Consider the following 144,179-nt stretch of genomic DNA (forward strand, 5'->3'; position numbering starts at 1 on the left):
GACACAGAGATGTACGATTAACAACCGAGCATTATTAAATTAGTAAATATCAACGTTTTATAATCGTAACATAGGTGGTGGGAGTGGTGCGATACCGTGGTTAGCAGCACACTTGTCAACCCGGAAAATTGGAGGTTCGATTGCCAGCCACGGATAACATCAGTGGCGAGTGATGTGTAAACCGAGCCCCTTTCACTAATCCGCACTGACCAGTGCGGTCAAATATGATCAAACAATTGGTGAAGGAAGTCTTCATCCAGCAGCGGATTGACAGGGGGGCGGGGGGGGGGGCTGTACATGTATTAATAGCCCACGTACTGTGCGTGATACAAGCCGGTTGAGTAACGCAGTTCAGATGAAGACAATGGCTTTATCGAATAAAGTGTTTTTCAATAGCAACGCATAATAATTCACACGGTGTGAACAGACAGCCCTTGTGATGTATCAATCAAACGCAAGAACGCATGGCGCTCTACTGCAGAGAATTTACAACATTTAAATCAATAGTTGTACACACAATGAACGAATAATTACGCTTATCCCATTGTTACACAATTATTATCGAGCACCCATTCCGTGCTATTGTGTTTTTTTACTAAAACGAATCTCAACATTGCACTTTTTAAAGTACAGTCTACTATTGCAATACCGAACATTTGCACTCTCTAAAATTCGCATGCATATTCGGTGTAATACATCTACACGGATACACATTTCAGTACACATACATAGACAGTATATACCGTGTATATGTCGTAATGTGCATTATTACGAGTTTACAAACCCAAATTTATATCTTTGATCACTTGCGGTTGAAGGTAGCGTCCAGCACACAATGTCTAAGTGTGCAATATCTTTGCTTTACTGTAGAGACAACCGTTTGCATTTTAAATTGCACCGGGCACAAGTTTACGCAATATAGCTGCTTGGTACCCAATTGATTTTGGATGTTTTTTGTATTCGTTAAATCAGGGGCATAATGAATATTGGCCCCATAATTTAGATGGCACGATCTTGCCAATAACACCTGTTAACCCAGCAGCATGTGCTTTCATTTATGAACAGGCCCGATTGCTCGCTGACGAGACCCCCAAAGGTAGAAACCGGCTCCAGTTGTTATTTGATGAAACAAATCCGAGCTGGATAATATTGGGCCTGGAAAGCCAAGACGCCGATGGACTTTATCCAAACTCCATTTGATTCGGATTGTGGAGACAGAACGGAGGTCGGGTTTCGTGTCACGACACCCTTATAAAACGCCTATTTAACGAAATAACCTGTACCCCTCTCGCGTGCACGCACACAACGTGTATTGCCCAGTCCACTGCTCGATGAGATCCATTTCTCACGCCTTGCGCGCCGTGGTGAGGACTACTGAGCAATGCTTGCTCCACTGTGGCCGGTGCTGTTTGGTGAGGACGGGATGGTGATCATCCATTTTTTAAAAGTGCTATCCCAGTAAAAAAAAAAACATCCTGCTTTGCTTCGGCGATCCACGTGGTTCTGTCACGTTCCGGATGACCTGCTCATGGTACATCACGTGCACATTATAGAGCGCAGTTAACACAGCAGGGCGGCGCACTGGTGAACACGTGCGTCTCACGGCAAGATGCGTCTGGGTTCGATTCCCGATTCGGGCGCCTTTCCTTGAGGAGGTTGTACTAGCAGGGTACGAAAGAAGTTCAACATACATACGTATCTTCTTGGTTCTTTCGGTGAAGTCACGTAGAAGGGAAATAATAAAAGAATAACAATTAAACATAATAAAATACAATTCTCACGACGTTTCGGCTACATACGTATGTCCTCGCCCTATTCTGTACGTGTTTCCTCTGGGTTCTATGGTTTCCTAACACACTAAACAAAAATACCGATATTGCCCAAACATCCGAATGCTGAAAAATTACCAGCAAATTACTCAATGGGGGGGGGGGGGTGGGGACATTGAACATCGACACCCCCTTACTTAAAAAAACTTGCCAGGACGCTCCTGAATAAAATAGTACTGAGATTCAGCGAGACTTTGCTGGGCAAACAAAGTAGTAATAAGAAAATAAAACACACACCCGCACCATCGATCGTTGCGGCGATTGTAACATTATTGCGCTATGAGCTATAAGCGTAGAGGGATGATGTAATATTATATACGTGTGTGCGTATGCGTGCGTGTGTGTGCATATAGCGCCCCGCTGAGCGTGGATTAGAGGCTTTTGTGCGAATTTAAAACGGTTTACGGAGATGAAAGGGAGGTAAAGAAGTCACGAAGGCAGGGGACCCTTGGGACCCCCAAGCAGCTCGGCACAGCCAGTGGCAAGGCGATCTCATCACTGACTCTCACACACACACACGCGCGCATGCCCGTGTGTGTGTGTGCGCGCAATATACACGCTGAAGGTATATTATCATCATTATTATCATCATCAGCCACGGTCCATCCACTGTTGCATGAAGGCATCCTCAAGGCCGACGCCAGAACTCACGATTCTGGGATGCAACGCGTCCGCCTGGCACTTGCACAGGCTCGCTAATTTGCATTAACCCGCCGGGATGGTCCTCTCGGATGAGTTTCACCACTCGGGCTGCCACTGCGTCCATTGTTCTTGACCATTGGAAAAAATCAACATCATCAACAACAAAGCCCATTTGCCACTAAGTGGCGGAGACGTCACCACGGCGTTTGTGCCAGGTTATGTTCACTTTGAGGGCACGTCAAGTGTCGAACGTCCGCTGGCAGGTCACTGGACAGAACCAGGTGCCGTGGATTGACTGATTGAGATGCGTGGCCGAAGCACCACCTGTGCCCCCTACTGTGTCAACTTGCTGCGGTTTAGCCGCCCGGCGCTCCGCTCGTTGTTGTTAGCGTCGCTTCTCTGTCCTCCGTTGTAGCTGGACGGATATCATCGAGCCCACACTCACGGATACTAACCGTTTGTATTTTACAATCAAACCGCGTACTTTCTCTAATCCACGTGTTCCCTCGTTGCGTCTCTCATCGTACTTGTATGAGTGTATATTGTGTTGATAATACATAGTTCCGCATAGCTTTATAGTTTTGTATATCGTAACATTGCTATATATTAATTCATTCAAGTTATGTTTTTAGTAAAAACTCGCCCCCACTAAAGAGGGCATCGTCATACTTTAGAGTATGAATTAAATGAAGCTAGTCCTACCGATAAAATCAAGACACATTTCTACACACACATGTAATGTTTAAAGTGACGTCGTGATTGCAAAGAGAAGCGTGCTTCTCAATCGGCTGTCACCTGCTGCTCTGGTTATAGAACACGTTTTCACTCGTTCATTCAGTGCTTTAGTATGTTGTACGTTCATTGATGCGGAAACTTTTCAATCCAAGAATTAATACCATACTTTTTAACAGTATCTTGAAGTAAATCGCATACATTTCTCTTATTTCACGGATGTTTGATATATATACAAAAAAAGTATTTACTACGCTCATCTCAATTTATACGTAACAATATTCTACAGCCCTTTGTCAATCCACTGCTGGTTGACATTCTATGGAGATTGGAAATTAATTCTGTTCAATAGCTTGGGAAAATCTAATCCTGTAATGCACTGCTCTGGGATCACTGCCCAATCGGTTATTGATTTGAACTATTTAACGGGTAAATTTCGATTTAAAGCTTTCGTGACTGCAGGGTTTCATCTTCTTGGTTCTTTCGGTAAAGTCACGTAGAAGGGAAATAATAAAATAATAAAAACAAAACATAATAAAATAATTCTCACGACGTTTCGGCCACAACGCAAGCAGCCGTCCTCAGGTGAAGAACAGGTCTGTCGGAAAGACAGCGTCTGAATCAATTTAACGGGTATTTCACTCCCATCGCAGGCTTTCAGATAGAAGAAACCTCCATGTTTCTGTAGTTTAATAAACGAAGTTGAATAAGAATTAACTCCAAGTAAGCGTGCTTGTGTTAAGCAGGTGAAGCTCGGCCACTTCACTCCAGAAGGGACAATGGCCGGTGGCCTCCGAAGGAGGGAGCGCAGCCGAGATGTCCCAGGTGCACACTGGACACGTGTGAAAAAGAGCTTTGCAGCTCATCGGATTCCTTCAGGATAAATAACGCTTTAAAGCTTTCGTGACTGCAGAGATTCATCTTCTTGGTTCTTTCGGTAAAGTCACGTAGAAGGGATGTAATAAAATAATACAAATAAAACATAATAAAATAATTCTCACGACGTTTCGGCCACAACGCAAGCAGCCGTCCTCAGGTCTGTCGGGGAGACGGCTGCTTGCGTTGTGGCCGGAACGTCTTGAGAATTATTTTATTATGTTTTATTTTTATTATTTTATTACAGTGTCTCCCCGACAGACCTGGTCTTCGCCTGAGGACGGCTGCTTGCGTTGTGGCCGAAACGTCGTGAGAATTATTTTATTATGTTTTATTTTTATTATTTTATTACTTCCCTTCGACGTGACTTTACCGAAAGAACCAAGAAGATAAATAACGCTGTCTGATACTGAGAAGCAGCGATGATAGCGGCCCAGTGTGCACACGTTCGATGGAGTGTTTGATCGCCAGACCCTGAGAGACGCGTGAGGGCGCCGCGGTGGCGAGGAGACGTTAACCACCTCACCTGGTACGCAGGAGATCGTGCGTTCGATCCTGACGCCTGCTGTATATTTGGAGTTTGCATGTGCACTTTCCCCGTGGTCGCGTGGATTTTTCCCGTATCCTCCAGTTTTTTTTCTCCACATTTAGAAACATGCTATAAATCTCCACGTTGGGTTACCTGGTTTAAAAAAAAACTAAATTATATCCTAGTTTTAATTAAGATGCAGATACAGCCAGCTTTGAGATACCTTCATTCATCAGTTGATTTAATTGCAATTGAATGAAGTAGCTTTTAGTACAGTAGTGTTAATATACTGTATATAGTTGGATCTTACACTGAAGTGTGTTATACAATACTTTGGTTGGATGTTATTATTCACACTCGATTGTCATACGATGAACTAGTCACACATTTATCTGCATATTGTTTAAAAGCCCAAAGACAATATTCATTTCAATTTGCTCTGCCATTTGGAAATGGTCCAAACAAGCCACGTGAAAAGATTTAGTTTATTTTAACGATATGAAGCACACTTGTAAAAAATATACAGCCCCTTTTCAGTCCACTGCTAGATGAGAGCCTCCCCATGCCACGTCAGTCATGGGGATTGTTTGACCATACTTCACCGGGCTGGTCAGCGTGAATTGGTAAAGGGAGGGGGTGGGGGAAGCTAATACTGATTTGAAAAAAAATCACTATCAGACATTCTCAATCTACTTCTGGATGAAATTTCCCATGTTTAAGATATGGACTTTGATCCTGAATTTAGGCTCATGCCTGAATGTAAGTGTGCATTCCTGTAAATGCTTGCTCGCACGACTGCCCAGCAGAAGGACCTCTAATCTCTAAAGAGCCCCTCTATAGGTTAAGCCTTTTTGGCCTACTCTTCCACGCTGGCCAGCCATCTTGGAAGATGTGGGCGTACACTTTACCTCACCACAGGCAACCAGCCAATGGGCTCACTGTGGTGTATCATTGTATTATACCTTCGTGAAAACTATACCTGCACCTAGGGTTTCATCTTACGCTAATCCTTTTTTTTCTCTCCAGAATAAGCCTCACCGAATCTCAAAACTTCTCAGGAGGGCGCTGCTTTGGTTTGTTTGGCCATTGTGGCCATACAATAAAGTCGTCGTTACATTCACACAACTTCTTACGATCAGCTCTTGGGTACTTGAAACATTTCTTAAACCCCTCCTCCTGCCTGGGTAGACCACAGTTAGTCGGTGGATTATTACCTCGCAAGAACATGCGATTTGGTGACTGACTGAGGAGGCCTTCATCCAGTAACTTATTGATCATGGCTGCTGCTGATGCTGATGATGCACGGCTTATAGATGTCCCGCTGTAATTGCCCAGAGCGAGGCGCGAGTATGAAACGTCGCGTGGTTGCGAAGGCTGAAACCTGCAATGGGAGTGAGCAGAATCGCATTACAGTGGGAATGCGTAAAACCACGGTGCCGCTTATGTTATCACTAATAACGTGACTACAACGTTATGGGTTTTTTTAACGCATGAGTATGTACTATGTGCGCGCACATACGCACATGAGGACAAGTACATTGTGTTCATATCGTCTTGCCAGATAAAAAGGCATTCTTGTGATAGCTTCAAGGGATGAGAGGGGGCGGGGGGGAACCACGCGGATTCGAGAGCCATTCAGTGCAAGCAACCACAATCATCGTTAAATAAAAAAAAGTCAAAGCCAGGCAGGATACATTGTGAATAAATGAAAAACAGGTAAATCACATAGTAGGCTAAACACGAAGGGCTAGAGATATAGGGTATGCAGGATAAATAAGGAGCACACTGGACGTCCAGAGGTCATCGGCTCATTCTCCCAGAGTAGCAGTTGCAACAATGGGGCAAGTTTCTTCATTCCCCCTGCCTCCCAGCGGTATAAACTATTTACAGTAGTGATGTAAGTTCTTGTATACCGAAAATATAGTTTTGGAAACAACATAAATTTTGACACAACAGATTTGGCGAAAAGTATCATTATTTTGTGGCCACCAATCCCATTCGCATTCGGATTTTTTTTTAAACATCATTTCCTTTTCGGTAGTTTAACCCAAAAAACACAGAAATATGTAGCTCTCCAGATAATTATTTAGAATATTGTGTTAACCTCCAAGAGGGAAAACCCCATGCGAGAGTTGAAGCCACGTTTATTAACTCTTGAATTCTTATGGAAAATCAATTGCATTTATAGAAGCACGTTGGGGGCAAACTTGGCAAGGGGGAGCCTGTTTCGTAGCACGAGGGCTTTCGGCGTGAAGCAATGACGTTGTACAGCTTCTCCCCGAAGGCTGCAGATGTTCGAATTAAAAAAAAATCAGTTTCCCTCTCTATTCCAGCGTTAATTACGAGCGCTCCGAATGACTTCCTTCCTGTGTGGTCCCAGTGTGGGTTTCGTCCAGTGCAGGGGCTCCCAGCCGCTTTCTACACTGGACTCCAACCACTGGGAGTTCCCCTCCTCCTGCTGCTCCACAATCTCAAGCCCCAACCACCACCACCACTTTTCCCTCCTCCCACTTTTCCCTGCGTCTCCCCCCCCACCACCACCATCCCCATCTCACAACCTCCCTCCCATTCCCAAACGCACGTGTGTGCCCGTGTTCGTTTGGCCGGGGACTTAACGCTCTGTAGCGATGACGGAGGCGGGCAGGTTATTTGCTCGTGCGATACGTGGGATAATATGGTGACCTGCGCAATCTCAGCAACATATGGCTCTTTGAATTGCCCGAGACAAATTAAAATCATTACAGCCCATCTATTTGTTCGTAGCATAATCGCATTTGGTTTCTTTCTTCTTTCGCGCTTATATTCCCCAATGTTCTGTATTGAACAATTGTAATTTTGGTCACAATTAAAATGAAGGACAAGTGTTTTTATTGTTTCAAATGGTGACATAATTTGTTGTAAACTGTAATAACACTAAATCTATGCCATTTGGTCAGAACAATTATATATTTTAAATGCCTGTACTAAATGATATTCATACTGAGTAATGTTTGAGCTCACTACTCATCAAACACCATTGACCAGCGCAGTGAGGTAGGGCCAAACAACCTCAACTACTGCTACGATATCGGAGGCCTTCATCCAGTCGGGGATTGACAAAAGGCAGTAAATTCATATGACTGTTTTCGCAAAATGACTTTATGTGATTTATATTTGTTGCAAATACGAAGCTGAATGTAATGTTACATTTGCGTGCATACCAGCTTCCATTGCTGAATGAAGGTCTCACCATGCCATTGCAATCTTACATGGTCTTGCGATGACGAAATCCAATCCATTCCTGACAATGAGCCGATCTCTTCTCTCCATCACTATAAATCTGTCGGGTCTTCTCTTTTGGCTGTCATTCTCTCACCGGTCCCATCTCATCAGCCATCACTCCTGTTAGCGATGGGTTTCTGCCCGAGCCCACTTACTTTTCTTAGTACTCAATATGATATCATATTCTTAGGTGTTTTCGGTAAAGTCACGTAGGTAAAACATCAAAATTAATAAAAATAAAAAAATAAAAAATAAAGATCACGACGTTTCGGAGGCAACACAAGTCTCCGGAGACTTGTGTTGCCTCCGAAACGTCGTGATCTTTATTTTTTATTTTTTTATTTTTATTAATTTTGATGTTTTACCTACGTGACTTTACCGAAAACACCTAAGAATATGATTCCTTGCAGTCACGAAAGCTTCAAGTCTAGAATATGATATCACTTATCTGTTTGCCCCATGTGTTTTACCTTCTGTCTTTCGCTGCAATTCTTAAGTATACATTTCAACATCATTCCGTGAAGACATTTCAGTTGGGTTCAATTTATGTTTCAACGACAATTTTTTGATCCACGTATCATCATATATGATTTACTGAAAGCTTTCTTCAAACAAGCGGCCATTTTCCTTCTAAAATCAAATGTAGTTTTACTAAAGCCCTCACTCAGATCGTGATCTCGTTCACAACTTTTTTCATTATTTTGATCCTCACTATACTTTGCTATTTGCTATATGTACACGGACTGTTTTCTGTCGTTGTCCAGTTGTGTCCCTCCAAAATGCACGTGACTGTTTTAACTCTTTTATTGGAGACAAGGCACTGTATTGGTTGGCTCATTGTACATCTTTAGTAGAGTATATATTGCCGTAGTTTTAATCCATTATTTACTCTTAAAATATTCATGAATGACCTCTCCAACATTACAATATATTTGTATAGATAAATCACGTTTCAATTAGACTACAGGATCAAACAAAATTATGAAGTCTGCATACTTATTACGATAGGTTCCTCATGCAGACACGAAGCACGTCTAAATTGCTGTTTTGTTTGCCTCTGTCATCCATATCTCGAAAACAAGGATAAGCTACACTTGTGTTTATGCAGCAGTACAGTAGTGCTTATCCCCACTGTCTTCACATCCTGAGAACAATGTGACAAAGTGTGCTTATCAAACCAAATGGAAAGGCATTTCTCAAGCAAAGAGTCAACATTGCATGTATCCTAAACAATTGTGGAAGATATTAATAACGTCTCGTGAAAACTGAGCACGTCCACGGCACGATATTAAGTAGGCAACTCCCATTGCATTCGCATAATGTAAGATTAACAAGCAATTGGCCGTCTTCTTGATGTGTGTGTGTGTGTGTATCGGATAAAAGGTAAAGATGCAGCCCTGAAATGTCTTGCTCATGCCACTGCTGCAGATGGGGGTCCCACGAGAGGGAGCTTTGGTCGGGCCCTTCCAGACGTCTTGGAAGAGGTAGGAGTACCCACAATTTACCCCGCCACGCAACCTGCCAACTGTGTTGTTACTTATTTACGCTGCCCAGTGATGTCGAGATTGAAGAAACTGGCACTACTGTTTCAATTGCTGCACCAGGAGGTTGAACTGCCAACCTCGGGGTTACTAAACTAAAACTATTTTATTTATTTTATTTTACTAGGTAAGGCCCACTGAGCTTTTAGCGCTTTTTCAGAAGCGACCTGGCCACAAATGATAGCTCAATAAAGTGACTTAACATGTGGCAATGTATAGCAGCCAAATACTCTAAAACTCAAGTCCAGTGTACTAGCCATTACACCACATCAGCATTCCTCTTAGTTATTTGATAGAGATAATACAGGGTGCTTCAAATAAATGTGAACACTTAGGTGGGATTATCATTTTAAATGGAAAAAGAACAGATAATACACTGTAACATGATAAAAAAAAATGTTAATAGCTTAAAAAGTTTAAGAATCTCCACTTGTTCGCCATAATTGCCAACGCGTGCCTGGAATCTTCTCCAGGTGGTCTCCAGAGCCCGGAGGCACTTTTCTTGTAGCATTGTTGAAAATTATCGGAAGTGTTAACATTTTTTTGAAGCACCCTGTATATGTGATATATATGATAACAAGCATTGAGCATTATTGTCACTGCCCATGTACCGCTCGTGTGACATTGAGATTACTCTCTAGCCCTGTGTGAAAGTCTTTTTTTAAGATCATCACAATGGTGTTAAATTAGTTTGTGTTTGGTAAATCGTGAACCCACTTACATATGACTGGGTGCAAATTACAATGGTCGTGTTTTCCATTTGAGAATTCTTGAACCGAGAATTAGCCTTCTGGTTAAAGCAGGGCATGTTTTATGTGGGGCTTTACTATTTCTAGATTTGAAGCTTTCGTGACTGCATGGATTCATACTCTTAGTTCTTTCGGTAAAGTCACGTAGGTAAAAAATTCAATTAAAATTAATTTAAAAAATCACGACGTTTTGGAGGCAACACAAGTCTCCGTCATCAGGTGGGACCGTCACAGCCAGATTTGCTGCATCAAGTGAGGCAGGGAATCCCTGCCTCACTTGATGACGGAGACTTGTGTTGCCTCCGAAACGTCGTGATTTTATTATTTTATTTTTTATTAATTTTAATTTCATTTTTTACCTACGTGACTTTACTATGCATTGAAAAGAACGGAGACACTTATTTGGAAGTGGTAAAATTTTGTAGTGTTTGTGCAAAAAGTATTGTTGCGTGTGAACTTGTAGATGATTAAACATGTGCTGTCAAGAAATGGATAGATGTCCAAGTTATGTGATTGGAAGCAGCCGGTCCACATGGAATAACTCGACGCTCCACTGAGGAGCAACGCAGATACTCTTCTATCATTCGTGAAGGTGTTGTCCCAGCGGGGAACCCAGATATTATAGATTTTGCCGGTGTGGCTGGCCAACATAATCAATTGTCATTTGAAAAGAGTCAGAGACAGCAACATCCGTTCACACACAGGAATTGCTTCGACGTGATTGCTTTTGTGCTTGCGAGTTGATCTGTTGGGATTGCGAGCCAATTCTTGGTGAACAAGCGTTCGTTTATGAGCAGCAATCTCAGCAAGGAGACTGACAGTACAAGGCTAATGATTTGGCTGAGCAAGTACAGAGAAGTAATCCAGAATGGCAGGAGGTGTGAGTCGAGATGAGTAAAGCAAGCTAGTTTTGAAGAGGCAATGAGCAAGTACTGCTGTAAGAAGTGAACTACATAGCATGCATACAACAAGTAGAAATGGACGGGAAGCCATGATGTATCACGTTTTAAACATGATAGCAGGTTAGTTTGCTACATTTATGATGGCAAGGACGAAGGGCCAACGTTTACAAAGGATGGCAAGTGTGAGCGGACATTAAAAAAAAAAGTTTCATATAATTAAACAAGTAAAATTATATCCTCAAAAATGGATAAATTCTAATTTATTTAGACTATTAAACGTGAAGTTGGGCATCGAGCAATGCATGCAAAGCTTTTTTTGGTGTTTTAACAATACACAAGACTGTGTATGACTCATTCAAGTGAAGAACCCCACAATGAAAGTAACACTTTTCGAAGCTTCGGTTTAAAATTTATTCGTAACCACGACATGTCATTCAATAAATCCACTGGACAACCAGTAAAAGTTGACATTTTGTCAAAAATACTACTATGGCTCAAGACAGTAGCTACGTGGCATACTAGATTTTTTTTTCAGATAGATAAGAGCAGATAGACTATTGACCTGATCATACAATACAGTATTAGCAATAATAATGAGCCGTTTGTCATACATTTGGGGAGGGGCATTCAATAGATGTGTGATCACGACACAAACAAGGGATATCCACCTGCAAGAAATTTGCTCTTTGATTTTGGCCTCATTACATGAACACAAGAGGTCTCTTTCTTTTTCACTGGAAGGAATAAGACTGAGCACACATTCCTCTTTGTGCTGCCGGATAACATTTTACGTTTAAAACTTTAATTCACCGTTTAAATAAAAAATAAAAACACAGAGATAAAGGAATTCTCCACGTATTCATGTTATTGTTAATTTCTCCTCATGATCAAATGTTCAAACATTTTGAAAATAAATTTACCAACACGGTACAAAGCGTTGAGGAAAATTACACAGTATATACTGATACAACGATTTGATTTTTAAACAGTAAAGTAATTACCTCAATATGCAGTAGCAGTTATTAAAGAACCTGTAAAAAAAAAAGTACACTACGACATACACTTAGTGTTGAAGAACAGTAAAATGCCTCTTTTTTGTGCAGGAATACATTAACCACAACTGGGTTAAACTTCAAATGAGTTTCTTCCCACAAAACCAGAAAGTTTTCACGCCAATAAGTCATAAATTCTAAGGCGAACGAGTATTTTTTTCATATTCAAAAATATACATTTCCTAAGATTTCTTTCTTCCCAAAAACTCAATGGACAACACATTTAAAAACAGGGCAGAGCGTTTTCACCTTTTAGTCTATGATGAAAGCATAACAAATCAAGAAAAGTTAAGGAATACAAATAAACGCAAGGCATCGCCTTTTCAAAAGGAATCAACAAACCTCATAGGGGTGGGATATATTTAACGACATGGGTTTGTAACTGGCCTAATTAGGCAGGTTTAAATGATGTCTTACTTAAGCCACCTCGTGGCTTTCGGCAAGTTGTACGAGTTAAAGGCGCTGGGAGGTACATCGAAGCCTGAGCCAGAACAACAATGTGACGATTGGTGCCTCTAGGCAATTGCAGTATATCATGTCATTCAATATACCTGCCCTGTAAATTGCCTTTGGCTTCCTTAAAACGGCAAATGTCAATAACGATATAGATCCATTAACAATACTCTATGGGCAACAACATTTTCTCAATAAATTACAGATTTGCTAAAAAATAAGTATAAACAGGAATGCGGGTTTTTGCAGTGTTCAAAGGAATGCCTATCTAAACATTTTTTCTTTAGTTTGACGTACAATGGGCTACGGCATAGCAGTAAATACATCCTATGTACACAGCAAATCTGACATGTAAGCCACTTGTCAAAAGGCAGCCCATGTGCACCTCTAACCCGGCAGGCTCCCCTCTGCACGGCCAAACGCTCGTCCCTCCTGCAAAGTTATCCCTCGTTGTGTGAAATTGGGACCTTCCATTCAACTTCGCCATTTATCCGGAAAACAGTTGACCGCAACGTTCAACCTTGCATCTCTGTTAAGTACTCAAAGAGTGAGGGAACACATCCCCAAAGCAGTATAAAATGTCACAAAACCATGATACCGATATGAACGTGATTCTCGCCCATTTACATGGAGCAGAGATGAATACCACGTGACTCGCCAACAAGAGCATTGCTACGTTCATTCACGGAACCTTGAAGCATCTTCACAACATCCACAGGGATGTGGTGTTTCCTAACTTATACAGGACGGCGTGGCATGTCCACCTGTTACGTAACCACCCTGACCGGCAGATCGCTAACATGCCCACTGCAGTAGCTGCACACGGTGTAGCTGTCATTTTCTACAGATGTTCACATATCCCACTTTTTCGCATATCTGCCCAAAATTCGGATGTGCAATGCTGTGCTGCATTTTTATTTTACAATAGCACTTTACTGAGCTCTTATTTGCTTTCAAAAGATGGGAAATAATATCTCCCTATTACAGGTATGGCATCAGTTACCAATTTGTGGCTGTTGTATTGGGGTCTTGTGGGACAATGTTGTGACCATAATACCAATGTGTACAAAAATCTTGATCTTAAGATCATACTGAGGAGTCATATTTTACGTCCAACAAACATGATTTTAAAACCCATACTTGCAGCCACATGAGCTGTATAGCTAAATAAGTCATTACTTTCTGGTGTCTCAGTAAACCTCAATTATTCGCCAAAATACGTAATGGTGAAATGTGTGTCCATTATTGTTGCCTTGCCAATTTGTTCATGAGCAAAACAAGTAAGAGAATAATTAAAAAACACGTTATGTTAAAAACCGTTCCCCATTACCATGCCATATTTGTGTAGTCCCTTCACTCTTTTTTTACCGTATTGGTTTTTTTTCTGCTTCAATAAAAGGCCAATTGTACACCTCGTGTTAATTTGTTGTGCGTGAAGACAAGCCAAGTGTAACTCTCTGAAAAGAAAACATCTTGCGGTCCAAACTTTAGAAAACTTGTTTTGTGGACTTTTACAATAATTTCAATTTAGTTTTTGTTACAGCACAATAATAAAGTATTAAAACTAACATATTACACTCACAGATAGTGTTTTATTGCTGCTACAAATCTGTACTATGAAGGCAAAATGCTTGGTAAAATCTTCTGAATAAACCATTAATAATGTGCTGTAAAAATCCATTCTAAACCTAGCACTAAATTGTAAAAAATAAATGTAAAGGTGCAGCCCTGCAATGCCATGCTCGCGTCACTGCTGGAAGAATGACCTTTACTGGAGAGATCTCTAGAGTTACCCCTCGAGAGGATAATTGGTCTACTTGGAAGAGGTGGGAGTAACTACATTTTACCCCACCACTCGCTGCCCGCCAATCGACTGTGGTGTAGCCCCTCATTCTGCTGGGTTTTTGACAAGATGTATGGGGGATTTAAGAAACGTTCCGATTGTTTTCACATTTCCATTGTTTTAAAATTAAATCGAACAAGCAACCTCTGGATTACAAAGCCCAGTGCTACTATTACACCACAGCAGCTACCCCCCACCCCACCCCCAAATAACCATGTATTTATTTGCCACGTTTCTTATGTTCAATTAAAAAAAGAGAGACACTCCAGGAGTAGTGTGGAGCAGTTTCGATGGCTGCCTGGAAGGGCCGGGTTTTATGCCGGTATAGCCGACAGCTTCAGGAAGCATTATGCGCTGGGCTTTGGCAAGATGTAATAACACAACCCCTTTGGTGTACCTTTTGTGTTTTGGGTTTGAGTGGGTAATAGCGGCTGTCAAGACCTATTTTCAAAAATGTGCTCGCTAATAGTTCCCCCCCCCCCCGCCGCCTCAACACCCCCCCCCCCCCGCCACTTAAAAAATAACAATCCTACCAAAAATACAAAACGAAGGAAAATTACTTATTGCACTTTTAATATTTGACTTCTATAGTTGGCAGATAATGCTTCGTGTGTTGCTACTGAGAGGTGCCTCCATCAGGGTTAGAATACACATTACACAGATCACTAATTTGCGTTCGTCAATGGACAGCTTCAGTATGAACAGGGATTGCATTCTTAAACAGTGAGCTGTTTGACAGTATGCTGCATTTATACCAAGCATTTCGAACCACGTGTACAATAGTTTTGTTTTTTAAGGCAAGGCATGCCTAGATGCTTTCACTTCAGTGTTTTAAGCCAACCTAAAAGAAAGACCCCACAGTTTTGATGTAATGCAGTCTTGCCGTCACGTGATATTCACATTTCGGTTCTGTCAAACAATAATATACACTATTTTACACACCGTAAAGCACATTTTGTCTTCTTTAAAAAAAAACTACACGATATAGAAAATATATTAAACAAATATGTAAATACGACATGTGCGTCCAAACAATAATTTCTCAAACAAAATATGCACAAAACAAAGTGTTATTTCGGGAAAAATATCACTTGTCAAACATATACAGACACCCAAAGGGGTTAAAGAGGGGCATGAACGGAGGTGAGCGGTTAACGACCCAGAAAGAAAAAAAAAGAACCTTGTTCTTATCCAGAAATCAATGAAATATACAAACACAGGAGGCAGCTACGGAGATGATCAGGGGACAACATGAAACTGCAATGCAAAAGGCTTCCATGTCGAAGTCCCGGGCAGCTGGCACATGCACAGTCTACGCACGTGGTGGGCCGCTTTCTTCTGGCCGGAGAGGAAACTGAAAACCTCTCACCCCCCACGATTGCAAGGTGCCCCTGTGATTGTTTATGCAGCTTACTCCCACTGCCCCACACCATCACCTCTGCATCATCGGCCCAACCCCTCTGCCCTCGCTGAAGTAATAATTAAGTCACTCAGGAAAGCGTGGACATTGCTGGCAAGATTCCTTTTACAAAGCACCGCAAATGTACAAAATGTTGTTGATGAGGCCGTTATGCAAAACATGTCTTACTGCTTCAACGTTGCTTGAAGAGAGCTTTGTTTTGATTTCATTTTATTTAAAACCTTAAATCAATGGTGCTGGAGCAACAACTTACTGAGTGATGGATTTCCGGTACCTATCCGTGCACTTGACAAGATATTTTTTATTTATGTTTTCTGTACATGAAAACAAAAGTGCAAAGAATCTCAAATTTCCCAATTGAAAAATAAGCGATTGGAGGAAGGCTTACCCTTTATTCGACATTTCACGAGATGTATAATACTGGAGCTCATTAACCCAATTTAAGCAAGGCATATGAATCTAAATGTCATGTTCGATTGCATCTTCCAACAGAATAACACTCAAGACACTGACATTGATGGCTTAATTCAGCAACCTTTGGATTGGCTTACTGCCCAATAGATTGTCGAAGATTGTTGTCCGTCACTTATAAAATGTTTGCCGCGTATTGTCTCCTTCTAAAAAAACAACACCATACCTCGCATGAGTGCGGGAAATACCCACACATCCGACTGCTTTGTCACATTTTATGAGTACAGGTGATGAAACGTAATTCCTTGAATGGCAAAAAAGATGTTAGAGAATTTAAGCAAACATAGCGACATTTAAAATTCAGGGTGAAGGAACCTTCCGCTAAAGCTTTGTGATGACACTTTTCATTGAAGGTGGCAGACCGTAAGAGGTCTCTCTTTGTGCCAAAACAACATGCACTCGATGTGCTATGGACCGATAGCAAAACCTCTGTTCAGAAAAAAATACAAAAAGAGCTAAGATTGCACAACGTATACTGTAGTACATACTCCGTAAGCTGTTTTAAACAACTGCCTTCGACTACAATAAAAAAACGGTCTCGGCAGTAGATGCTAAATAAATGCTGAAGTGTACTTATCAAAGGCAGCGTTAACACCAGTCTCAACGTCCTCACACCAGGCAAGGATGCTAAATGAATGTACAGCCGCCCCCCCCCCCCCCCCTCAAGAGAGATGGAGGGCCTCATTTTAAAAGTCAGAAGCAGCACAGACACATTCTAAGGTGTTTATTTAAACGATACAAAAAAATAAAAAAAGATTACTCTTATTCACCGATCCTCTGTAATAAAAAAAGGCTGTTGATTATTGAGTATATCTGAATGAGAGGGAGGTGCAACCAGGGGGAAGCTGAAAGAAGGTGGCAGCGGGAAGCAAGGGGAAGGAGTGTGTTGTTTTTCCCCTCTCGTGGGTACACGGGAAGTTCACTCCGTGACCTCTAAACAGCAGGCTCCGCTTCCATTGGCTCCATAGTCTCCTCGGCTGACCTACACAGAAAGAAAACAGCATCTTTGTAAGCATCCCATGCCGAATGCAAACATCTCAGAGCTCCTGTGTTTCAGTTTGATGGCCTGTCACCCAGACTCCACATTATTAGCCCTGTCTGTCACGATGATGGGACCGTTGCTGAGGTCACAAGGACACCAGAGCATGTTCACAGCTCTGTCGTATATCACTCACGCTATTGGCAGACTCAAAATACTCGTTAGTGATCGTACAGCGATGTCCAATCTGTTTTCCGCCGATACATTCTGATTTACAACTAGTGCTGGATTTATTAAGTGAACTTAGAAAAACATTTTCATTCCAATTACATAACATTGTGAAGTGTAGATGACACCATGTTTTGCCATATCATGCAGGTATATTTGAGAGATAATGTAAAGCTCATTACATGTATTATTGACATTTAACACACGTATACAAATAACAATTTACGAATACCTACAAATACTTGACGTCTCTTTGTCAATCCACTGCTGGATGAATGACTCCCTCTGCTTTGTCCAATCACGCAAGTTTAATGACCATACTTCATCGTACTGGTCAGTGCAGGTTGGTGAAAAGGCACCAGTTCAGATATCAATCACCGCTGATGTTATCCCTGGCTGGGAATTGCACCACCATAGGTGCAGTGCGTCATCCACTGTCCCACCAATCTCGCAATTAAACTATAGCTACATATTATTAAGATGTCGTTAATATGTCATTATGAAGAGTAATGAAAATAGTAGGGTCCAGATTAATTTACATTGTTAAGCCTTTAAGGAATAATATTATATGAATCCGAAGACTGCACAAATAAAAGATAATTCTGCCATGAGAAACTTGTGGAAATTTACAGTCGGATATATATATGGTAATCTTTCCACATTTGTGGGGGAAAAAATTGTAACTACTCAGTCCCTTTGGAATAATGGAAATATCAACTACGCCGCCCACTTTCTAAATATAAACATGTATTCATGAAGGACTTGGGCTATGTCATTTGAGTTCATGCCGTATATCATTAATGTAATTGGTTCAAGGTAAACCAGCTGTGCTTTTTGCCTTCACTCACGTTACAAAGTGACCGAAAGTGATTTTCGTGATGGGCTTGTTTATTACTATTCAATAACACCCAGGGGAAGGTTTAAAGTTGTTTTTTTGTGTGCCAAAATGTAAACCCAATGTTGGGCCATCCATCTGCCGTCGATATCTTGCTGCCTTAGTCGCTGGAATTAATGTAAAAAAAAATAGATAAACGAATGAGCCCGGTGGATCGCTCGGAGGTCCCCCAAACTATTCGGAGCAAAAAAAAAACGGTCCCCATGGTCAACGAACTTTACTGATGAGCAAGACTGCTCATGTCAACACAATCATAATCGCCATTAGCCGTGATCAAACCACCGCTGGATAAAGGCCTTCCCAAGCTGCCACGATTTCTTACGATCCCATGACGTGATAATCCACCGAACATCTGCACACGCGTTCCATTTCATTGTTCAGTCTCCCAGGAGGATGTCTCTCAGACGAGATACATTCCTTCGCTGCAACTCCGTCATTATCCCGATCGTCGTCCATCACCCACTCCAATGACCTGTCCTGCCCAAGCCCATTTTTTGTATCGATTGAATGTCAATAACCTGCATGTGTACCCTAATCGATAGTGTTCCTCTTTCCGTGTTTCCTGATGTAATACCTAGGATGTATCCAACAAAGTAACATATATATTTAAAAATATATATTTAAAGACCATTTAAAATGTAATTGTTAATAGTTAAATACACCTAGGTACCAGTATTTATAACAAAGAATTTTATAACAAAGAATTCAACTCCTCATCTGCTTTTGTGTTTAGTTTGTTGTCTTTCCCCGGCACCTCCGATTAGCGCAGTTGGATACGTACGGTGCAAAAGTTCAACACACATACAGATCCATTGCTGTTCTGACAGCTTCGGCTGGAGGAGAATGTAAAAAAAGAAAACCCCAACAACTTGAAAAGTCAAAGCAGGGCTGAGAGGATTGAGACCCAAACCCAAAAAACTCAAATAGCCAAAGTGGGGCTGAGTGGAGTGAGGTCGTTGTTTTCCAGCAATTGACCTGTCCCAATCAAGCCTGCTCCTTCCCAGCTGCGAGAACCAGTGAGACCTCTAAGAAAGCAGTGTATGTGCACAAACAAACAAAACTTCCACTCGGGGCGTGTCAAAACACGGCAGTGCACGCCTCCAAACACAGCCACATCTAAATAGTGGCTTCTGTCACAACGGGGTCAGCAGAGGTCCCCGGTCTGTCCTCAAGAGTAAACAAATAAACTCCCGCCACCAGGAACCCCTCCACGCGTCGCTTCGCATCGGCGCGCGTGTCGCGAGTTTCGGCTGGCGTCAACGTGTGGCGCAATTCAACATGCGGTCGGCCTACATCTTTTCAGGACACGCGAGACCAGACGAGAAGGGAATAGATGGCGTACATTGCCATTTGCAAAAAATGAGGGCACGGTGCAAGTAGATTATGTGTAGAATATTATGCGGTTGGGATTTGTGGTCTGTGTTTCATCGGACGTAATGGAGTTGCTTGGCAATTTGAGGGTCAGAGTGAATCGCATGATTAGATCAGGCAAGCGTATTTTTAGATGTTGATCTAATTCACCATCATGCAACTCATCAAAAGACAAATGCGTTAACATTATAAGAAAAAAGAAATACAACGTGAGCTTATATTTTGTTAACTGATCCTCTTGGAAGTTTGAGGATTTGAAAAAAAATCATTCTTGCATAAAAAAAAATACATTCCTAAAAAGGTACAATTCATGTGTATCATCATCAGCCATGATCGATCCACTGCTGGATAAAATGTCATTGCTCCATCTCGCCGGTGGACGTACTTAGAGATGCGTTACATTCTTGGGCTGCAAGCTGTAGATTTTTCCACCAAATTGTTGATATTCATAAAGCACCCAGAGTGCTATCCCACCATCAATGGGCAGGGCACAAGCATGTTTTGGAAAATATAACTTTCTCCAAGTTAAGTTGGGGGCAACAGGAAACTGCCAAAGCATCATACCATCATGGGACAATCCTCAACCGTGGACAGTTGACTAATCAGGTTCCAATTTGTATAAAATACACACACACACCTATGTGCGGAACTCTGCTACAATGGTCTGCAGAAAAATCAATCTGTCCCATGAAGATACGAGTAGACCTGTAGCATTCACTTCCAATGGTGGCCCTTAGTGGTATAAATTGCACATTACAATGCAAGGAGCCAGTTTATCCATATGACTACTTCTTACAAAGTAGCCCTGCTCATTTTATTGACTCCTAAAGGACGATGTCCAAAGGTGATATTGATGATGGTGAGATGAGTCGAACCCTGGTTCAGCTTTCATGCTCACAACTTCATCATTATTACCATCAGCCGTTATCAATTCACTGATTGATGAAAGCTTCAACCGATCGGTGGTGAAGCATGTCTCTAATCCAGCAATGTGGACCCAACGAGGGTTGCAGGATCACATTAATGTTGTGAAACTCCTTTTCCACCTGGGCGTCGAGAAGGAGCTGTACCCTGGCTTGCCAGGAGTAGGCAGTGTAGTGAATGTGGACCTCACCTGTTCCATCTGTATGGGATAGAGGGTTGCCCCCTCGCACGTGAGTTTTTTTTCCGGGTGCACTGCTTTCCTCCCACATATAAACACTCATCGATTGTTGCCGATAACACCTCAATATATAGAGGACTGCAAAGCTTAGGTAATTGTTGGCACGGGCTGACTGCGTGTCTGCCTTCCCCCCACATCTCCATGATTCCCCCTCGGGCCTCTGAATCATTCCCCTTCCTCGAGAGCGAGTGAATACCATGTGCCGTGTTACAAGCCACGATGATAACAACGGTGGCTGTTCAACCCATGTTCAGCTCCGCCACGGCTAGTACCTGGGCTGTGCATGCAAGCTGCGCGCCTGCGCCACGTCCATGGAGAGCGACGCCAGGGCGGTGATGGTCTCCGTCTCCTCCACCTCGTGCTGCTGTGACTCCACCAGGGAGTGGCCAACATTGGAGGCGAAGTGGGCCACTGACTTCCAGTACTTGCCTAATTTAAAACAAAAAAAAACCAAGACAAACGCGCGAGACATACAGATCGTTTTGGGACATTTTGTAACCATGTTGTAATTGGAGTAAGACGTGGAAGAATAGCCGTGGGAAACGCAAAATGCACATAATCATAATAAAAAATTTAATAAATGAATAAAGGAAAAATGACAACAATAATAAATTAAACCGAGATAATCCTCTCTGATTCGCAGTTCGTTTTCCAGGAGGTCCTGGCATGACAGCAGCGATACAACAGTTCCACACAAATGACAGCTAAAATGATCATTCAAAGCAAAATGAAAATGTTATGCATTTTACAAACGTAAAACTCAACCAAAATAAACAATGTCATGTTTATAGACAAGAGCTCCATTGGCTTGGGGTAGTACTTTCCTGCAAAAACACACACATGAGCACGTCAAAAAAATCCCCCTTTTAACCTGGTTATAATATTAAGGCAAGAACTCTTAGCGAGCACCCATCAAGGCTAAAGACGCATGGCAGGGTAGTGGGCCCAAAAAGAAAAGCATGTCTCTTTGGCCAAATAAGCCAGCGGTGACCAACACAACCCAATTTGAACCTAGCATTGGCTCATTGTCTGCGCATTATATTTGGAGGCACGTTGGTGTGTGTCTCCCTGGTGCTGCTGCCGACACACCCATACCGTGCAGTGTACTTGGTTTTTTAATCAAGTTCACCTTGGGGAGGTTACAATGGCAATTACAAAAAAACAGTTGCCTCTGAAATTCTTGGCCAGGAAAAGGAGGATTGGTCAGCGCAGTGCAGTAACAATTACGTCATTGTTGCCCCCACCTTCCCCCATCTTGGCATACACAAAGGTCCCCCGTGGTAGCCTTAAAAGACTTATGGGGCAAGTGCTGTTAGCGAGCACCTATGGAGGCCAGCACAGCACGTGAGGAGGGGTGGATGGACAGTATCATGCCTGGCCGCCTTTGTCTCCCGTGTGATGATGTTTATGCACCACACCAGGTACTCATTTAAGTCTGAGTCAACATAGGGGAGGCCCTGGACTGTTTCAAATATGCATCACTGATGTGGGCCGTGAGCGGGAATCGAACCCGGGATGGCGGGTTCGTAGCGCAACGCGCTAACCGCTACACTACCACTCCCCATTACACTACTCCTACACTACCGTTCCCCATCTCAGCATGAACATACATGCACACATGCGCATACTCCATTGACTTTAGTGAGTGAACAATAAATATATTTTAATTTGTGGAATCACACAGGCAGCTGTGTCATTCACACCAAATTGCTTCTGCTGACGTCTTCAAAGCTGAAAGGGCTTAATAACCGTGGCCCGAACACCCGGCACCCCACCTTGTAAAATAATAAATAATTTTTAATGAAAGGCTTGAAGAATTTTGTTTACAATTTGCAACGTGATCTTCAGAAAGACTAGGGGCAATGAGCAAATGGCAGCCACTCGCTGCTGGAAACCGAAGAACATCTGACCTGACTGCTCCACAGGAAGATTATTCTGAAAGAAGGGGCAATTTCAGGGATGTTATAATGTGGCAGGATCGCAGCACCCCCGGGGTCAACTGACTCTTGTAACCTTTGCCCTATTGCCTTTTCCTTCCTGAAAGAGAAACCCCAAACATGTTTTGCCTTTTATGTGTAAGTTGGTCTATTCTCGCACCGATGGATTAATGATGGTTATAGAGCTCCGTTTTTTGTTGTTATTGTTGTTGTTGATGTTGTTGCTCAAGAGACTTTATAATACAACGATCATTTGTATCACTCGGCAAGTTTGGTCAAATGAGACTAAGCTATTCCAAGGGCACAATATGTGCATTATGAATGTTTTGTATGGTCATACTGGATAATGATAGTGTGGCTAAACCCACTTCTTCCAAGATGACTGGCCATCGTGGAAGAGTAGGCCAAATTAGTATCCACGAGAGAGGAGCTCTCTCTAGAGAGTCCCCTCCAGGACTGCCACTTTGCGTTAGAGTGACACTATGCATAATACGTTGGAATAAAAAATAATCTAGGTGTTTTTTTTATACCATCATCTTCTTACACGGAGTCTAGAGTTCTGTCTTTAGCCTTTGTGATTTTATTGGCAGTTATTTAATGAAAGTTGTCCCTTACTCTGGATGTCGATGACCTTCTCTAGAGAGACCACGGCGTTAGGGTTGGGCTGCTGCTGAAGGATGTCCATGGAGAGAGGCTCCAGCTGAAACACAGAGCGGATCGTTACACGCAACGCAACGAAGAGCAACGGTGACGTCGTCAATCAACTTCGCGCGTTAAAAAAGAGCACTCTTCTTTCTGTCAAATAAACACAAATTCCAACACTCACATGGAAAACGGGCAACTCACTCACCAGTTCAAATATTACAAGTGTACATGTGACTATGAAATATATTTTTTTATTTAAATATTGTAGCCACTCCCTCCTTCCAACACCTCCCCCCCCCCCCACCCAAAAGAAAATAACTCCCTATTTTGGAGTGCGATGGGTATTATACCGACATACAATATCATGTATTTTCATACAGCATCAAAATATAATATCTAAAACATTCCACAAGTTGGATCCCTTATGGCGCTAAAGATCTTTATTAAAAAGGACAAACGTCTTATATTCATGCGGTGCTCTACAAATACAAGTTTTCCCAACAGAACGTAGTCCGCCAGGATACAGAATCATAAAATGGCATAAATGATTACTGTGTCCTAAAAGGCCCTCGCTTTGCTCAACCGGTCCTGGACATGCATGCGTCTGTCACGTGGGATTACTGCTCTGTTTTCCCCTCTGTTTTCTTCCAGACATATAGGAACAGGCCTCCGCCTCCCTAACCCCCCCCCCCCAAGCCCCCCCCCCCCCCACAAAGCCCCCCTCCCCTCAAGCCTCCAACCCCCTCCGCCCAAGCTTTGGTCAATATGATAGCAACCAAGACACGCGCATGCCTCCATCAACGCACAATCGCCGTTTCTAACTCCACGTGCCAAAGCAGGGTGTTTAGAACATAGGCAGCTCAATCAACACTAATGGGCAAGCGTGCAGTCTCCCCTGTGTGTGCTACCATGTCAGCTGACACACCTCAGAAAGAAAATTAGGTAAGACATTCCAAACATTGGGGTAAGGTGGGGGGGGTGAGTTCATGCAGCCTATAAGAGAGTAAGTGATGTGGGCCACTTGAAAAGTACTCTGAATACATACATGAAGTGTGTGCCTGTGTTTGTGAAAATTATGAGCAGCGGTAGTGCAGTGGTTAGTGCACTTCGCTTAGAACCCAGCCAAAAGCAGTGATTGATATTTAAACTGGCTCTGGGCTTCACCTAGGTCGACTCAGCCTTAAATAAGTATCTGCTGCGGTGTGTAAACATCAGCACTGTAGTGTTGGCCACCCACCCCATCGTGTGCCATGCCTGCCTTAATAGATGCTCGCTAACAGCACTTACCCTAATAGCATTACAGGCTATATGGAGGATATTTGTGTAAAAATGTGGACTGTACAATGGAATAAATTAACACAAGCAGAGTCAAAATGGGTCACGTTTTGGGGCAAAACAAGCTGTCAGCATAGAGCTGAGAACGCATGCATTTGCACGCTTTTGTGAGCGTGACGGAAAGCAATTAACGGAACATCAATTACTTCAGAATTTACTTTGCGAGTGCAAATTTGCCATGCGTCCCTCATACGGTCATCCAAATTCCTGTGCATTAAAAAAAAAACCTTGAATATTCCCCAAAGTGTAAAACGAGGACGCAAAACGCGTAACCTGGGTAAAAGTAACAAAAAAATAACCAACCCACGACATGAGAATTCAAATTAAAGTCGCTATCCAATAGGCGTCAGAGGAGACGCCCCCGAGGCAAACTCGGCAGTTCAGGGAAATGAGGGCAGGACCTGGGAACTGTACAAAGAATTCCCGACAGCACAATTGGCAATGTCATTGCAAAAAAAAAAAAATTCCAATGCAAACATTATAAAGGTGGGGGGGGGGGGGGGCGAATATTGTGCAGTTCAGTGCAAACGTGCACTTTTAAGGCGGGCCCCGAAATTTAGTTTGCGTTTTCAATGAAAACGGGGCATCAAACGTGCGTGCGAATTACACTCCCAATTCATATTTTTCACTCTGATCTGAAGGCTGCAAAGAAATAAATCCATCTGCTTCTGTTTTGGAATATGCTGACATATCTTTGAGACAGAAAAAACTGCTATTTGTTTAAAGTGGTCTGTCAGTTTCCATGTGTGCAGACTTTTTGTTTAATTCAATCAACTAAGCGCAGAATTACCTGTACTACTTGAGCAGGTGCAAAAACAGGCGACTGAAATTAATCTAATTTAATTCAGGATTCTGCTGGAACTGTTCCAACATAAACATCCAACATGAAACATGGCATAAGACTAGCGTAGAGTGCACAAAACATGCAAGTATAATGTGCAAGCACCCACGGAACTCTTTGCCACACACGTATGGTTACGAAAAAGTCACTGAATAAGTCAATGATTGAGCAGGTGAAGACGGGCATATTGTTCGACTGTGCATGTGCGCTTGTGTCCCTGAAGGCGTTGATGTGCATGTTGTCCATCGTGTGTTCACTTTCCCAAACGATCTGATAAAGTGGAGAGAATCTGCAGTGGGGGCATGGAGATCATCATTTCCTGACAATCTAGTCTCCCACAAGGCATGCAGACAGTGACACTGAGTTAAATGCTTCCTTCCCCTGTAGGCAAAGTGGTCCTGTGTGAACTGAATGGAGAATGGCTCGCGGCCTTGGGAAACTGAACAAGACCACAACAATGACATCAGCAAGACAATCCATAGCATCTCCTCTGCACAGCCTTTGTGCTCCTCAGCTAAATGGAGACTTAAATAACCACAATCCCAAGTGTTACTACCGTTATGGAGCAAATATATTATCTTCTATGCTTCGTGCAAAAAAATAGTTCAGACACTGATACGCGACATGTTTTTCACTTTTACCACAGACACGTCAATCCACTGCTGGATGAAGGCCTCCTCATGCAATATCGGTCATGGAGGTTGTTGGACCATACTTCACCACACTGGTCAGTATTGGTTTATAAGGGAGGAAAACCCAAAACTGGTTCAGATATCTGTGGCTGATGTTAGCTATGGCCTTGAATCGAACTCAGTGTGCTAACCACTGTCCCACCATTCCACCATGTGATATGTAATTGACTTTGATTATAACTTGTGTTTTTTTTCCGGAATATATTCGCGAAGCATCATTTTATGCACAATGCATTTTTCCCCCTCTTGGATTCTTAATGGCGCTAGAAAGCAGCGTGCTGAGTTGCAAGGAGATTAATCTGGCGAAGACTTCCAGTGGCTACCGGTTTGCACGTGGGCGACAATTGATTACGAAACATATGACATATCAACAACGCATAAGACGGCGTGCATTTTGCCCATTTTGTAGAATTCCCCCGAGACCCGGGTTTTCACTGACATCGTTGGTAACACAATATCTGAGCAGAGGCTCCCACACAACATCATGTGGGGTCGGGGGCTTTTCAAGTTTGCTGCGGCACAGCGATCAGCGCTGCTCCCTCGTAGCCAATTTCCTTGAAATCCTGCGGCTGTTTGTTTATAAAATGTGCAAACATCAGTCATTCAAATATATTCAGCAGAGGCTCGCTTGATCATGTGCAAATACTGTTTGCAAACATTGGCCAGATTGCACATTTTTAGTTTGTGAAACATCCTAAAATGAAGACTACGGGATTAGGCGCATAGGAATGAAGGTACAGCCCTGCAATTGCTTGCTCACACCACTTCTGCCGGAAGGACCTCCACTAGAGGGAGTTCTGGAGAACCCCTCTGTTAAGTATTGTCCTACTCTTACACGCTGTCCAGATGTCTTGGAAAAAGCAATCGAGGTATGTTATGTAATATCAGCTGCTGATCGACAGGTGGAATTCGTTTTCTTTAAATAGCCCTCATTATAACCAATTCCATATATGTGACATTAAACGGCCACCTATATCTTGGGACAGGCTGAAATAAATGACATTTTGCTAAAATGTGCGGCAGTTAATGAACGCTGCGCATTCACCAAAATTGGTAATAGTCGATTGGTGAATGGGAAGTGTGGAACTTAATTTAGACAAGCATTCACTCACACAATAAACACAGCACCAAGTTCCAGATGTGAACCAATGCAGGGGAAAAAAAAGATTGAGTTAAAATAAAATAGCAATATTGAGACGTGCCCCAAAAAGCTAACACTGCACAGCTCTGAAGAAATCAGATGTTATCTCTTCAAATGAGGGTACATTTTCAAAGACAGGCCCTGACTGAGTGTCTTCTTTTAAACATTGTGGTAACAGTGTAAGAAGATAGTAATGTATTGAAGACAGTGCCAATAAAAGCAGGAGAGGACAGTAAGGGTGACCATAAACAAACACCATGAATCCTGGCACATTAACCCCAGAGTTCAACAGGTTCACACATTATTATTATGCACGGCTACGGCCATTGATCAAGTATCTTGTCTTCTTCTGCGCGTGATACATGGAGGTCAGCGGTTACGCAAAAAAGTGCACACGAGTCAATCTCACGGAATTGTCCGAGGATATTTATAGCACGCGTGGCTGCGTGGGCGCGTGGCCACTCGGCTTCTGAGGGTCAGGACTCTGGCTGCGGGGGTTTCCAAGCCCCTCGCAGAGAGGAACAGATTAGCCTTTGTGCGCGGGGACTTGTGGAAATATTTACCAGGAAATGGATAATAACATTGTCCGGAGGTTTTGATTGACGGCCTGTTTATATAGACCCTGCTGGAGTGACACGCTTGCCAGCCTGATTATGGTTAATATGGGACCTTTTTTTTTCCTCGGCATTTTTGGCAAAAGGCTAGTTAGTTATGCATTCATCTTGAAGGCATATGAGTTTGGCCAAAAGTTTAGCAAGATTGCTGTTGCGGGACTTGCTCCAATCACTTACTACTTTCCATATTAGGGTCACCAAGGGCAACATTAACAGCTAATTTAGAGAGCCCCCTTGCAAGGTGCTGTAAAGTGGTCGCTTGCATTTAAATATTACACTATGCAACAAAGAACCGCTTTAATACCAAATAGGTCCCCGATGTCTCATTTGAAGTGCACGCATTCCCATTCGTTCTACACGTTATATATTTTTGTTAAAAGTAATTCAAATCAGAACGGTTTCTTTCTGCATGAGCACGAGTTCACATTTTACACGAAAGCTTCAGTCACTGCGCCTTAGCAGAATTCCCAAATTTGTTTTACAACAGTAATTTAATCAAGGCACTTCATGAAACGTTGACATTAAATGTAATTTGGTTACCCTAATATAGAAAGATTACCATTGGTGTTTATACGCTATATCGTAAACGAGAATCCGGTTTCTGGAATAAGACATTTTGTGAAGCGATAATGAGTATGCGTGTTTTGTAATAAGCTAACACAAGGATAACAAGCCGCCCAGCTACAGTAATATGGGTCTGTCATAGGGGCTGGATCATTGCATTGCATGAACAAAATGGTCCAGCAAAAGCAATTGCAATGCTAGTAGAAGGCAACAGAGGCAGGGAGCGACCAAGACAACGATGGACTACTGGAGTGGAAGAGGTACTCGATTCTTTTTTACTTTAAAAACATTTTTATTTGACCAGGTAAGGCCTACTGAGCTATATAGCTCTTTTTCAGAAGTGACCTGCCCAGAATTGATAGCTCAACGAAGGGGCTTATCGTGTGGAAATGTATCGCAACCAAATACTCTAAAAGCGTGTTTCTAAATGTGTAAGGAAAAACCGGAGGACCTGGAGATAAATCCACGTGACCTCGGGGAGAGAGACACGCAAACTCCAAATTATACAGGCGTCAGGGCCAGGTGCCACCTCATGTGAGGTAGCTAACATCTCTCCACCGTGGCAATTCAATGCAGAGGAATGACAAACATCAGCAATAGTTGGAACATGATGACTGTCGCCAGTAGTGGAGGACTACTACCGGAAGTTTGTGGAGAGTCAGCAGCCTCCGTAAGAGGGGCGTTGGATCGCATCGGTGGTGGCGGCAGTGGCGGCGGTGGCAGCCTCACCTCATTGCCGAGCAGGGCCGAGATGCAGGACTCGGAGCCGTCACAGATAGCCGCCAGGTCATGGCCACCCTCGAGGGCCATTACCACACGACCGCCCGCCAGCCCCATCAGCTGCCGCGTCAAGTGGCCAAAACCTGCACGGAGGCACCGAAGCTGTGAGAAACGGCGAGGCGCAGGGCCGTGTTTAGTAAGAGTGTCCCTTGTTGCTCTGCTCAATTGAGCAATGGGGCAGTTCTCATCTCCACCGGTGGCCTTGAGCCAATGTTGGAAAATCTGCATTCCCATGGCAGAAGCCAGTCTCCGTATGCAATTATACACGACGATTTACATTTATATAGCGTCTAAGTTCAACAGCGTCTCTAGACGTTTCGAATATGTATGTTGAACTTCTTTCGCACCATACGTAGCCAACTGTGCTAGTCGGAGGTGTGTGGAAAGGACAATAAGCTAAACACAAAAAGCTTTAGAGAGTCAAAATAAAATAGCCATATGGACATGAAAACAAATAGGTCTTAGGTATTGACGTGAACAAGGGCATATTAATACTTTGTCTCTCTCAGTGGTACAAATTTTATCAACCAGAAAGGGATGATATTTAACTCGAAACCTTAAAAATGATCAAGATCTTTAACCACAGCACCTGCTCAGCTAGATAATGGAACCAAGGTTATGGCCGACAAATGAGATGTGGTGGTCAGGAGTGGCAGCTGCATTGGCACAACCCTTTAACATCATAACTGGTGCCCGCAGCGCCCACAAACTCACCTCCCCTGGACACCTCAAATCCCTACACACTGCATATTTGTAACTGTTGCATGGATAACAGAACTAAAATTCCATGAGGCAATGTGGATATATGAATGCGTACTATATATATTCAAGTATGCTCATATGAGTAAAGTACTCATACTTGTAAAGTCAAGCACACACTCATTGTCACACTCTGGCAATTTGTGTGTATTAGATATACTGCCTATTTAATCTGTGATGACGATGTTAGCATCAGTTTCTGTATGCATTCGACGCAAAATTGCATCTGTGTTTATATTTTTACCCTTTTTCAAGGCACAATAAAGCCTATTTAGCCTATTATTCCACACTCACCACAATGGATTCGACAACGCAGATAAAATACACACTCGCTCAACCCTGCGTTATCCAGACCACTGACTTGCAGTGGCTATTAAATTCCTCGGGTGACAGATGCCCACCTCCTGCAGTGGCTGCACGCAGGATTGATGTTGTAACTGTGATTAGTTATGTCTGCTATAATGGGGTGGACATGGGTGCCAATTAGGATTGCTTAGGTGAATTCAAGAACAAAATATCCCATTAGATCCCCCCCCCCAACCCTGGCAAAATAATGGTTGTGTGTGTATAGAGGATTGTATTGATAATCGATTGTAATAATTTGTACATGAAAGGCATTTTATTACATTTTGATTATAGTAAATAATAATGCATTTAGAAGTTGTGTGAAAAGGTTGATGTCAAATATATGGCTCTTTATAGAACTAGAGAGGGCAGGAAAAACACACAGCATGTATTTTAAATGTGTTCAGTCATAAAATCCTTCAGAGTGAAATGACAAAATAAATGTATTCAAGCGTGAACTCAGTAATTGGTCTTAGCAGATGTCACACTCTTTGAGAAATATTAACTTATTTGGGTTGGTCGTGTTTCTAGAATTGCAAATGGAAGGATCCCCAAGGTCACATTAGTCAGCAGGCCAAAATTCTAAAGAAAACAGCAGACCACAGTGTTTATGATATAAGATGTGTTAGGTGCATTGGAAAAAAAAACGATGTTTGTCTTGGCGTGACCTTGCGAAAAATAACTTCAATTATAAACAACGAATGTCACTTGTCTCAATGATGATGACAATCCTGTTGATCGTGAAATTAAATTCAATTAAAGTGAGTTTTGTACTCGTTTTAATAGCACTGACTGTTCTTAAACCAAATTATACAATGTTGCTATATAAAGAATTGAGTAGCAGAATTCAGGATTTCAAATATTGAGGTTCCACTGTGGTTGAGTCGGAATCAATTAGTGGTCACTGAGTCAAGCATTTTTTTTTTATTATCAGAAAGTCATGGGAAGATATGTCTCAAGACAAACACACAAACCAGACAAATGGTGAACACAAACACAAGCAGCCACAAACACGAGCCACAGTTATTTCCAGAAACCTCATGTAAAAAATAAAAATAAAAACACGAGGGGGCAATCAGTCCAAAAAAAATTCCCTCCCACACACACCTACAAGCCAATTAAATGATGTAAATAAGATTATTTGGGCGTTTTTTTCATGGAATGTTCATTTACTCTGTCGGGACTTAACATTCAATGTGACATATATATCACCAAAACGTCCTTTGCGCTAAAAAAAAAAAATTGTTATCGGTGTTCTCGTGTTGTCACGTGTTTATTGAAGCTGGAGAATTAAACGCAAATAAAACTGGGTTGAAATTCCAAATAACTCTCGAGAACATAACCAGATAAATGACTGGGGGAATAAATAATATAGTTTTACTGTAAACATTGTTTTTCTGAAAATAATCTAGAAGCCAACACCAAAAAAGGAAGTATTTTTATTTTATTAATGTGCACCGTTATTGAGTTAAATCTAGCTTGCTTGCTTGCTCTTTTAAGTATTTTTAAGTTTTCGGTGTGTACACACATTCCATGGCTGGGGACCTTGGCAGCGATTCGCCAATCCCCAGAAGGTTTCCACTTGAAAAGAGGCCGGCTTCGCAGTGCGTGTGCAGTGAGGAAACGCCGCTACCCCAAACCAGATGCTCCCCACTGTTAGCGAAGGGGGCCCTCAAACAAACTCACACGGGCGCTGTAATCAAACGCAGCCCGAACTCGTGCGCTTGGAACACTTTGAGGAAAGGCTCTGACATGACACCTGATGGGATGGGGGTTTGGGGCGTATGGGCCTGTAAGCATTCGTGGTGGTGGGGAGGGGGAGGGGAGTTGGGGGGGAGGTGAACGTCAAGCGAGTGGGTGGTGTGGTTTTGTGAAGATCTCAAACCACATAGGATTTTTTTTCACCCAACCGCAATTCACGTCAGCTCTCGCAGGTGGATATTAAAGCAGCTCGTCAGTCTATAATCCATTCTCCCTTCATCCTAACGCTGCACATGCATTTAATTTACCCATCCAACGGTACGCACTTTCATCACGGAGTACCGTACACGCTATGCGAAAACAACACAATTCGTCGCGATCGTTGCTGTACGTCCAAAAGATGAAAATGCATTTAATATGCGAGCGTAGCAGCCATTCTCATATGACATAAAATGATTTACTACTTACATTCATACAACTTCATCATCATCATCATCACCACCATCATCTACTTTATATGCTTTATACATTGATGGCATTTCCATATTCATTCCATTGTCTTTGCTCCTCTACAGCTGCAATCCATCTCGGCCCAACGCGAGTTTCTTTTAGTGCACATTATGTACAAAAAGTAGCACACTCTATCACGTAAATTGGTTACAATGGGACAATATGCATAATATTAAAGGAAAACACGTATACATTACTGCGTTGATGTATGGACCGGTAAAGATTCCATAGAAACAATGTGTCTTAAGTGGGAATTGCCTTACACTTTGCTGAAACCTTGTATCCCCCAAGAGGTGGTGGATGCCCCTCTGCCGCATCAAAACCTGACGAGACCAGCACCACGTCTGGGGAGAACTCGTTGGCAATGGGCAGCACCACCGTCCTGGTGAACACAAAAACACACAAAATCAGAAACACATCCGTGCCATGATTTGGGTACAAACACCTGTTGGGATAAGAAAGGGCAGGCGTAAAGGGCTATTGGTGATGGACTTATGATGCATTGCTAAGTTTGGGTATGTTGTTGGTTGTTATATGTCACTAAACAAAAGTGCCTTGCATAAAGGCACTTTTTTAATGGACACTAATGTCATGAATTGTTTAAATAAATAAATAAAGCTCCAAACTTTTTTTGGGATGGCATATATCCAATTTAGTGATCCTAAATGTGTGGTGTAATGTTTTTAGATTTTAGTATTTGTGGTCCGTATTCACGGTGGGCATGTAATATACAGTACAGCATATACAATAAATAGAAAAAATCTTCAGAAATGCCCCCAGTACATTGTATTACAAACAGACGTGGCTTACATGTCATCCTAAATTTGGTGTAATGTATTGCTCTTCTGTTCTCAAATCGATACTTAAACAATAAAACAAAAACATTTATCAGCAACAACAAAAAGCTCAGAATGATGTCCTGCTCAAATAAGCATTGAGGTATTGGTGGGGATTCCTATGGTGTGGATGAGTCTTTCCATGGGACAACCAGTGTATGAACAATACAAAAATGGAGGGAATATCTATTTACATACATCACGCTGGCAATAATGAATGCAAATGATGTAAATTTCCACAACACAGGGTGTGACGCAAACAATCACATTTTTGTTAGCTGCTATAAATTTCCACGTGATAAGCCACTTCGTTGAGCTATCATTTGTGGCCAGGTTGCTTCTGAAAAAGAGTTATATCGCTAATTTCGGAAGAAACTAGGAACAAGTGAAGCAGCAGGAAGTCTACATATCTTTATATATCTGTATATATAATTTGCAAGCGTCCGTTTGTCCGTCACACTCTGGATCTCCCAAACCAGTACGTGTGAAGAGAGAGAGACACGTACAATTGTGTAAAAAGGAGGGGAAAGGGCGAGAGGGATACATGTATGATTTTTCCCCAGTAATTTCTTCCCATTCCACAACGCTGCATGCTGAATATGTACCGCAGTGTATTTAGACCATTTTGCCTTGCTTTTGTAGACTATGATAAGGTGCTCTATTTGATTCTGTGGAAATAAGGACTGGGATTAATCCATCATGGCCCGAGCTTCCGAATCCAAAACCGGATTCCAATATTTATTGCTTTTAAAGAAACAAGAAACTAATTATAACGTGCAATCAAAGATTTAAGTTCTGAAAATGCTACGAACAGTAAGTAGCAATACACAGGAACTTAATTGCATCTGCTTTAACCTTAGGAGTGGGCATTGTATGTCTCAGATACAATGTGCCCCTTATGTTTGAGGGTGGGAATGTAATCAGCATCCTGGGACCTAAAGGGTGTTGCACTCACCACTCTCACACCACAGTAGCTCTCTTAACTTTCACACCGAGATGATGTCACACAATGGTAGCTGTTCTTCATTTTACTGGTGAGCTCAAACAATGATCGTTGTGCGTAAAATACTTGCGCGTGTGGTGATTCATTTGTTTTTTACGTCGAGTGTCGTTGGGATTTGTAATGATCCAGACTTGATCATTACATGGCCCGGCCCAAAAATTCCATTATGAATCATAATCTTCTTGTTTCTTTCGGTAAAGTCACGTAGAAGGGAAGTAATCAAAAATAATAAAAACAAAACATAATAAAACAATTCTCACGACGTTTCGGCTACAACGCAAGCAGCCGTCTTCAGGTGAAGAATGAGACACTACCAAACTAGGAGCTTATATATAAGCTGCATTGGGGGTTGAAGAGCGCCTTAACAAAAAGAATGTGCATGTGAAGAGGGATTTAGCATATTCATGGAAAATGCGTAGGCGTTGGGCGGGGGGGTGTCAAAGTCATATTATGCCCATGCATTATGCAGGATCAGCAGCAACCAAGGGGGGTGCAGGGATTAGCAGTAACAAAGGAAAGGAATGTTAATGATATGTAGCTGCAGTTACTCAACAACCACGTAGAAAACTAAAGTATAAACTACATAAAAAACTAAAGTATAAACTGCATCGCACCATCAGTATACTTACTATACTCTATAATAAGCTGAGTTACTAACAGCAAGTAATACATTACAATTTTACCTCGTAAAAATTCTATAATATGCTTCCATCTAAACCTTATTCTCTTACATCACACGAGCATATACCGTACTATATACTGCCATAGATAAACCCAACATTAAATTATATACTGTATTGCTGTAAACCAACCTATATCTTATACATTTAATATCACACTATGTATTATTCTACACACCCTAATGTGTATCGAAATGGTTTATTACGTCCTTCCAATGATTGCTGAGCCAGAATCCATCTTCTCGGTTAAAGTTGTCTCTGTGTTTGTATATGTGGATCGCCTCATGAACGAATCTCTCATGATAGCCAGATGGCTTGCAGAGAACCTCTGTCTTGGAGAAGTCAATATCATGTGAGCCCACTGAGTTGTAACAGTGATCTGCCACGGCTGAGGTGTTAGTCCTACCGTGTTTCAGGTCAGCTTTATGTTCACGGATGCGGTCCGAGACATGTCGTTTGGTTTCCCCAATGTAACTGCTACCACAGAGGCAACTTAGTTTGTAGACGCCAGGGTACTGTATGTCTGGAACCACATACAGTACCCTGGCGTCTACAAACTAAGTTGCCTCTGTGGTAGCAGTTACATTGGGGAAACCAAACGACATGTCTCGGACCGCATCCGTGAACATAAAGCTGACCTGAAACACGGTAGGACTAACACCTCAGCCGTGGCAGATCACTGTTACAACTCAGTGGGCTCACATGATATTGACTTCTCCAAGACAGAGGTTCTCTGCAAGCCATCTGGCTATCATGAGAGATTCGTTCATGAGGCGATCCACATATACAAACACAGAGACAACTTTAACCGAGAAGATGGATTCTGGCTCAGCAATCATTGGAAGGACGTAATAAACCATTTCGATACACATTAGGGTGTGTAGAATAATACATAGTGTGATATTAAATGTATAAGATATAGGTTGGTTTACAGCAATACAGTATATAATTTAATGTTGGGTTTATCTATGGCAGTATATAGTACGGTATATGCTCGTGTGATGTAAGAGAATAAGGTTTAGATGGAAGCATATTATAGAATTTTTACGAGGTAAAATTGTAATGTATTACTTGCTGTTAGTAACTCAGCTTATTATAGAGTATAGTAAGTATACTGATGGTGCGATGCAGTTTATACTTTAGTTTTTTATGTAGTTTATACTTTAGTTTTCTACGTGGTTGTTGAGTAACTGCAGCTACATATCATTAACATTCCTTTCCTTTGTTACTGCTAATCCCTGCACCCCCCTTGGTTGCTGCTGATCCTGCATAATGCATGGGCATAATATGACTTTGACACCCCCCCGCCCAACGCCTACGCATTTTCCATGAATATGCTAAATCCCTCTTCACATGCACATTCTTTTTGTTAAGGCGCTCTTCAACCCCCAATGCAGCTTATATATAAGCTCCTAGTTTGGTAGTGTCTCATTCTTCACCTGAAGACGGCTGCTTGCGTTGTAGCCGAAACGTCGTGAGAATTGTTTTATTATGTTTTGTTTTTATTATTTTTGATTACTTCCCTTCTACGTGACTTTACCGAAAGAAACAAGAAGATGAATCCCTGCAGTCACGAAAGCTTTAAATCGAAAAATGAATCATAATATTGGCTGCAAAGAGCTACGTGTAAATTCATGGTAACCTTTATTAACTCACGCATTTATTTATTTTTCATTCACACGGTGCAAACTGTTTTGTCTCTCACACCATGGCAACTTTGATCATAATTAGCCATGATCTATTCACTGCTGGGCGAAGGCCTCCCCAAGCCATCGCCACAATGATACAATCCATCTCGCTGCCGGTACATGAGCTGATCTCATTGTTCCCACCCTATACGAGGACATCTACTTGGGCCCATTCTCTTCGTTGGTTGTCACTCTGCCCTTAGCTTTGATCGCCAGCTGTCACGGCCGTCTAGCGACACGGCCTGTCCAAGCCCGCTGTTGATGCATTTACCCAAGCTTTCACAAACCAAAGCATGAATCCAAAATAAAATGCATTTTTTGGATAATTTAGTGATTTTTGTTAATGCATTATGTCCGACAAAATATATTCTGGTGCATCTGAATTCTGAAATACATTGTACACTATTTTATGGTATTATAGTGCATTATAGATACATAATACACCACATAATACAATTTATAGAGCACTTAAATAACATTAAACAAGATCTTATTCCTGCGTATGGCAACATGTTTAGGAGCTAACTGCCAATGTCTAGGTCTGCAAGCCACGAGGGTGCTTCAGGAGAGACTAAATGTAGTTTTGCCACTCCTCAATTAAAGAAGTGCAGGCTACAGTGGTTTGCTATTTGGTCCATAGTTTGGATTGCATGTGTGTATGCATGTTAAGCTTCTTTCGCACTGTACGTAGCCAACTGCGCTAATCAGAGGTGCGGGGGAAAAATAACCAACGTCACACCAAGGCTTGTACATTAAACACAACGTAAGCTTCGATTTAAAGGTTTCGTGACTGCAGCGATTCATCTTCTTGGTTCTTTCGGTAAAGTCACGTGACTTTACCGAAAGAACCAAGAAGAACAATGCAAGCTAATCTCGTGTGTTCCAATACGTACTATATACGACATAACGTGATTCCTTGAGCATTTAAAATGCATTATCCACTACATCCGCTGTTCCAGTAGATTTGCAAATATAGTACGCAATACAAAATGCTATTCTAGTATATTTCAAATATATTTTTGACAACGTAAGCTATTCCAGTGCATTTCAAAAGTGTATTAAATGCTTTGATGTGGCTGGAAGTACTGCCTGCCATGCGTTCACACGTGCACACTGTGCTGCCAACAGGCACCGACTGCATATTTTCAGTTTCTGATTCAACACACAGACTTGGATTTGTTCAAACTCGAAAAAACGTGCCAAAATGTCGAATCGAAATTTTGTATCCATATTTATATGTGCCCCAATTCCTAGTGGAAAGTGACGTAGTCAGCTGAATGCATACAAACCATAGCCTTCATAAAAATATACAGAAATCATGAAAAACATTTATTTATAAAGACAGAACAGATGCATTGAGCTTTAACAAATTAGAAGAGAAGTCAGGAAAGACGATACATTCCAACTAAGGCTAGGCAGAGTGACACTAGAATATATTTCTGTAAATTACATTAGAGCAATATAAACACGAGTAAAACAAATGCAAAGTGCAACAAGTTAATTGAACAAAAATGTAAAACACAAGTTGGAGGGATAGTACTTAGATCAGAAACGTGAACTCTAAAAAAGAACACAAATGCGCATGCATGGAATTACACAGTGATACAGAAAGATGAACACATAGATTGTGGGTATAAAAAACGCAGATTATATACATCCACAGTGACTGTTCAGGAAAGCAAGTCCACACATTGTTAGAAGGGAAGATGACTGATGGACGAGACTGGTTATGGAATGGCAGCCAAAGGAAATAACATGCCCAAGAAAACAACCACCACCACCGAGATGGAACGATAAGATCAGCTCATGCGCAGGAGCTAGATGGGTGACGCACTGTGGGACCACGAGGGATGGTGGCGACATGGGGAGGTCCTTCATCCAGTGGATAGATAATGTCTGATGGTGATAGTGATGATGATGATGATACACAGTAAAGCTGTTTATTCAGATCAATTTAAAATATCACGTACTAACAAACCTTTTTGGGAAAAACGATATACTACAGAGTACCGTACACATGTGTTTTTAAAAAATAATTATGAAATGTGCAGACTAACACATATCAAGTTATTCTTGAATACAGTAACTCCTAAACATTGACCCACTTATTCCATCACATGATTACAAACATACGACATAGAAAATAAACTGTCACTTGTCATCTCCCTCACATGTGTTTGCTGTACCCCTCTTCTCATATATTCGTATATTTCATATGTATATGCTGTATTAGCAGCTGTGAGATGGATAAAGGCATGCGGGGAATGGAAGTTGTTTTAAAGTTGGAAGCTTTTTTGTCTGTCTTGACCACAGTACTGGCAGAACTCTTAAAACCGCAGGCTCTGACCTCAGATAATGTCAGCATTTGGTCTCCTGAGTCTAAAAAACATCCCCCTACCACAACAGCCCCAGGCAGGCTTATTGCCACCGGAATAAAAAAAACAACTCTTTAATATTTTTATTATTTCTGTTACTATTATTTGCCATAATTATTTATTTTAACATTGTTTCTGGTATAAACTAAGATTAATTGCAATTAGAGCACTCAAAATAATATACATTTCTATTTAACCGCTACCGGTACCAGTCTATTTTTAAGTTAAAAGTCACGCAGACAAGTCATATGTGATAATCATCTGAAAATGTTCTTAATGTGAGTTTGATTGAGATAATTGTGGATTCCCAAACCCCGATGCCCTCCGGCTCTCATTAAAGAGAATTCAAAAGTAAAATTGCCGAAAACTTCCAGACAAATTAATGAACCGAAATTTCCCAGTGAGAAGCGAACATCTCATCATGTGACAATGTGGAAAGTGGTTCTCTAGGACCACTTGCCAGCAGTAAACATTGAATTATTAAAGTAATATGGCAAAATGTTAAGTGTCACTTTTATACAATTCATATTGCTCACTGGTCGTGAGAATGGTGAACTGCATGCGACATTACGAGCAGGAAGCCATACAACTCCTGGATTTTAAACTATTTCTTGCTCCATAATGACATCTATTTAATAACATGACCGTGTCGATTCAGTTTGTGTAAACCTCATTAATTTGAACTGACTGGATTTTTTGTCAACACGACTGTACTTATATTCTCAAAACGACTTGGCATATATATTTTTCAAAGAATGCAAGGTATAACACGAAGGCTTTCGCGACTAATATTATTCATAATAAAGGTTTTTGCGTCAGATCACGTAAGTATAAATGTGTCGTAACCCTCCACCACCCGACACAGTAAGGTTTGTCACGTAAACAAAAAGTGCCAATTAGTTACTACTTCAGCCCACCGGAGTGTTGGAGAGTGAATCCACAACATTTACAATTTACTGGCTCTGTCGGGTGGTGGAGGGTTACGACACATTCATACTTACCCGATCTAACCTAAAAACCTTTATTACGAATAATACAAGGTATATTTTGCGTCATATTAATATTTTGGAGGAATAAAAATCTTCCCTGCTTTTCATCGAATTATTTTGAGCAAGCTTCTCTTTTAAAATTCAAAAATATAATTAATGTAGGCTTGCGGTGGCCAATTTCATGAGCGCGTAGCTTTTTGTTTCCCAACGAAATCGTAATAACGGTTCTAAAGCATTTCATCTTGCAACTGTGAAGCATTTTTGTTTTCTCTTATCGATGAAGCCAGACACGGGGGCCGAGCATTTACAACATTTCAGATGCAAAACTAAATTCGGCGCATGCCCAGAGCGAGCGCGGCCGCTTTATACGCATCGCTGTGCACCACTGTACAGCATCAAGAACGCACATAAAGCATTCCCGCGCACGGCGAGATGAACGATGGGGGCGAGGCGGAGCGATGGCAAACCTGGCACATTAAAACCCCAGGCGGCCCCGGCGCATTCGGGCCCAGCGAGGCTACACTGATCAGAGACGGGGGGGTCGCACATCAAACGGGGAGCGCATTGCCTCCACACAGCCGTGATGCAGGCCCTGCGACCGCCTGCTTCCAATTACCTCGCTCAACCCGGCGCACGCGCGCCCGAGCGAGCGAGCGAGCGAGCCCGCGTGTGCCGCCACTTCCAAAGCCCCCTCGCAGGAAAGCACTCAGGGCCCTCTTGGCTTTCATTACGGCCAATTACCTTATCTTTTTTTTTCATCTCCACAGTATCCCCAGCAGAGCTCCAAGTTGGTTTGCTTGCTCCACGGCTAAGCGCTGCTCTTTTGCCCGAGGCCTCGGTGCAGAAAATGCCCCCTCCCCTCCCCAAACTGCATGCCCTGATATTCCACATTATTCTTGCCCCCATTCCTTCCCCCACAAACTGGCTTAGTTGTTTTTGTTTGCCTTGATCTAAAATAGAACCCTTTGTACCGCAATGTGGGTGTATTACGCAGGAAGAGCATAGAGGGAAATCATCCGGTTTAATCAAGCACTGAAGCAGACAGAAAATGTGTCACTGTGTTAATGTGACAAGTGTTGCCTTGCGCGAATGTTTATTTTCGATCGGTCTAAACGCCACTGAGGAGATGATTGCCAATATTACACACGTGCTTTAAATATTATACTTGTATGTGACCAAATGTTGTTGAGGTAAGATCAGTGATAAAATCAACAGAATGATCGATGTAAGTCACACAAATAGTGAAAAAACGTCGAGCAATGATTCAGAATACATCTAAAGAACTCAACTTTTGTAAAGGGACTTCAGTTTGGTCCACTGAGTATCTGTAATTGGCTACAGTTGTTTGCCTGTACACAGGCAACATTCAAAACCTTTTCAAAAAGTAGAACAAAAATGTTGCACAAAAATAATGGTAGGCTTACTTTATAAAATAATGAGTGCTTTCACATTTGGGGTCAGGTTAAATGAAAGGCAATCACAGTGAGTCTCTGTGTAAATTAATATCTTGTTTTCAAAATTACTTAAATGCCCTGAAGCAAATATGCTACGTAAAAATGACATTATATTCCTCTATTAATTGTTCATAGACAAATACTTTCTATTTACAGTATTTAGACTTTAAGAGCAAGGTCTACTCATGACTACTTATTAAAAACACGGGGGCAGCATATGTGAGCAGCGCCATGTTCTACCGTATACACGTTGGCAACAGGTAGTAAATTACTCCTGAGTAAACCTAGGGGAGGCCCAGGACAGGTTAAGATACCACTTGCTAATCAATGTGCATGTGGAAACAAAATTAGACCTGATTCACATGGATCGTAGCAGAGTGTGCTCAACACTAAACTTTCTTGTAGTAGTTACACACACACACAACTTCGCTAATCACCCGTGTGTGTGTGTGAGTTTATGATGGGCAGGAGAATACAGGGGGAGCGGTAGTGTAGTGGTTAGTGTGCTGCACTACAAACCCGGCGATCTGAGTTCGATTCCCGCTCATGGCTACCAACACCAGCGACGATTATCTGAACAGGTCCTGGACCTCCCCTAGGTCGACTCATCCTCAAATGAGTACCCGGTGCAGTGTGTAAAAACATCGTCACTGGGGAGACAAAAGCAGCTGGGCGTCGTGTTGGCCACCCAGCCCCTCGTGAGCTTGTGCCAACCTTATAGGTGCTCACTAACAGCACTTGCCCAACGGTCTGTTGAGGCTATACAGGGGATTGTTGTATTTATGATGAGCAGCAGAATAAGGGGGGTGGGTGGGGGTGGGAGAGGATGGCTGTAAAAAATATTTTGGACCCCCCCACCTCCTCTTTCAGTATATAACTTCTCGTGAGATGACAGAAGTGACATGGACAAGAGATATTATATGGATCTTTCGGTAAAGTCACTGTAGATAGGTTTAAAGAAAATAACAAAAAACTACGAAGAGATAGAGATGTGTGTGAGATGAGAGAAATGTAGGCACAGAAACGCAATGGTCATCAGGCACACATTCTCTGAAACATGCACAGTTAAAGCACACTGTATAAAGAGATGAGAGACAGGAGATAGAAATGAGACAGAGACGTCGTGATTTTCGATGCACCCATATTTGTTGTCCTCTATCTGGGACTCCTCGAGCCGAGTGCACTAAGCTTGCGTACTAAGCTTTTGCCGAGTACACTCATGCCTAGCACCACAACTGGCTGTACCTGAAGGCTGCGAGGTATTCAGCATCTCCCATGGGAGGGTCCAGCCCTCCTGTCCAAGCGATGTTCACATTGAAGCCGATGCCAGCCCCTGTGCCAACCTGTGCACACGCGCAACAAGAGACAACGAGCACGCTGGATTTCAGACAAGCGTTGCAGGTGCATCGCGCATGCACACACACACACAGAGTATCTACTTGAAGCCAGACCAGAAAAATGCGCAGTTGTAATTGCGAAAATCGCATGCGATGCTATAGAACACACGTGTTTACACGAGCAAAAGCATTTCATCAGATATAGTGACTTTGGGTTTTTTTTGGTGCAAGGTGATCAAAATACCAACGAGTGTTTTGTTGTTTTAGTTCTGTTGGATGTTGTTTTTGGCAGAGCATTACAAAGTGTTATTATCCTGTTCGATCTGAATTAAATACGCAATGGTCATCACGCACACACACTCACACGTGCATAGTTCAAGCAGAATTTTACGAAGAAAAAAGGCATAACCCACAATAAAATATAATCGGATATAAAAGGAATGCGAAAAAAATAAGTATTTTCCTTTGCAAATATATATATATTTTTTCATATAATATATTTAAAGTGCTAAGAATTTGGTATTTCCCACAATATGGTTCCATGTATCCAAAACGAGTTTTTAAGACCCTTTCATCCACAATTTCACGCAATAAAAGGATAACATTTTAGGTTGGATTGGTAACATTGCAGGCCATTTCTACTTATTTATTTAGCATTTTAGTCACATGGAACTACATCACAGCAAGAGCACGTAAGAACTAACCTAAGAATAACAATGTAGTGAAAGCACAGGATGTGATTTTTCTTCTACTTTAAAATGAACAAATGTGTCAATTAGCAGAAAGTACTGGGCTCCAAGACTAACTATGCTAGGCACAAATAGCTGGACCTACTTGCTTGAATTAAAGTGTGTTGAGGGACCAATTTGTACTTTAACTGCTCAGTGAAGGGAGCTTTGTACTTGGCTACTACTGATCCGGCTATAGTTACTCCTAGGAATGATGCCACTAAGAACTGCTGAGATTGCTGCTGTGGCTACTGCTGCATCTGCTGCTGCTACCTTCTGCTGCTGCTGTTATTGCCGCTGCTGCTGTGGCTGCTGTTGCTTCTGCTGCTACTACAGATTTATTCTAGATTTGAAGCGTTCGTGACTGCAAGGATTCATACTCTTAGTTCTTTCGGTAAAGTCACGTAGGTAAAAAATGAAATTAAAATTAATAAAACATTAAATAATAAAAATCACCGACGTTTCGGAGGCAACACAAGTCTCCGTCATCAGGTGGGACCGTCGTGACTTTACCGAAAGAACTAAGAGTACTACAGATTTAGTTTGTACTGCTGCTGCAGCTGTTACTCATGCGGCTGCTGCAGTCGCTCCTGCTGCTGCATCTGCTGCTGCTACCTTCTGCTGCTGCTGTTATTGCCGCTGCTGCTGCGGCTGCTGTTGCTTCTGCTGCTACTACAGATTTAGTTTGTACTGCTGCTGCAGCTGTTACTCATGCGGCTGCTGCAGTCGCTCCTGCTGCTGCATCTGCTGCTGCTACCTTCTGCTGCTGCTGTTATTGCCGCTGCTGCTGCGGCTGCTGTTGCTTCTGCTGCTACTACAGATTTAGTTTGTACTGCTGCTGCAGCTGTTACTCATGCGGCTGCTGCAGTCGCTCCTGCTGCTGCATCTGCTGCTGCTACCTTCTGCTGCTGCTGTTATTGCCGTTGCTGCTGCGGCTGCTGTTGCTTCTGCTGCTACTACAGATTTAGTTTGTACTGCTGCTGCAGCTGTTACTCATGCGGCTGCTGCAGTCGCTCCTGCTGCATCTGCTGCTGCTACCTTCTGCTGCTGCTGTTATTGCCGCTGCTGCTGCGGCTGCTGTTGCTTCTGCTGCTACTACAGATTTAGTTTGTACTGCTGCTGTTGCAGCTGTTACTCATGCGGCTGCTGCAGTCGCTCCTGCTGCTGCATCTGCTGCTGCTACCTTCTGCTGCTGCTGTTATTGCCGTTGCTGCTGCGGCTGCTGTTGCTTCTGCTGCTACTACAGATTTAGTTTGTACTGCTGCTGCAGCTGTTACTCATGCGGCTGCTGCAGTCGCTCCTGCTGCATCTGCTGCTGCTACCTTCTGCTGCTGCTGTTATTGCCGCTGCTGCTGCGGCTGCTGTTGCTTCTGCTGCTACTACAGATTTAGTTTGTACTGCTGCTGTTGCAGCTGTTACTCATGCGGCTGCTGCAGTCGCTCCTGCTGCTGCATCTGCTGCTGCTACCTTCTGCTGCTGCTGTTATTGCCGTTGCTGCTGCGGCTGCTGTTGCTTCTGCTGCTACTACAGATTTAGTTTGTACTGCTGCTGCAGCTGTTACTCATGCGGCTGCTGCAGTCGCTCCTGCTGCATCTGCTGCTGCTACCTTCTGCTGCTGCTGTTATTGCCGCTGCTGCTGCGGCTGCTGTTGCTTCTGCTGCTACTACAGATTTAGTTTGTACTGCTGCTGTTGCAGCTGTTACTCATGCGGCTGCTGCAGTCGCTCCTGCTGCTGCATCTGCTGCTGCTACCTTCTGCTGCTGCTGTTATTGCCGTTGCTGCTGCGGCTGCTGTTGCTTCTGCTGCTACTACAGATTTAGTTTGTACTGCTGCTGCAGCTGTTACTCATGCGGCTGCTGCAGTCGCTCCTGCTGCATCTGCTGCTGCTACCTTCTGCTGCTGCTGTTATTGCCGCTGCTGCTGCGGCTGCTGTTGCTTCTGCTGCTACTACAGATTTAGTTTGTACTGCTGCTGTTGCAGCTGTTACTCATGCGGCTGCTGCAGTCGCTCCTGCTGCTGCATCTGCTGCAGCTGCAGCTGCGACACTATTGGCTGCTCTTGCTGCGACTGACCTCCTCTGACGCTCCACTCCCCGGAAAGAAGTTCCCTCCGTCGTAGCGGTGCAGGGAGAGGTAGAGGACGGAGGCGTCGCCGTAGAACGCCTGCTGCGTCCCGTTGCCGTGGTGGACGTCCTGGGGGAGCCCACGGTCGCACGCGCACAGAGGCCCCTACCGCGCGTGTTGCGTCTCGGGCGACGGCTCACGAACGAACGCGCGCCGCGTGCCGATGAAAGCACAGCGCGAACCGTCTTGCTCACCCTTTCTCTGCGTTACGTTTGGTTCATCATCATCGTCATCACTGTCGCCGTCGTCATTTATTCTTTTTCTTTTTTCGATCGTTGAATGGAAAGTCAACAGTTTTTAAATGTGATTTATTTTTTACTTTTACTGTTAAATGAACGCGTTTGTCTATTAGTAGAGTGGACTGGGTCTACTTGCTTACATTAAAGTGGGTTGAGGGATCAGTTTTGTACTTTAACTGCCTCGCGACGTGTTGTTTTTGCATCCTGCCATACGAAAGTAGAACGATAATGAAGTAACATTTATTTATTTATTCATAATTTATACTGGACCTCCCAATGCATACACATAATGAGCATGATTATTATTAAACGATTTCATAATGTGGATGCAATTGACTTGTTTGTGATATTGTACAAAAATCCTTGTTGAAAACGTATCAATAACATTAAAATGAAAGTATGTAGAGCAATAATGACTGCTTGTGTGTGTTATATTAGAACAATGAAGTGGGGTGGATGGAGGTTGCGCAAATACTCCAGCATTGCTCATGGTAAAAACGTGTAACGTTTAATAATGAATTAGTAATAGCCAATATCACAGTATTAAAACATTATTTGGAAGAGTGAAAAAAATGCCAAATTAAAAATAACTGAATTATTCTTTAAATATATCATTTTTATGTTCAATTTAAAATATACTTGGTTAAAATTATTTGCAAGTAAGTCATAGTTTTTGGGAAAATGCATACATTTGAAAACACATTTTCAAATTCAACGATGCAAATGTTGACATGAAACAAAGTATTATGCTTATAGATGAAGAACATGCCTTTGGGCCATTATTGATAACATACATGACAAGTAGAGAATGGTGTGAATAGTGAAACATCGATAATCTCTCGTCGAAATGTGATGAACATAAAAATGTAATTGCATTTTTTTATCCAATATAATTGGGAGCGGGAGGGCGTTTGCCGAGTGAGAATTGAACAAAAAAAGCTAAAACGAGAATAGGTTAAATGTAAATTTGCAACAGCTGCAAGCGTAGACTTTTATTGCGAACATTTGGTCAATATATATTCTGTTTTTTTTAAATGCCATGTTTTGCCCTTTGCACTTACAATTACATCTGGGCTAAACTTAACATATGTTCATTCAGCGAAAGGACTTTTTTTATTACTGCACAGAGATTTCCTTTATTTTGGGGAGATTCACGGCATTGAGGAGTTGGTGGAAAATAATAAACCTGGGGTTTATATCTTCTGTTCCGTTCAGAATCTGAGACGTTTTATGAGATGGCTTAAGAAGGGAAATATTCCTTAGCTAAGTTCTAAAGTTTTAGCTTTAAACCTCATAAAACGTACCCACACAACATGCAATCAACAAGCACTAAATATATGTCATGCTGAATTTTTAAACGGAAATACAATGTGTATGTTTAAATATTACTTTGTATTCACAGATGGTATTTTCCATTTATATGAAATGAAAAAATATGTTAAAACACGCATTGCTACATTTTGTTATTTGGGCATGTTCAATTATGGACAATATACACTCCAAAAAAATTGCGTTGTTATTCAATTATTTGGAATTAAACATAAAATGCAACGACTGATCTCTCAACATTAACCAATATACTTAATATTACATAACATGTATCTACTTTAAAAGTACAAGGATACAGATGATACAAAACTGAGTAGTGGTTTAAAATTCTTACCATTGAATTTAGTAATTTAGGCTTACTGTATCAGTCCATGCCAGGCTCAATTTATAGGCTTACATATAAGCAGTGTAATTAAGTATGCCTGAGTATATTGATGAGGCAAGAGCATAAAATGACAGCTGCACCAGGAACACATAAAATACCGGACAAAAATAAATCACTAATCGCCTTGAAAATGGGAAATTGCTACACTGTACTTTCGAAGTGAATGTGCGCAAACATTAAGAATACATTCTTGTACTGTCCGACGAGGTCAAAATTGTGACATCGAGAGAAAATGATAGCCGTACCACGTGATAAATTGGTCAGGGCCGAATAAGTGACCATCTTATACGTGATCTAGTACTGTACATCCTTGAAAAACTAATAATTTCCCTGTTTTCTTTCTTTCTGTCAGACAGACTGGGCGAGTACTCTGCTGAGCGTTGAATGGCGGAGTGGGTACTCACCCAGTCGATGATGAGAATCTTCCTCACGTTGAACTTCTGCTGCAACAGCTTTGCCGCGATGGCCACGGAGTTAAAAAAGCAAAAACCCCTGCAGGGAAGCATTACGCATCATCAGCAACGCAGCAGTGACTTAATTACTCGACAAAATAAAATTGATGCGTGCCACGTTAAACCCGAAAAAAATTTAACATGGTGGCTTTGTTCATGGCCATATACGGGTAGCACGTGCAACAGGAATCGGCAAGCTGATCGATGCTAAAATGCGGCATGAGTTCGCATGTGGACACACAAGGATCTTTCTCTCTTGATTTGGGCAAAAAGCTGTTTCCATTTAATCGTGCTCAAAATGGCAAGAAAGTGGCCCAATTGATGCACTCCGTCCTCATCTGTTAAGCATTCCCCGTTGCAAAAGGTCCTCCACTAATGTATTTTGACATCCCCTAATTTAATTGGGTACGATGTCTAATTCTTCCTCATGCCTTTAGTTATGGGTTGAAACCCTGGCATTGAATGTAATCTTTCAATTCCTTTCAAGTTAATCTGAGGCACCCCCCCCCCCCCCCCCACACACACACACGTACAAGTAAAAGCATTGTGTTTGTAAGAAATGTCTTAAAATTAAATCGTAAAAGAAGATGAAGTTTTTATTTCACGTGAAATAATTTACAAAAATGTGAGCTTTCTGTTTTAAATATTGTATAAATGATGTAACTCCCAAAGAATAAAAAATTGTGAATTTGTGTAAGAAAAGTTAAAACTTATTTTATAGCCTTGCTTCCTTTATTTTAATAGGCAACTCAAACCCCAAAATTGGGTCGTTATAAATCTAAAAACTCAGGGCCTTCGTGAAGCGAACACAGCATCCCTCCCCCCTCCCCCACCGCTGCACAATTATTAATATAAAATGCATGTGGAAAATATCATGTTCATTTAATTGCTGGAGTAAAAGGGATGCGATGTAGAGAGAGAAAAAGATCAAAAAATGCCTGCGCAGTGATAAGCATCAATCACCAGTATTGCACCTCTCATTTGCAAATGCTACCTGTATAAATCTCTGCTGCACCGAAACCTGAGCCTGGCCAGAAAGTGTGGCTCTCCTTCACCCTCACTCAGTGAAACCCACTGCTTGTAATACCCCCTCCCCGCCCGCCTGCCTGCCCCCCAGCACTGCGGATGGACCTTGCAGTAAAGTCCCACATGGCAGTGGTGCACGCTCGCAGGTGTGAGGCTGCAGCACGTTGGGATATGTGCGGGGGGTGGGGGGGTGGATTGGTGGTGGGGGGGATAGGGGCTCAGGGGGTAGGAGATGCTAAGACCCCTCCCCTCTCCCCCCCTGTGTGTGTGGCGGGTTCTGTAAACTCACATAGCGGCCGATTCTTCAGCATGGTGACCCGGGGGTCGTACCACGGCAAAGCCGTTCTGCAGGAGGACGGCATTCTCCGGGTTAGACCGTGCACTCTCTCATCTTTGAGATGCCATCATACGCGAGTGTCGCGGTGAATATACCGAAAAAAAATGCACGCCGATTGGGTTCTATAAATACACTCACAGTAACAACCCCTGTTAGGAGGAGGTAAGAGCGGTGCTGGTGTGGTTCGCGTGACGCGCGATGGACCCGGCGACCCGAGTTCAATTGCTGGCTAACCAAGCACTGACCAGCATGGTGAAGTATGGTAAACAAAACAACCCCCACGCAAGACTGTTATGGTGTAGCGAGGCCTTAATCAATTGGTGGATCTATAATTGCTGGCATGTATTTATTTTAACCCTGCTGTAAAAGTGAAAATTACAATCAAAATAGATTTTTGCTTAACACCTACGTGTTACGTGAAAATGAGGTTTTACAAAACTATGGCAACTAGCCATTTAATTCATTAAAAGAAACAGCTTCTCTTCACGGTGTCAAACTAAGTGAAACGTTAATACTGTTAAATAAGAAAACCGTCATTTTCTCTTACGGTCTTTTCCCGAGAACTATTACCCCGGTATGAAACTAGCTATCTGTATATTGGCAGTGCAACGTAAGAATCGGGCAGCACAACTCAAAACTACTCAAATGATTTAAATTTCGATTTAAAGCTTTCGTGACTGCAGGGATCCATCTGCTTGGTTCTTTCGGTAAAGTCACATAGAAGGGAAGTAATAAAATAATAAAAAATAAAACATAATAAAATAAAATAATTCTCACGACGTTTCGGCTACAACGCAAGCAGCCGAAACGTCGTGAGAATTATTTTATTTTATTATGTTTTATTTTTATTATTTTATTACTTCCCTTCTACGTGACTTTACCGAAAGAACCAAGAAGATACTCAAATGATGCAAAGTGTTTTTCTCCACAATAGAACGGCACGATGCGCATTCGACTAGCGTTGACACTGTTTATAGTTTGCCCACGTGTGTGGCCTCAATTCAGAATTTTATTGTTTTGAGAAGACCCAGCGGAAACCGTGGACAGCACGACAAATAGCATGCGGTGAGAATATTTTTTCTACAAGTGCCGTAACGGCCCCTGGGGATGGTGATGGGTGGCAAAAGGCTTGTGTATACATGTGATCGTGTGTGCGTGCGTGTCAGCAGCGAGCGTGTGCACGCGTGCGCGTTTGTGTGTGCGCAGGTGTGAATGTGCGGGTTTTGTGTATGTGAATGGTTGCGTGTGTGTGTTCTTGCGCGAGTTTCGAAGCACACGTAACGGAGGTAATCGTGTCTTGGAAATGTGCACGTAGGTTATGTACTTTTCATACAACGGGACACACATAACCTTGGCCCGTTTTACATCACCCACTGCTGGTTGTAAAAGAGAGTAATATCTGGGCAAAGGCTTGTCCATAAGAGTAGTGCAATTTCCTGTTTCCGTTATAGCATGTAATATATCTGAAACGAAATATCCCACACCTGTGCAACCACACTGATCGTTTTCTCTTTCATTCATACTCTTATCTCCAAATGCTCTCTTTTTTCTGTTAACTTGCTATCTATCAGCATATAAAACTCACGATGCAGATAAGGATTTACATTCATATAATTTCGTGATAAAACGCGATGGCAAGTTCGAAAGTGCTTCGAATGCAATCTCGTCACGGCAAAACAGGGGTAAAGGACAGAGAGGACAGATACAAGCAAAATTTATTACTAAATTAACTAAATTTTTTATTTGACCAGGTAAGGCCCACTGAGCTGTATAGCTCTTTTTTAGAAGCGACCTGGCCACAAATGATAGCTCAACGAAGTGGATAATCAAGTGGAAATTTAAAACAGCTAAATATTCTAAATGCACGTTGATTATAATTGTGGAGAGAAAAACTGGAGGACCCGGAGAAAAAAACACACGACCACGGGGAGAGACATGCAAACTCAAAATATACAGCAGACGTCAGGGTCGGGATCGAACCTACGACCTCCTGCATACTTGGCGAGGTCGTTAACATCTCGCCAGCGTGGCGCCCCTTTAACAGAGCAATGGCAGACGGAGACGAGACTGATGCAACGACAAACTGCGGCCCACAAGCGCACACAGTAGGGGCACAGCCAACGGAGTAGGGTCCCAGCAACCAGAAGTCACCGGGAAGAAGTTTAGCAACGTGACAGGACACAAATGGCCAGGCCAGGCCACTGCCAACCGCCATAGCCACCAACCCCGAACACAACCCACACAACGCTGCACAAACTTAGGGTGCCATGGTGACGAAATCTTAACTTCCTCGCCTGGTATACATAAGGTCGTGGGTTTGTTCCCGACCCTGACCCATGCATATTTGGAGTTTGTGTGTCTCCCTCCCCGTGGTCGTGTGGATTTTTACTCCGGGTCCTCCGGTTTTTTTCCCTCCACATTTAGAACAAACGTTGCGCTCAGAGAATTTGGTCGCAAAAATGTCAATATGATAGGCCACTTCATTGGGCTATCATTTGCGGCAGTGGGCCTTACCTGGTAAAAAAAAAAGTTAAACAGTTATAGTTTAGTTTAACAATGAGGGCCCCTATCTTTCTCGTCTCTCTCTCTCTGCCCCTTTGTCCCTTTGGCTGCATCTCTCTCCAACGTCCCCTGTGCCCCTTCCCGCTCCCTACCTTGAGCTCCCCCGAGGCCACCTTGCATGCGAGTTCGCTCACGCAGCCGGACGCCATCCGTGCGGCGCTGGCTGAATGCAGCTCGTTCCAAACCGTGTCGCTGTCCACCTACACAAACATCGCGCGGCCGATGGATGGTCGGAAAATGAGAAGAGCACAGCACACGACGATGACGGGCCATGGAGGGGGGGGGGGCGCGGGTTGAGCGTGTTTGTGTGCAAGGGGGGTAGAGCGTGCAAAGCTAACAGATAAGTAGGTTGACCTTTACACTGGAAAAATATACAAACGTGCCGGGAACTCACAAGTTGTGGCTACGGGTTTTGGATATTTGTAAAAAATATCACTTTCTCCCCCCTCCCCCCCCCCCTGATTTTCTGATAAACTGTGAAAAAATAATAAATGCGTCTTTATTTTTCTTTCATTCTATAAACTCCAGCGGAATGAAATGATGCATTAGTTTATATTTTCACGTAGTTTTTGCTCGGACTCTTTTTTGTTGTTGTTAAAGAGCCGTCACACGTCATGTCTCCGGCTGTGGTGTATTCTTCAGAGAATGTACATTGCAAGTAGTCCCTGACTGGTGATGCACATAGTAAAAAAAAATTGCAGCATCGACTGCACACGCAAATGTGATGAAGTAACACCATCTCGTTGAAGTAATAATCTCCTGTATGCAAATTCCTTTTGCACACGCACGCGAGCACGTGTGCAAACTCCCACACATGGAACGCCGAGCACAAAGAATTTTGTCCGATCATGCCTCATTAACATAGAGCATGTGGTTTCCTGTCCCAAGGCACCATCAAGTGCAGCTGTACAACCCTGCCATCTAAGATTTACACTGCACAGAGCGTCACCTAACTGTGGACCACGTTTTGAAGCCAGAGTGGTTTTTTTTTAATGCTCCGCACAATCATCATCATCTATCACCATCGTTATTATCACCACCAACACCACTCGTGTTAGTGGCGGTGATGATAGCAACAAATGGCTAAAGATTACCCCGTTAACTCACTAACAAAACCGCTAAATTTAACACGTACGCTTCCATAACCAATATCGTGATTCGTAATTAGATCTTTTTTTTGCAGTCAGGGGAATGAATGTGTGTCGTAAACCCTCTTCCACCCGATGCAGCAAAATAATACATGGTCAATTGAACAAAGCGTGTTGTAGAGCAATCCATAACAATTAACAATTGGGTTACAATATTTCGCTGGTATTTACAACCAGCATGGAATGTTGGGTGGAGGAGGGCTTACGACACACCTTTTACTTATGCGATTTGAACCAACACTAATTTTATTATCTTTGTCAAATATTCTCATCATTATCCCAATGTCAATGACATCTACAGGCCTCTCATATTTTGAAATCAATTTATAAATCATTGTGATCAGTATCAAAGAATAATGGGACTCATTCATTATTCGCTCCACACTATTTCATTCAGAGGATTATTGACTTTTCAATCTAAGAGATTCCCTTTTCCTATCGTTTATATTATGATAAGACTATATCAAAAGTATTCGGGAATGAAAACGGTTGGTAACTATCAAAATATATTTTTACTCTCAGCAATGGAAAACACAAACATTGTGTGTACTTTAATCTATCTTGTTATTATTTATTTATGAGATTTCTGAAGCTTCAACAATTTCATATCAGATCTTAAAAGTAATGGCTATCAATTCCCAGTGCTGAAGTGTGTAATCAGCGTGCTGATATTATTTGGGACAATATATAAATGTAACATATTTGTTTCATATAAAAGGGCATTATGATGAACAGATCATCAAATAGCACATCAGCATTCCACCGATGGCTCCTTCTCCTGAAGTGTTATATTGTTAAACGAGGTAAGAACTCAAGAGAAACTCAAGAAACCAGACGAGCCTAATTTGCCAGAGTGACCTGGGGTAACCATTCAGGATGCCCTGTGAACAATATTTTTCTCCCAGATACCCAATAATTTACATCACAAGTGTCATGTCCAGCATGCGACTCATACGAGGGAAGTGCCCTTCTCCATAATGTAGTATGAGGTTTCCTATAATGCACCTCCGCTTCCCGTGATTGTTCAAAGCATGCAGAGAGCTCACTGCTGTTACAGTACATTTGGCAAAAAAAAAAATAACCCGGTGAATAAAAAGACAACTAAAAGCAGCCCTTCTTATGCACTCGCTTCCTACCATCTCCAGCGGCTCGGCTATCAGATCAAGGCCAGATAAATCAGCCACAGAGAGGTGCTTTGAAGCCAGAGGAGAGGTTCTTTCTAAGCCCTGACGGCCGGTCCAATATTGTTGTCAGATGCGTCTGGGGCAGAGCCAAAGCGATGACATCAGCCCACGCGCTCGATTTTGACCCATGCGGAGAGAGAAACCTCACGCACCATTTACACATCAGTCGAACCGGAAGGAAGGGAAGCCATAGAAGAATTATAACGTTTCCCTTTCTATAACTGTTTGCAGTTATCGCCAGCCTGCTTTGAATTGACATCAAAATCATAGCTAAGCAGCCAACAGGAAGGACCTGATACAAGTTAAATGAAAACTATGTGGGCCAAAAAATATATATAGCAATAATAAATAGTCAACATGGGCAAATTCGGAAGCAAATCACATTCGTACAGTGTACAATACGACGTATAAATGAGCTGTGATCAAAATGTTCTAAAGACAAGCTTGAAGACTCATCTTTACGTAATAAATCACAACACAAGAATTTTATCAAAGGGAGAAGTGTCAATAACGAAAATTAAAGTAACAAGTATGCATGCATATAGTGAATATATTATTTTAGATCTAACATAAGTTTCCTTACACAGTGTATATATTTAACATTCTGAATATTTGTTATTGTTGTGCCACCAGATGGTATGTATGTCATCTGTTAGTTACTCTGGCAAACTTCATATTTTAAAAACAACTAATGCCAATCCAAAAAATAATAAAGATAGAAAGCCTGTTCTCCATTTAAAACCACATTTATTTTTTGTTCCATTGCCTATGTGTCTTCATCACTAATTTTGTTGAAACAGCAAACACTGAATTTCTGTCAAATGCGTTTTCAGATTTTTGGGACTGCATTTCAATTCCTGAAGATGCTCCCAGCACATGCTTGAACATTATGCTGAACAACACATGGTGCAAACCCGACAACACATCGGTTAAGCCACGGGGTCGGCAAACTTTGGCTACGGAGCTTCATGCGGCTCTTAAAGGAACTGCTTTGTGACCTTATTTATCAAGGAGCCACCGTCTCGTATTCACCACATGCATTGTGGCCCTTGAATTATTGAGGGTTGGGATTTTTTTTGTACCCAATTCGAAAAAATTGCTCTTCTTTTTATTTTGGTTGCCGACCCCTAGGTTAAGCCACACAGCAAAAAACGCTCAAACCTACACAGCAATATGCTGTGAACTGGTTTCAGCTTTATTGATTTCATCAGCAGAGTGCAGCATTGTCAAACAACCACTGCTGCGTTGGTAGATGTTATCAAAGCGCATACTGAGTTTTACACAGTTCTGATGATGTGTGCTTGTATGTTGGACTTCTTTCGCACCATACGTAGCCAACCGTGCTAATTGGAAGTGCAATCGTGAAGTTGGAGTGTTCTTTCATATGCATTTACAGAATAACATCTAGTGACCCACGGCGGTTGTTCAACAGTCCTGATTGCTGAGGAGACTCTTACAGTCATGAACCTTTCTAGAGTTTGCTGCTAGGAAAAAAATTGGCCCAAACAATGCTCTGGTCTCACGTTGGTGTCACCGTTTCAACAGAAGTCATTCAATGAACGTCTACGGGCCCGAGTACAGAGTACAACTGTCTTGACAATGTACCCGATCGCAGGGGGCTTGCACAGACAGGAACAAGGATCGTGCACCAACTAAAAAAAGTACTACACAAGAATGCATTAAAAGCAACACACTGAGATATTACATTATCTTTAAAACGGTCACATGATTCACGTGCATTGATTGTCGTTCATAACAATTGAAGTTTTGCATGTGGAATGTTTTCAGAAAAATAAATATATTTTTAATGTATTCACCTTCCTTTAGAGATGTATAATAAGGTACACGTATACACCCATTTAGAAATGTTGCAACGATTTATTTTGCACTATAGGCGGCTGGTGCTTCCTTTGAAGTTTAGTTAATGGATTGCAGCGATCAAGATGCATGATGTCTAGAATGCTCCGTTGTAAGTTTTCTGTTTTAGTCAAGGAAGTGCTGCCGTAAATTCATTGATGTCCAAAACCAAAGATATATTTTTTACAAAAATCTGAACAGAACACATGGAGCTATATTTCATCTGGAACGAGTAAAAGTCAAGAAAAGATGCCTAAGATTATATTGCATCGTTCTACTTTTATATAAACTGTATGTATAAAACTGTATTGAGTTTAAAATCTGATAGAGCACATAGTTGCCTTAGATTCAAATGCCAATAGCCTTACTGCCACAGAAAAACGGGTTCAATGTTAAGTCCGTAAAACCTGCTCCATGCAACTTTTTTTTATTGTCATCTAAAATCATCTCTCAATATCAAGAGCATACCCCCAAATTGTCCAACATCTACACACCCACATTGTCCTGAGCAATAAAGCAACCTCTGATAAATGAAAACCCCAAAAGGACACAAAGCCAAAACCTATTTTGGCTACTATAAAAAAGAGTACCTATATTAAAGGTATGAAAGCAAAAAAATATCATGAATGACATGTTTGGGAAGGATATCAGCAGCCCGTGGGGGCTCTAAGGTTTCACCGTGGTGTTGGATTAAATCATTCCCAATGGAGTGCCCGCACAGCAGTACACATTCATCACGGCTCTTGTCAAGAATGTGTTTTTAACAAACTAATTAAAATACAAAAAGCCCAGGCCTGTAAAAACAAAAAGGAAATAACAGGCTAGGCAGTCGTCGAGCGTTTTTTTGTATCAAGTGTTGTTGAAATCGTTGCATAAATCCGCATGAAAGCAAGGCCGCACATTGACCTTGCAAAATACACATCCAGAACATTGATGACTGCAACGTTGCCCTGTTTTGAAACCAAAGTGTGGAGCGAATACTGGCAGAACCCGCGCAATAATGCCGGGAAGCTCTCGACACTATTTTCTAAAGCTCGTGTAATGATCAAAACACATGTGGCCTATGCCTAGGGACCACAGCGGAGTTTTAATGAAAACAAAACTGGAGTCGAGGGGGGAAATGCCGGTCCCACACGAAGTGCTCTCTCTCTTCGCCCAAGTAACGGAGTGAGCGACAACCCGATTAATCCGCGTAGGGTACCATCACCGACTCGCGTTCCTCGTGCGAATGCGGGCAGACTTACCCCGAGGCCGCCACAAGGGAGCAGTCCAAACATCTTCTGGGATAGGGAGCCTGAAAGAGATGAACGGGTTGTCATAGTAACTCGACCGGCCACCGTTTTATTTTTTGATGCCGCTATTGAAATCGTTCATTCAATTTGTCGCGTAAGCTGATATCGCTCTGCTTAACACGTACCCCATAATTTAGTTAGCGTAGCCCCTGACAGATGTGAATGTTTACGTGTTTCTTTCTCGAAGTCACAATGACCTCTTTTGTTTTGGTCGTAAAATATATATTGAGATGGCATAGAGCCAGGTAAGTAAATTGTGTTAGCTCAGGTTTATGAAGATTTCTATAGGATTGCTTTGTCGCCGATAATATCAATATTTATTTTCCTTTTATACAGGTATAATAATGCAAATGTTATACACTTAGTCACAGGTATGATACGGTCTTTGCATCAGCACAGCCGCAATGTCAATTGTGCTGTTACATGGAAGGCGCATGCAACACAATTGTACGGCAATTCATCTTCTTGGTTCTTTCGGTAAAGTCACGTAGAAGGGAAGTAATAAAATAATAAAAATAAAACATAATAAAACAATTCTCACGACGTTTCGGCTACAACGCAAGCAGCCGTCTTCAGGTGAAGAATGAGACAATGCCAAGCTAGGAGCTTATATATAAGCTGCGTTGGAGGTGGAGGAAAGAGCGCCTTAACAAAAGAATGTGCATGTGAAGAGGAATTTAGCATATTCATGGAAAATGCGTAGGAGGTGGGCGGGGGGGTTTCAAAGTCATATTATGCCCATGCATTATGCAGGATCAACAGCACCAAGGGGGGGGGTGCAGGGATTAGCAGTAACAAAGGAAAGGAATGTTAATGATATGTAGCTGCAGTTACTCAACCACCACGTAGAAAACTAAAGTATAAACTACATAAAAAACTAAAGTATAAATAGCATAGCACCATCAGTATACTTACTATACTCTACACTAAGCTGAGTTACTAACAGCAAGTAATACATTACAATTCTACGTCGTAAAAATTATATAATATGCTTCCATCTAAACTTTATTCTATTGCATCAACGAGCATATACCGTACTATATACTGCCAACATTAAATTATATACTGTATTGCTGTAAACCAACCTATATCTTATACATTTAATATAACACTATGTATTATTCTACCCACCCTAATGTGTGTCGAAATGGTTTATTACGTCCTTCCAATGATTGCTAAGCCAGAATCCATCTTCTCGGTTAAAATTGTCTCTGTGTTTGTATATGTGGATCGCCTCATGAACGAATCTCTCATGATAGCCAGATGGCTTGCAGAGAACCTCTGTCTTGGAGAAGTCAATGTCATGTGAGCCCACTGAATTGTAACAGTGATCTGCCACGGCTGAGGTGTTTGTCCTACCGTGTTTCAGGTCTGCCTTATGTTCACGGATGCGGTCCGAGACATGTCGTTTGGTTTCCCCAATGTAACTGCTACCACAGAGGCAACTTAGTTTGTAGACGCCAGGGTACTGTATGTCTGGAACCACATCTTTTACAGACGGGACCAGATCACGGATTTTATGTACTGTGTTGAATCGGACCTGGATCTTGTGTTTAATCAGGATTTTGGAGATCTTTTTTGTGACCCCAGCAATGTAGGGTAAGGTGATGGTCTTGAAAGGCTCCTCAACAGGATCCTTCTTGATGGTTGGAGTGATGGCTCTGCGGATTGTGTAGTCGGAGTAACCATTAGCCTTAAGAGCTTGGCGTACGTGTTTGAGTTCACTGGAAATGTGTTCATGGTCGGAGATGCATTGGGCTCTATGATATAGAGTCTTGATGAGGGAATTCTTCTGGGATGGATGGTGGTGGGAATCCGGTTTTAGATAAGCATCCGTGTGGGTGGCTTTCCTGTAGACAGAGTGGCTCATTGAACCATCAGGTCTCCTTTTGATTAGGACATCCAAAAAGAGTAGCTTGCCATCATTTTCGACTTCCATGGTGAATCTGATGGCTGGGTGTATGGAATTGATGTGGTCGAGAAATTGGTCTAGAGCAGGCCGGCCATGTGGCCAGATGACAAAAGTGTCGTCTACGTACCTCTTCCATAAGGTCGGGCGTAGAGTGGCAGTCTGGATGGCGTCCGTCTCAAATTTCTCCATGAAGATGTTGGCTACAACCGGAGATAGGGGGGAGCCCATTGGGGTGCCCTCAATTTGCTTGTAGAAGGTTCCATTCCAGGTGAAGTATGTATTGGTTAAGCAGTGTCTCACCAGGGGGGGTACCCCAGCATTCAGTCCTTGATGAACCAAGTCTTCAATGATTGCGATGGTGTCAGGCACAGGCACCTTGGTGAACAAGGAAACCACATCAAAACTGACAAGCAGGTCGTCTGGGGACAGGGCAATCCCCTTGATTGTCGATACCAGGTCAGTAGAGTTTAGTACTGCAGAGGTGGTTTTTCCAGTGAAAGGCCGTAGGATTTCGGACAAAAAACGAGCCAGTTTGTAAGTGGGGGAGTTGATAGTAGAGACAATGGGACGAAGAGGTGTATCTTCTTTATGTATCTTTGGCAAGCCGTACAATCTTGGTGGCCTGGCTGCAGAAGGTTTCAACGAGAACTGTTTGGTCTGATCAATTAATGCGGTTGAAGCAGAAATGATGTTGTTGGTTTTGGAGACGAGGCTGTTGGTGGGGTCTCTTTTTATTTGGGCTCCCCCCTATCTCCGGTTGTAGCCAACATCTTCATGGAGAAATTTGAGACGGACGCCATCCAGACTGCCACTCTACGCCCGACCTTATGGAAGAGGTACGTAGACGACACTTTTGTCATCTGGCCACATGGCCGGCCTGCTCTAGACCAATTTCTCGACCACATCAATTCCATACACCCAGCCATCAGATTCACCATGGAAGTCGAAAATGATGGCAAGCTACCCTTTTTGGATGTCCTAATCAAAAGGAGACCTGATGGTTCAATGAGCCACTCTGTCTACAGGAAAGCCACCCACACGGATGCTTATCTAAAACCGGATTCCCACCACCATCCATCCCAGAAGAATTCCCTCATCAAGACTCTATATCATAGAGCCCAATGCATCTCCGACCATGAACACATTTCCAGTGAACTCAAACACGTACGCCAAGCTCTTAAGGCTAATGGTTACTCCGACTACACAATCCGCAGAGCCATCACTCCAACCATCAAGAAGGATCCTGTTGAGGAGCCTTTCAAGACCATCACCTTACCCTACATTGCTGGGGTCACAAAAAAGATCTCCAAAATCCTGATTAAACACAAGATCCAGGTCCGATTCAACACAGTACATAAAATCCGTGATCTGGTCCCGTCTGTAAAAGATGTGGTTCCAGACATACAGTACCCTGGCGTCTACAAACTAAGTTGCCTCTGTGGTAGCAGTTACATTGGGGAAACCAAACGACATGTCTCGGACCGCATCCGTGAACATAAGGCAGACCTGAAACACGGTAGGACAAACACCTCAGCCGTGGCAGATCACTGTTACAATTCAGTGGGCTCACATGACATTGACTTCTCCAAGACAGAGGTTCTCTGCAAGCCATCTGGCTATCATGAGAGATTCGTTCATGAGGCGATCCACATATACAAACACAGAGACAATTTTAACCGAGAAGATGGATTCTGGCTTAGCAATCATTGGAAGGACGTAATAAACCATTTCGACACACATTAGGGTGGGTAGAATAATACATAGTGTTATATTAAATGTATAAGATATAGGTTGGTTTACAGCAATACAGTATATAATTTAATGTTGGCAGTATATAGTACGGTATATGCTCGTTGATGCAATAGAATAAAGTTTAGATGGAAGCATATTATATAATTTTTACGACGTAGAATTGTAATGTATTACTTGCTGTTAGTAACTCAGCTTAGTGTAGAGTATAGTAAGTATACTGATGGTGCTATGCTATTTATACTTTAGTTTTTTATGTAGTTTATACTTTAGTTTTCTACGTGGTGGTTGAGTAACTGCAGCTACATATCATTAACATTCCTTTCCTTTGTTACTGCTAATCCCTGCACCCCCCCCCTTGGTGCTGTTGATCCTGCATAATGCATGGGCATAATATGACTTTGAAACCCCCCCGCCCACCTCCTACGCATTTTCCATGAATATGCTAAATTCCTCTTCACATGCACATTCTTTTGTTAAGGCGCTCTTTCCTCCACCTCCAACGCAGCTTATATATAAGCTCCTAGCTTGGCATTGTCTCATTCTTCACCTGAAGACGGCTGCTTGCGTTGTAGCCGAAACGTCGTGAGAATTGTTTTATTATGTTTTATTTTTATTATTTTATTACTTCCCTTCTACGTGACTTTACCGAAAGAACCAAGAAGATGAATCCCTGCAGTCACGAAAGCTTTAAATCGAAATTTAACCGCCTCTACGGGGAGGGTTTCCACATAACTTTGAGATCCTTCAACAAGCTCCGGGATAAGAAGGCTCAGCTAATCGAGTCTCTCACCTTTCTGAAGAGATGCCGCGACTCTAAGGTAATACCAAACGCATTTACACTAACATCTGCTGCTGTAACTTCTTCTAATGCGAAACGAATTCTGTCTAGAACTAGTTTAGCCCTTATCTCAGAGAAAATCAGACTTACGCGCACCGAACTAGATCAGTTAGACAAGACACTCTACAAATCACACTTATCTTTGAGTGTAACAATGTCCACATCGGATTGGGAACATGTGGAAAAAATGACTGCCTCTTCAGCTGCCGCTATGTCGACTAAATGTAAGGACAACTTGATTTCCAAATTCAACCGCCTCTCAAACAAGAAACCGGACCCACACATTGAAAAGCTAGATGTTAACAAAGTCGTAATTAATCGCAGTAACAGTCCTATTTCTGAAGGTTTGAAATCCGTTTTAGCTAAAGGACTAAACTTTGCAGTCACACCTAGACACATACCAGTTAATGATATAATTGCTCGAGTAGATGTAGCTCTCAAGGGCTTGAGTCACATCGCTGCAGACGTAGCAAGATCTGAAATCTCTGTAACCCTCAAAAACGCTAAGATGCCAGCTAGCAACATTAGCAAAGATGAGCGTTTTGAATTAGCTCAATTAAAAAAGAGGGATGACATTGTCATCCTCTCAGCCGACAAAGGCAATGCCACTGTCATCATGGACAAAATAGAATACAACAACAAAATTCAAGAACTACTCAACGATGGCAGCTATACAAAAATAAAAAGAGACCCCACCAACAGCCTCGTCTCCAAAACCAACAACATCATTTCTGCTTCAACCGCATTAATTGATCAGACCAAACAGTTCTCGTTGAAACCTTCTGCAGCCAGGCCACCAAGATTGTACGGCTTGCCAAAGATACATAAAGAAGATACACCTCTTCGTCCCATTGTCTCTACTATCAACTCCCCCACTTACAAACTGGCTCGTTTTTTGTCCGAAATCCTACGGCCTTTCACTGGAAAAACCACCTCTGCAGTACTAAACTCTACTGACCTGGTATCGACAATCAAGGGGATTGCCCTGTCCCCAGACGACCTGCTTGTCAGTTTTGATGTGGTTTCCTTGTTCACCAAGGTGCCTGTGCCTGACACCATCGCAATCATTGAAGACTTGGTTCATCAAGGACTGAATGCTGGGGTACCCCCCCTGGTGAGACACTGCTTAACCAATACATACTTCACCTGGAATGGAACCTTCTACAAGCAAATTGAGGGCACCCCAATGGGCTCCCCCCTATCTCCGGTTGTAGCCAACATCTTCATGGAGAAATTTGAGACGGACGCCATCCAGACTGCCACTCTACGCCCGACCTTATGGAAGAGGTACGTAGACGACACTTTTGTCATCTGGCCACATGGCCGGCCTGCTCTAGACCAATTTCTCGACCACATCAATTCCATACACCCAGCCATCAGATTCACCATGGAAGTCGAAAATGATGGCAAGCTACCCTTTTTGGATGTGCTAATCAAAAGGAGACCTGATGGTTCAATGAGCCACTCTGTCTACAGGAAAGCCACCCACACGGATGCTTATCTAAAACCGGATTCCCACCACCATCCATCCCAGAAGAATTCCCTCATCAAGACTCTATATCATAGAGCCCAATGCATCTCCGACCATGAACACATTTCCAGTGAACTCAAACACGTACGCCAAGCTCTTAAGGCTAATGGTTACTCCGACTACACAATCCGCAGAGCCATCACTCCAACCATCAAGAAGGATCCTGTTGAGGAGCCTTTCAAGACCATCACCTTACCCTACATTGCTGGGGTCACAAAAAAGATCTCCAAAATCCTGATTAAACACAAGATCCAGGTCCGATTCAACACAGTACATAAAATCCGTGATCTGGTCCCGTCTGTAAAAGATGTGGTTCCAGACATACAGTACCCTGGCGTCTACAAACTAAGTTGCCTCTGTGGTAGCAGTTACATTGGGGAAACCAAACGACATGTCTCGGACCGCATCCGTGAACATAAGGCAGACCTGAAACACGGTAGGACAAACACCTCAGCCGTGGCAGATCACTGTTACAATTCAGTGGGCTCACATGACATTGACTTCTCCAAGACAGAGGTTCTCTGCAAGCCATCTGGCTATCATGAGAGATTCGTTCATGAGGCGATCCACATATACAAACACAGAGACAATTTTAACCGAGAAGATGGATTCTGGCTTAGCAATCATTGGAAGGACGTAATAAACCATTTCGACACACATTAGGGTGGGTAGAATAATACATAGTGTTATATTAAATGTATAAGATATAGGTTGGTTTACAGCAATACAGTATATAATTTAATGTTGGCAGTATATAGTACGGTATATGCTCGTTGATGCAATAGAATAAAGTTTAGATGGAAGCATATTATATAATTTTTACGACGTAGAATTGTAATGTATTACTTGCTGTTAGTAACTCAGCTTAGTGTAGAGTATAGTAAGTATACTGATGGTGCTATGCTATTTATACTTTAGTTTTTTATGTAGTTTATACTTTAGTTTTCTACGTGGTGGTTGAGTAACTGCAGCTACATATCATTAACATTCCTTTCCTTTGTTACTGCTAATCCCTGCACCCCCCCCCTTGGTGCTGTTGATCCTGCATAATGCATGGGCATAATATGACTTTGAAACCCCCCCGCCCACCTCCTACGCATTTTCCATGAATATGCTAAATTCCTCTTCACATGCACATTCTTTTGTTAAGGCGCTCTTTCCTCCACCTCCAACGCAGCTTATATATAAGCTCCTAGCTTGGCATTGTCTCATTCTTCACCTGAAGACGGCTGCTTGCGTTGTAGCCGAAACGTCGTGAGAATTGTTTTATTATGTTTTATTTTTATTATTTTATTACTTCCCTTCTACGTGACTTTACCGAAAGAACCAAGAAGATGAATCCCTGCAGTCACGAAAGCTTTAAATCGAAAATGTACGGCAATTGTGTTATTTTTCAATACAATTACAAAGTAAAATAGCAAAAAACGCAAGAAAGATTCTTAACACCGCACGAATCCAATACAATTAAATATCCTACAACAGTACAGGTGCCACTTTTACAATGAAGTTATTTGAGAGTGAGAAAGGTGGCTTCCAAGCTTTTTGGGAGGAATGTTAGCGCAGCTTAAAAATTAATTATCTTAACTCACAGATGTTGATATCAGATCAGAAAGGAATTCAGTGCACGGGGATGAAAGGCAGGGAAACTGTCTGTGACTAATTTTTTCTCAACCCAAAAAAAAGTGTGAAATGTGATAAATCCATGGCTACAGGTGGTTTAGAGAGGTGCTGCAGCCTTCAAAAAACCAGCTGTTTCTGCCAAGATCCAGGGTGGGAAGATCAAATCGCACAAGCACGGCTAAAATTTATAAAGGGAAAACAACAGAAAGGGTTATGATGTAACTCCGATGTTGACAAGTACGAATCCAGCTGGGATAAAACACGTCTCTCTTTTGTTTTAAGTAAGAGCACATAACCTCGTCATTCTTTGGTAAATGTCATCATACGGGGCATACGTTACATCCACAATGTGGCATACGCTGATTTTTAGAAGCGCTAACAAATTTCCACATTTACATATTTTAAAAAATGCACTTCCCCTTGATTGCATTTACACAGACACATTTTTTCTTTCGTGATGCATCTGTTTGGAGACTTTTTTCTTCAATCTCCATTATTTACAACTGATAGCTGTCCACTCCCACATGCAATGCCCCGTTGAAACAATCGATCAATACGTGTTTATTTGTTACACGGAAAGTCCCATTTTGCCAGTTACTCAGAACAAGAAGAAGAACATCAAAGTGGTCCGCACATAGGAACAGGCAACGACAGCACAGAACAAATATAACCCCTATATTTCCCGATCAAAGCAACATTCTGTGTCACACCGATCAGCAGTTGCTCTGAAGGACAGGCACAGGGACGTGGCTGAAAATGCCACGAATGAATACCAAGACGAGGGCAGCTGGCACAAAAGGACAAGCCATCGGGCGACTGACAGCGTGGGACAGGTAAGATTAAAAAAGAGAGAAATTTGTCACAGTGAGGGCTGGACTTGAGCCGGTCACTCTTGATGACACGGTTAAGTGGGGCAGAGACCCAGCAATGCGTGGAATCCAGGATCAAAGGCACAGGGCTGCTGCTAGCTTTGGCCAGGAGCGAGCTCTTGACACAATGCCCGTTATGCGTATGCCTTATGTCAGCTTGGCACCTGTGCATGCCCATTATGGCGGCTCATGACAAAATCATTACGGCATCTTTTTTCATTGATTTCTCCCCCCCCCCCCCCCCCCACGTTGCACTAGTACAAGGTATGAGAATAGAGACACTGAGTTGACAGACACTCTGAAATGAATAATTGTCGTTGCTGATATGTTTACATATTACATATCAGAGCAAATCAAAACGTACGCTAAAATGATGGCTAATAACAAGCGAGAGGAAAGTTAAATAAAACCTGAAATATAGATATGCTGCCCAGATTTTGTAATGATTTCATACAAACCTGTGAGATTGCTTATAATCACTATTTATGTAAAAATGAATCGCCGTGCTCAAACAACAATGAAGTTGCACTCATCTCCGTTTGTACCCCTGAACCAACTGTTGAATTTCCATTTTCCTATGGTGGGTTCCATCGCTCCGTGTAACAACCATTACCGCTCTTTCGCAAAGTGGGAATAGGCATACTCGTTGTAAAAAAGGGCAATAAATATGTGGGGGGTTTTACACATGTAAAACTGTCCATGCAAAACCAAATGGATCTGATCCAAATGCTTTCACGTGTGTGTATTTATTTAGTGGACCCGTGGTTAGTGTGCTCACAATTTTGCTCATGGTCAAGGTTTAGAATTCATCTGCAAGAAAGGGCTATGTGGTCCTAAGGTGACAAGAGGTCTAATGGCATTGAGTAATTTATATACATAGGACAAATACCCCTGTAAGATTGAGATACATTTCACTTCCACAGCATTCGAAGCCAAACACCACATTTACATAGACACCAAACAGAGCAAAGCAAGTGTTTTTATACGCACTTAAAACATGAAATATATATTCACGTACATACTGGATACATGTAAATATGATGACCCCTGTTTGTGTCAGAAATGTATTTCGCGAATTGTAAAAAAGTAAACATATTTATCAACGGCACATTTCTGCCGATGTTTCTTCTTCCTCACTCCTTTAAAGAAAGGGCTACTGCCTGAAACATCGCCCTTTGCATGCTTCTCCCCTTTTAGTGCGGTTTCATTGTCGAGTGTGTTGAGTTTGGATTATCTATCATGCCTGTGCACCACTGCCAATGTGGAATCACATTTTGTTTTGTATGCCGAATGAATGCATTATAAGGCCGCACTCATTACACACAAAGTGGTTTCCACAAATGGACTAAAATACCTTGCTGATCTCGTCAAGGAGCATAAACAATCATGCAAACTCCGGTCATCCTCGCTGCGGCTTTTGGATAACCATCGAACACAGATGGTCACCGCATCACGCACGTTCAGATGTGCTTATGCGTCTGTCTGGAACGCTCTACCTTCGGATATTAGGAAGCCATTGGAGCTATGCACTTTTAAATCTAGATTGAAAACTCACTTCTTTAGAAATACCTTTTGTGTTTAGTTTGTTGTCCTTAACCTCACACCTCCAAATTAGCGCGGTCGGCTAAGTACGGTGCGAAATAAGTTCAACATACATACCTAAGTACGAGAAGTTAAATAAATCTCACAATTATTTTCAGTGCATTTTAGTTTTGATGCAAAATCGGTGATGGAAAATTGTATGCTTTAATATGTTAATCTAAATATTCGTACACCAGTAAACGTCTGAAAGTGAACACGTTTATTGATATGATTGGCGTCGAATATTTTTTTAATTAAAGTACAGTTTCCCTCATAAACAACTTTAATTTATTTGAACTAATTTTTAACTAATGTTACACTTGGCAATAAATATAATCTCAAAATCTTTTATTCATTAACTTAATGCAAATCACTATGCGCGAAAAGTCTTTATGATGTCGTACTGACATAAAAGCCTAAATAAACACTTATATGAATTTGTTCTCATAAGAACAAGGCTACTAATATCTAATTTTTATTGCTATGTAAGTACTTTTAAGTAATACATTCAAATTTGTCAAAACAGAGAAGTTACATCAATAATTTGCTGACTAATATAGTACAAGCGTAGGGTTAAACACAGGTGAAAACATGCGCACATATGCCAAAAACACACACACATGATTTAAAATACAGCTGAGATCAAATAATGCATAAACCAAATGCCATAGTTATTGAATTGGGATCAAAATTGATAACACATGCCTCCTACATTCATGGTTTCAAACAAATACACCCCTATAAAAGGTTGTACTCTGCAATACTACTTCCTTTCAAACTCCTGAAAACAAAGTTAAAAGTGATTTCCTGCTATACTCTTAGTTCTTTCGGTAAAGTCACGTAGGTAAAACTAATAAAAAAAAATAAAACAACAAAATTCACGACGTTTCGGAGGCAACACAAGCTTCCGTCTTCAGGTGAGGAAGCTTGTGTTGCCTCCAAAACGTCGTGATTTTTATTTATTTATTTTATTTATTTATTTTACCTACGTGACTTTACCGAAAGAACTAATAGTATGAATCCTTGCAGTCACGAAAGCTTCAAATCTGATTTCCTGCTCACATGAGCACTGAGGTGGTGGTTCTCATTTCCCGTTCTACAGCCCTGAGCCAGTGGTGTACATTCCACGTTCCCATAGCGGGGGCAGGTCTATCCATAAGGACAACGACTGTTGACTCGCCCACAAAGGAGTACTTGTGTCTTTGACCCCAAAGGGATGATGGGCTGAGTCGATTCCTAATGAGGATTTAAACTCGCAACCTTCTAATAAATTGCACATGGCTCAATTTACCGCTGAGCAACCTGTCGGGTTAAAATCCTACCCCACAACGCGTTAAGAGTGCACATTGCTGGTGGTACCACGTGTGCCATTCACACTTACCGAGCAGTTTCTTGCTATCGAGCTTTTGTCGGTTGAGTGGGTTAGTGCTGTAGAGTAGAGCATGCTGTTCAGAATGTACCATCTCAATTTCCTCCAGGGTTGCTTTTCGACCACGTACCCTCTGCAAAAGCATTATTATAAAAAAAAAATGTAAACCAGGATCACACAAATGTTGGCCGATATCCAAATCATGGACAGGCTCAGTACAGTGTAGAGTATGGAGGCATTCTCATAAATCACCGCTGCTCACTAAAAGTCTATGACCATGATGAGTAGACCACATTGGCGCAGATGTCAGGATTATACATAAGACTACTGCTATCATTCACAAGACTAGCAGTCATTCTCATTTTACATGGGATTGTACTATAACAGTTTATGTATATATATATGCATTTGTTCATGAGGCTAATGTAAATGCCTTAATGAGAGCTGGATTTTATATTCCAGTCTATCACTCGTAACAAGCGTGTTCCTTAAAAAGCCATAGCCATTCTTGCCACACAATGACCTATAGCCATTCAAATTTTAAATATCCCACCAATGGGTTATTTAACAATTAATGTAGTTTCCGTGGTGCAAGGATAATGTCTGCATAACTGGACCATTGCAATATTTATAAACAGGGCCTTTAAAAACGCCCAGTCATAAACCGGTGCAAAATGTTTCCAAATAAATGTTTAATAATCACACAAAAAACAGTTGTATTACTTGTGTTATATTTGCATATGCAAGTTGAAATCATTAAATTAAATAAAATGTAGCTCTCTCAAAATGTGTAATCTCAGTAGTTCTAAAGACATACGTCAGAATACATGTTTCCTTTTCAGGCCTACATTACTCCATTGAATTTTAGTAAGAACGTCAAGCATTTAAATTAATAGTATTCATGATACAGCCAACAAGACGACTCAAAAATAGATATGAAACAGATCACTCGAGGTTAAACATCCCTTTGAAAAAAATATATAACAATATTACAAACTTTCAGTTGTATTTTGTAATCTGTAAATTATGACATCTACGTTTTAAGATCCTTGTGTCAGGAAGAACTGACCTAATTGATATCACAGTTTTCATGTGTGTCAAAACCATCACGAAAGTGACACATCAACCCTCATTATACTGCTACATAGTACCATACTATTGGCTAATATTGCTGTACTACTGTGATATTAGCATGCGATTAGCATGAGTACATGAGCTCCACGTTATATGCGAAAAGAACGGGCGTAATTCAGTAACCATTTCCCCAAACCACAGACATTCCAATTTCACTCTAAATTGCACAGCTGTTTTTGTCACCGTGCATTCAATCAATTTGGATGTCTTCTCCAGTGACAATAAGGACCCTGTCTGATGTTTGTTTACCTCTAATAAAGTGTAATGCCGGGAGCCATAGATGAGCGGAGTCATTAAGCTTGTCAGTCCATCTGAATTAATGTCCTATTTAGCAAGTGTTACTCGACCCTAAGCAACCAAACCCTGGGGAGTGGAGGTGTTTATTTATGGCAAGGCAGTGTCTAGTTACGTGCCGGCAAGAATGAGACGCTCTCAGACACGTTTTGTGGGCAACTGTAAAGAATTCGGGACAGTTTGATGAGTGAGTGAGATAGAGTTTAATGGAAGCCAGGGCATGTAAACAGCAGACTGATTTAGCTGGCAAAATTGACCAGTAAAAGGGTCCTTAGAGCCGCTTAATCCTAAGAAAGTTCTTTTCACTTGACTTTTGTAATGCTTGTGAGAACAGTGTTTTTCTTTCTCTGGTGATAAGAATATCAGATAACCGTAATCCAATGACAGGCTCAATTGAACAGACTGCTGACTAAGTGTCTGTGTTTGAACTTTGAAGTGTTGCCCTTTCACTTTTGTCTTGGTTGAGAGATATTATATAAATAAATACCAGCACGCTTTCCAGAAAGACCTACAATTAGCCTGAAATTAAAAGTACTAATTAAAACATGTCAGCATTCATTTGCATTCAGTTTCGTTGTGATTTTCTGAATTAAACTATAGAATTGTTCGATGAATAAAAAAACACAAAGGGGTATGAATATCTATGTATGTATGTATGTGTGTTGAACTTCTTTCACACCGTACATATGCAATCGTTGAAGGTGGAGCAGAATAAAAATGAAATAAAAAGGTCAACACGAGCAAAATGGAGTGCTTTTAGAAAATTCGAGTTGACAATCAAAGTCGTTTCAAGCACATCTTCTCTCAAGCTATTGCCAGGCACTGCTCAGCGATAAGTTTCCAGTCGGTTGAATAGTAAACTGTGAATATTATAGACACGAGATCTTATTCACCATCTTTGCTAAACATTTAAAACACGACTCGGGGCAGATGCACACAATTGGACCAATGGGAGCACTTAATAAAATTAAGTGTTCCACGGGGGAAAATTTATTTTAAAAAATATTTTTTGCACGAAAAGAAAAATTGATGACTCGGCAGCACTACCAATCTGAATCGCATTTGCACAAAGCACAAGACGCACCTCACACTTGCGGAGGAGGCCCCTCTCCTGCAGCCGAGACCAAATGCTCTGTATCCTCCCTGCGTGCTCGGGGTGGTTGTTGTTGTTTCCGCAGGAGCACTGGTGCTTGAGCATGAGGGAGTCGTACACCACTCCTGCGGCACAAGGAATAGTTGACACCGGCTCGTCACGTGTGCCCAGGGAGGCAGGCGAGCTTTGTGGGATCAAGTTTGAAGCTCTTTAATCGTCTGGAAAATGTATACGCAACAACGAGGCTGAGTATCTCTGCTGATTTGTGTTTTGCTCACTTCATTTGTGAGTAGAAACAAACAAAAACGATCACTGTATAAGTGGTTAAAAGTATGTTTGCACATTCCCAGCTGTTATGATTGCCCTCCGTGTCATACAATTTTAAAATGTTAAATGTATGTTGTATTATATTATATTAAAACATCGACTATATGTAAAACAATTGTTGCCATAACAGAATGAGCTGAAATATGACATATTTGTCCCCTTCTACCATACCAATGTGGAATTTCCACCCTTAGGGGCGACTATTGGAGATGAGCTTCCCACCACGATTCTTTCGGTAGGTACATTCGATATATGCCATGCATACTTATAGAAAGGTGTATTACCAAACCACCTGGAATGTGCCCGATCTCATTAGATCTTGGAGCTAAGCTGAGATTTAGCCTGGCCACCATGCTTAAAATAGTTGGTCTTAGACTGTTTTTCAGAGAGCAATGCAGCACAAATCAATCGTTATACTGTACCAAGCTCCAAAATCTATGCTTCCCATCGTCACCAACCCGTGTGGTGAAGTACGACAGGATAAGTCCCGTGACCAGCGTGGTGGAGGGAGGCCCTCATTGAGCAGTGGATTGACCAAAAGGGGCGGCACGTGAACTGAATTTGCACGAAATGTGCACGTGCACTTCCAAGAAAGACAAAGATCCCCCATATAACCTTAACAGACTGGAGGGGCAAGTGCTGTTAGCGAGCACCTATGAAGGCCGGAACGGTACACTAGGGGGTGGGTGGCCAGCACCACGCCCGACCGCCTTTGTCTCCCCAGTGGCGATGTTCTTACACACTGCACCAGGTACTCATTTAAGGCTGAGTCGACCTAGGGGAGGCCCAGGTACAAGATAATCGTCACGAGTGTTGGTCGTGAGCGGGAATCGAATTCGGGTCACCAGGTTTGTAGAGCAGCGTGCTAACTGCTACGCCACCACTCCCCACCGCACTTCCAACACACACACACAAAGAAACGAATTGGAGAATTGATGTTTCCAGTCTTGAGGAAGGACACGGTGAAGGCGATGCTTCTGCTCCTCCTCCTCCTTCTTCTCGCAGTGTGCAATGCTTCAAACTTCGTGTTTAGTTTTTTCCGCACTTGCCTGTGGTGAATCTCAGCTTGGTGGTCGCCTGCTCCTGGCCGCCGGCCTGCGCGAAGAGCGTGCACGCTGGGGAGGACTGCGTGCGGAAGAGCGGCCGATGGGACGGCGGGCGGAACTGCAGCCCCCCAGACGCGACCTGGCCCTGGTAAACCCTCATCTGTTGGTGGTGCTGGGCCCTCTGCTGCTCCAGCAACAGCGCCTGGTGCTGGCGAGTCAAGGCGACAACAGCGAGAGTCAATTACAAATACAAAGACACAGATCCTGCCCCATCCCCCCCCCCACCCCACCCAGTATAGCCTGAACAGACTGTTTCAAGTTTGAAGTTTAATTTATTTGGTATAGCCCTGTGAGCCATTCGGCTCTTGAATCGGGTGCAACTGCAACAAACAAAACAACTAAAACATGAACAAGAAAACATCTTAAAGTGACTATGTGCAAACAGAAAATCCAAAAAAAGACAGCAAAATATTGCAGAAAAAGCACCGTACACCAACACTGTGTGCAAAAATCCCAGTGGGATGCAAGTGCTGTTAGCGAGCACCTATGAAGGGTGGCACGGCACACGAGGTGGCCAACACCACCCCTGGCCGTCTTTCTCTCCCCAGTGGCGATGGTTACACACCGCACCAAGTACTCATTTGAGGCTGAGTCGACTTAAGGGAGGCCCAGGACCGTGTATGTATAATCGTCACTGGTGTTGGCCGTGAGCGGGAATCAAACTCGGGTAGCCGGAGTTCGTAGCACAACGTGCTAACCGTTGCCACTCTCCATTTAAACTACACACACACACTTTATTACCATTAGTCCATATTGCTTCATAATTGTCTTAACACAGGATATAAATTAATGTTGTGTCTGTGGGGTTAATTTAAAAGTGAACCAATTATGTGTTTACAAACCAGATTAATTCGATAATTTAGAATAATTAGTTACATTTTGTATCGTTTATGATATGCAAAGCAACACTTTCAAATCATGTATTGTATTAACTTTAAGCCTCACATCTCATCTGCATGAAGACAATCTCAAGCTTGGAAATATGCATACTCGTAATTACAATAAGAGACATAAAGAGGTACACATATACAAGATATAAGCAACAACAAAAACCTCCATTCACGTAAAAGTTTTCAATGATTTTGATGGACAATTAATGATGAAAAACGATCAACGGAATAATGTCCAAGTAAAATAGAACGCATTCCATTGCAACTTCGTGTTTTCTTGCCAGAGGACTAACTTGCCCTGGGTGGCTACTCCAGCCAGATGCAACAAACCATGCAGCCACAACGTTTGTGGATGGAACCCTTGATTTAGGAATGCATTGTTGTGACTTTGAAGAGAGCAACCTTTTTGACTTTTGGTTTAATTACATGCAATCACATTTTTTCGAACATACCGAGTTAAATTGGAACTTAGTATGGCCAAGGGTATGTATTGCCAAGGGTAGGCATCGATAAAACATATTTCTTAAGAGCCATTTCCCGATCATCTTAGAACAATAACAATACGTTTTACTTTACCAGGCAAGGCCCACTGAGCCATATTGCTCTTTTTCAGAACCTACCTGGCCACAAATGATAGCACAACGAAGTGGCTTACCACGTGGAAATGTACTGTAGCCAAATACTCGAAACACACGTTTCTACATGTAGCGGAAAAAACCGGAGCACCCGGAGAAAAACGCACGCGACCACGGGGGGAGAGAGACATGCAAACTCCAAATATGCAGCAGGCATCGTCAGGGTCGGGATGGAATCCACGACCTCCTTCATACCAGGCGAGGTAGTTAACATCTCGCCACTGTGAGAATTAAAATGAAATGGCTCAGAGATGTAATTTCCGAGTTGTGCTGCGTGTTGTTTCGCACGATGTCTGCCTTCACGGGAGCTTCAGCTGGGAACTGAATTCAGTTCCTGAAACAACTCGTGAAAAACGTACGCTACGACACAAAAAAAAACACATTAGAGGGCTCTACAGCACAACTGTGAAAACACTTAGTCGTAAAACTGTTTAGTGACTTCTAAGTATATCTCAATGCCTTTGCCATACGTGAGATATAAGGAAATGTACATGCTGAAAGTGTGCTAGGTACGAAATAATGAACTAAAATAGAACGTATTAGTCCACATACCATTTTTTTGTTGCAAAACTATTACTGACAGTGTTACTAAATAAAATCACACAAGTGTACATTAGGTGCGGTCCTAAGGTCAAATTCTTCTTGTCAGTGTTTACATCAACACAATTAACTCTTGTTTGCTTGATGTCCCCTTGTGGCTGACAACACGGTGCCAAAACTCACACGTGCCTCTGAAATTTCACAACACTCACAACGTTCAGTGTCTGCCGGCCGCCTGGAAGCCGCCCCTGACACGGTTGGTCTCACGGGCTCGCCTCAGAGGGCCCCCCCTGGACAATGACTCTCACACAAGTGAACAGCCATTGCTTGCTTTCACCGAACTCCTCCTAAATACACCTCATACCGCAAATATTTCTCGTTCCCAGAGGCTCGCCTTCCCGCCCGCTCACATTTTCACGCAGCTGAGAGATGGCACGCACGGCCGCTATGGAGCTGGCCAATAGGAGGGCGCTATGCGGAGGCCCTTCCAATCCCATTTCCTTCCCAAGGCAGATCACAAGGCCCCTAGGTACCCCTTTGTCTTTCTCGAGCCATAGAACATATGGAAACTCTAGAGCCCCTTTGTAAAAGTCAGAGAGATTGAATATCTCCCAATGGCAATGTGAAAACACCCAGTAAACTTTCAGGGTCAGCACAATAAGCGCCTTTGCCACTTTGTGCATTAAAAGGCTCAAGAGGGCAACGTGTATTAATGACGCCACTGTTTTATTTTTAAAGTATACAGCGATGCCTTGGCTATATATTTTTTTGCTAATAGGGCATCAAAACTGGAAACACTGTATACACTTTGGACAATTGTATACATTAGATGCACTGAATGGTTTATTTGGAGAATGTCATAATGAATAGAAATAAGAATTAGTGCTGCGGCGATGCTGTGTTAACCTATGTTAAAGAGCACCCCAGTGGTGTTTAATTAAATGTCAAAAACCATTATTTTAAATTTACATTTGGCCTGAGGTTCACACAAGCATAATAACTTCCTCACGAAGGTTTAGTTTACTGCAACATAATTGAAGGCACGTGAAATTATATAAAAAAGGTGCAATGTTAAATCAAGATCATAAACGTAAAACCAGGTGCATGATGTACAAAGCAGTGTTGAGCTTTTATGCAAATTCCCCCTAAAAAAAGTAAGAAATATACAATTTGAGTGTTTACAATGTAATCATTCAAAAAATATCCTTTGATCCAAGCACATATAAACTTTGTGCAAATATGTTACGGGCTGGATTTGAAGGCATTTTAAAGGCCAAGCAACTTCACGATCAAGCTGTTATTTAGTGATAATATATGTAACACTGGCCACGTAAACACTAACAAGATCCAAGAAAAGGAAACTGTAAATACAATACCATTATGCTTGGAGGTTATTGATTATGAAAAGACATTTTATTCCATGGAAACACAAATACGTAGTAAATACAAACAAACTAAAGCGTCAACACAAATAGTATATAGAAATGATTAAAATCTTTTAGAAAGAAAGAACCACTAACTACCATGTGGGTACATGCAGCAACCAACAACATACACATCTAATGAGTCAGACAGGTTGATACGCCCTGATGCGAATGTGATTCATCACAAGATAAGATGACATTCTTTGTGGATATGAGTAGCAGAAAGGGCATGAACATACATTTGTTGACCACAATGGCTGGGAGACTTATTTACAGGAAATGCTTGATGAATTGCATGAAGAAATCTGCAAAAAAATAGGACTTCGTGAGAAAAAACAAAGTCACGGTCAAAAATGTTTGCTCAACAAATTCAAATAATTGTTGTAAGTGGACACGACTGGAGAACATCAGAATATGGACACTTTGGGCAGATCGGGGCCCAAAATAATGGGAAAAATATGCAAACAAAAACAGGATTGAGTGCCTTTGTAAAAGTGAATTAAATAATGAGAAAATACAAAGTGCTTGAAGAAGACTTTTTTTAAAGCTATGAATGCATATTACTCGACAATATACTGTATAGATCAGAAACATGGCCATTGATGAAGACAACTAGTCAAAATCTGAACGGTGAGCAAAGAAGAATATGACAATACATGTTCGGAATTACGTTGAGGGAGAGATAGAAAGAGGAAGACGTGGATCGGGGAGCAAATGTAAATCAGAAACATTAAATTGACCATTTAAAGAAAACTAAGCAGGCTTGGGTTGAACCCATCACGACAAGGAATGACGGCCAATGGACAAGGCCGATGATGGAATGGCAGCCAAAGGTGGCAATGCACCCGAGAGGATGTTATCATCGCAGAGGATGTAGGGACGAGGTCCGTTCATGAGCAGAGGAAGATTGACGGTAGCTTTGCAGGACCACGATGGATGGCAATGGTGTGGGGAAGGCATTTGTCCATAAATGGATAGACAATGTTTGCCGATGATGATGACGACGACGATGAGTGCTCCACATATTTTAGAATTACACCTGACGTTACTGTCAGCAAATATTTTATTGGGACCATATTTGAGAGATGCCTCATGCTTTATAGTATATATAAAAAAAACTTTCCATAACCCAACACTGCATCGGCACAGTAAGCATAAGACAAACGCATTATAAATGAAAATTGTATTGTCCATTTGTGCATTAGAAAATAAATAATCTGCACTCAGTTCCTTCTTCGTGAGATGCAAGCAAATGATTCTCTAAACAAAACAGACACATACAGTATGCATATGACACGTACATGAAGGTACCCTATTATGCACGAGGCGCGTCTTGAATTAAAATCACGTTACAGTGTTTTTTTTATTGCATGTAGCGATGTTTTCTAATGATGTATTTTTCCATGCTCATTGTTGACCAACCTTGTCGTCTTCCCGTTGAACTGTGTTTATGCACGCAACTTCTCCATTATTACTTAATTATTCATCAAGTGTAAAACGTTGCGAATAAATAAGACGTTCGAGTTGAACATGTTGTGTACGCAAACATAGGTGAACCCCCTCTGATAATAGGCTATTAAACAAACATGTTTTAAAAACTGTAATACACGTCTCAATTAAGCATTTCCATGTTTTGACAGCTACAAATGCTACAAATGCTAAAACATCATGACAGTTTTGATCCCGATTAAAATTCATTTCCTGGAGAGAGAAAAAGATATATTGGGCTATAAGAATAACTCAAATGGCTTTAAGAACTTGCTATAACAAAAAAGATGAAGTGAATGTGTGGCTGTTTCACGATGGGTATGCTGTCCATCTACAGTAGAATATCAAATCTCTCCAATTGTGGCTATTGAAAGCAAGTGCGTGCCAGTTGAAATAATATTCCCACCATTCATAAAAACTATACTGTATGAAAAATACCATTGCATTTGATACGATTAAAATGAAGCGAAATGTTTTATGTTACCCATAACTTGTAAAATTGGGATTATAGAAAGCAATCATCACCCCCTACTGGCAGACTAATACCCCAGGTCACTATTGCAAATCAGACTCATCCTGGTGACTCTTTAGTTCTCATCTGGTAATGCAAAATAAACTTGAAACTTTAATTTAGAAGCATGATACAAAATGAAACTTCCTGGAATAGATTACGTACATTTTACAATCAGCAATTCATGTTGTAACCAACTACTCAATTTTTTCTCAAGGTTTGTATGGAAATTATGCTATTTTATTCGACTGATTTATTGACTGTCATTTATTGTAAATACAAAATGTTTCTTGTCATATTTATTTTGTGCACTGTGTGACAAAACATTATTTATTTGTAAAAACACACTGTTGACATATTATTAATGCAGGTCCCAGTAAAATAAAAACAATAGATGAGTGATGTTTGAGGTGCATGCATATCAAGCATAGTTTCATTGGCTCCATAGCCTGTTGGATAAGATAATATGTCTGCTATTTTTAAGTGAATTTGCAAGTGAGATCAACATCTAATTGGAGATGCAATCTCAGCTTTCTCTTGTTTCCAAGATCCAAGATGTAATCTTCCACGGTTGTACGATAGAAATTGTGTTAAATAATTCTGGTGACAGTGCACAGTGATTTCCAAACTATAAACCAAACCACACATGATGGTAATGCACATTAGGTACTGAGACCAATGGGTTACGTTTCACAAACAGCAGGCCCTATTTGGGTTGCCTGTTGAACAAAAGGCAAGAAGCTGTAAAGCTTGAGGGCTCTAGAACACAACACTGTGTACCTTTCCAATCAGACTCAACCACAAAAGCATCTGCTACTGCAAATAGAGGTATTTAGGCCAGCGCTAAATGCTCATTGGTTCATGCCGCGTTTTCCAAGCGGGGAAAAATGCTGTAATGTATGCCACAATTCACCAGGGTAGGGTATAGAGGGCCAACGTGCAGTAGCGATAATCCATTGTATTTATCCGTTTTGTGAGCACAAGCCCAAATGACCCAAAATGTCAAACAAATAGTCACTATTAAAATTGTAACAGATAACAGCAAAGTCATGGAGAACTTGGGAAAAGTGACGATGGGAGGAAATTCCCAGCGTCGAGTAGTGTGAGGGAAGAAACAGAAAGAAACGTGCTGTGAACCGGAGCACGGCGATTGAACACAGAGGGAAAGGAACCATTGAGTAAAGTTCTTGGAACAGTGACCGTGGTAGTAGTGATAGAAGAGTGATAAGGAGGAGACTGACCACTGTTGAACAGTGACTGGAATTAATCAGTGAGTGCTGGATCATCAATCACCCTGACTGTATTGTATTGAATTCTATCATGTACTGTGAGGTAGGAAACGGGTGCTCCGCAACATAGCTGGCAACAAAAAAAACATGCTTTGTATGGCACTAAGAATTGTTTAGAAACATATAAGAAAAACAATTCTGCACAAATATGTGGAACCGCACAATGATTCATACCATGATAGAATAAAAATACATTAACACAATTAATTGTTTACATCTGAACGCAAATGCATATTACGAAGTGTTAGATAATATATTTCCAAGAATGTTATATAGAACACATTTAATCATCGACGATAGCTTAGACTCTGGACAAAACTTGGTACTTAATTCCAAATGGCTTTCACGTGCACTTGTCTTGGATAAAACAAAAAAGCCCATTATGCTGACAAATAGCGTGTTTTTTTTGTCGTATAAATGCACACGCCAAGGCTTAATGGCTTCATTTTTGGCCAAACATCCATTTTAATGATCGAAATTATTCAAGCAGGACAATACCTTTCATTCGTTGGAAAAAATAAGGAACTACTCACAGCTATCTGCACAATACATTTTGTATTGTATTATTTGCTGATCATGCATCAGTACAACATTAATCTACATTATTATTATGAAATGTTGCATGTATTTTCAAGTCAGGTCAAATTTTTGTAAATACTTTCTTCGGCAACACACGCAACGGTGGTACTTCAATTGCAAACAACATTTATTGACAGTCAAATGAAAGTGGGCTTTCGCTTGAACGATTAAGGAACAACACTGATCTCCAATTTGCAGCCCAGAGCCAATTGTTGAAGTTCCACATGCAAATAGCGAGAGTGAGTTGATCCATAGGGCAAGCCACTGCTTAATTCCTACAAAGTGCGAGGCATTTATTGAAGCTGGACTAGGAATGACTGAGTTGGATTCACAAGGACGACGACACCTTGAATTATAAACAAATCTTGATTTGAAGCTTTCGTGACTGCAGGAACCCATACTCTTTGGTTCTTTCGGTAAAGTCACGTAGGTAGAAAATAAAATAAATCACGACGTTTCGACCGCAACACAAGCGGTCGTCCTCAGGCGGAAAAATTATAATCCAGCAGTGGAACTGCTGAACCAGCGAGAGAGCAGTTACAACAAGGTTATATATTCTGGATTTGAAGCTTTCGTGACTGCAAGGATTCATATTCTTAGGTTTTTTCGGTAAAGTCACGTAGGTAAAATTTTAAAATAAAAATTCATAAAGTAAAATAAAAATAAAATAAAAATCACGACGTTTCGGAGGCAACACAAGCTTCCGTCTTCAGGTGGAACCGTCACAGCACGATAGCTGTGACTTTACCGAAAAAACCTAAGAGTAAGGTTATATATGTGGCGCCGCCGCCGCTGCTGCTGCAGCGTTTGAAGTGACGTCTGTCATTTGTCAGTGTTCGCAGTGCCTTGCCGGTGGGGGAGGGGCGTTGCAGAGGTTTTCTAAAGCGAATCTTGACTTAAAGCTTTCGTGACTGCAGGAATTCATATTCTTTGGGTCTTTCAGTAAAGTCACGTAGAACTAATTTTTTTTTTTTACAAAAAAAACTACGACGTTTCGATCGCAACACAAGCAATCGTCATCAGGAGAAAAAAAAGCGGGGAAAGCTGCTGAGGCAGGTTGTTTTTAAAGGTTTGAAATGGGTGGAGCCCAAGGGTCATAAACGAAGTGGGCGGGGCTAGTGATGTTAATGTGAAAAATTTGCATGTAAATGTAAGATCGGAGAGCTACCTCCAAGACAAGGGCACGGAGGTGGCCATTGTATTGTAAGAGATTAGCGTGTCAATGTAAGAGATTAGCATGTCAATGTAAGAGATTAGCGTGTCAATGTAAGATCGCAGAGCCGCCGCCACATCGAGGACACGAATGACGGTGGCTGTGTTAGTGTGAGACATTTAACCTGTTAATGTAAAATCAGAAAGTCGAAAATACTAACGTCGGAAGGTAGGATGGAAACGTCACAGCCAGTGACAGCCAGTGACGTTTCCAACCTCTAAAAACAGCCTGCCTCAGCAGCTTTCCCCCTCTTTTTTCTCCTGATGACGATTGCTTGTGTTGCGATTGAAACGTCGTAGTTATTTGTCGACAAAAATTTGTTCTACGTGACTTTACCGAAAGACCCAAATAATATTTTGTTAAGTGGGTAAGGCTGAAGTGGCAACCGCCATGTATCATTCATTGCAGAGCAAGGGAATGGCTGAATGAAAGGCTCATTGAGGTTATTAGCAGTGGCCTACAGATTCTGCTTCACATCCAATCAAGCCGGCCTCCCAGCCAGGAATAGCTTTATTTTTTAAAGAAATTAATAACATCCGTACAGCGTGGCCGATTAAAGCTCTGGGAAGGAAGCAGGCCAATAGCAAAGCTGGTGCGGCTGTGTGCAAGGAGTACTTTGCTATCCACTGGGAATTCATGTTCACTGCTTTCACTTACAAAAGTTAGACAAATGTAATTAAGACAAAAGTGAATTAATTTTAATCCTTGAAAGTTCACTGAACATCCACAGATTTTGATGAAGTTACACAATATATGCATCACACTTTCTGCGTTTACGATGACCAAAATATACAGCTTCTGAATATTTCACGAAGAATCGTAAAGAATAGGATCTGTTTAATGTGTCCCACTGGTGGCTCATTTGACGTCTCAGATAACCGTCGTGTCCTTACTTGAAAAACACTTATGGATAAATTAGAAAATATTTAACAGCACTTTGTCAGTCCACTGCTGGATAAAGGCCTCCCTATGTCATGTTGGTCAGGGGTGTAGTTTGACCATACCTCACCGTGCTGGTCCGTGCAGGTTTATAAGAATGGGGGAGGGGGGGTCCAGGACTAGTTCAGATGTTTACTCGCCACTCACGTGAGGCCTGGCTGAGAATCAAACTTAGGTCGCCAGGTTCACAGTGTGGCGTGCGAATCACTGCGCCGCCACTCCACCCCTCGTGATTTCCACTGTCAATATAATATGACGTGCGGCATTATTGCTACGAACTAACGTGTTACTAAACAAGAGATTTAACATGGAAACTATTTTGTCAGCACCTTTTCTAATGCAACATATCCGTGGTGGAGCAACAAAATTGGTCAGATTAAAGAAAGCGTGACGATTTGAAATAGCCCTCTCTCGATTCTCTGCCAAGCACAGCACACGACGTCAGGGAACTGATTGCGTCTTGAAATTTGGCTGTAGCTTTGTGGTTTTATCCACCAGCTCCAGGCAGCCTTTTGCTGTTTCTGGATTTAAATTTCCTGGTAGAAGAAGAAAAATGTAGGGTTGGCAAGAAATGAGAAAAAACTTTCAGAACACGTCTCAGCAAACCTAAGCAGATCTGTTTCAAATCACTCGCATGTCCTAATGTACTAATGTCTAAAACAATGTTAGCAGCATGTTGCACTAACACTCTTTGTTTAAACCATGCTGTTGCCAAGACCTAGGTAAAGGCATTGGAAGGACTCTCGGGGCTAATGTGTGAGCAAGCAGCTGTATGTTGTACTGCCTCACTGAAACGCCTCACAGGTAATCACTGGATCAGAGCCCACTGATGCAAAACGAGGTCCGCGCAGCGAATTCACGACGTGGCTTTTAGCTATGCTCAAAACGATTTCTTTTAAAAATAAAACTTGATATAACTAAAACAGATGCAATAAAACTAACATGTGGGGGCATGTTTCGCGTGCAAGGTCCTAAATATCCCAAAGCACACACTGCAGTACACACACTACGTGCATCGTTTTTGTGCTGAACTGGACTCCATCGCTTCAATTGAGAGCTCTTGCCAATGAGATCTGCTATTCCAGCAGCATTCATTGAATGGACTTGACTCTGCTGATGAGATCAAAGAGGGTTGAGATCGGTACATAGTTTTCTTAACTTAAATGGGTGTTCCTTGGCAAATGAAATAAAAACAAATATTTACATGTAGAAACACAACAGAATGTTGCTTATATACTGCACTGCAGAGTTCAGTTCGGCTGGGTATCAAGCGCAACTGCGGAATTTAAGGATACAACTATTTTGAATGTAAAGGTAGGCCGTTGTGCATGCAAAGTGTGAGCACTCCCAACTCGTCCAAGACCTCAAGGCCAACGTGAGAGAGTAGGCCACATACCCTATAGGTAGTGCTCTCGACTCTAGAGCTCTCTATAGCTTGGCGGCCCTTCCAGCAGCAGTGGCGGGAGAAGGAAAAAAACACAGTGCAGGGCTGCACCTTCACCTTATTTTACATTCAATGCACTAAAGAACGGTGCAAAGCAGCATGTCTTTGTCTATGGTCTTTTTCTAGGGCAGTGGTTCTCAGAGTGTGGACTCCGGACCACCAGCGGTTTGCGTCGGTCCTCCAGGTTGTCTGCGGGGCTGCTGATGCAAATGCGGGTTGATCCGGAAACGATGACAAGGCTTTTTTGTTTAAGAGGTCAACTCGTGATATATATATTAATTAGGTTCGGTAAACTACCCAGTTTAAACTACCCTAATCCTAATATCTAAATGCCCTCATGAAAAAAAAAACCTATAGCTGCGTTTAAAATAAATGTTTTTATGTTCCGGTCATATGAATCATTTTGTATTACCGCTATTTAGATATAATGCGTTTTTGTCCCCAGGGGTAGGGGGGGGGGGCAGTCCGTGGAAATGTTTGCATCGGCGGAGTGGACCGCGGGCCAAAAAAGTTTGAGAAACACCGGGCTAGAGGTACTGTGGCCAGTTGGGCAGGAAACTAGGACCCTCATTTAACATGCATAGGATATGAGCTTCGTGCCTGTATGGGGAAACATTATATTTTATTTTCAGTTAATAGTCGCTTTGTTCTTTAATATTAACGCTCATCACGTGAATCAATGTGTAGTGTTAACAAGAAAGTTGCAACTTTAAAATGTAGACATTCTTTTACGAGTTGGGGAATTGGATCTGTGTCATTTGCATGTTAAGTGACGCTGTCTCGGGCCGTTCGGCCTCAGCTACAGCGTCCACTTGCTAACACACGCCAGTCTAATCTAGTCAATGTTTCCTAACATATTGCTTTTTCACTAAATAAAACATCATTATACTTAACCGTCAGAAATAGGTAGATAAGATGCTTTTATGTCGTTAATTAAATGGCAGTGTAATGCGATAATTGGAACCTGATACCAGTCAGCTGATTTGTATTCGATTATGCCAACTAACGATTGGGGTGGGGGGGAGGGGAAATGCATCATATTCTATCAGCTCAGAATAAAAATCAGAAAATAATTAAATTCGACACAATAATGTCCCATCAGACCAAGAACATGTATCCCTACAAAATACTGATGCAATATCTATGTTCAAGTGAACTCGGAATGAGGACAAAAGTCCAAATTTATTTGAGTCAGTTCTACATCTGAAATCCATTAAATTGGACATTTTTTATTGTTGAAATAAATGTTACAAATACATGTATTAGTTCTCTCATATTTTAACATGTATAAACCCAACACGATTGTCTCTTACAATCAAAAGTAATGCTATAAAACATTGCCACAATGCAATTCTCTGCACAATGTGCAATGCTACTGTCAAATAATTTAATGTCATCTAAATGCAAGTAATATAAAGATGGGATGGTGCACATCTCAGTTGGTGGTGTAACCACCACCTTTCCAAGGCAGAAGCTAATACCTGCATAGGACACAGTTCACATTTTAAATCGTCATAATAATCATCGACAATCATGGTCAATCCACTGCTAGATGAAGGCCTCCCCAAGCCACATCTCTCAAACCTACAATGACATTTCTGGTTGTAACAAGAACATCCCAAAGGTTTTAAATTACCCTACATCTATGAAATATTATCATATTTAGATCACCATTAAAATGTTTTATAATGCTATAATCTTATTAGTAATCCATTCATTGAATTTAACAAATAATACAAATGAAATATGTGGAACATATTTACTCACAATATTGTAATGCAACATACTAACGTGCCTGAAGTGGAACGTTTTTAATCATTGCAAGTTACCTCCTATGGCACATGGATCACTACTAGTGGTGAACAGTGCCGGATTAAACTAGCATATGTTATAAAGGGGCCCTAAAAAAAAACTTTAAATGTTTAACTTGCATAGCAAAGTCATTGTAATTTTCCATTTGCTATACAGCCAAATAATACGACAAATCGCTAACCTTAAACACCCAGTCGTTCATAAAAGTTGAAGGCAGTATCTGAACCGGAATTGAAAGCTTGAAAGCATTTAGGCCTTCGAAAGTGTGGGGACCGTAGCATATGCTACTTTTGCTATTAGGATAATCCAGCACCGGTGGTGAAGACGAAACCGCTTCTCAAAAGTGTGCAAAGAAGAATCGAGATAAAGCTCCGGCATGCAGAGAGACGGATGGAAGAACACGTTTATTAAACACGTGCAGGTATAAAAATTGACTGTGAAGGAAAAATAAGTGGACTCGAGCGGCACACGCGTCACCAGAAGTGATGACAGCTGGAAGGCAAGAAGAACTACCGAGCGGCAACCATTGGAGGGAAAGCACCCAAAAGTACATCCTCTGCGGAGATGGAGTGATTTGATTGGCTCATGGCAAGCCTTCACCCAGCAGTAGACCGAGCATGGCTGACAATGACGGCGTGATTACTAGGCTATATCAGGACGTTTCCAACGAAGTCTACCCACCAGGTGAGTGCTCCTTAATTTGCGCAGTGCTTTGAAACATCTGGTTATGAGCATTAGCGCCTCGTTAAATTAAAGCTGTTGATCTTGTTGTCAAACAGTGGACTGGAGCAACACCATCATCCTAAAGGGCATCCCTATGAGAAATTGGTCATGGGAACAGTAGTAACAGCAGCAGCTTTTGTCGGGCTTGCTCACCGTTGATTCGCCAACCATTATTTTCACAAATTTATTTTGGACTTGGCACAGGCACCTCCACCCTGACCCAGCCAAATGAAGTAATTTCTGCAATCAGCACCAATGCCTTGTATCCCAATTAACGGCAACCGCACCTCCTGACACACCCACCACCTGTCACCCCTCCCCCTTTATGGACTGGCAATGCAACTTGCAAATGTACCTGCTTGAGAAGCAGCAGCTGCTGCTGCTTGGCCACCTGCATCTGCTGCCGCCGCTCCTCGTCCGCCTCCTCCATCCCCTGCTGCTGCTGCTGCCCCACCTCCACCTCCCCATCCTCCTCCTGCTCCACGTCAACGGGCTCCTGTTTGACCACGACCTGACCCCCCGCGAAGTCCCCGGGGCGGCCGCCGTGGCCCCTCCCGATCCCGCCGCCGTCGCCCCGGCCGGCCCCACCGCTCTCCTCGTGCATGGCCGTGGGCTCGGTCTCCCTGGCCTGGGCCGTCTCGGTGGTGCCTCGGGGCGGGCTGCTGCACGGCACGCAGGCCTGCTGCTCGCCACCCTGGGGAACGGTTGGAAAGCGGCCGTTGAATTGTGGTTGCTGAAATTTGGTTAGCGGAAATGCGGTTGTGCGCATTGGGTCGTGGAAATGATGGAGAAATGCAATCAAGGAATGGCGTTGGGTAAATGCTGTTGTGGAAACGCAGGAAGAGCGAATGTCGGTGCAAGGGAATGTGGTCGTTCGGAATTGTGGTTGTACACATTTCGGTTGTACAAATGCCGTTCACAAAATGTGATTGTGGAGAACGGCGCTCGAAACAGCGATCATACGCTCCTTCCATTACGTTCGCAAGCACACAGCACCGTGTGTGAGCCCGCATAATGGAAGGCACGCTCTTGTTGATTAAGGGGGTGTATTAGATTATGGTGAGTAATTAGATATGGTTTGTAAGAGATGTTTGCGGTCGGCACCCATACCTATCGGAATTGTACTAAACCGCGTTGACATTTTGTTGAAAATATTACCCAACGCATAACCCAATTCTGCTTGTTGGTTGTAATGCAATTTACGTGGAAATACAGTGCAAATAACGATAATACGTGGCCAGGAGAAGCGGTAGGAAATTGCACATTTAAATAAACAGGTGCCCCTTAATGATACACATACACCATGCACAATGGCATTATAATGCTGTTTGTAGTTGGCTTCAAATAGAATTGTGGAATGTAATAATATTAATAATAATAAAAATCCATGCTGTTAAGGACTTGGAGAGGACAGCTAAGTTGTATCGTGATGGAGACATTTTCACTTGAATTACAATAAATTATCCCTTCCGAAATAAGTGGCAGAATCGTTTTCTACGTAAAGATATTTAATTTTCAAAAAGATTGTCGGTCATAAGCCTGAATATATAATACAAATACATATACAGAATATATAATACAAATGCAAAGTAAAAAATGCATCGGCAGCGGATATAATCATCAGCTTGTTTTTATATTAATAGTGTCACACAAAAACCCATTATATTCATACCAGGGGTTATTGCATTTTTCGGGTGGCATATTTTGCAACTATTCTGCAAGCGATTACGTGAAGGGCATTGTGCGAATGCATTGTGTCGTGTGTGCATATGCAATTTTGGTCAGCTAGCATGCATGACAAAGATGTGTCAACGTCGGTGATGTATTAACGAATGTGCAAAAGTGCCTAACGTATTCGGTCGATGCACATCATGCATGTGAGCTTTCGTGGGCATGTGAATTATCGTACATGCCTTGTGCGACTAATCAGCATTGGCAGTATAATGGGTGGCTAAACAGTTGTTTTTGTAGTCTCCTCTTGAGTAAAGAGACAGGAATTGTATGATTGTAAATAATGCTGTGCAGGTGATACGGAACTTTTAAATTGCTCGCAGCACAGATTTAATGCACGACAACAACCAAAAAGAAGATTACTTTACCATGACTGCTGTTATGAATCACTGAATGTGTAAATAAAGTGGGTGTGTATGCTACGTGCATTTACGTGTATGATCCACCATGTGTGTCCCTGCGAATGTCCATTATTGCACCTTGTGTTCATCACATAATAATATAAATATATAATTCTGGCCCGTGTCAATCTGCTGCTGGATGAAGACCTCCCCATGCCCTGTCAGTCACGGGGGTCGTTTGACCAAACTTCACCGCGGTGGGCAGTGCGCGCGGGTTCAGACATCACTCGCCACCGATGCTAGCCGTGGCCAGGAATCAAATTCAGGTCACAGGGTTCATGGCGCATTGTGTGACCTACGGTGCCACCGCTCGGCCCCGCCTGTGTGCGTGACGACAGATCTACACATATCTGTCTGTCCGATTTCACGACTGCTTTTGCCCAGCGAGCTGCGGCGATGATGCTGCTGCTGCTGCTGCCATAAATGTGACGATTGCTCTCCCCGCCATATCCAGTGAGGCTTAGCAGAACGGCTGGCAGCGGAATGCTTGCACAGCTGCAGGGGAAGTCACACCGGTGACCCCACGTGTTTACTCTGGGGCTGCTGGGAGAAGGCTCCCCTCCTGGGATGGGGTGGGGGGGCAGCCGGAGAGAGCATCCCCCACCAGAGTCGTGCTGAGCGCGAGCGTGAGGCTCATCCCTCGCCACCGTCTCGCACTCGCAACCTCGGTGTCTTAACGCCGTGCTTCCTCCCCAAGCTGTGTAAGCGCACTGGTGATATACATCAGGAATAGGATGATATTGACCCTGAATGGCCCGGAGAGAAGCCAGTGGTATAAAACACAAAGAAGTGGAATTGTTTGCCAGTAATCGAATGTCATTACAATGCATGCGTATGCAGTGGTGCAAAAAGTGATAGTTCGATGTATATACGTGTCTGTTTGCGTGCTTGTGAAATATTTGACATTTGTTTTATAGTGTCAACTATACTACAATATTGAGTGGACTACTTGTTAGGTATGAAGGTTTATAAGCATGTGTCTATGCATATTGAGTACTGTACTGAATGTACTAGGAGCAGTGGTATAATGGCTTTAATGTGCTATCATGCCAGCAGACCAGGTTTTAATTGTGGCAATTAGCTATACATCACTCGGTGCAATTGATATCTGGGCTGAGCTCACCCAAGGTGAATTCTGCCAGTGCTGATTGTTAAGCATTCCTATTAGACAAAGGTGGTAGTGGTGGCCATATTATATGTATCATATGCTTTGTCAACCTACATAGGTGATCGCTAACTGCGTTTGTATTTCTGGGACATAATTAGCTCTTAATCATGTATATAATGCTAGACATTTTTCAACCTAATACACTCAAGTAGACAAAAGTTCCCCCGTATAGTCTTAACAGACTGCTGGGGCAAGTGTACTCCCAAGGGGCGATGTTTACACGCCCCACCAGGTACTCATTTCAGGCTAAATCAACCTAGGGGCAGGCTCAGGATGGGTTCAGATAATCGTCACTGGTTTTGGCGATGAGCAGGAATCGAACTCGGGTCTCCGGGTTTGTAGCGCAGCAAACTAACCACTACACTACCGCTCCCCTACACTCTACTCAAGTCGAGCTCAGTGATACACAGACAATTCGGTATAAACAGAACAAGCCACTGATTAAGACCCAACCACAACAAGCTCTATTCCAGTGAGGCAGCAGGTGCATTAATTCTGCCACCATATAGAGTTTAACATCCCCAAGCAAAACATAGGGACAGAACATTTCTAATCAAGTCAAATCCAATAGTGCCTAGTTCCTTTTCATTCGTCAAATGGCCTTCCTAGTTCAGACCCGCAAATGTTTGGGATTTGCAGTTGCCCATTAAAAACGAAGGAGTTGTTCGTAATGAGCATTGGCTTGTCTGTGATGCAAGTGTGCCGCTGGTCAGTATCCACTGCACGGACGCAAGTGTGATTTATTTAACAGTTTAATCACGACCGACGTCACCGTGCGGTAGGATCAGCTGCAATTCTGAGTGGTTTAAATTTAAGACAACGATTTTAAAATGTTCCAGACCTCGCAGATTAAGTGATTAGGAAATATTCCGAATAGAAGGAGTCCAGAGCTTTTGCAGAAATCTGCAGGGCTAACGCACAACCGTGTACAACGTTGCCAATGCAATTGCATTGCTAATATACGCAAGATATTGTTTCTACGGTGAACTTTGAACCATGGTTACAGACACTGTCAAAATGATGACCGTTTACTAACTCAGGTTAGCTAATGTACATATAAAGGCTTGCACCAATGTGAACTTGGCTTTTCGTTTATGCCTTTTTCTGTTTGCTTTTCTGCACTGCCTCAATTTTTTTCTGTTAAATTGAAATTAAATCCTAATTATGTGATGACCACGAGTTAAAAAACAAATTAATCACTATTATTTTTGTCAGAAAGGCACCATTACTGCACCTGCAAGGCTCTCAGGAATCTCAACCAAAACAACGCGGAGCGGGAGCAACGTTAAAAGTTATGAGTCTCCCGTTGCAACGCTTCACTGTAACAAACGACATCCGCCAGCTCCGCTTCCATTTCCTGAGCTCCCTGGGCTGCGTCCACTCCCACACTCCACCCTGGTCGGACTTGCTCGCAGCCCAGAGCCCACAGACCCATGCACAGCGGGGCTTCTCAACAACCCACCCAGAGTGAGTAAAAAAAAGAAATCAGGTTAAGAACCAAGGCTAGAATGAATGGGATTTTTTTGGTTTAGATCATGTAAATATCAGAATCAGAATGTTTATTTAGACTGGAGGAATCCGATGAGCTATGAAGCTATTTTTTTCTTCACGGGTCTCCAGTAGATTCTGGCTTCAAGAGGTGATTTGCCAATTCTGAAGCCGGTTGTAATGACCAGCAAAACGTCGTACTTAAAATTGTAAATGTTGTGGATTTACTCTCCAACACATCGATGTGCTGAACTAATAACTGATTGGCACGTTTTGTTTCCGTGACAAACCAAACTAATTGACTGTTGGGTGGTGGTGGGTTAACGACACATTTACATTAACGCAATTTAACCCCCCAAAACACGTTTATTATGGATAACATTGCTCGTGAAATCCTAGTACGTGTTATACTAACCAAGTCTAGGGTTGAGGCTTCTGCCCCGAATGTGAAGTGAAGCAGCCTCAGGAGAATCTGCATGAGGAACTGCAACTGTACCAATCAGTGCGGCATTTGCGGCAGTAAAAAAACAATGCCATGCTGCGTTGCTCACTGTGCGATAATGGTGGCGAAGACACTGACTCACTGCTCTCACCTGCATCACGTAACTGTAGGCCCTGTTCTGCCAAAATGTCAAGTCCCACTGTTCCCGGAAATTAACATGACATGTAAGTTATGACCAAATAACAGTGGTTTAGGGAAAGGCAGGAGCAGAGGGAAATTATTAGTTTTTTTTACAGGGGAAAATGTCAGGTGGTGGTTAGTGGTAGTTCATGATCAGATAGATAACAAAGTAAAAAAAAGACCTCTAGTTCACGATTCAATCATGGTTAATGACAAGATATTCAATGAAATCTTCATCATCATCATAAACAGTCATAAACTACATATTGCTGGATGAAGGCCCTCCCCAAGCCATGATCTCTCACAGTTGCAAAACGACATCCTAAACATCAGCTGATTTCACTGCTCCGTCTGCATGATGGATGTGGAACTCACTCAGGTGCGTTCTGTCGTTCTGTCGAGCTCTCGCCATCATCTCTTAGAGCCATGACGGCTTTTGGATACCATTGGTACCTCATTTGCCAGTAAAAAATATGATAATTGCTTTTTTACCCTTTTATCTGGCAACAAAACTGACACCTTTTTTATCGAGGAGTCATGTTTGCATAGACCACAATACCTGCAGTCATAATGCAAACAAAAAACATAACTCTGCTTTTGGATAACCATCGAACAAAGACGGTCACCGCATCGCGCACTTTCCGATGGGCTTCTGCGCCCATTCCGGAATGCTCTTCCTTCCGGTATTAAGAGGACACTGGAGCTATGCACTTTTAAATCTAGATTGAAAACTAAGTTCTTGAGAGTAGTTTTTTTCTGTTTAGTTTGTTGTTCTTCCCCCGCACATCTGAATAGCACAGTTTGCTACGTATGGTGCGAAATAAGTAAAACAAACATAGATACATTCATATGTATGTTGAACATTCTGTACCCCATGCATGTATGCATGTTGAACATCAACCGTGCTAATCGGAACCCACTTGCTTTTTTCACCTTCATATCAATAGTCGGAGGCCTCTACCAAAATTATGCAACCAACTAGACTGCCTGCTCTTTGTTTCGTTAGACTATATGCCCAATATATACTTGTAAAGGTTATTTTTCTTCACATTCACCATGACCACCAGGTTCATTTCCGATGATTTATTGGACCTCAAGCTATGAGTATTTGTTTAAATAGGGAAACACTGGTGGCCACATTAAAATAGATTCCACTGCTAAGTAACGGGCTGTAAATCTACTTAACAGCATGCTTAATTCTCAAAGCTCCCCTGCCTGAGTTAGCTGCAGGTACGATTTTATTTCAAGGCTCTTTTCTCTCACCACAACCCTCCCCCTCCACCTCCTCCTCTCTCTCTCTTCCCCTTGCCCCAGGATCCCTGTTGGCTGGCCCTGCACCTCTCCCCCTGCTGCGCTGCGGACGGACACACATGGGCACGGTGCCAGACACATCTGGTGCTGTGATGTGTAATCAAGCCTTGATTTATTATTTCCGCCGCTGGTGCTAATTGCAATAAGCGGCCACACGGATACATTTCAGCTTCGTGTCTTTGATGCGAGCAGATGCAGTCTCGATAGGTAGTTTGTAATGACAGCACCGAGGGCTAATTAGGGTTGCGAGATTCATAATGTTGACCGGATATTTTAGATAACGACATTAAAAAAGAAGAAACAAAGCGATTAACTGTGTTGTAAAAATGATATCGTGTCACGCTGACGCAAATTTCACGTGTAAAGAAAGAGCGCATCAACGTATTTAAATGGGGACGTGTGGAGGGTGTTGAAGGCACGGGAGAGAACGCACGAGGAGGAAGGACGCAGTCCCCGTGCGCGCGTGAAAATTGTACCGCCTCGCAGCCACCCGTTAGTGCAATCCCTGCCGCCGTCTGCATGTGGCATCGCACGCCAATTAGAATGCCACCACTGACGCCGATGGAAGTCCATTGGCGTTGTCGGGTGACGCTTGGAGCCTGGGAACAAGCTTTTAAAGTTCCACCTCCCTCCCACCACCCCCCAGAATTTCGGTGATCGTGCCAGCATTGAAGAGAAACAACAGCAGTGTGCACACCCTTCTGGACATCTGTGAAGAAAGAGCTTCATAGCTCATCGGAATTATCCAGTATGAATACATAATATGCCTATAAATTGAATACTGCCTCGATGTGGATGTGCTGGGGAAAAAAAACAACACTTTTGGAAATATGGACACATATACTGCAAATGTTCATTCCCGGTTTGAAAAAATTAATTACAGTTTATGTCTGTGCAAAGGTTGTAGAATAATTTACTATTTTTTAATCACTAAAGCACATGAATGTAAGCAGTGAAGGGCAGTGCGATACACTTCATTGTTACACTGTACGATGCTCCAATATCTATGCTGCCCGCATTCACCAATTCACACCTACTAGCTTGGTGAACTATGGTAAAAAAAACCCTAATGACCCACATGGCGTTGCAAGGCCCTCATCCAGTCGTGGGTTTTAAAAAGCGATATACTGTACATGAATAAGAACAAAAATGTCGTTTCTTTTCCTTTAAGTTGGTACATCTTGTAAAATAATCTGCACATATAAGTAGCGTGTAAAAAAATGTCATGGCATAACTTCAGTCATGAGCAGCAGAGGGTTCAAATTAATATTCGATGCTAACAACTTCGTATAAATCCGTTTCCATAAAACCACATGGTGCTCGAGGGCCAATCCAAAACTACCGCCCAGACATTAAATGCACCGATTCTCCACCTGAGTGCTTAATCCTCATTGTCTATATCTTTTCTAGCACACTAACCCCCTCCCTGCCCAGTCGCCTCATTATTCTTTGAAGTTTAAACATATTCTTGCACAAGGTAAGCTGTACATGTGCCACGATCTGACTCTTGACAAAGCTTAAAGCCTTCGTTGAATACAGCAAATATGTTTATTTTTTCATTTTCCATTCATACCTGTTATTATTAGTATGGCCCCGAAATAATAATAACTGTGTAAAAAAAGTATTGGTAAGCTAAATTGCAAAAACAACCATAAGTGTGTTATTTTGGCCATAATCCGGCAGTGATCTGGTCAGGTGGTGTTGTGGCAGAGTGCTCAACTCACGAGAGGAAGGCTGGGAGTTCAAACCCAGCAGGCAATCATACCCCAGGGGGTCAATAAAATAAATACCACTTCGTGTGAATTCAGCAGTGGCTGCCCTAAATCAGAATTAGCTCCCGCCAAAGAAAGGTGGAATTTAAACTAATATCCCAAGGCTGCCAATGGAGAATGAGCGGAGATACGCTGGCCAGGAGTACGAGCCACATGCTACTTTTTAACATATTTTTATGACATCAAAATCATAACATTTATTTACTCAGTAAAGTGTCACTGAGTTTTTCAGTTATGTCCTGATACGTTTTCAGTAACGGGGCAATGCCACTATTTGTTTTCCCAAATGACAAATTGTGTGGACAATTTGTTAAAGAGACCTACTCTTTTTAAACTAACGTTGCAAGATGTTCGAAGTATACTGTGAACTGGACGGTATTGACCACAGAGGCCATGGGGCTTAAAAAGGAAACTCTGTAACAAGCAAAAATTACGAGTCTAACAGGTAGGCTTTTGTGACCAATATAATTCACAATCCAGGTTTTTTTTGGGGTTAGATCGCGCAAATATAAATGCGTCGTTAACCCACCACCACCCGACACAGCCAATTCGTAAAGATTTGTCACGTCAACAAAACGTGCCAATTAGTTACTACTTCAGCACACCGGTGTGTTGGAGAGTAAACCCCACAACGTGAACAATTTGGGTGCGGCGTTTCGCAGGCTGTTGCTTGGCCACGTCACTTGTGGGGCCGTGCGCCTCTTGCCTTGCCAAGCTGCTGCTTGTGGCGTTCCAGGAACTGCTGGTGCTGCTGCTGCAGGACCAGCTGCTGCAGGGCCTGAGGGCACGTGGGCAGCGGCGCCGAGTGAGTGCGGCTCAGGCTGCGGTGCCGCGGCAGCCGGGCACGCTCTGCGGTTCACGGGGGGCGGCGGTGAGGATCGGTTGGGGAAAAAGGAGCGAGAGAAACGGGTTGTAAGCCAAGTGCAGCGGGCGGCAGGGGAGGGGGGAGTCAAGTGAAAGGTGGAGAGCGGGTGGGAGGGTGTGGGACGGCAGATGGGTGGGTAACAGCCAGAGTGGTGGCAACACAGAAAGATGGGAGGGTGGCATTGGAGATGAATGGTCGAGGAATTTAATGAAAATAAGCAGAGTGCACATGTATTTTTTACTTCTTTCGCACCGTGCGTAACCCACCGTGCTAATCGGAGGTGCGGGAGAAGGCCGACAAACTAAACACAAAAAGCAGTTCTTCAACAAATTAGTTTTCAATCGAGGTGTACAAGTGCGTTTCCAGACGGCTGCAGAGGTGCGTTTAATAAGGTGCCACGACGCGGTGACCGTCTCCGTTTCGATCGTGCAGCCAAACAGCGGTCGCGATGGGTTTGCGCGGATTCACAGAAGATGTGGAAAGTGGACGGAGCGGGAGTAAGAAGGGCACCGAGGGAGAGAGCGCCACAGTTGGATAAGGCGGAATGCGCACAAAGAGGGGTCAAGTGGCTGTTTTAGTTATTATTATTTTTTGAGACGTAGTCGGAAACAGACGTCATGCTCCCAGCAGCAGCTGCTGCATAGAGGAATATAAATGGTCACAAAAGACGTAACATGTTTTAAAAGAATTAAATACATCCTCTCAAATAAAAAAAAGTCCTCTAGCAGTATAAACACCAGTCCCCCCATTGTACAAGATGCTGCAGCTAACGGGGATATACAGTTAGCCCTGCCTTATCTGTTGTATTTACCCATAGAATCCTGTCTTATAATGCTATGACATGATGCACGTTGTATGATTGAACCACTCATCAGAACAAAATTGCAGATTGAAAAAGTAAATTTTTGGCAGGACGGTTAGAAAAAAACACGCTTCCCATGTTTACCACAAACATCCATACATGTGTGTATATGGGCACGGGTGTAGATGTGCGTTCATATCCAACAAGACTTGGTCAGAATATACGGTACGCACATAATCACGGAAACTAATAGGCTTAGACGTCAGTGCACACGCGGGAGATAAAGTGACCGCACCTGTGTGTTTTGGGTGCGGAGGGCGGGCCTGCTCACTTCTGCAGGCGTGCCGACGACTGCAACAGGTTCGGCTGACTGCAGCTCTGGCTGAGGCTGACGCCTTGCCCCTGCGCCTGGCCCTGCCCTGGATGCTGCCCTTCTCCATTGGCAGCACGAGCGGCCAGGTAGAGGGGCAGCGGCGGGAGAAACTGCCCCGGCATTGCCACTCGCTCTGCCTGCTGTTGCTTGGCAGAAAGTGCCATCGTTGCCTGTCGAGGTCACATGCAACAACACAAAGACAAAGATCCCCCCCCCCCGTGTAGCCTTAACAGACCGTTGGGGCAAGTGTTGTCAGCGAGTAGCACCTGTGAAGGTCGGAACTGCACACGAGAGGGTGGGTGGTCAGCACCACGCCCGACCGCCTTTGTCTCCCCAGTGGCGATGTTTGCACATCGCACCAGGTACTCATTTGAGGCTGAGTCGACCTAGGGGAGGCCCAGGACCGATTCAGGTAACCGTCACTGGTGTTGGCTGTGAGCGGGAATCAAACTCGGGTCGCCGGGTTCGTAGAGCAGCGCGCTAACTATTGCAATACCGAGGTCGCATGCACACGCACACACACGTGTGCTCTTTGAGTATTATATCTTCATCGTTAGCCATGGTCAATCAATTTCTGGATGAAAGCCTCTGCAATCTGTAACCATCTTTCACGATCCTGCGATATATTGAATCCATCTAGCGCCGACAGCTATACATGCTATACACAGATTATTAGACACAGACTACTCTGCAGATGCACATTTAATTCATGTTTTTAGGCTCACCTTCAATGGAAGGTGATAAACTGTTCTCTCTGTGTTACAATTACAGGGGACACTCAACAGGACACATTCTTTTCCAATTCGTGGCATTACCAAGTGCTCGCTTTTATTTTGTTGCGTACTTCCAGGCCTCTATTGATTTTCACATTCATCTCCTCAATTAAAAGCACACTGTCACTTTGTTGCGATCGAAACGTCGTGGGTTTTTTACCTTTATTATATTCAATTAATTTTTATTTAAAATTTTATTTGACTGTTTTTATTTCTTATTTTTATTCAAGTTATTATTTTATTTTTATTTGTAATGTTATTTTATTATTTTTATTCAATTGATTATTTTATTTTTATTTACAATTTTTATTTATTATTCTTTTTTATAATTTATAATTTTGTAAAAAAAAATCTATTTACATGACTTTACCGAAAGAACCAAGAACATGAATTCCTGCAGCCACGAAAGTTTTAAGTCATACCATTAAATGTAAGTTATTTTTGTGAATCAGTTAAATAAAAAAACATCTAATATGCATAAGAATAAAACATTAAAACAGTGAAACTGGCAATGGTGCCTGCATCGTAAACCAACCTTAAGATGCCCAAGGTAACGTTGTTTTTGCTATGAGACGTTCTAAGAGCCAATTGGAATGCATAACGCAAGAAAGCACCTGTAAGCGTCAAGCTGGATACCGTCTGTGCGAGCTGTGCAGAGCGTAGCTGAGTATTTAATTACCACAGTGGGGGGGAGGGTAGGGGGGGTTAACATGCAATGCGTGGCTAATGGAATGCACAGACAGCATCCCTCCTGAAGCATATCCCACCTGTGTACATGTGCCGCTTGAATCCGAAGGGGCAAAGAGAGGTGTAGGGAAAAAAAAAAGATCGTGCATAACTCACCGTCAGCTGAGAGTTGTGAGCGGTCATAGAAAGGGGCAGGCCCAGTGAGATGTTGGGCAGCGAGGGAGAAGTGTAGAGGCTCAGGGGACATGCTACTCCTTCAGGTGCCATTGCTTGACGCTGGGTTAAGGCGTGCTGAGGAGAAATAATAGCATCAAATATAAATAATAACATCAAATTATAAATGATGACATCAAATAGAAATCTGAAATAAACGTACACATGTGTATCATCAAACAAATCATCAAACAACAAGCATCGTTTGCGACCAAGTGGCAGTGAGTTCACCAAAGCACTTATGCTAGGTTATGTGCACTTGGAGGTGATATGAAGTAACAACTGGCAGGAGTTTATAGGCTTAACTTTAGTGTTTAGGATAAATGACTGAGGGACTGGAAGATGTGCCACCAGCACTCCTCACGGTGTCAACCAGCTTTATTTTAGCCAACAAATGCTCTCCTATTAGAGTCGTTGTGACACCACTACCTCTCATTGTTGCTGCCGGCAAATGCATTTAACTGCCCAGTTGCGTCTTTCAAAAGCCCCATTTCTATATTGGATAATGCCATTCCCAACACCCACTGATATATAAAGAATATGAAATACATTACTTCATGAGAGGAATACATAGGCACTTTCTGGGCTGATACAATATACATATTCATAAAGTGTGGTCAAGCATCACACTTCATGAAGACAAGAGGTACAATTTGTCTTTCTTGCTCCTTATCATGGCAGCCACAATTAGAGCTGTAATACAAATTATTTTTTTCCTCATAGTTTTTGTCGACAGGTCAGAATTATATATGTGAAAAAAGTAAATTGTCAAATTTGTCACAGTGCATGTAAAAGTTTAGAATAGTTGCCCAGAAGGAAATTGCCAATTTTTTACTTCCCCCCCCCCCTCCCCCGTGGTACAGGGTGAGCACGCTCATCATGTGCCATGTCAAAACTCCACATTAGTTTAAAAGTTTTCGCATACTGTTCAATGAAGAGCCATATGTTTTAACAACATGGAAATGTAACCGTCCTCTCTGTCTATTGGTAACTCGTTATGTAATATGCTCCGCAGGTGCAATGACTTACAAAGTGGGATTATGCAATCTTTTACAGCATGTCCCTTGAAATGGTGTAAATGCAAACAAAATATTCCATAAATTTTGTAAGGATCTTTGTTAATTATTATTTTTTAAAATCTGAAATAAAGAAAATGCAATGTCAAAAAATCTGTAAATTGGGGGGGGAGGAAGTTACACCAAATGTTTTAGTTGCCCTTTTTATTAATTGCTGCAGAAAATGTATACCAGTACCGACATGTATCTGCAGTGGTGGGTATACATCCTCACTCTTATGTTATTACTGTGCTTTGCAAGTTAGCACGGTAATAACAGTGCATAATTGTAGCCGACACTGCAATTGGAAGCTTTCACATCTAACACTGTGGCCGAAACGTCGTGAGAATTGTATTTTATTGTATTTAATTTTTATATATGTGTAGTGAGTCACTTCAGAGACACTAATAGTAGGAGGCATACACGTTTATTCTACACTTTCCACAGTATAGGGTATAACTATATACGGGTCAGGACAGCCGGCACACTGCCTGACCCAACACCGACGAGGAGTTGATGACGGGGACGAAGACTTGTGAGGACAACGGGTTCCATTCCCAAACCGCAGCATCGGGGCCTACCTTTTATCCTCCCCACCGCCCTCGGCCACGCCCCCTTCTGGAACCTACCAGAAGGATTTGGGCTCTGCCCCACGGAGGACGCTAGGGTAGTGGGGAATATTCTCTGTCTACCCGCTACCCTAGCGTCCTCCGGCTGGGACCTAGGGGAGGCTAGCTTGACCCACCGCTGGCTCGGTGGGTCCCCTGACCACTGGCCGCGCAGAGCCTTAGCTCTTAGAAGAGCTGCAAGGCTGGGGAGCCAGGGTCCTGCCTGCCAGGACCTATTCTCCCCTTGACCACTGGTAACACTGAGCCTCAGCTCTTAGAAGAGCTGGAAGGCTTGGTCCAGGGTCCTAGCCATCTTGAGCTGGCTTGAGTCTTCGTCTGAGGAGAACTGGCGGGCGCTCCCCGCGCTCGCCCTTTTATACCCGTTTGTAACGGTCCTTATCCAATCCCATGCTCCCTCGTGGGACCCTCTGATTGGTTGTCTCGAATCTGTGTTTTCGACCCACTTTTACCGTAACTGACCCTTGGCCGTTGGTCTGGCGGGAAAGTGTGTTTACGATCCGCTCCTTTCCCTGACCCCTGCCGTTGGTCCGAGAGCGGTAACTCTGCATTGCCCCTCTAATACATAGTGGTCCCGCAGGTTACCGAAAATAGTGTGTCTAGCACCTCTACACATGCATAAAGACGTGACACCTAAAAATGTTGTAAAAATGTGATAGAAATACTGTATAATGTCATCACAATTAGTAACTGAAGTGTGGGTATATGTAATAAAAAATATGTTTTTTTATCATAAGAAAACATGTCAGAGTGACATACAAAAGTGTTTTTGTAAAATCTAGTGAATCCTGTATTCACAAATACGATCTTTGTAATCAGCGTTTTTAATTAAAAAAAACCTCTTCATCTGACCAGTGGAAACACCTGAGAACAAGTACATTATTCCAACTATGATGGACACGGTTGAATGATTTTCTGCCACTGCCCTGCATCAAATTTGTTTTGTTTATGCGATTAAATATTCACGTTGAAAAGTCCGACTCCAGCACGCAAGGCTTTTGTAGCAAACACAGGCTCGGCTAAATTTAGCGGCATGACTCATGCGTAGCCAATGCAGGTGACATTTTCAGCCGCAAAAGAGACAGCTTGAAATTACTTTTTGGTCATATGACTATATTTTAGACCCATCTAAATATAACAGTGATTACACACGTATGTTTTACTCCGCACATTATCATCATAGCCAATGATGGGTTTTAAAAAAACAATTACAGATTGCAAGAATGCATGCAAATCTTGCCGAAATATTGTATGAAATTAATCAATTGCCAATGAACGACAATTGATGTCTTGATATTTGTAAACACATATAGATGTTTCCTGCGACACATGTTAACAGGAATACTTGGATCGCTGTCCTCGGTAACGTGGTCATGTCATATTTAGCTCTGAAGCAGTGCTTAATAACCTAAAAAACCTTGCAAGTGACCAATGCAATTTGTGATGGCTTCTGCCAATTCTTCTAAATGAGGGGAATTCAAGGAATACAAGATTTACTTCATATTTAGACCGGACATAGGAATATGAATTTCCACGTGATACAAACGCATAGAAAAATAAAACATTACCTTCCTCTTATAATTCTAAACACATGGCATAAACTCTTTGCTTTCAAGAAATGCACAGTTATGTGCCTTGGTCAAAATGTTTTGATTATTATTAAATGAGGTTAAGGTCAGTTTTGAAAAAGAACGACGAAAATCCGGCAACGACCATTCTGACATCAGGCCGATCTCAAAGAAGGATCTTTCTTCACTTGTGATGCATTACAATTAGGACATGATAAATGACTTGACGCATTCTCAATTATGAATGTAAACAATAAATGTGTACAAAGTAAATGCACAGCCCTTTTCTCAATCCACTGACTGGATGAGGGGCCACCATCGCTGTGCGGGTTAAGGACATTTTCTGTCCATACTTCACCACGCTGGTGAGTGCAGTTTGGTAAAGGCGGGGGAACAGAGACGGGGGGGTAAGCAAAGAAGTACACTACAACAATGGATTTTGCTGCGCTGCCCTCTACTGCCCACGATGTAGCTCAGGCGTCATCTGAGCTCAAACCCTGTTTGAATTCAAACACGTGATTGGGCCCGAGGTAAATGTATAAAGATGTATTCTCAGACTTCACTGCAGTTGAAGGGAAATTAAATGTTTTGTATATACTGTAGTGTACACAGTACACAAACTATACGCACGATTTAAAAGCCAATATTGCCACATTTACCTGTAAACCCAAACAAATGTAGCTTTGATTAATACTTATAAACCCAACTGTAAAGATCTAATCAGTATATATATTAAAAAAAAACATTATTTAACTTCAATTTATGTCAAAATATATGAATGAAAATAAAAGCACACGTTATATAAAGCACACGAGGCACAGCAAACAGCACTTATTTAAATTAAATTAACATATAATAAATGTTACAGCAACACAAAGATGACATTATTCACCAAGTCCTACAGGTTTCTTTAAGTAATTTGTTTCTGTGGAGCGCTAACAAATGTTAACAATGTTTTTTTTTAAGTTGGCTTTGCTCCTAAAACTAAATTCGAACATGTGATGTGATGAAGGTCGAATGCAATGTCGTCTACTGCACCCGTTGCTGCACGACTCATGACATAACGTCCAACCCGGTGGATTACGACAAGGCAGTGCAGTTACAAGGAAATGAACGTGAATGCTGTGATAAATGTAAATGGTCAAGCGGTTGGGCGTTCGCTGCTTGTCACAGAGGTTCACTGCGTTGGAATCCGGTGGGCCACCCTGGTTAATAACTGCAGGCGTACCGAACACAGAATGAGCGTCGTCTAGTTCGCGGCGAACGTTAAAGATCCCGTGACGTGATTTGAAAAGAGCAGGCCATTGTGTGTGCCGGCGTCATCGTCCAAATGAGAAAAAATTTTTACCTGCAAATCAGTGAAGGGGGGGATTCCATATCTATATAATGAGTCAAGTGGGATTCCATATGCATATAATTAGTCAAGTGGGATTCCACATCCCAACGTCGCCTCCTACCACCGATTAAACTACTGCAGACTGTGTCTGTGAAGCATATCGCCTCTGTGATAGCGTTGTGCTGTAAGATTGGCGTGAAAACAAAAAAATACGCACAATTCTTCCTCTGTTCGTCAGATATGACGAATATATCCAGGGTTAATGTTTTGCCGCTGTCAAATGATGGTCCCATAGATTGCTCTAACCCATAGAAAACTCCGGTTGAGCAGTTTTTTTGCAGTTATATCGATGGGACAATTTGATGTTCCCGTTGCGATGCTTGAAGGCAATGCACAGATCAAAGCAGTTAGCGTCCTTTGGTCTAACACTGGTTAGACAAGGCTATAAAGGAGGTTGTCTCTGGTGTAGGCCAATCAGTTTCAAGGACATGCATGTTTGACCACAATCATGTGTGGTAAATGCTGATTTTGATGCCTTGGAATAGATGTCTATGTGGTGTTTGAACATCTTAACACCTGTGTTATTGCTGGAATGGTTAACGCCTATTATTTTTTCATGAGTTATGAAGAGAACTAAGAAATCAAACGGCAACATAATGAAATCGAAATTAAGGCAGAAAAGTGATGATGATAATGGCAGAGGATGCCAGGCATTAGAACACGATTAGGCGAGGTAAAACGGGAACATGGAAAGAAGCAAGATTGGTTATCATCCAGCAGTGGACATTCAACGGCTAAAGAAGATTTACAGATTATCTTATCGTTGCCTTGAGTTTGGATGAGCGAGGTGCCATTTGTACAAGTTTGTTTTGACGAAAGCGCTGAGATAATTATAGTCGAGTCCCGTTTAAATTTAGTGGAACAGGCCATGCGCTTTTATAAAAAGCACGCTGAAACTTGGGACGATGCTATTTGCAAGTGTCCTCTGACACAGAGACCATCCTGGGCATCTAAGGAGTTGACACGCGGCACTCTGGATTGCACAACATTTATCAGTCCTGTCGCGCAAGCATTGCAATGTCCCATATCACTTCCGAGAACGTGACATGCAAGAAGCCATTGCTGCCAGAAGCGGTGTTCAAAATTGATTTTTTTTCTTAAAATTTCCTTTCCCACGAGGCACAACACTGGGTGCAACAGTAATGCAAATTGAGGCTCATCAATATTAAACGTTATGATCACGCAGACAACAGTACAGATGATCTGCCCCCATTGCTATATTTTCCACACGATGGAGAATCAAATCTGTGGCAACTAACAACGATAATTTCCATTCTACACAAAGCGGTTGCTAAATGTACTTAGGTAAAGCATTGCAATTTGTCTCTAAACATGAATGCATTTAAAAGTTTTTTTTTTAAACAACAGCTGTGGATAGTGGTGCTTAATCCTCTGTGCAGTTTAGTCCAATAGTCACTGCCAACTGCTGATGCACATGACGATATCACTAAAGAGTGAAGGAGAGCTTTAGTCTCCAAGCCTCCAGGGTTCGTGATGAGCAGAGACAGTCCTCCGGCATGGACTCAGTTCATTTATTTAGCCAGGATGAGCTGCCTTCCTCGAAGATCAATTAACGAATTAAAACAGTGCACAGAGTGTATTTGCTAATGACTGCCACGTCGACGACGGAGCTTTGTCACCTTGAGTGTGAGGAACTGCAGCCCGTGGCGGGGGAAATATCGCACGGGTAATGGAGTCACATGGCTTTCAGCGCAATTCCAATTCAGAGTCGGTACAACGTGGTCATTAACGTAACAGCGTATTAACCCTGTTCCTCTCTGAACCACTGCTATGCTGTGCCTGTGCCCATACACCCCTGCACCCCCCCCCCTCCCCGCGTAAAATGATTTAATTCTGCCTCTGCATTAAAATGTTGCATTTACATTCCTGAATGAAGGTCAAAAATAGAAATAACCACCAACAATTGGGGACTTGTTTACAGAGGCATTGACTTTTTAAACTCAAAGTTAAACAGAAGTTGTGATACTGTGTTGGCAGTGGTGCACAAGAACAAATAGCCAAAATTCAATACATTATCCAACAAGACTGGCCAAAAAATATATATACACAGTGATACAATATACAACAGGTGGCATTTCAGGCAATGTCCCTTTTTTCTCCTGTGAAGAACCATTTCCTGAAAGGTCGCCAATAAATATTTGTTTTCCTTTTCTTCTTGATGAATGTGTTTTTTCTTAGTTTTTAACTCGGCTTATCATATATCATAAACAAAGACAAAGATTCCCCGTATAGCCTGAACACTGTTGGGGCAAGTGCAGTTAGCAAGCACCTATGGAGGCCGGCACGGCACATGAGGGAGTGGGTGGCCAACACCACGCCCGGCCGACTTTGTCTCCTCATTGGTGATGTTTACAGACCAGGCTGAGTCGATCTAGGAGAGGTCCAGGACCGGTTCAGATAATCGTCACCGGTGTTGGCCGTGAGCGAGAATCGAACCTCGGTCGCCAGGTTCGTAGCACAGCACGCTAACCGCTGCACTACCGCTCCCCATATCATAAACACCCCCCACACACATTCTCTGTGCCATAGCGTGCGTGGGGAGTTCTGTGAGTCGGTGACACCGTCACCGATCGGCTTGCTTGCCCCTGTGAGGTGCGCACCACAACAGCGGTGTGAGAGAGCGACATACCTCTGGCTGGGAGGGCAGGTGGGGCCCTGCTGTTCCGTTCTCGGTGGCGATGGCGCCGCCCGTTCTGTTGCCAGGGGAGCTGGGACTTGAGCCGGGCGCACTGCCGCTCAGCGGGGATTCTACGAGATTCGCGCAGATACAGCGACGCACGTCAAGATCAATTAACTCAGCTGGCAAGCACGAGCCTCCCCGGCACCTGTAGCTGCAGCATGCGGCCTCTGGTCCATTCCCATATTGATTCAGAATTTTAAAAATCACAGAAACATTTATTTATATAGAGAGTGGTGATTCATTTATAGACAATTCCGCAAAAATTATAGGGAGAAATTGGAGAGGACACAAGATTTTTATTTCAAAGCCTCGACATGCCCACCCACCAATTTCAACACACGTATTACATATTTAAACACTTTCCCTCTCTCTGTCTGTAAGATCTGGAGCCATCACTTTCTCAAAATGTCAATCATCTGTGGAGAAGAAAGAGGAAAGTAAAAGGGTTATTAGAAGTATCTATCAGTGTCAGTAGAGCATCTATAAATGGATCACCATCTATGAAATGTAATCAAACTAAGGCTGTCATAAGTTCCAATACAGTTTCTGAGACAAGCTTGGCCCATCATCCCCTCAGGGACATTTTTTAAACCACTTTGTGGGAATTCAACAGTGGTCGTTCCAAATTGGCCACCACCATGGAAATGTGGGATTTTCACCATGACCCTTGGGACTTAACAAATTAACTACTTAACACGTAGTAAGCTTTCACGACCAATATCATCCATAACAGAGGTTTTTTTTGGGGTCAGATCGCGTAAATATATAAATGTGTCGTTAAAACCCGTCACCACTCAACACAGCCAATTAGTGTGGTTTGCACTTAAACAGAACGTGCCAATTCGTCACTAGTACAGCAAAACTTTCCTCCCGCCCAACAAATCAGCTATTACAGAATAAAAAAAAAATTCCACCTATTAAACACTTTTCTCAAAAATATTTCACGTGCTAATATGTTCGCATGTCGAACCACTTTTTGCACCGTACGTAGCCAACCGTGCCACGTTGCAACGAGCAAACTTGCAACAGCAAAGACTTTCCAACGGATCACACAGAACCGTGCTTTGGTGAATGAGCCTAATTCATCAGGTGACAGAGTGTGCGTCAGAAGCCGGATAACGATTAGACCGGTTAATAATGGAGTTAGGCCAATTACCCGCCATCTCCAGTGGCCTCTTCTTAGCAGCTACGGCAGCAGACACGGGCCCCTTCCGGCGCAACAGTGGGCTGCTCCTCCGCTCCGCCACCTTCTGTTTAAGCCGCGAGCGCAGTTTGAGGTTTGGCTCCGACGCTGTGGGAAGCGGGAACAAATCAAAACACTCGCTCGCTCTGCCACTTTTGTCAAAGAGCAGGGACCGCTCGCAGCGCTAATTCTGCAACAATTTAACGAAAAATTATATTGAGAACAGCTCTATCCGGTGCGCCGCAGATACGCGACAGCTGCAGCGCAATGCTAAAGGACATCGCTGAAATACACCGTAGATTTTAAAGAGAGGCTTATAAGAGGAAAGGGCTTCCGACCTGATAATACTGACTCGTTGCTTGAAAGGCAAAGTATTTCACTGTGTTTGCAATAAAGCAATGAAAAAAAAACTTGGGACTTTAGCATCAGCTGCCACCAGGCTAGCACTGCTGTTGTGCATATCATGTTGCTTCTGCAGGAGCTCAAATGAAGTTGACACCAGAGATGAGCTTCCCTTATTAGCTACTGGCAGTCCTGTGCTGTACCTGTCAGAGCCCCCAGAGATATGGCACACGAGTTGTTAATCATGAATGAGGTGGCCAGGTGAGCCAACCTATGAAAAAAAGCGCGCTTACGGAACACTTTATTGTTGGTGAAAAAAATTCACTGCAACAATATGGAAAGGTTAATTCAATGCCATCAAGACAATAAAATGCCTTAAAAGGGAAATACATCTCTGAGTAGCTGCAAGTGATTTTGCCCTTCCAGCACCCGTCATTAGACTCACAAATGAATCCAATTGTTGTCAGCGCCGCAGATTAAATCTATTTTTGGAAGACACGAGCATCAGCCTTCTTTATGGAGGAGGATGCAATTGAAAATGCCAGCTTTCTCAGCAAATGGGCTGCTCGATACGCATAGAGATCCTCGTGGTGCTGGGCCTCTATCACACTTCAATGACTCTCCATCACCGCCGCCCCCTTCCATCTCTCCCAAGGACATACATGTTGGATTACGCCACTCAGTGCTGCAATTAATTTAAATTGGCCTTTCCGAGGCAAGAGATAAAGGGAGCCTTCTTGCTTTAATTAACTGAGCCACACAACACTCCCACAGACTGGTCACGAGATATCCAGTTGCAAAACTCATTTCAATGCCCTCGGTGCCTGCAGATTGCAAATTTAAAGGTTCGTAGTGTCAGACTTGTCTATTTTGTACATATGCTTCTGTTCAATCAACGGTAATCTTTTTGTTATGGAAGCACACATTTCCTTGATAAAGGCTACAACTTAACAAATGTTATCATCATTGTCATCACTTGAGTTAGTTTGGCAATTGAAGGCCTCTCTGAGTTGAAAAAAATATCCTATAATACTAAGTAATGATACATACGTATTATCATCATTATATTTATTTAACATCATCAGCCATTGTCTATCTGCACACCACGTGATCCTATGTATGTATGAATGTATTTTGAACTTCTTTTGCACCTGTAAGTAGCCTAACCGTGTTCATAGCAGAAGCAGGGGAAGGACATCAAACTAAACACTAAACACAGTTCCAAAGAAAAGAGTTTTCAATCTAGATTTAAAAGTGCATTACTTCAGTTGCTTTCTAATATCGGACGGAAGAGCGTTCCAGACGGCCGCAGAAGCGCGTCTGAAAGCGCGCGATTCGATGACCATCTTTGTTCGACTGCTAGCCAAAGCAGCTGAGAGGGGCGACCGGAGTTTACGTGAGAGCACAATGATCTCACTCCTGCGCATCGGTTGATCTCATTGTTCCATCCATACTGTTGCCGTCGTCTTATTGGGCACTTTTCTCTCCGTTGGCTGCCAATCTGTCCTTGGTCTTGTCCATCGGCATCATCCCTTTAAGCAATGTATCCTGCACAAGTACACTTACTCTCCTCTACAATCAGCGATCCGCGAGTTTACTCTGTGTGTCTCTCGGTTGTCAGTGCAAGCATACATCTTTTCACATGCTTCTTTTGCACATTTTCATATACGGTCAGTTGTATTTGTCAGTGCCCATTTTTCTAATCACATGTAATAAACACTGATTAAAAACGTGATATCTCTCAGCAGACTATTATGTTGCTTTTCAGGATCAAATTCAGCTTTCAAAAAGCACTCCAAACTACTCTTTTCTTATCTGTTTATTAGATGTTGATTATGATGTCTATGATAACTGCCCTTAGCGTCCAAAACTAAAAAAAATTCAGTGGTGCCCTTCCAACTATTATTCAACAGTTGATTGACAAAAGGTTGTAAAGTGATTGACATGCGTTACTTATTTTATCACAATCTCGTGTGTCTCCTTCCCTTTGGAATAGATGTTGTATTATAGCCATTTCCTCATCAGAAACAGTGTCAAGGCCAAAATTAAGCCTATGACTGAACTGAATGTTACGGAAATGTATACACTGTTCCTTCAAATACAAGATACTTTAATATACCCAGCAGTATTTTTACATTTAAATCACCTGCTTTTAATGACTGTAACTAGCAAATGGTTATTTCAATAACCATTCTAATAATATGAACGATTGCGCATACGCCTAAATATTACCGTTTAACTCCAGAAATTACACTGGGGCTGTGAATATTTGTTGCATTTCATGGCACACAGAAAATGCGTGACCTTGCTATTTTCTCCATGAACATCATCTCTGAACTTGTCCTGCCCTGTCAAGCATAGGCATATGAAGGCTGGCAGCCTTATGTAACATGCCACAGGGGGACGTGGTTAAACGGAGCTGCCGTTATGTAACCAGGGTCCACACAATGTTCCTGCCATCTCTCACAAGCACATCCTGCAATTACTGAAATGTATCAAAGCTCAATAAAGTTATTGTTTGCAGAAAAAAAAAATGCCCCTCCTATTAACATGCAATTAAATATTGATAAACTCCGTGCAATGTATTATTTACGTTTGTGAGAGCTAAATAACTGTATTCACAAAGGATCTCTTCACAGTTGATGTGACTTCATACGTGGCACGTTTGCTGATGCGCATTGCGCAATCTATACGAGCACGGTTTGGTTGTCACATTTTGCAGAATAATCTTTGTGAAAAGGCTTTTGCTCTGTTGAAGTAGACACTTCAAAAGGCATGCTCAGAGCCTTCTGTCAAAGATAATTTGTGAACCGTTTTTTCCCCCCATTTGGCTATTGTGTAACCTTATATCCACAAAAATATATATAAGGTAGAAGTGCCCATATATAAGTGACTTTGGATAGTTTCCATTTGGGCATCAAGGAGACCACTGGGAAACTCCAAAAAAGAGGAGGCAGTTGAGTAGCGTCATACATTACCTGTTTTACGGAGAGGAAAATCATTGTTTGGGTCATAAGTGCCGAGAGACTGCTGATAGTTGGGTGGTGACATATTTTGTTGCGTGGAATTCTGGTCCAAGGATCCATAATGGGGCATCCTATGAAACAGAGACCGCAAAAAGATGTGGTTAATTTCTGGACTCGGTGATCCAGGCCTTATTGTGAGGGAAATATTAACTTCTGATAAGAGTTTCGAAGCAAATGCTCTACGTCTTTATATTAACTGCAGTAAAATACTCGTAATATCTCTGGACGTGCAGAACATGTCACGAACAAATACAGCAAAAAAAGCATTTTGGCTTTGTTTTTTACGCTGCTTTATTTTATATATATATAAAACTGTTACATTTTTCAGTGCAACATGTTCACAAGTATTAAAGATGAATCTGCCTGCATCCTACGGATGTATTTTTATAAAAATGTATTTTAGGATTTAAGGGATAACAATTGAATGCCTCGGGGATAATGAAATCCATTTGAGGTACCCAGGTAGAACACAAGTGTAAGGCATGCGGTACAAATCACAACAACACAAGACGCAATGCGGCAGTGATGACAGAAACATTTTTTGTAAGTTGCTTTGTGGATGTGTGGAGAGCCCTGGGAATTAAGACGTTTGCTCTTTCCTCGTTTCTCAGAGGCGACCGCATTCCTTGACAGGGGAGCCTCGAACAACATTGGCAATCAACTCATGGGAGGGTTTTGCTTTGTACTGAGCCTAAACATACGCAATCCATTATCAGTTATAAGAATCCACGTGGAGTGGTTTTGGAAATTGATCGTGAAGAATCTCTTTTTTTTTTGTTAGCGGTACACAGACTGCACACATAACGCATCTACGGTTGCTCCACCAAGATGAAGCTTTTAGCATTGGCACGTAAAACATCACGGGATGTATGTTTCCAGATTGTGACCTTTGGAGATTGCTATCCTCTTGCAGCTGCGCATGGCCATTACAGTGAAAATAAGGGGTTCGCTCGACAGAAAAGGTGAAGCACCGCTAGCACCGCAAAGCATCTTTTTTTATCACAACACCCTCACATTTAGGATGTGTTTAACTCAAATGGCAAACACTGCTTGATTAATAAACATAGTACCCTACACAATTAGTGGCTACATCAACCCTAAACGTCCCATGTTCATAATGAACATTCCATATTTCACATGAATGAGAAATAATTTTACGTGAGCCGAATAAACCATTGAAATACCATCAAATACCTCGAAAGATACATACAAAGAAGCCCGTGAGAAATGTACCAATGTTTGCATGCGAGATGAGACAGCGGTGGGTGGGCAGGTACCAGAGTTTGTACTGCTGAGACAGGGGTACGGAGATCGAGCCTCCAGCCGCCTCCCTCTGCTTCTTGCTGAGAACAAACTCCTGTAGCCTCTGCTTCACCTCGGAGCTTGCCACTGCACCTGTTGGAAATATCCAGCGCGATGCGACGGACGGCCGGTCAGCACCAAAAGCGTGACTAAAGAGACCTCAACCCGAGCAGTGACCGTGCAGAGCAGCGCAGTGCACGCCTATCGCTCATCGCGAAGGGGGAAAAAAATATGGTCGTAAAACACGTGCCTAATTTGTAACTCTCATTGAGCCGGGCTTTAATGTGTGGCTATGTCTAATTCGTGTGAAATGCTCGAAGAAATTGCTCTTGCAGGTGCTCGCTTGTGTGTAAGACCTGTTTGGAAGAAAAAAAAGCAGCTAAATTCAAGAAAGAAGCTACTTGTTTTAGCCGATGGCTCAAGCTTGAATAATGATGCGTTACTGCGGCTATCTGGAACGTTCTTCGTTCTGATATTAGGAAGCCACTGGAGCTGTGCACTTTTAAATAATCGAGATTGAAAACTAATTTTTATTATGACTGTTAATTTATGTTTCATTTGTCGTCCTTCCCCCGCACATCCAATTAGCATGGTTAGCTACGTATGGTGCTAAAAAGTTCAACATACAATATTATGTCATTACCACAAGATAATGTAAAGCATAATACGACAAGATAAAACAATTTAACATAAAAAAATGTTTAGGAAATGAAATAATTATAAGGTTAAGACACAACTTGAAAAGACAAAAATGTAGACTTTAATTATTATTCCACTTGCAGCTGCATGTGAGAAAAAGTGCAAAGGTTAACGCGTAAATTTACATTGTCTTGTTCTGAGTAATAAAAACAAAAATTACTACGTAAAAAAATACACTTGTTAAAAAAATTGTAAAATACAAGGAAAATAAATGTATATATGGAGTCTACATTTAAATAATGAAACATTTATTTAGAATGAATTCAAATAAAAACCTTAACATTTTCAGGGGAGGGCCGAGTTATTGACACTTTAAAAGAGTCACAACAAAACAGTCCTGATTCTAGTGACAGTGTCCACAAACCAAATCCCCAAATATATATATATCAATAAAAAGTAAAAAGGAGAACATGTACAACATTTGCATATGGAAGGCATAAATTCATAAATACAAGTATTTGCGTACTTTTAATTATGCTCCTGCAATAAATTGAATTTTTAACTGCCCTTTGTATAAGTGGCAGTGCTGATGCGGTGACATGGGCGAGCAGTATCAGTTTAGCTGCTTGTTGCGGAGGTTCACGATTCGAGCCTGGCGGCCAGCCTGGTCAATACTGTGAGTGCATTCAACAAAATATACGTTCCATCTCCATGACGGTGAACGTCACAGAACCTGTGCCACCATTTGTAAAAAGAGGAGGCCACGAGTGCTGGAATCACGGTTCAAATTTGCCGAATAAAAACCAAATTACCTGCAAATTACTTCACTGGATAAAACCACATAGCAACACCGCCTCCTACAGAAAGACTGTATATGTCTGTGACGCATTGTGCCACTATGAAAACCTCGTGCGCGATAAGAATGGCACAAGTAACAAATTAACACATCTAGTATTTTTTGTTTTGTTATAAAATAGTCAACCCAGGGACGGAGGCTCAAGTCAGGCTGAGTGCATTAGAAATGTGCTATGGTGAGAGTCTGGTGGGGGGGAAGTGGGGGGGGCAAGGGGTTGGGGGGGGGGCGGCAGAGGCGGCAGGGAGCTCTACTTGCCTCGCTGCTGCTTCGGCAGCCCAGCGCTGGCATGGCACTGACTCTCTCGCCCACGCTCCTTGTTGCGCAGCACCTGCAGGTGCTGCTCGTGCCGCTGGCTCTCGAGCTCCAGTTCGAGCTCCAGCTCGCGCTTCTGCTGCTCCAGCCGCTCGCGCTCGCGCCTCTGCACGGCCAGCAGCTCCTGCTGCTTCTTGAGCGCCAGCACCTGCTGCTGCTGCTGCATGCGCACGCACCAGCGCCGCGGGTAGAGCGCGACAGCGCCGGTGACATCACTGCCGATTCGAGCGTCCGCTACGGAGCTCGAGTTCAAGTTCATTTATTTCAGTTTCATTTATTAGGTATAGCCCTGTGAGCCATTCGGCTCTTGAATCGGGTGCAACCGCAACAAACAAAAAACAAAAACATGAACAAAAAAACATCTTAAAGTGAATATGTGACTGAGTGCAAACAGAAAATCCAAGAAAAGACAGCAAAATATTGCAGAAAAAACACCGTACACCAACGCTGTGTGCAAAAATCGCGCGATGTAAATCACAACGTCGAACGAATTGATGTTCATCCTCCTCTGCGTTCGAAAGGCGATCGACAAAAATGAAATAATGCCTGACGCAAAATAATCATGAGCGTTGCCTTGGACGAAAATTAGTCATGAAATAAATAAGCGGTCGACACGATGGCTTTCCTTGTCCGTCTCTTCAGTTAAATGTTGTTTTTAATGTGGAGAGACAAATATGGGTAGGTGTTTGAGCTGGGACACACCGTGTTTTCCGCGTAATGTTTTTACTCATAGCAAATGAGTTATTGTCTCACTCTCTTCACCACCCTGCACTGACCAGCATGGTGAAGAATGTTCAAACAACTCTAATAACTGACATGGTAGTGGGAGGCCTTCATCCAGTCGGGCATGAAACGGTATAAATTCATGATGATTATTATTATTAAATTCCAATGATTATTCCTTATTGATGTGGACTCACATTTGTAATACATAATACAAATGTGAGACCCACTGTAATACAGCCACAAACACACAATTGCATCGACCAGAATCAATTCCATACAACAAAAGGCCACATTTTAAGCAAGTCTAATGCATCCTAATACGGTCATTAATTGTACTTCAAATGAACACAAATATTGGCTCTTCTTGTAAACACATCGACTGCCAATAAATACAGCTTCCTGCAAAAAATATAATGTTCAGTTCACATAAGCCATCACTACAGTCATTATGAACAAATTTGTGCTGCCAACACATTGTATTTACAGTTAGATTTATTGTATGTTGGACCAATTATGCAACATGTTTATTCACATTTGACATCTTCTTGCCATCGGCTCCTGTACTCCACCACCTGTCTCCCTATCTGTGACCTCTTAATCTGGTGCAAAAACTACTTTACATATATTGAACACGTGCCAATAATAGCCAAATATCTGGCTTTTACTATGCAAATAGAAATATTTATTTTTAATTCTCACCATGTTAAAGATACCCAAAAAAAATATTGGATGACTCAATAGATTAATTATCAACTACACTTCTAACGACAGTGTTCTAGGATGCTCGAGCCTAATACTCACATTTAAACTCAATTATTCTACCAGGTAAGGCCCACTGAGCTATATATCTCTTTTTCAGAAGCGACCTGGCCACAAATGATAGCTCAACGAAGTGGCTTATCATGTGGAAATGTATAGCAGCTAAATACTAGAAACACATGGTTTCTAAATGTGGAAGAAAAAACCCGGGTACCCGGAGAAAAATCCATATGACCACGGGGGAAATATACAACCTCCAAATATACAGGCATCAGGGTCAGGATCTCAACCTCCTGTATACCAGGCGAGGTAGTTAACATCACACTATTTAGTGGTGGTGATGAAAATAACCAAAACAAATTCTATATAAGACCAGCTTCTGTGCGTCTCCAAAATATGTGCAATACAAAATATTTCAGCATGCTAAGTGAGAAGCACATTCATTCCCCACATTGTTATTTGCCAAGATGAACTGACTGACAGTCCTTACAGCTCAATTGAGCCTTTGACAAATGTGCGTGGCACACTCAATAACCTTGGCAAATAATTTAGCCCTCGTTGAAACGGTTCTCAATGAATAGATCTGCTGGTTAATATTGTAATGTTGGCATGTTTTTTTTATCTTGCAGGGGTCAGGCCTTCATGTTTTAGATTCATAAGTGGATCTGTGTATTTATGAAACGAGGCCCTAATACAAAACAGCAACTAGAGGCTTTTGTCAACGTATATCAATTGTGGTAGCGCCGAACATGTCGAGCTGAACGCAAACTTCCTTCTAACACACGTTGGTGCAAGGGGCAGTTCTGCAAGCCACAATTACTAAATGAATATCGCACCAACGAGAGAAATTATTTTTCCATATGCATCTAGGATTTCAAACAGCTTGGTGTCATCTATGTTTTGTGAAATTAACATTACTAGGTGATTTAAATACAATAGCAGATGGTCACCTAAGTACGTTTTTGGAATCTCCACTATGTATATGTCTTAAATATTTATTTGAATCTTCCCGAGCACGTACAATTTTACGCTGTGATATTTTCACTATTCTCAAAACATAAATAACAGCACCTAATAAAAACAATGATGACTGCAAAAATCATTCTTATCTTGCTTGCAGAGTTCCATGATTGGAGAAGATGTATGTATTGTATGAAAAAGGACATGATGAATAATGAATAGTTTATGCAGGACGTTTGAAGGAGAGATATTGCATTTTGGGCCAATGAAATGTTACATGGTGGACAGGCCACAGGCATTTTTTAGGGAAAAAACATTTGATTTGACATTTCTTGTGCCTTGAAAAACATAATAACCACAGCGGCAGCATAGTGTGAGCATCGGTCAAATAAAGACAATAGATTATTTATAGTCTTGTCCTTTGAAATGCTTTGCATGGAATAAATCGTCAAATATACTCATTCTGGGTCAGTCATGTGTCTCTTCAGGGACCAGAATCCCCAAGGTTGCATTAGTCAGAAAGCAAGAGGCCAAACAAAAATAAATTGAGACCTCAGCAACTGGAGCCCCATTCCTTAAGCAGTCTTGAATAAACCAGGTTTATCACGAAGTGTCTTTCAGAGAGAATCTACATACACGAACAGCTGCATAACGTTTATCAGGTGTCCGTAATGTTGCAATAGAATTATACTTCTTACATTAAATAAAAATAATCGAACACTAATAATCCTATCACTTGGGAGAGGTGGTGCTGTCGTTAGTGCACGCGTTTGAATGCGGGACACTACGTTAGATTCCTTATCACGGTTACATCAGTGACGAGTACTATCCAAAATTATCCTGGGCCCTCCCTTCACTGACTCGCATTTACCAGTGTGGTTAAGTATGGCCTAACTACTCCAGTCACTGAGTTCTATAATTGAGTGGTACTGAGGTGGACCATTTGCCTCACAATCATAATTGCGGTCGGAAATTGAATTATAATAATTAATAAAAATGTATAAGGGTCTTAAAAATTTATTTCTCAGGGCGCTATGTGAATTAATCCATCAGCCCTTCAAGATCAATACAAAAAATTGCCATTCTGAGAGAAGTTAACAGTGGTAGTTCTATGCATTGACTGACCCGTCATCGGCATGTAGAATTTCCACCACTGTGACAGAACCCCCAGGAGAGAGGAGTACCATACGATGCTGATTTAATCAATCAAAGACTACTGCGTAGGTTTTCACGGTTGTCACGTACGATTTTCCAAAGTTTTTTTTCTTCTGGATTCTACTGCGGTGTTGTTCGGCACGACCTCCAACGTTTCACTCCCAGCTCCCAGCACGTGTGGTTCGTGCTGAACCGCACGCGGCGCGACCCGAAAACAAACAAAAATGATAGCTCAACGAAGGATGACCTCGCGCACCTTGATGTAGTCATGGAGCTGAGCCTGGTGTTGCCGGGCCAGCTGTTCCTGCCTCTGCTGGAAATCTGCGAGCAGCAGCTGCTGCTGAAGCTGGTGCTGCTGCTTCAGCTGCAGCAGCTCACTCTGCAGCTGCTGCTCGCGCTGCCGCAGGGTCCACGGCTGGCATCGTGGCCCCGGGCTCCTCGCGCACCAGCGGGAGGGAAGGGACCCCCGTCTGCACCAGCGATGCAGAAGAGAGAGAGAGGGACAGACAGAGATGAGACATGCGAATGAATGGTATGGTCAAGTATGGGTTCCTCGGTAAGCGTGCGACTATGCGATACAGCGCAAACAGCAGGGCATAACATCTGCAAGTAGGCCAAGAGAAAGAGAAATCCTATCCTGGGACAAAAAAGTAAAAAAGAAGTAAAAAAAACTTCTATGTATGTTGAATTTCTTCTACACCGTGCGTAGCCAACCGTGCCAATCGTGTACATATTGCAACTGTTTATGGTGTGTATGGTATATAAAGACGTGGCTTCGAGTAAAGCTGAAATTGCATTGTGCCTGTATAACAAGAAGCCTCCATTAACTATAATGCTAATAGATTTTTGACCAGTCCAGCTTTTGAATGTAATGAGGCAAAGGAAAACACATTTGTGCCATCTTTTTATTTTATTTTATATTTGAAATCAGTGTTTGTATAATAGTGAGTAATGTGTTCTAGATAGTTATACATGGCACTAAGTTAGCTATTCCAGATCAGCGTGAAATTTGTACCAATGCTTGCACAGGCCTTAAAAAATGCACCTGTTTTCAGATCATCCATGACTAACTCACATAAACAAGGATCGCACAGTACTGCCTGCAAGATTATACAAGCTGGAACGTTTAAATAAAATTACACGTGTAAATACACCTCATGTACATTGATACAGGGGTAACAGATTCATTCCTACATGGATCAAATTTGCGACGCGCACACAATTTAATTTAAACAGACGTTCAGAGGCACGGGAGAATAAATTAATATCAAAGAAAAGTTAAAAGGTCAACAACACCCGTGCCAACATGCAGAGTGAGTGCATTCCAGAGAACTGCGACAGAGAAGCAACGTCTGCCTTGTCTGGTTGTAAAGACGGTGCTTGGCAAGGCGGTGGGAGACCACTTGAGGCAGACCGGAGGTTATGAGATGGAATGTACGACGAGACGTCGGCAGCTAACTGGGCCGGTTGACCCAGGACGCGTGTTTGTGCTCTGTAACGGAGGACAGCGACTTTGTACTGGATGCGTCGTTGCACCGAAAGCCTGTGAAGTTGATTCAGAATGTCGGAGGTATGGATGAAAGGGTCGCTGTCTAGTGCTGAGCACTGAGCGGGCGAGCTGGTTTTGAATGCACTGGAGATGCTTGAAAATTGCATTCATAGGAATGGCCGGATTAAATTTGATAGGGGCCTCGGGGTGTTATAACAGCGTTGGGGGCCCATATATGTATGTTCCATTTATCAATAAAGATTCAACAAAAATTCGTTCATGAAGTCATTCATATAAACAGACGTGGACACAATTTCAACCGAGAAGATGGGTACAAACTCAGCAATCACTGGAAGGACGTTATCAACGAGTTTAAGTCATAACTGGCTTTAATGTTTCAATTTTAGGCCTGGCAGCCCTTTAATTGGTGGAAGCCCACCACCAGGACCATTATGTCCACTCCATTTTTTGGTGGAAGCCCGTCCACCAGCAACCTATACTAACAACAACTAACATCACCTTTAGCAGCTCTAGCAGCAACTTCCCTCACATTAACATTAGCTACCCCGCCCATGCTGCTGACACTTGGGCTACGCCCGTCTCTAAACCTTTATAAACAGTTTGCCTTTCGAGGCTAACCCCCTTTTCCTGATGACAACCGCTTGTGCTGCAATCGAAACGTCATAGTTTTTTGGTACTTTCTTTGAACCTATCTACGTGACTTTACCGAAAGACCCAAAAAAAATGAATTCCTGCGGTCACGAAAGCTTTAAGTCAAGATTTATATTCCATTTGTTCCCCTTTATGTTACTAGATAGCAGTGAATGTGTGCATGCCTGATGCCAAACACTTTCTTGTTGTTACATTGGTTATTTCCTTTCTAGATGGTGTTTAAATGTCATGTGTGAATTGTAAAGCTAAAATAAAATAAAAACAAATGAAAGCTAATTACATTTTGGCATGCAAGTGGCAAGTAATACACATAGTGATGCTATGGTCTTAATCACCAAATTACCCACAGGATTTATCATCGTGCTGTAATATTGCGTTTCAACCATTATAAATAAGTATATATTTTTGGAGGTCCTCAAAATCTGAGACCCTGGTCTGCAAGTCCCTGAAGCCCCTGGCACTAATCTGGCCCTGTTCACAGGGTGTGTGAAACGGTCGTGGTTGCAAGTGTAGATGCAATCATCACACTTGTTTTTGTCATGCAAAAAGGGCAATCACTGCCTTTAAAATTGCATGATGATCACGTATAATATAAATGGAAATGTGGTTCATTCATCTGAGAAAAATGGCCAGTACCGCCGACACAAATTGCCAATGCCATTTTGTCTTAGTATTATTATTCCAGTTATTTAAAACATAATTTAATGATCCTTGCACTCATGCCATATTATGGTTTGTTTTATTTCAACATTTATTACCATAGCGTGTACAATAAATGTAGCACTACATTGGAGTATGAAATAACACACAAAGGAAAGTGCCATATTGTGCATTAACCATTATATTTGGAGTAATTTCAAAAGGATCAGTCAATGTCCACAGCTGGGCAGTAATAAAATTAACCCTTTGGAAATTTCAATGTGAATAAAAAAAACTGCAGGCTAAACTAATTTACTGCGTGTTACTTCACGTTTCCCTGCGAGCATAACACGGCAAGCCAATCTTTCCACATTACAACGTGTCAAGCCTTAATAAGCAGTGCCACTGGAAAACCAGCACAAGCATTAACAGCCTTTGATAAATTTAACACTGCTGCAACAAAGATTACATAGACATAAAATCTCTAATCCTGCAAAATGCTGAGAGATTTGTCTCGGCTGAAATGTTTGCGCCGCTTGTTATAAGCACAGTGCTCTGGAAATAGTGTGGAGATGAACGTCGAGTTTTCATTGCAGTTAGCTCCAGGGCTTGCGATGGTCGACCTCAACCAAACATAGTTGGATGCGCAGTCGGGTTTAGTTTTCCAGAAGACAGGGTAATATTTGGTGTAAAAACAGCAACAACTGCACCTGACGTGGAAGTTGGGAATTGCAGTCACAAGGTGTGATTCCGATTGCCCACTCTGAAGATCTCACACATTTACGAAGATCGCAAGAAAGCTGACCTATGCTCAACACAAATCAGCAGTTGTAAGACAAACCAGAGCTATTTCAGGCACGAAGTACACGTTAGCTCTTTGCACGACGGCTGGAGGCTGTAACTAAATGTGTTATTCAACAGTGACCCAGTGCACCCCAAGATTGGACCGTGAGCAACACGGAAACATTTTAAAGGGATCCTTACAATTTGGATAGAATGTATAGAGCAGTACTTCGTTTAGTAAAAATTAACCCGTAAAAACAAAGTTTTTCACTCTAAATCCTTTATATGCGTGGTGGCTAGAGTCCTCTCGTCCTCTGGCTTGAGATGGCTGCCACCTATGGGTCAGATGATTATCTGCCAGCATTAAGCAATTGGTAATTAAATATTTAATTAGTTTTCCATAAACAGTGTAAAATTTTGGAAAAAAAATTTCACAAACATTAATTGTCTCGCACAACGAGTCTGTGTGCAAAATGTCAGCTCGATTGGATAACGGGAAGTGGGTTAAAAACGACCGAAAGATTTGCACGGTCGTAAGCAAGCAAGCAAGCACGCAAGCAAGCAAGCGAACTTAATATAAAGGATTTAAAAAAATACATATTACAAAAAAACACGTTTAAAATAAAATATTGTTGTACATTAAACCATACTTCAAGGAAATTAATAGCTACTGAATCTAGGTAGCACTTATGTATAACACGTTATTAAGTCTGTAATGCTTATTTAACACCACGTTCCATAAAATAATCACAACATATTGCGATTTGAAAGAGTGTTATGTTGACTAAATATTAACCACGCATATTTTTTCTATTAAAACAAATAATCAAGATGAGTAAACATCTATGTATGGCAGAGATTGATTGGCAATTAACCTCTCAGAGCAACATTGCAATTTGCATGTGCTCGGCAATCGGGGTATTTGTCTGAGAGTGAAGGTAGATCCTGACTCATTGGATGCTGATTTGGTCATAACTGTCACAGTTATGTGTGGAGGTCACTACATAATTGGCACGTGAAAAAGCATATTAAACACATGTTGGAAATATATGTTATTTACTTCTATACTTAATGAACAAAGGATCAAGTATACAGAAATATAAATAATATCATCATAACATGATGGTTATTGATTATACATGCTGATTTTATTTATATGGTTCCAATGCAGATTTGCAATACAATTATAATCCATCGTTTTATTGAATTTAATATTCGATTAAAGAATAATCTGAAAATCCAGTGGAATGTGCACATTCATTTGCAGCATATTCATTTGCAGCGCTTTGAACGGTTACAATGATGCACAAATCAACATGGCATTGAATACCAAATCAAATAACAAGAGCATTGAAACTTCCCTAGTAATTAAAACGATCAAAATACGTACATTGCGGAAGTAACTGATAAACTAGCCAGATGTTTGTAAAAACAAAACATCCGAGTCAGATTTGTCACAGTACATAAAATACAGAAATTAATATCTGGTACAAAACATGTATTACCGAAGCTATCAACAGAAGGTGTGTACAAGAATAACTGCACGTGCGGTAAATGTTATGTTGGGCAAACAGAACGAATAATCAGCACGAGACTAAAAGAACATCAGAAAAATATTAAATTCTCCGACATACAACTGTCAGCAGTAGCAGAACACGCGTGCCAACAAGGACACTCAATTGATTTTGATGATGTTGAAGTTTTGTGCAAAACTAGCTACTACTGGCCAAGACTAATTAGAGAATCTATCGAAATTTAAAGAAATCAAAATAACTTTAACCGTTCAGATAGCTACCGTCTTAGTGCTGCGTGGAAGCGAATCATCAAATAATACATTATTTAAATGCATGCCTGCAAAGAGCAGTGTACTACCGTTGGTAGGGCTATTTTAATAAACACAATAGACAGGAAGGACAAGTTCAAAGGGCTCGCATAATGCGCATGCTTAATATACGTTGCCTCAGTAACCCCCCCCCCCCCCCCCCCACATTGTGCAAGATCGCAGAAGGATGGTCAACACATCTACGCCTCTATATAAGGAACGAAACAGTAAGTCTTCTCCACAAATCTGGCTGTCACATGATGAAGCTAGTTGTAACTACTGGCGAAACGTCGTACTCAGATGTAAATGTTGTGGCTTGGCTCTCCAACACACCGGTGTGCTGTACTCGTGACAAATTTGCACGTTCTGTTTACGTGACAACCCTTTTTAACACGTAGGCTTTCGCGACCAATGTTATTCATAATCAACGATTTTTGGGTTTAGATCGCGTGTATTTATAAATGTGTCGTAACCCTCCACCACCCGACACGGCCAATCAGTAAAAATGTGTCACGTTGACAAAGACAAATAGTTCACTGCTTTAGCCCACCGGTGTGTTGAAGCAACAACATTTACAATTTGAGTACGACGTTTCGCTGGTAATTGCAATCAGCATCATCGGGCAATTCGCCAGAATGGTGAGGCTCTCATGTGTCTCCCGTTCTTATATAGAGCAGCAGCAGGGTGACGTCATCATTAACTCATTAACTCATCAGGTGCAAAGATTCAAGGGGGGAGTGATTGTAATTATATACTAGATTAGTAATCAGGCTATTGTTACGATGCGAGTTGTAGATTAGTAATCATTTGGAATGTGTTTTATTGTGATTACGCTACATTAGTAATCAGTTAGTGGTTGTTTCCCTTATAAGTAATTGTAATGTATCTTATTTAATAATACGCTTCCTAGGCCGCACTAAGCCTATAGCTGTCTGAGCGATTAAAGTTATTTCTGTTTCTCTCAATTTCAATCGATTCTCTAATTAGTCTTTGCCAGTAGTAACTAGTTTTACACAACACTTCCACGTTGTCAAAATCAATTGAGTGTCCCTGTTGGCATGCATGTTCTGCTACTGCCGACAGTTGTGTTTGTGATAGTTTAATATTTCTCTGGTGTTCTTTTAGTCTTACACTAACGTTACGCCCTGTCTGTCCAATATAGCATCTGCCACATACACAATTAATCCGATATACACCTTCTGTTGATAATTTAGGTAATTCGTCTTTAGTGCACGTTACTAGTTGTTGAATTTTGTGTACTGTACCACAAAATTCAACAACTAGTAACGTGCACTAAAGACGAATTACCTAAATTATCAACAGAAGGTGTATATCGGATTAATTGTGTATGTGGCAGATGCTATATTGGACAGACAGGGCGTAACGTTAGTGTAAGACTAAAAGAACACCAGAGAAATATTAAACTATCACAAACACAACTGTCGGCAGTAGCAGAACATGCATGCCAACAGGGACACTCAATTGATTTTGACAACGTGGAAGTGTTGTGTAAAACTAGTTACTACTGGCAAAGACTAATTAGAGAATCGATTGAAATTGAGAGAAACAGAAATAACTTTAATCGCTCAGACAGCTATAGGCTTAGTGCGGCCTAGAAGCGTATTATTAAATAAGATACATTACAATTACTTATAAGGGAAACAACCACTAACTGATTACTAATGTAGCGTAATCACAATAAAACACATTCCAAATGATTACTAATCTACAACTCGCATCGTAACAATAGCCTGATTACTAATCTAGTATATAATTACAATCACTCCCCCCTTGAATCTTTGCACCTGATGAGTTAATGAGTTAATGATGACGTCACCCTGCTGCTGCTCTATATAAGAACGGGAGACACATGAGAGCCTCACCATTCTGGCGAATTGCCCGATGATGCTGATTGCAATTACCAGCGAAACGTCGTACTCAAATTGTAAATGTTGTTGCTTCAACACACCGGTGGGCTAAAGCAGTGAACTATTTGTCTTTGTCAACGTGACACATTTTTACTGATTGGCCGTGTCGGGTGGTGGAGGGTTACGACGCATTTATAAATAAACGCGCTCTAAACCCAAAAATCGTTGATTATGAGTGACAACCCTTACTAGTTGGCTGTGTCGGGTAGTGGCGGGTTTTAACGACACATTTATATATTTACGCGATATAACCCCAAAACCTCTATCATGGATGATATTGGTCGCGAAAGCCTACGTGTTAAAGTGTTGATATCGTCCTTTCCAAATCCATTTAATCAAGCCCATTATTTCAGACCAGGTGACAACCATGCCAGGTTAAAGACCTCCTTTTCAAGGGACACTTGGATGCATGCCTAAGGCTCCTAATTGATGGACACTCGCTCCTGTGTTGAGCATAATGTTTACGTGCTCATCATTTCACATAGGAAACACCTCACATCGTGGTATTTTGGCACCAATGCTCGTGCTGATTTTTGAAATCAGATAAATAAAAAACAACATTGATTTTGATGCAAATACTTGCAAATTAGGCACTAGAAAAAGGAAAAACGGTGTGTTTTGTTCCATTGCTGCTGCAACAGTAACTTTGGAAATCTTAGGTTCACCTTATTTATTTATATACTATTCATATGATGTCCAAATGTCACGTCGAATGTCTGTGAAATAATATCCATAATCCTAATGTAAATGTCTTGACAGACAAGGAGCAAACATTGCTGTTCGGTAATTAATTTTATGGCACATGCGATAACACCTGCAGATACATTTTTCACCTAAAATTGCAATTAGATGAGCATAGTCGTGTAAATTGTAGTCGTTATCGTGTGAAGAAATTATAGCGGCATTTAACACCAAAAATAAACGCTCCAGTTGCAGAAACATTAAGTTTCATTCAATCATTCGGTTTCCCAGCACAAGACTATGAACTTCTGTAAAACAGGCTCACTTCCAGAGGGGTTAAGTGAGGAGATGGGATATGCTCTCAAATCGGTGACGGATCTAAAACACTTCTCATAGGGGGTGGGGGACGAGGGTGATAGCGGCCCCGATATTTCAAGACTTTTAAATAGGGCAATACAATATCAATTTTCAGGCTCTCAAGGCCGGTTGCGATCACGTCCATCGCCCTCCTCCCACCCATCCCCGCCTTTTGATATGCCTCTGTGTGAAATGTTAACATTTTTTAATTTTAATTGCGGAAATATTTCGAGTGTTTTTTTTTTGCAACAGGATGTTAGCTTCTCACACATGCACGAGAGTGTCTTTACTTCAGTGTGTTTACCCCCAGACCATCGGCCTACACTCGCACAAAAAGCCAAGGGAAAAGGGAGTTGGGGCAATCTTGGTCCCGTTCAATGAAGAATATACAGAGCACCGCCTTGAATGTCAAGAGCAGACTGGTCACCCCCTGTTTGTAGACAACAACACACGAAAAAAAGCTGCTTTTTTGCCGGGTAAAAGATTCGGAGGGTGTGATGAGGCACTGATTTGACGATGCCGGGCAGGCCGGACACACAGCTTGCTCATTAGTGACGCCGATGCATGCCTGCATGCGCCGCCGCAGTAAAATTCTTCGGGCAAACATAACCTGGCGTGATCTTGCCGTTTAGGGAGCCTTTTTAAAGAGGGCGAGGAGCCACAGGTCACCCAATAACTGCTTTGTTGTGAACTCTATTTCTCATCTACAATGGGATTTAGTTTCATCTCCCTCCCTTTGGTGATATATTACTCTTGTGGTGCCTAAAAAAAAAGATCCAAAAACATAGCCTTCATTCTTCACCTTTAACGATATTCCTTAAGTGGTTAAATGTATATAAATATATATAATTATATAGTAATTTCCGAAAGTCGAGCATGTAATTTAACATGGGATGTTATCATATCAAAAAAGTATATAAACAATTGTAAATGAAAACAACCTTTAAAAAAAACGTGACTTTATTGCCAGCCCACTTGATCATCCTTCACTTCACTTTGTGCCTGAATAAAGGCTGCAGCAGAGGTGCTGGATAATGACATGTTGTTACTTCATCGTCTCGTTGCCTTTGGACCATTAATCTCAGCTGGAACTCAGGCCGCATGTGCCAGAAACCTCATTGCCTTGCTCCGGCCACATGTGTGTTTCTTAAAAAAAAAAATATCCCTTCGGAGGCATTGCAGCATTACGGCCGTTGAGGGAGGCCAGGGAAGGAATGGAGAACTCCACACAGTGGTGCGGTAATGTGGCAGCGCGGATCTCCTTGGGGGATCCTGTGAGCAAAATAATAAAGACTCTGGATATCCCCAGGAAACAGGGCAACGCTGTTACAGCCACAGCTCAGGTTTCTCCCATCACTTAAACAGCCCCTGAGTGAGAACACTTACCCCTCTAGGATAGAAACCAACAATGCCGCACGTCTGTCCAAGAGCTGTGTAAAACAATTGGGCGGAAAAAAAAATGAAGCTGATGGGAAAGGGTTCCTGGCGAGCGTGACCGCCAGGTCGATGTATTGATAATGTGCAATTTTTGTCCTTGGAAACACGGACTATAAATTAAACGAGATGCTCACAGAGTTTATGCTTCGGGTGTGCACTTGTTCAAGCGGTTTAGTCGGTCTAAGAAGCAGATATACAGTAAATTATTGGCAGCAGTTTGTAAGCTCCTAAAATAGGCATGTGAGTTTGAACACGAGCTCAAGTGTATTTCACCAAGGCATCACATTTATGCGTGTGCATTGCAAATAATTTAAGTTTAAAACATGCAGCAACGATGTGTTACAAAAGCCTATAAGCAGCCTTCATACATCTTTGGAAGCTTGCTCCCCACAACATACCTATACCATCTGCCAGGTCTATATATAGATCATCGCATGACAGCGGATCTGTAGCTTATAAATAGACTTCGCATGCATCACACCTTCTGCCAGAAGCAGCATATTCAAAAACCCTGTATGCAGCCTTCATATGATATGCAAGTTAAATGAATGGAATGTAAACAACCGATGATCCTATTTTAATCACTGGCTCACGTGAACACTAAACAAAATCCACAGCACTGAATAATATATTGAAATGCAAACAAACCAGTGAAATCATTACATGTCCATGCGTCGCATATCTGCCAGCGTTGCCTTCAAAATAGGAAAGTTAAACTTTAATTGTCTCGTGTGAAGCGTCCAGTGAAATCTGGACGAGCTGATGTCAAACATGACCATTCATTATATTTTTTTGGCGTTTCAAGAAACTCTCCCATGCCCCATTGTCCTCTACATCATATGGCTGAATCAAGGTACTCATCTCCAATGCAAATAAAGATATATTATACACACCCCTTTGACGCTGCCACTTAGGTGCTTGAGGATATTTGTTTTCAGATCATTGAACATCGCACACGGGTTTTTACCATGTGCAAGCCGTCATCGAATGTAAGCAGGTAGAAAACATGAGAATCGGCAAACGGACTATAAGACTGATATGGGAGAGCACCCTTAGAACAGGCTTTACAGCCTAGCTTCTACCGCACATCTCACAGCGAATTATCCCATCACATTTTCGGACACCGGTCGTTCAAGAGGAAGATGAGACTTCGCTTCCAAGTTGCGAGCTGTCCACGCACCTTAATTACATCGGCAATTTACACCATCATTAGTTCAAGTACGAAGGTTTAGAAAAAAACACTTGGCGTCATGTTCTTTCGCAAACGATGCGACGTAAATGTTTTTTTGCGGTGGAGTGTAGCGCTGAATGTCGTGCGCGCTCCACCACAAAACCAACGAATGTTTTTTAACTCAGATCACAAAAAAATGCTTGGAGATCTGGAGGAGGTGTCGTATCGGTCCCAACGTGACACGCTGCGTCAAGCCTAGTCGGGCATATTAATGCGCAAACCGTATCACAACTTCAGGTGTTCTTGTGTGAATGTGACCCCGGGGGGGGGGGGGAGGGGCCCACACCGATATCCACTGCGCTGGCAAAGTCACGCGTGGCTACACATCAGTTTCCCAGAAATGACGCTTTCACAAGGTTAATGTTATTTTCCATCCCAGCTGTTTCCACCTGCCTCGGAATGCGAGTCACCGCGACAAAAAAAACATGTTCATTGCTCTTCTCCTCGTGTGACTGGGGCCATTTAAAGAACCGTTAAACATGTGAAACCCTCGTCATTAAAAGCTGCTCGTAAAAAGCCTGATACACGTGTGGATGTCTTTGTCCCCTGAGCGATGATCATCACTCATGTTGCACTTTCAGCCTTACCAGGCAAGGATCACCGCACGTTACCCTGCCGCAGGATAGATGTTGCACCTCGTTTGTTTGGGACACAGAATAAAATGCCGATGAAAACTAAGTGGCATGGACGGGAACCTGCGCAAAGAAGTCTGTTGTGGCAATCAAGAAGACAAGCATTTGACTCTGTTGGCATATTTCATCCTCTCTCTCTCTACTCCAATGTGTGGCTCCGAGTCCGATCTCGGATCAGGATCACGATCGCACTCACCACCTTCAGAATGCTCCATGTGCTCACCCCTTGCACCACCTCTCCCCCTCTCACCTCAACTCCCTCGTACGCAATCTCCGCTCCAGCAACCCAAAGGTTTCTCTTTCAAGGCCCCCAGGCAACTGTTGCTCATCCATAAAATCCTTATTTGACAAACTCTGTTCTATACTTAGCCAATTTATTATCCCCGTTGCGAAACCCAAGGTGTCCATATAATTGCCTTTTAAAAAGCCCCAGAACAAGGATTGGAATAGGTGACGAAGCCTTTGCCGGTGCAGCACCGATGCTTTGGAACAACCTTCTTTCTTCCCTTTAACATCGTAAAATGAAATGTACGTTCCGGAAATATCCCGAAGCAGAAGATCAGTGCTGGATACAGCCACATTCGCAAATGTGATTTGTAACTTAAATCCTTACCTGTGTATCGATGGTTCGGTGTTAATGAGACATTTTTTATTGATGGACGACTACCGTGCTATCTCGGTGTGGTCTGCGACTATTTTTGTTTTCGTGTTTTTGCTGCCTTGGCCAAGCTTGACAAATCGGACTCATATAATACATTTATTTATTTATAACCTATATTTAGTGACTTGCTTACGTTTTTCTCTATTTTGCACTCTGATCGCTTTTTTTCCTCTATCGTTTGCTGTTGGCAACTCGCTGACCCGCTCAAAACTGGACATCTGAGAAAACGAGTTTCATAGCTCATCGGATTCCTCCTCCGGGTCTAAATAAAGATTTCTGATTCTGCTCAGTGGGGCGTCGTGCATTCTCCTCCACTCCCGCCACCGTCTCCCTTCTCCCAGACATCCTCCGTATTGACTCCCCACCCCCTTTTCTGTCCCAGGCACAATATCTTCCATTTTCCCTCTGACTATGACTCTCTCGATATAAAATACATATGTCCACTTGTTTTTTCCCATACAGTGTCCGGAGATGAGCACGGATGGCGACGTACGGTGCTAAAGAAGCGAATCGTCAAATAAGACATTGTTTAAACGCATGCCGAAACAGGCCACCATACATCAATGGGGATCACCTGTTCGCAGACAATAACAGGCACTGCTATTTTATTGCACGCAAACGAGAGGAGGTGCAAGAACAACGTGGATGCAAAATGTGCATGCGTAATGTATGTCGATTGCCATATGAACAACCCAACCGGCAATGGATACCCATAGTCATTTATATGAATTCATTAACCCCCCCCCCCCCCACTTCGCTCAAGGAGGGTTCACAAGTGACGTCATCACATCCACCCCTCTATTTAAGGAACGAAAGGGGAGGATTTATTCACAAATCTGACTGTCGCCTGATGAAGCTAGTTGTAATTACTGGCGAAACGTCGTGCTCAGATTGTAAACGTTGTGGATGTGTTCTTCAACACACTGGTGTTGCTGTACTCGTAACGAATTAGCACGTTTTGTGTACGTGACAAACCTTACTAATTGGCTGTGTCGGGTGGTACCGGATTTAACGACACATTTATATTTACGAGATCTAACCCCCCAAATAAACGATATTATATGACGTTGGATTTAGACGCTGTATAACTACACACTGTTGTATCGTTGACATTGGTTATGCCTATGTGTGGAAAAGGAAGAAAAAAGACTTTAAACCAATGACGACATGCACAGTTGAAACGGGGAACTTTTCCTGTCACCACTGTGCAACAACCGGTACAAAATGCACTATAACGCATCCCATATTAAACATTAGGGGACTCATAACTTTAATTGCATATGCGAAGCACTCAGCAATTATCTTATGAGCATCCAACTATTTGTGCGTCTGTGGTCAAAGGAAATGCACGTGGAAAAAGAGTTAGCTTAATCCATTCATAGTTGTGTTAAGATGTGTATTTAAGATATTCATGCTCGTGTTGCTGTCAGAATTACAATGAATCAAATTAAAAGAATCACGTAAATTAACCCCATCAGTTTCAAGTGCTTGACTAATTAGAAGGCTGTAAAAGGCGCAATGGCCAAGTACTATAACAAGAATAATGAATCATTAGGAATGCTGCCGAACAGAGTACAACAGCTCATATGTCCAAAATAATCACCTCATTCGAAACCCAAACATCATACCTCCTCCGACTGGACGATGCACACATCTCCTTCGTAAATGAAAAAAATAAAGACACATGCCGCAGTGCGAGTGTGGCCATGCAACCCAAACTATGGATCACATAGTCCACCTAACATAGACACATCGAGGTGCATAGAGATACATTCAAGACAATCCACAGTGCAAACTATGGACCATATCGTAAACCACCTTAGCCTGTTCTACTTAAACAAAGGGTTGCACAACTTTCCTGAAGCCCTCTCGTGGCTAGCAGACCTCGACGTTGGTATCTCGCTCCTGAACACACTGCCATGCGCAAACATAGAATAAATAAAAAGCAAAAATTGTCGTTCTGTACTCCATCCATGGGGAAAGTGTTGTAGGCAAATCATTTCACAGATATCCATTAAGACAGGCAATAGGAAGCATTAGCAAGTGGCACGTAAGGGGGGACGAGTTTTCCCACTCGGCATACCGTCGTGCAGTGGAGGTAATTCGCACCACATTGCGACCGCGTCGGCATTGGTGGAGACTGGAGGTGGCGGTGACGTCATTGCCATCGCACTCATTACACGCAAAGTTCTTGCCACAAATGAGCCGCACTACATTGCCGATGATCGTCAAGGAGGATAAATCGTCACGCGAGCCCCGGGCCGTCAATGCAGCAGCCGCTTTTGGTTAATCATCGAACAAAGACGGACACCGCACCGCGGGGCTTTCAGATGCGCTTCTGCGGCCGTCTGGAACGCTCTTCTCTCCGATATTCGGAAGCCACTGGAGCTATCCACTTTGAAATCGTCTAGGTTGAACGCTTATTTCTTTTCGTGTTTAGTTTGTTGTCCTTCACCCGCACCTCCGATTAGCACGGTTGGCGACATACGGTGCGAAAGAAGTTCAACATACATACATTAAACATCGTCACACATCATCCTCGCCTTTGCATATTTGTTATTTAGTTTTGAAATCGTGTCCTGAAACACGTGAAATTGTTATTGTTATAGCGATAAGTTAATAATAGTTCTGTATACTCAGATTGCCTCGGCGAAAAGTGTCCCTTGCCAAATCCTAACCCGCTGGCTCAAAACCTCAACAAACGAAAACGTATTTGTAATCTTCATCATCAACTTGATCAACTTATACAGCTGTTGCACGATTGGCACCATCTTTCGATCTCTCCTCCTTCACTGGGGCACAGTTGCACTCTGCCATCTTTCACTGCCAACTCCTCCATTTCAATGAGTTCCTCTTTTATGTCCGTTTTGGAAAATTGTCTCTGCCACAATCATCATCGCCTTCACCGTCATCTCTGTCATCCGTGGATAATTGGGATGAATGTAGCGCCGCGCTGTCTTTTTTAGCTTCTCAATATCGGATAACAGGATTAATTTACCGCGGTTTTTGCTGCTCTTTCCCGTTTTCTGTGATATCGCGAATAATTTGGACACAGTACCAACCTACAGATCAGTTGAGCCCACCGAAATAGGATAACTTGACCATATAAATGAAACACAATGCCATAGAAAGTATGCTGTCATCTTCATTTGTTCATTTTAAGCATATTCTATTCACGTGCTATTTGCAAAAAAAAATAACAACCATATGTTATACGTTATACACGGATGGTTTACTAACATCTGGTTTACATAAGACGCAATTTTTAACTTGCTTGACCGCAATATACTTTTTAGGTAACTGTCTGTTTGTGTTTTTTCCATTAAATATAATTACAGTATTTTAAAAACCAAAATGCATCAAGTGGGTATCTAAGACCATTGTCAATGAACACAGAGTGGGTAGACATTACAAGTAACTGTTCCATGGTTACTTTAAACAATTTTCATGTTGCAGTGTTTGCAAAGGAAATTTAATTTCAGCTGATCATTAGAATAGCTTCTCGAGTACTTAGAATGTCAACGAGACCCCCTCTATTTCATGCAATAGAATACACACACACACGCGCGCACACATGCACACGCGATGCAGTGCTGACTGACCCTCAAAACTGAGGTTCCATAACGAGACGCATTCCAACATCTCCTTCAAGCCATATCGTGGCTGCCTAAAATATGTTGACGCTAGCTGAATTGAATGCCTCACGATTGTTTTTGTGGAGAAAATATTTTCGACAGCACATGTATAGTATATTTTGCCACTATTAAACGCATACAACAATGTCTATATTAAATAAGACATAAAACATGACTCACAAAACGCACGTTCTAATGAGCTTCATACAATTTCAATTGGGGGATAGTTTGCTCCTTACAAGCAGTTATGTAAACACTGGCTTTAAAAACAGAAGCTAGAACGCTTGGATGAGGTCATCTCAAGACGAGTCAGCGTTTGCTTCATCTGCCAGTCTCTGGAGAACCATGACCAGAGCCTGACACAGATTCCACGATGCTTCTGCGGGTTCCGCGTCAGTGAGTGCTGTACTTGTTTCTGGTCTCATAATGCCCTTCCATTTAAACGTACGAGTGATTTAGCTCCCCGGGTGTGCTTTCATGCTGTACCACATGTTCTTCATCGTTTTCTCCACTTGCTGGGAGTTTCTTGAAAAAAAAGAAGTGAATAAGCTCGCTCCCGGCACGCGTGTGATGCCGCTGGCAGCAGGCAAAGTGAAAAGTCAGGCATAACGCAGAACACCACCAGATTGAACAAGAAACGGATCAGATAGCTATACGGCGTGAGTGGTAAGAACCTGCGCAGTAGTAAGTGTGATTTGTATCTGTCCACCTTCAGAACATTCTTTTTTTCCGTATTATCTGCTGTGAATTTTGGGAGAACTTGTGGTACATTTTCATATTTATCTACGTGTCTTTTTTTTGTATCCGAGGAGACATTTCAGCAGAGGGCTACACAAAAGCCCAGTGGACAATCTGTTTCTGCAGCGATTGTGAGGTTGGACATGTTTTAACAAAATACCACATCTTTGTGCTATTTCCAGAATTTATTTCGAACAAGATAACGAAATGAATAATTTACAGGGAACCAAAAATAACTCAACAAAGTTGGTTCACATGCTCCGCTGATAAAATATATAATATGAAGCCTCAAAGTTTGGTGATGGTTGCTTGAAAGCCAGTAGCCAGCTGCATATACAATATTAAGGGTATTATTTTGTCATTTTAACTAATATAGGGATAATGAATTGCTTAAAGCTGCAATTTTTTTTAAATTTATGTTCTTTCCCAAAATGTATCGAACAAAAGTTTGTCTTGTGATTAAAATATACTGCACATTTGTACGTGTTTTTTTCCGGAGTTTTAAAAAAAAATTGCAGAAAAAATAAGTACTCAATGTTTTTTTTATATTTAGTCATTTTCTATTGATATCATATAGGGGTCAATTTAATATATCTATGTTGGAGAAAAATCAATGTCCAAAGCACACCAATTACCCCAATGCTTTGGTACAAGTACTCGTGTACCTTTCAAGCCAGTGCTGATGGGCACATATTTTTAGCTGCTGACGTCAAAGCAAACAGAAATAAATGGGGAGGGGGGGTGGGTCACATCTCCAACTGTTTACAAGTTGGGTAATTTATAGCAGCATGTTTTTTTTTGGAGTTTGTACCACCAGCTCATGTTGATTCGGAGATGGCTTGTACCTTGAACCGAGCAAGTCTGGGCCCTTTTGAATGCTACCAGAAACTCTCGCACGCGTGAAAAGTATGTTTATTTTTGAATGCTGTGACCGCCTACTCCTGTCGAAAGAGTGAAAGCGGTCCAAGTACTGTGTAAGGTCAATCCAGTCATTGAGTGATGAGTGTCCATTCAGCGAACAGGTATTGCATTCTACTCACCAAATGTGGATGCTGGCTGGATTCACTTACAAAGCGATGACTTAACGCAACCAATGAAGAGCACAGCATGTGTTAGAACATGCATTATACCCGTTAATCTCTGGATGGAGAAGGTAATTTTTGTTCAATATAAATAACCTAAAAATACAGAAATAATGTACTAAACGGAATCTGTAATACGCTTTAATTTGCACAGAATCTGATTATGAATGTTCCATGTTCTTGGTTCTTTCGGTAAAGTCACGTAGAAGGGAAGTAATAAAATAATAAAAATAAAACACAATAAAATAATTCTCACGACGTTTCGGCCACAACGCAAGCAGCCGTCCTCAGGTGAAAACCAGACTCTGTCGCCTCGACGGACCTGGTTTTCACCTGAGGATGGCTGCTTGCGTTGTGGCCGAAACGTCGTGAGAATTATTTTATTGTGTTTTATTTTTATTATTTTATTACTTCCCTTCTACTTGACTTTACCGAAAGAACCAAGAAGATGAATCCCTGCAGTCACGAAAGCTTTATATCGAAATGTTCCATGTATTTTCATTAAAAATTGCAACGAATAAATGTCAGAAATGAAAGTACATTAACTCATCTCATCAACAGAAGTCTTGTTTTCCTTAAGATTATTTTTTTTACGAAAAAATATTTTCAGTAAATAGTACACTGTTATTAAGTTTGATTAAAAACCAGGGAGAGAAAAATCATGCATATGCATGCATTTTGTAAAAAAAAATCCCAACACGTCTTTGTTTCCTCAAATATATTTAATTGGCACTAATCGCCTCGCAATGCGATGACGTCACATGCAATGATGTAATCGGTAGAGGAGGCGCTCGTATGGCATGTGACGTTGAGCGATGACATCACGTGCAATTACCTCATCTCGTTATAGTCACGCGTAATGACGTCATCGACTTGGCTGACAAAGCAATTCATTTTAGCTGTGGTTTTTATGGCTCAGTTTTTGGCAATCCTTGAATCAATTTGGTGAGTTTCATGTTGGGTAGGTCCCCGGTAGCCATACAAGCGTATAGCAAACGTTTGTGCATATTTGGGTCATCATTATGAGAGTTATCACACGTATTTAATTATATATAACGCCGTGTAAAGTGGCTGTTTCACATGTAAATATCTGATAGTAAAGATGAAGAATCGGATAGGAAACGACTTAAACAAAAAGACAGAGAAATATATTACAAAAAAAAAGATACATCTCAACAAATCAAAAAAAGCTAAATAAAGTTATTAACAAAAAATAAGGTGTTACTAACAATCTAGATTTGAGGTTTTCCTGACTGCAGGGATCCATACTCTGGTTCTTTCGGTAAAGCCACGTAGGTAGAAAATAAAATAAATTGTTTCTTGCTGTGGTTGTCCCGACCTGATGACGGACGCTTGTGTTGCGCCCGAAACGTCGTGATTTAATTTATTTTATTTTATACCTACGTGACTTTACCGAAAGAACCAAAGAGTATGTTACTAACAAGCTTAAAAAAGATGCAGGTGTGGCTGCAAAGGCATGTTTGACAAGCTCCTATGTGAACAGAGGTGCAAGTTATCAGCCTCAAGACTTGATTTGCTTCAACCTCACGACTAAAATGTGGCTGCTCCACACAGCAGTGATGCAGCCTTCATCAGGAGACTATTCTTGCCTAAAGAGAGGTGTGAGTAGCGAATAACATTGATCCTGCTTTAAGGGCTCTGGCCTGATATCCGTTTGACACATGAGTGAGGGAAAGCCAAAAAATATCTTTTCAGAAACATCATTCTTCAGTAATACATCTGGTCACTTAATATAAATTGATGTTAAAACGGAAGACGGGCGGCTCCAGTGGGAGAGCGATTAGCTTGCAGGTCTGTAAATTCAAATCCTGGTTGAGGGTTGACTTTACCCATCCTCACTCTGGGGTTCATACAATGGGTACCACTTTGTGGAGAGGTCAACAGGAGTTGTCCTATGGATAGACTCGGCTCACAGTGAGAATACGTGTTTTTAAAGCTACATCGGCATTTGCAACATAAATGTATGTATTGCCTGTCAAACACGTTTTAACAGTTTTATAAAATATGTATATGACATCTTAACACATGTGTATAAATAAGAATTGTGTATGCTTCAAGCGAAAGCTGTTTCTATGTATCAAAATTATAAAACACAATATTCATATTTGTACTGCAATTTTGAGTAATTGAACTCAGGATTGTTGTTGTTTTTAACTTTTCTAGTAAATGAGTTTGTGGCCACATTTAATCGACTATTTAATTCCTTTTTACATTTTACCAGGTAAGGCCCACTGAGCTATGTATCTCTTTTCCAGAATACCTGGCCAAAAATTATAGCTCAACGAAGAGGCTTATGGTGTGGAAATGTATAGAAACCAAATCCTCGAAACGCACGTTGATGCAAAATGTGGAGGGGAAAAACTGGAGGACCCGGAGAAAAACCCACGTGACCATGGAAAGAAAATACAAACGACAAATATACAGGCGTCAGGGTAGGGATCGAACCCATGCCCTTCAGTATGCCAGGTTAGGTAGTGAACATCTCGCCACCGTGATGCAATATAAATCCAAATTGCATGTTATTGAAATTTTGAGTTCGCTTTAGCCGCTCTGTATTTTTTTTTACTTTCGGTAACTGCATCAAAATAATAAAATACAATTGCCGTAAGCAGACAAGTATTCCTAGTAACATCTTCCCTGAATGTCCTTTCAAGCAATACTCTTTGTTGAGAGTCCTTTGATCCCCAGCTTGGAGATGGCTACGTGTCTCATATTTGTTGAGATTTCCTGCACCACGCACGGAATTTAGCTTTAACGTCCGACTGTTTTGTCCCCTCATTTCGTATCCCCACTCATCTCTCTCCTCGTCTCCGAGACGAGGTGACGCACATTTTGCCACGGTGAGCTCTGTCGTAGGCCGGTGCCGCTTGTTGGCCGCAACCAGGAGGGGATCAGCTGCCAAGTGTGCCGCAGATTCTCGAGGGCATGACGAGCGATGGAGCATCGTGTGCTCGCTTGCACGTGCCAGGTCACACAATGTAACAGGTTGATGATGCGTGCGCACACAAAGCAGGTTCAAAGCGTCGGCTCCTTCCATCCGTATGTCCGTACGTATGTAACATGCTAAATCTCGAAAAACATTATCCCAATTGAGTTCTTTCTTGAGTATGGCAATATGTTCAGGACCTAAATGCCAATGCCAAGGTCTGCTAGCCATGAGGCGGTTCATGGCTCGCAGACCAAAATTAACGATCCCACAGTTTCAAGTTGTGTTGCTTATTCGAGTCTTTCCCTTTTCAAAAACAGCCAAATTGGCCAAAGGGTTATTGCCCAAAGCTTCAAGAAACGACCAATCTTAAAAATCATTATTTGCAAATATGCCAAACGCTGGTTTTCCCCTCCACCCGTTGTCAGCTTCCAAACAGCAAATTAAACTAAAAATGCACCGTTGCAATTACTTACAATATCCTATGCGCATACTGGGCTTCCAAAATTGTTAGAAAACTGATTGTGATGAATCCTCAACTCTATAATGTATTTGGAATTCACAGCTATTTGCACATTCGAGCACTACATTTGGTAGAAGCATGAAGAATGTGCAGTTATTAAAATCATAGTTTGTCATATCTATATCATGACTTTCCAATTTTCGTGTTGGTATTACATATGCTCGTGTCTTCTTTGATTCGCCAATTTTAATGCTTTATACCATTTACGGCAGATTATAGAAAAACAAGGACTTACACCAGCAGTCCTTATTAGAAGAACATAATTTATATTCGCTTGGAGACAAAACCTGGTCAAACTACAAACAGTACACTTTAGTAAATGATGGCTTAAATTATCGGGTTAAACTCTGTATTCATAGTCATATGTGGGCCAATATTGATGGCTGGTTTAAGCAGTGACATAGTATGTGTTGTTAGTAACACAACATATGTCTCTCTCTCGTAATTCTTTAATCACTAAATGCATTTTAATAAACGAATATGCCTTGAACTTTTTAATGTAAAATATGCACTGTCAGCAGTTGTGACATTACGTGTACTTTATAAAAAGGAAGTGCAATTTTCATTCATCCTCTTAGCCAAAGCGCTGGTTTTGTTTCTTCCACGTGCATCAGTTGTGCCACGCAAACTTAAGAGTGTGAAACGTCAAGCGACCACTGCACTTAAATGAAACGGTCGACCCTTGACAAACTTACTCTCACACAACCTGGTTTTGCACAGGGTTACTGGTAAAATGCGGGAGTTACATTGGTCCCGTGTGTAATGTAGAACAATCCACTCATTCAGTGCTTATAATTACTCCCATGGGGAGGGCACACAGGTGTCTGTCACATGCAAGTCCCCATAGTCCGAGACCACGAAAACTAAATGACTAAACTGTTTAGTATTTTACTAGATAAGGCTCACTGAACTACATAGCAGCTCTTCTTCAGAAGCGACCTGGCCATAAAATGATATCCCAATGAAGTGGCTTATCACGTGGACATTTAAGGTAGCTAAATACTCTCAACACATCTTGATTCTTTTATGATTCTTGATTGTGGGGGTAAGAACCAGAGTACCCGGAGAAAAATCCACAAGACCATGGGGAGAACATGCAAACTTCAAATATACAGACGTAAGGGTCGGGATCGAACCCACGCACTCCTGTATGCCAGGCGAGGTAATGAACATCTTGCAACCTTGCCATGGCACTGCCTTGCATAATGATACTGTCCTTCGACGTAAGATTTCGTTCACAATTGTTGTAGGGAATGACCAAAAACTCATGTAGACAAGTGTGGATGCAGTATGCGGAGAGACTCAATATGGCTCATATTCACACACCGGTTCCCAGATACCATTTGCCCCTTTGTCAAGCGTGTTGTTCTGCTATGCGAGGGTTCTAGGCCAAGTTGTTTGAAGCCAAGGTCATTCTGTGCATGTTTTAACGTGGTTTCATGCTGAAAACCCTAATCTGGCTCTGACATGCAAACGAGGCATGTCTGTCAGCTGCTTTAATAATGTCCATAACATTCACCTAACTGTAGACGTTTTCATAAATTAGAAACGACGTTGTCATTGTTAATGTGACAAATTATGAATGTTAGTTTGTTGTATATATGTCGAACTTCTTTCACACCGTACGTAGCCAACTCTGCCAATTATAGTAATATATGTGACAGTTTTTTGATAAAGGGAACAAATATGGTTCATGACCAATATTTCATACGTTAAGCCCCCAAAGAATCCCATTCATTTCAAAGATTATTCTTGCGTCTCCATTCAACCAAAATGGGATTTTATTCCATGATTTTTTTTTCCCATGGCGTAATCACCGCGAGAATCCCATTCCAGTGAGTGTAGAATAAATAAGTATAACCCGTAAAAACAAAGTTTTTCACTATAAATCCTTTATATGCGTGGCAGCGAACTTAATATAAAGGATTTAAAAATATATTTGCCTGTGGAGGACGCGGGGATCGATCCCGCGACCTTTGGCATGGGAAGCGAGGGCGCTACCAACTGCGCTACTCCGCCACGGCCTGTGGACGGGTTACGCTCTGGGCTCTTATACTGTGACGTTCAGCCAAAGCGATGAATGAGTTCTATTTGAATATATGTAAAATACATTTTTTTTGCCTAAAAAGTGTAAAATTTTGGGAATTTTTTTTCACGAACATTAATTGTCTGGCACAACGAGTCTGTGTGGAAAATGTCAACTCTATTGGATCACGGGAAGTGGGTTAAAAAACGACCGAAAGATTTGCACGGTCGTAAGCAAGCAAGCAAGCACGCAAGCAAGCAAGCATGCGAACTTAATATAAAGGATTTAAAAATGGGATTTTATTCCATGATTTTTTTTCCATGGCGCAATCACCGCGAGAATCCCATTCCAGTGAGTGTAGAATAAAAAATGGGATGTGGCCATTTAAGATTTGCGAGTTATGCAAGAATTGCCCAGAGCCAGTGACTACATCTACGTGAATATGTACATGAAACCATTGTGGTTAGTTCACTACAGACAGTTTGCCAATCGATAGCAATTGCATTGGACTTAAAGTAGTAGCAGATTTTTAAAAAAATTAATCCTGATTCTGTCCTGCCATGTTCTTCTCCCTTCATTATTTTTTTTAATATTCACAGCAGTAAAGAGTAATTGTGTGCCCGGTTTGTTTAAGGAAATGTGGTTGTGTTAGTGTTTTTAAATCCTTTATATTAAGTTCGCATTGCTTGCTTGCGTGCTTGCGTGCTTGCTTGCTTACGACTGTGCAAACCTTTCGGTCGTGTTTTAACCCACTTCCCGTGATCCAATCGAGATGACATTTTGCACACAGACTCGTTGTGCGTGACAATTAATGTTCGTGAAAAATTTTTTTCCAAAATGTTCCACTTTTTAGGAACAAAAAATAATATGTAATTACCAATTGCTTAATGGGGCCAAGCAATCATCTGACCCATAGTTGGCATCCATATCAAGCCAGAGGACGAGAGGACTCTAGCCGCCACGCATATAAAGGATTTATAGTGAAAAACTTTGTTTTTACGGGTTATACTTGTTTAATGTTAAAGAAACTGTTGTAAAATGTTCAGCCTAAACAACAGTATAACTTTCGATTCAAAGCTTTCATGACTGCAGGGATTCATCTTCTTGGTTCTTTCGGTAAAGTCACGTAGAAGGGAAATAATAAAATAATAAAAATAAAACATAATAAAAAAATAACATAATTAAATAATATTATATAACAGTATAACTACTTATTATGACAGCATACGCACATAGGTGGCATGATGAGACGTACAACACCTTCATGGATCGAATGCCATGAAACCCAAAGTACTACACAAATGTGAGCACTCATTTCAAAACTACGAAGACCCTTTTTTTTAAGTTGACTCACTTTCTGCTAATTGAAAGTACCAATGGCCCATTCTTCCAACTGCCTATTAGTCAAACAATATTTAGGCTCGCCACAGTGAAGGCCCTCTTCTTCTTCCTTCTCCGAGCCAATAAGGTTCCTTCATTCGAGTCATCCGATCACATTTGTATTTCCCTCACAACAGGGGAGGAGAATCTCCGCTCACCGCGCTGAAGCAGTCACAGTTGACGGTTTAGCGACGCGTACCACAGCGATAGCCTTTCTCCTTGTCCGAGAAAGTCGCTGGCCCCTGCAGTATAATTCCAGCTAATGTCAAATTTCCAACATGACAATGGCCCATCTGAGGTTCAAGATCAAGGTGTCATCGTGGCCAAAGCCGTTGACAACAGAAACACCTCCCCAACGCATTTCTCGTTCTGAGACGTCTGCAAATTCAAGGGCGTGGGTCCTGTTCACCACTGAATATCGGAACGCACAAGCGGTTTAGCATGAATATTATTTAGAGAGGTGTAGCGCCATTGCTTTTTAATTACATTGTTACTCGCCACAGAGAACTGTAGAGAGACATCCGCACTCTATTATAGCCGGTACGTCTTCCTACCTGAAGACGTACCGATAAAGATATACAATTTTAATTGTCTTCTAAAAGGGTTAACGATCTAAGGTTGGATAATATCCCACTTCAATTGCGCTGCTCTAGATACACATATGTATTACAGCACCATGTCAATCCGCTGTTGGATGAAGGCTCCCCCCCCCTACCCCATTGTGGTTAGTGTAGGTAGGTAATGGGGAAGGCCTGGACCAGTTGAGATCTCACTTGCCACTGATGTTTTCTGTGGCAGGGAATTGGACTCGGGTAGCTGGGCTGTTAGTGCAGTGTGAGAAACACAGTCCAAAAATGGCGCCCTGCTCTGTCAAGAGTCTTGTCCTGTTTATAACACTCCAACCATTTGTCCTTGGTTACCTGCTACCGTTTTCCCACGCTGATGACCTTAAGGTACAAAAACGTCAGCACCCGCTATAAGCAATCTATTTTCGCAGATAACAGATCTAATAATATAGTACGCATTAAAACGTTGTTTAGACTCCGTGTACTTTTTGTAGGTGCAGCAATAACAACCACATTTATAATACTTTAACTGTTAAAATGACGTATTCCGTGGAGCCTGCCTCTGTGGAATATAACACCACTGCCAATGTCACTGAGAATATCACAACTCCTGGGGATGTGGTGACCTAATTTGTTGACATGCTTTTCCCCAGGAAGATGCAGATGTGTTATCTCGGCTGAGTAGAATGTTCTAGAAATGTATTACCCGGGGCTTTGTCGTGGATTTTTTTTATGTTTTACCTGAAGGCCTGGAAATTAAACTTGGAAATGAATTCCAAATGTTTTGAGATTGTTGTATTTTTTGTTTAGGAAATCAAAACAAAATTCGTCACCATTACCATCATCCTCCTCTTTTCTCATTATCACCTTTGTTAAACGCAAACAGTGACCCTTGTCACCAAGCACTATGACTGATTGCCTATTATTGTCATAATTGTGATTATTCAAGTTATAGGTAACAGTGAACCCAACATCCACTTTGATTAAACTGGACTCAAATAAACTGTAGATGGCATACATTCAACGCATATTTCTTCTCTTTTGATGGAAATGAATTGTACAAGGAATTTTTAAGAGGTAAATTCCTCGTGAAAATTCGAATTTAAGGGCACAACTTTTCACTTCGGACACGTACAAGATCTGCAGATCATACTATTGTGGGGTAGCCAAAAATAGTTCAAGAAAGGCAAGCACACGTAACACGTGCCTGTGTTACTTTACACAATAACCCCAACATCAAGATCAAGGTCCGTACCTTCTCAGGAGAAGGAATACGACTCTGGAAGGATAGATCCAGAGTTGTATTCCATCTCCTGAGAAGGCATAAGACATGGAAGAGAGATCCAGCAGAAGGATTCCTTCTCAGAAGGACTAAGAACTCTGGATCTCCTTCTCAGCTGAG

At 42.1% G+C, this 144,179-nt stretch overlaps 1 protein-coding gene across 1 annotated transcript; it reads right to left on the reverse strand.

The window, feature by feature from the left end:
* Positions 1–14,964: 14,964 nt before the first annotated feature.
* LOC133346236 (histone deacetylase 4-like) lies at positions 14,965–118,069 on the reverse strand. The gene is given in 26 exon segments (XM_061557776.1): positions 14,965–17,282; positions 21,208–21,364; positions 23,488–23,572; positions 29,434–29,567; positions 33,063–33,181; positions 43,070–43,167; positions 45,962–46,081; positions 48,370–48,457; positions 49,733–49,788; positions 52,435–52,542; positions 57,776–57,825; positions 69,308–69,428; positions 71,808–71,941; positions 73,193–73,397; positions 87,092–87,430; positions 95,936–96,078; positions 96,693–96,730; positions 97,228–97,439; positions 98,886–99,020; positions 106,238–106,356; positions 107,445–107,579; positions 110,792–110,910; positions 112,117–112,234; positions 113,892–114,108; positions 117,805–117,945; positions 117,947–118,069. Coding segments are annotated over 26 exon segments (3,363 nt in total). The 3' UTR covers positions 14,965–17,233.
* Positions 118,070–144,179: the final 26,110 nt, after the last annotated feature.

This window comes from Lethenteron reissneri, chromosome 23 (assembly GCF_015708825.2).
Source record: "Lethenteron reissneri isolate LAM-NWPU_2019-01 chromosome 23, ASM1570882v1, whole genome shotgun sequence".
NCBI classification, from domain to species: domain Eukaryota; kingdom Metazoa; phylum Chordata; class Hyperoartia; order Petromyzontiformes; family Petromyzontidae; genus Lethenteron; species Lethenteron reissneri.